At 44.8% G+C, this 144,179-nt stretch overlaps 3 protein-coding genes across 4 annotated transcripts; all 3 read left to right on the top strand.

Moving 5' to 3' along the window:
- Positions 1-42,012: 42,012 nt before the first annotated feature.
- Positions 42,013-43,863, top strand: LOC144891300 (uncharacterized). Its single transcript, XM_078773979.1, has 2 exons — positions 42,013-42,549; positions 42,648-43,863. The coding sequence occupies exons 1-2, from the start codon at positions 42,324-42,326 to the stop codon at positions 43,541-43,543; spliced, it is 1,122 nt and encodes a 373-aa protein (XP_078630105.1). The 5' UTR covers positions 42,013-42,323; the 3' UTR covers positions 43,544-43,863.
- A 6,251-nt stretch (positions 43,864-50,114) lies between these two features.
- Positions 50,115-58,506, top strand: LOC144888219 (5-taurinomethyluridine-[tRNA] synthase subunit MTO1, mitochondrial-like). Its single transcript, XM_078773971.1, is given in 14 exon segments — positions 50,115-50,463; positions 50,757-50,956; positions 52,413-52,530; positions 52,779-52,905; positions 52,907-52,947; positions 53,095-53,207; positions 53,551-53,663; positions 55,384-55,574; positions 55,670-55,800; positions 55,979-56,186; positions 56,336-56,504; positions 56,589-56,707; positions 57,638-57,795; positions 57,975-58,506. Coding segments are annotated over 14 exon segments (2,094 nt in total). The 5' UTR covers positions 50,115-50,159; the 3' UTR covers positions 58,077-58,506.
- Positions 58,507-78,100: 19,594 nt separating this feature from the next.
- Positions 78,101-122,735, top strand: LOC137424247 (astacin-like metalloendopeptidase). 2 transcript variants are annotated; one of them, XM_078773976.1, is made up of 13 exons: positions 78,101-79,388; positions 79,554-79,614; positions 82,970-83,035; positions 98,547-98,587; positions 100,505-100,604; positions 104,030-104,147; positions 104,314-104,495; positions 104,747-104,883; positions 105,295-105,415; positions 107,961-108,099; positions 109,598-109,682; positions 110,523-110,693; positions 121,817-122,735. In XM_078773976.1, exons 1-12 carry the CDS (start codon positions 79,044-79,046, stop codon positions 110,655-110,657), a joined length of 1,530 nt encoding a protein of 509 aa, XP_078630102.1. In that variant the 5' UTR covers positions 78,101-79,043; the 3' UTR covers positions 110,658-110,693; positions 121,817-122,735. The 2 variants fall into 2 exon arrangements, with proteins under 2 accessions (XP_078630102.1, XP_078630101.1); XM_078773975.1 differs by lacking the exon at positions 121,817-122,735 and having other exon boundaries at positions 110,523-112,862.
- The last annotated feature ends 21,444 nt before the right edge of the window (positions 122,736-144,179 follow it).

Here is a 144,179-nt window from a genome sequence, read left to right as displayed (position 1 = left end):
TAAGTTCCTTCGGGTGGAACACGCACAAATGCATGCTTCCTTGTTAAGTTGTCGAACGCCTCTAACCGAGAGCGTGCATTCGCCATCCCAGCGAATTAACACCCCCCCTTGTCCGAACCGGACAAGTAGGTACCAAACCGAAATAAATCAAACTAGAATAAATAATAAACGTGCATTATAAGCACAAAAAAGGCTTACAAAGCATCGTCGAAGCCGGTAGGCCGCACCCAAAATGGGTTCGCTCTCAAACCTCTCTCTCTTGAAGACAAAGGTGTAGAAAGGATGAAAACAAAATGCCAAAGTACACAGGATGGAAAGGAGAGGGAGGGGGGGGGCACGGGAGGGCAGGAGAGGAGGAAAACTCACAAAGAACTCACTACAACACAGAGCAGTTGCTCACCGCCGCCATGACGCCACGCCCACCACAAACGGCCTGCAGGGGGTGTGAGTGAGAGAGAGAGAGAGAGAGAGAGAGAGAGAGAGAGAGAGAGAGAGAGAGAGACTTTTGACTTTTGTATCCTTTTATTATAAAAGTATAAAACCATTCCACAAAGCAGTGTTAAACCAAGCAACGAGTTCAAAGAGTTCAAAGAAACATTGTATAAGGATCATACACACACCAAAAAAGAACAAAGGATATTCAAAAGAAATCAGCAAGTGTAAAAATTTTACCAACCAAAGGTGAGGACACAAACAGAAACCACAAACAATTTTAAAGGAAATGCTCACGCAAGAGCTATGAACACATCAAGAGCAAATTAAGCGTTTGATTAAATTAAGTGAAAAATTGAGAAAGGGAAAGAGAGGGGGGGGGGGAGAGAGAGGGAGAGAGAGAGAGGGGGAGAGAGGGAGGGGGAGAGAGAGAGAGGGAGAGAGAGAGAGAGAGAGAGAGAGAGAGACTTTTTTTTTCTTTTTCTTTTTTTTATTGGTGATCCCAATGCGATCCAAATGGACAGACCAGGAGACAAACCTCGCACAACCAGTAGCCGGGAGCGACAGAGCATCCGTGTCCTTCCCAACCGTGTTCCTTTCTGAATGCACCATGTAACACGTCACCATGTTCACTGCTGGAGGAATGTTTGTGAACGCATTACATCATAACACTTTTCCGATATGTTTTCCTTGATGAACTTGGGGACTTGTGAGCCACTCCAGAGGTGTTGGAAAAAGGCCGATCGTAATGGGCAGGTGCTCCATCTTGGAGGTGCTCCATCTTGCAGGCACGCAATGTTGCAGGTTATCCATCTTGTAGGTTCTCCATCTTACAGATGCTCCATCTGTATGACGCTTTGGAGTTGCAAGCTTTCTGGGGCTACAGCGGTGATCCGTTCACTCATTTACCCCCGGGCCGAGCTGTAACCCCCCCCCCCCCCCCCCCCCCCCCACAAATTTGGAGAGAGAGAGGGAGAGAGAGAGAGAGAGAGAGAGAGAGAGGGGGAGAGAGAGGGAGGGGGAGAGAGAGGGAGAGAGAAACATTCGACATTTGTCCCCGTTTGTTGCCAGGAAAACATTGTTCACAGTGAAAACCCAAAAAACAATTCAAGGCGATGGCTGTACAAGTTTAAAATGGGAGACAAGATAAATCATAAATTCATTGTAAGAGAACCATCAGCCAGTTGACATAAGGATGCCTTGACACACCACCGTTGTGAGAACACTGTGCAATCATTCGATTGAAACTCAAGATTTACACGCGATGTGACGAAGGCTTTAAAGAGGTGAACAGCATCATCAACAGAATTACAGGCATTTTGCATCCTGTGTTTTCTCGACAAGTATATGGCAAGTTTTGCTTCAGAAGACAAATAGTTGGCTAAAAGGCACTCATCTTTACACAGGCGGGAAGTGGTGAAACCGAAGATAAAAACACAATGCGTAAAAATTAGGCCAAGCCCCCGGACCACACGCGATAAAACTGTAAAAAGGGGTGCCAACCGAGGACAATCAACAAAAATGTGAGAAATGGTTTCCGTCGCACCGCAAAACGGACATAATTCCGTGTTACCGGAACATATGCGATGCGATAAAACATGTGATGGTAAAATGTAGTGCGCCAGCCGCCATTGTAAGTCTCCGGAGTGCTTGGCGATGGGGGCCTTGTACATAGTAAGCCAATTGATGGTGGTGGAAGGAGTGGTCCGGAACATTCTCCCCCAGTGCGCTTGCGGTTCTGCGGGTCTATCGTGAACAAGGGTTAAAACACACAAAGCATAAACACAAGATTTCTCCATCAAATGAAAAGGGGTGAAGCCCTGAAAATGAAGTAGAAGTCTAGGAAAGAGAAATTCGGATAAAGAAGGGCTAGCTTCCGCCTGTGGGGCCCATTTTAGCCCGGTTCCCTTGAAAAAACGCAGGATCACAGAAAAGATCCTTCCTATGACTCAAATGGATCGAACTCCGGTGGCTACAGCAATGTCAGCAGCTGGCTTCCACTTGTAAGGAAAAGGGGTTCTGAGATGTTTAACCTTGATGCATCCGACGTCGATAAACTTTTGCATAAAAGCACGGTTACTGCAGACCCCTTCAAATATGGGGTTTAGAAAGATGGGCTCGTTTAAAAACAGCTCAAGAGAATAGTTCCTGTTGTCACGGCGAACAGGAACCGCTTGCCATGCCTCCAGCATACTCCTATAGAATAGAGGAACTGGTGTTACATCAACTTTTGTGGTGTCTATAAGGAACAGTTCTTGGTCGTAGTTGAGTTTCCCTGCTTGCTGAAGCAGGCAGTGAGCCGACGCTTTCCACGAGACGTCGGTGTACAGCAGCCTACGAAGTGAAAGGAGGCGAAAAGCCATCACTTTGCTAGAAACAGCAATCAGTCCATGTCCTCCTTGAGCAGCAGGCAGGCTGAGCACACCAGGTCGAAGCCAGTGCTTACCTCCCCAAAAAAAGTCGATAAAAGTAGCTTGTAGCTTTTTGAGAATGAAATCTGGGGGCTGCAGTGCCATTAAAACATGCCAAAGCATTGATGCCGCAAGATTATTTATAACAAGGGTTCGGCCTCGATAAGAAAGTTGACAAAGTAAACCCCTCCATTTCAGCAACCGTCTCTCAGTTTTGATTATAAGAGACTCCCAGTTTCTTAAAATGAAGTTTCCAGGGCCAAGAAAAACACCGAGATAAAGGATTCCATCCCTTGTCCATTCAAGTTGTTCGGGCAGAGTTGGAGGAATGGCTCCATTTTGTGGACCAAGGTAAAGAGCACTGCTCTTCTTCCAATTGACCTTTGCAGAGCTTGCCAAACTAAATTCATGGACACATTGGACCAAGGCGGAGACATCTTCATCCGAATGAACGATTACGCAAAGATCGTCAGCATAAGCGATCACCTTAACTGGGTGCGCCGTTGGTTGCGGAAGGAAACCGAGAAGACGTGCACGCAAGCGAACAAGCAAAGGTTCAAGTGCGAGGGAGTACAGGAGGCCAGACAAATGACATCCTTGGCGAATGCCTCTACTGGCCGGGAAAGGTGGACATAAAATATTGTTAACCTTGAGTAGACTAAAGATATTATTATACAATAACTGTACGTGAGAGATAAAATTTTCTGGAAACCCAAACCCACGTAAAACCGAAAAAAGATAAAAGTGATCAATGGTGTCAAAGGCCTTTTCTTGGTCTAAAAAAACCAAACCAACATTTCTTTGTTTAAGATCACAGATATCAATTAAATCACGCACGATAAAAATACTGTCATGTATTGTCCTTTTCGGAACACAGTAGCATTGATCGGGGTGTATGATGTCGCCAATCATGGGCCTGAGCCGGTTGGTAAGAGCCTTGGAGAAAACTTTGTAATCCGTACAAAGCAGTGAGATGGGACGCCAATTTTGCGGTTGCTGGAGGTCTCCTTTCTTTGGGACCAGGGCGAGTACCGCCCTACGACAGCTTAGCGGCAGTAAGCCTAATCGTAGGCTGTCAACCAAAACTTCGAGTAACTCTGGTCCCAGGAGGTCCCAGAAAGCTTTGTAAAATTCTGCAGGTATCCCATCCAAGCCAGAGGCCTTACCTGAAGGTAAGGTTTGTAAAGCAGCATGGAGTTCTTCCATGGTTAGCTCCTTGTTCAGTTGCAGGCACGCAGACTCCGACAAGGTGGGTAAGGAGGAAGTCAAGGATCCTGTGATCTCGTTATCGATTCCCTTAGCGCGATACAGGTCAGAGAAGTAGTTCTTGAGGGAATACCTGATGTCTTTTTGATCGTGCGTTATTCTTCCTTCCTTCGTCCTTACTGAAGTTATCTGCTGACCTCTCTTAGTTCGGACTTCCAGTGCAAAAAAGAACTTGGAGGAGGTATCCAAATGACACAGGTTCTCCATTCGGAGACGAATCAGCGCTCCTCTAGCTTGCTTTGCACATAGATCAGCAAGAAGAGCTTTTTTCTTCGCCAGCAGAGAGTTCGTTCTCTCAGTACTAGAAGCCAAGAGGTTGGATTGCAAGGATAATATTTCCTTGGCAATCAGGGATTGAAGGGCAGAGTTGTGTTGAGTACGATAAGCTCCATATTGTTGGCAAAACAATCTCATCTGTACTTTGGCATTGTCCCACCATTGCCCAAGGCGGGGGAAGGATGGTTTACATTGGAGCAAGGCCCTCCAGAATGCATGAAATGCATCAACAAACATTTTTTCTTCCAAAAGGCTCACATTAAAGGTCCAGTAGGCAGCACCACGATTCCGAACTGGTAGGCAAGCACAAAGCGTAACCATGTGATGATCTGAGAAGCCACTCGGGACAATGTCCGCGCCACTCACGATATTCAGAAAAATACTGTTAATATAGAACCGGTCCAATCTTGCGAGCGAGAGGCGACTCTTTGAGCACCGACACCACGTATATTGGCGGACAGAAAGATTGCGGATTCTCCACACGTCAACAAGGGAGAACTTGGACAAGGATCTTAACAGAGGCACTGCGCTTGCTGGGTGAGGCTCCTCTCCATTACGATCAAGGGCAGGGTCCACGGTACAGTTAAAATCTCCACCCAAACAGACAAGTCCATTAAAATCAATGTGCATGAGAGATGTTTCCAACTTAGTATAAAAGGCAAGTCTTTCTGTGCTATCACTAGGTGAGTAAATGTTCAGTACCGTGTGTTTAAAACCATTGTGTGTAAAAGTGACTGAAATTAAATACCCTTTGATTATGTCGTTAAAAACTATATGAGAGCTACAGAAGGAAGGCTGTAAATAGACAGGTACCCCAGCCCTTGGGTGTTCCAGACTACTAAAAAACCATTTTCCTTTCATTATCCTTTGCCACTCCCCCATACAAGAGGAACTACATCTTGTCTCTTGTAGAAGTAGAATATCGATGCGATTTTCCTTAACAAACTGTTTAACTTCCATTTTCCTTAGGGAAGAACGTCCCCCATTAATATTCAAACTGGCGAAGGAGAAAGCCATGATATAAGGGTGTATATAAACGTGTCAAACAGCTTGGCTGGGCTACATCTGCAGCTCCTTCTTCGCTTTCAGGATACATTTCCGGAGACGATAGACCTGTGATTCGGTCACGCCAAGCTGTCCGGCTTTAACAAGCAGTCGCTTCGCAGAGACCACAAAGCCGATTAGGTCAGGGAAAAAATCTTTAATTTTTACCCGTTTCTTCCGAAAAGTGTCCTGGAGAAATTTTATGATCTCGGAGGGTGGAACACTGGTCTCACCCTCCAAATCTTGGGGAAAACCCGGGTCATTCCAGGCTTCGACACTCCCGGCAGAGGCGAGCGACGAGGTCCCGTCCGAATCACATTCCGAGTGTCGGTCCATGTCCATGACATCAATTTCATGCTCCTGATATGGAGCTGGTGGCTTCACAAGGGAAACGTCACATTCCGCACCCAAAGCAGAAGGAAGAGGAGTATGTGGGGGAGGAGGAGGAGGGGGGGCGGGAGGATGAGGAGGGGGGGGCGGGAGGAGAAAGAAGGGGGATGGGAGGAGGAAGAGGAGTGGGAGGAGGAAGGAGAGTGGGAGGAGGAAGGAGAGTGGGAGGAGGAGGGGGGTGGGAAGAGGAGGAGGAGTGGGAGTGGGAGGGGGAAGGGGGAGAGGAAGAGATGTACTATCAGGAGAAGTTTCACATTCTGCTGGGGGCAAACCCGGCACGTCATCAGCTGATGCCTTACACTCGGATTCACCTGGGCTCGAGGTTGTCTGCAACTCAGGAACGTCACACACCTCACCCCCAGCAGGAAGAGGGACAAGAGTGGACTCGGCGTTCACATACACGGTGCCTGTGACCACGGGAGTGGTCACATGCGCTTCCTGTTGCACCACACCAACTTCCTGTTCGAGTTCACCAACTCCACAAGCAGAAGCATTATCATCCTCCAGAGCAAGAACGTCGAACCGATTTTCGGTTTTAAAAACCTCAGATATTGCTGCTTCCAAACGGGACTCGTCATGTTCGTCAGCCGGTGCCATCTTTTTTGGACAGCTCGCTGCCACATCCTGACTGTTATCAGTTAAATGTTTTAATTTATGTTTCCTTTTATAAGGAACAACGGTAAAACCCTCACCATCTGCCTGGGGTTGAGCCACCCCCGCCGCCGACGGCTCAGGTAAATTACTCGTGTTTGAGGCATCACGAGGGTCCCCGACTCTAGATGGACCACTTTTTGTGTTAATGGTCTTCACCGGTATCGATGCATCACCGGCGGTATTCTTGGGGCAAACGTTTTTTAAATGCCCCGATTCACCACAATTAAAGCAAGTTATAGTTTCCGTTGCAATATAGATTTGATAATTGCGGTTTTTATATTTCAACGTCATAACTGCATTGAGTGATTGAGCGTTATCTATCTATAATTCCATTAATCTCTGTGTGTATGTGTGTTTGTATGTGTGTATGTGTGTTTGTCTGTGACCGCTGTTTCTCGACAACCACGGGTCCGATATACTTTAAACTTGCCAGGTATATTGCTGGGGACCCGAGGATGTGCCTTTTCAAGGTTTCATATTAATCGGACAAGTACTTACCGAGCTATGTCCAAAAAACGATTCAACCAATCAGAGAGCAGCGAGTTATCGCGTGTGCCGAACGTGGCGAACACACTCTGCCTCGGACGGCACATTTGAGAGCGTATTCATTTATTTCACGTTGGCAAACTATGTTGCCGCTATGTTGGCGTTAAACTATGTTTTAAAACTAATTAAAACCATTTCATGTAAATAGAGGGGGGGGGGATTGTCACTGTACTCGCAAGCCGTTCGCCGTTCGCTTTGGCGTTGCGAATGGACCAAACCATTTCATGTAAAGCGTTCGCCGTTCGCTTTGGCGTTGCGAATGGACCAAACCATTTCATGGACCAAACCATTTCATGTAAATAGAGGGGGGGGGGGAATTGTCACCGTACTCGCACCCACGTACCCACGTACCCACGTACGGGCATTGCACCCACGTACGGGCATGCCCTAGTCTTTTAAAATGATATAACAATGACGTCGGAACGACATAACATGCCGAACCGAGGCGTCAGTGCGAAGACGAAGCGGAACCATCGAGACCCGCGACACAACTGTGCCAAAGACACTTAGTGCAGAGACTATCTCTTCACTCGTGAAAAAAGGAGGAATATTGGACAGAGTTAACCGAACGGCCATTGTGTCCAAAGGATTGACGTTAACAAAAATATCCGGCGAGACGGTTAAACCGATTTCAACCGCCTGGGCCACGTGTCGCACGTCCGACAGGAAAACCACGATGCGATGATTCATTTTTGAAGCTGCAAGAACATTCTCGATTCCAACAAGGTCTCCTAAACCAATCACCACATTCTCAACACTAACTCCATCAGGTGGAGTAATTATCACTCCCTCCTTACGAGTGAGCGACTCGTACACACTATTGGACAAACGTCCGTTTGCCATAGCTGAAAAGAAAATAAGGGAAGTTTAAGTTTAAACAAAAAGAAACCTGTCACAAGCAACCAGCAAGTGAAGGTAAAGGAAAAAGATAAGGAAAAACAATATATAAATGAGGAATCGAAACCACCGACGAGCAGTTCGACCAGAAAAACAAGGCAAATGAAACGCAGGCCCAGAAACCGAAGGTTTCAACAACAACCTGCGAAAACACTTACCGTGCGCTCTCCCGCTCTCTCTCAAGTCTCAACACACACAGGAAACAAGGGGAAAACTTTACAATCAGAAACAGGGACACAATGGAGTGAATAAGGGAAATAGGAAACAGCCAACACAGAGCACTCACGACACGAAGCGAGCAGACGCTAGACACCGCACCCAACGCACTGACAGCCAGCAGATGGCGCCAGAGAGAGAGAGAGAGAGAGAGAGAGAGAGAAAGAAAGAAAGAGAGAGAGATTTTTTTTTTTTTTTTGCAATACAACAGCCATTTATTTGAGAAATTCACAAATGCTATTACATCAGGGTAAAGATATTCAATCAAAAGGCGAAAAAAAAAATACGAAAAAAAAACCATCCTACAAAACTAAAACTTCTTTGCTTGCTTTAATGGAACAACACAACACCAAAAAGAAAATCATAATTCAGTGTTGTGGCGAAAGCAACAGAATCTTTAAATACTAGGTCCAGAGTTTATAAAACACCACTCGTCAAAAGAGAATTGATAATGTCATCATCCTACAAACTTTCAAACACAAAAAAGGTTTTCTTACTCCAATAAAGGAAAAGTTTGAAATCTACAGTTCTAACCAATACTGCATCAAGAAAGAAACCAGATAACTAACTAACATTTTATAAACGCGTTATAGTCTGAGGATGCAAATTACTTGTAATTACAAAAAGATTGTTTCTGCAGCGTAACTTAGTTTTAAACAAGATCATCCACAATCCCAACTGTACACAAAAGAAGAAGAAGAAACAAAGTGCACCAAACCCATATCAACTCTTCTATCCACCACACAATTGTCAGTTCTTGCTTCAATCGCCATTTTGCATTTCCTCTTTGGGAATGCGCAGTCGCTTCAACATAACTCGTGGATATTTTGATCCGATCATGTTTTTATCGTTCCCATTGGTCATGCCTGGCATACTCGGTGCCGAAGCTTGATCAACAAGCCCATGAGAAGAAAGAGAGAGAGAGAGAGAGAGAGAGAGAGAGAGAGAGACTTTTTTTTTTTGACTTTTGAAGTCCTTTTATTATCAAAATAATACAAAAAAATGTATTTATATCTTTACACCAATCATAAATACATGAAAAAGCAATGAAACGAAAAGGTTACAGAAGTATCACGGCACACAATTTGCCAAAATAAAACATTAACTTTATACAACCTACAAAAATATTACCAGTTGGTTCTCACGAACCTCACACAACCCTTCATGACACCAAGTATTGGTGAATTCATCAAGATTGTTTGCATCCCTATAGAAACAAAACTCTAGTTTAAGTCTTGCTGACACGAGGGCATTGAAAAACAACATTACATTGCATTCCCCGGCAGGTTTACCGTTCAATTTCTCCCTTCTTGAGAGATATATTGCCAGCTTAGCTGTTGCGACAAGAAACCTCATTAACATATTTTCCTTGCTTGACTTGGCATTAAAGCCGAAAATAAAAGAACGCAACGAGAAAACAACCTTCATTCTGTGTGCCACAAGATTAAACCACCGAAACAAAGGAACCAATCTCACACAATTAATGAAGGCGTGGAACACGTCCTCCATACATATGCAGAATGGGCAACATGTGGATGTAGGAGAGAAATGGTTGATTAACTTATTGGAGGGGACTATCCAGTGGATCAGTCTCCATTGGAGATCACCAGATCTTTTACTTATGAGCTTGCTATACATGGAGTTCCATACAGGTTCAGAGGGGGGTCCCACAGGCAACAGTCTCTTCCACCGGATTACTCCATTTAGCGGCGTATCCCCCAGCAGTAACTTGACACACGACTTGTATAGCTCTTTACTGCTAGTCTCTTGAAAGGGGCTTATCCCCATGCTAACCGGGGGTAAGTCTTCCAACTTGAAGTGCACCAGTAACCCAGGAAAAATCCACTCATCGTGCAATGGTTCGAGCTCGTGGGCCCAGCATACTCTCAGCCGTACCCCTATTCGTATCACCTCTCTCAACACTTTTGCAGTCACTCTTTCGGACCGAATTCCTGCTAGCTCGGCTACTTCTCGAGCTGATTTCCACCCGCAACCTGAAACTTGCCGGAGGTGCCATACTTTTGTGATGCCGGCAATTATGAAATGCTGGCAGAGGTCCCTACTTTTGGGTATGTTTGGGAAAAGCCGATTGCAGAACAAAGGCTCTTGTGCAAACATATGGATATCGTAGTTGTCTTCTTGACGGCACACTGTGAGGTTCTGCCAAGCATTCAACACACTCTGATAAAAAACAGGAAGAGGAGATGTGTCAACTTGTTGAAGCAGGACCAAGAAACATTCGCGGCCATATCCCAGCCCGCCAGCTTGCCGCAAAATGTGGGTGGCCAAAACATGGTTTGGTAATTGTTCTTTCACCAAAAGTTTTTGCACAGTGCATAGCCGAAAGGCCATTATGCGGCTCCTGATGTCGACCATACTCTGGCCACCTTCGGCCAATGGACGGCATACAACATTTGGCCGTAACCAGTGATGCCCTCCCCAAAAGAACTCCAACAGTTGCCTTTGCACTTCCTTCACCAAGCCTTCTGGTGGATGCAGGCAGATGAATCTGTGCCACAAGAAGGAGGCGACGAGGTTCTTGACTACCAAAACTCGGCCCTTATACGAAAGGTGAGGCAGGGCTCTCCTCCATCTACTCAATCTCTTTTTTACGCGTTCAGCGACACCTTCCCAGTTTTTCTGGCTGTACTGTGGGGATCCAAGGAACACTCCAAGAAAGCGAACACCTCCATCCACCCACTTTAAACTTGCAGGAAGGTGTATTGGCGGGTCTTGCGCCATTCTAGATGCACTGTCCCTGACAGAGGGAACCCATAGCGCTTTGCTCTTTTCCCAGTTGCACTTCAACGAGGAAGCTAAACCAAACAAATGTAGGCACTTAGCCAGAGCTGCAATGTCGTTATTGTTTTTAACAATGATTGCAACATCATCAGCATATGCTGATACGACAACTGGAGGTTGATCAGGAGATATACTCATTCCAGAAACGTTATTCCTTAGTAACACGAGAAGTGATTCCATTACAAGGGTGAACAGTAAGCCGGAGACGGGGCAACCTTGCCTTACCCCCCTTTGAACCTGTATGGGAGAACAAAGCTCATTGTTCACCTTAACTAAACTGAATATATTGTTGTACAATAAAGCAATATAAGTTCTGAAATTATCTCCAAATCCACAGGCTTCAAGCACATGATTCAAAAAGACATGATCGATGCTATCAAAAGCCTTTTCTAAATCAAGAAAAATTATACCAAAGTCATTCTGCACACAGTTGCCATCTATGAGATCTCTAATGAAAAATATGTTATCATACATAGATCTACCTGGAATACAATAACTCTGATCAGGGTGAACCAAATCGCAAATTACCCTTTTAGCTCGATTCGCCAGAACTTTTGAAAGGATTTTATAATCAGTGCATAGTAGAGAAACAGGTCTCCAATTCTTCATTTGTCGCAAATCACCAGCCTTTGGAAGAAGGGACATCACCGCTCTTCTCAAACTTAAAGGCAATTCTCCATGAGTCAGTGATGATTCAAGAACATGCATCAGTTCTGGACCTAATAGTTCCCAAAATTCCACATAAAATTCAGCCGGCAGACCATCGATTCCAGGGGATCTTCCCGAGTCCATTCCAGCCAGGGCTTGCGTTAACTCCTCGAGCGTAATTGGCGAGTCCATATCCAGCCGCTGGGACTCGGTTAACGAGGATAGGTGAGAGGTTAAAAGTCTCATTGTTTCATCACAAACAACCTGTTTTGAAAACAGTTTGAAAAAGAAGTCCTGAACACATAACCGTCTGTCTCTGGGATTTACAACGACAGCTCCGCCAGGATTAATTACAGAAAAAATGTTCTTGTGTGCTTTACTGACAGAGTCCAGACGAAAAAAAGCTTTACTAGGGGTATCTAAAACCTTTAAGTTCTTAACCCTTAGTCTGAGCAACAACCCTGCTGCTTTCTCCTGGATTAACTCTCTCAGCTGAGTCTTCTTTTCTAGTAATAACTGGAAGTTTCTTGCATTATTATTTTTAGCAAGTTTACCTTCGAGCTGTACAATGTCAGCTTCCAAACAAGTCATTGTTATATTCTTAGCATTTGTAATGTTTGCTCTAAACTGTTGACAAAACACCCGAATCTGGGCTTTCGTATTGTCCCACCAAAGATTAACTGAAGAAAAAGAGGGCTTTCTTTGGATTTGATTAGCCCAGAAAACTTGGAAGGCTTCTTTAAATAGACCATCTTCTAGAAGACTGGTATTAAATTTCCAGTATGCACTTTTATTTATTGACTGAGGAAAAAGAAACCCCATGGTTACTAAATGATGGTCTGAGAATATTGACGGAAAATAATCTGGAGAGACTATAGCGTTTCTAAAAGGTGAGTTTATATACCATCGGTCGAGTCTCGCAAAGGACACTCTTCCTCTGGTGATGCGGCTCCAGGTGAACTGAGGTTCATTGGGGAAAAGTACCCTCCATACATCTAGCAAACCCACCCGAGAAAGGAAAAGGGATAAATCAATACATGATTCGGGATGAGGTTCTGCCGAGTTCCTGTCCATTACAGGTTCAAAGGTACAGTTAAAATCACCCCCGATACACACACATTGGTTTAGATCAACTGTCTGCAGGTGATTAATCACAGACGCAAAGAAAGCTTTCCGTTCTGTGCTCTCACTTGGTGCGTACACATTGAATAATGTGAAATGGAAATTATTAACCTCCAGTTCAAGAGAGCTGAATCGGCCTTTAATGATCTCCTGGAAGAGGATTGACTCAGGTACTAGCCCTGGTCGAAGTACGAAAGCAACACCTGCCGAAAGGGAAGACAGGTTGCTAAAAAAGCACTGTCCCCCAAAAACGCGACACCAATCATATTCTACGTTTTGGGTGATGTGCGTTTCCTGCAGTAAAAGTACATCGACATTTTTGCGCCGAAACAAACTTTGCACTTGAGCTTGGCGGGTTGGGTTTGCACCTCCACCGTTAATGTTCAAGGTGCCAAAGGTAATTTGCTTCATTCCTTATCAAAAGGTTTGATTGGGTGTTGTGAAATCTCAAGACTGGCTTTTGTAATAAATTTCCTGAGTCGGTGAAATTGTGACCTTGTTAGTGGAAATTCTTTGCCCTTTCTTGTTATTTCCTTTGCCGATTGAATAAATGAACCTAAATCAGGAAATGTATCCCTGATAACTACATTTCGCTGTCTATAGGTTTCATTCAGAAAGGAGAGTACGAGTTGAGGAGATATCATTGGCTGACTCAACTGAGACTGAGACAACTCAGGCACCTCCTCATCCTCATCAGATTCCGACAAGTCTGACAAGGTCCCTCCAGGATCGAGGATGTCGGCCTCCGTGGTCACTATGGGAATTGTCAGTATCTCTGGGGATTCGCTGGAGAGCTCCACTGTGCAAGCCACGATGCCATGGTGATATTTGTGCTCATCAGAAGTTGAAGCCTCGGTTTCATCCTCTTGTGGAGCACAATCTACCGAATCGATGAGCGACTCGGTGACACAGTTTTGAATCTGCATCGGTAGAGCAGCACTGCAGAGGGATGAGTCAGTCACTGTCTGCTCGTTCACAGTGACTGATGTCAATGATCGTAATGGTTCGTTCGAGGGTTTATCAACGTATTCAGCGTTGCAACTTATTTCACCCATATAGCAATTTGCATCCACAGAGTTTGTACACAAACTTTCAGACATATTATCCTCAATTGCAGCACCCGATTCACCATCCTTTTTTTCAAACCCGATGGAAGCATTAGGAACACATTGAGGTGTGTGTTCAGCTACACTGGCCTTCTCCAATACCACCTTTTTTGGATTACTGGTAGAAAAATTATCAACCGACGCCCTTCGTTTTTTAGAACCAATAATAGGGTCCTCCTCCATTCCTTCACTACATGAGGGAATCGCAGCAAAGGTTGTGCGAGTTGGGGTCGCTTCGGTTTCTATGACAGGAAGTGAAGTGCGATCGTTTTCTAGACTCGGGATATGCGCATCGATGCTGCTATTGTTCGTCTCACTGCAGGAGGGAACAGCAGGAACCGGCAAACTCACAGGATTAACTCCAGTCGGTTTAATAGGAACACGAGTATTATCATTTTTACAATCGGTGTATGCGTGGCCATTTTCCCCACACTTTGAACACGAAACCTTGGGACAAAAACGTTTAACGTGACCAAAGGCTCCACAGTGAAAACACGTTAGTGAGGCTGACGAGGCGTACATTTGATACTCCCGATCGTCGGATTTTACTTTAAATGAAATATTTAACCCTGTATCATCACCACGATCGGGAAGTACCATGTAAACTTGGCGACGGAAACTCATAACGTGTTTTATCCTCTCGTCTCGGCTCTTCAGAGGGATCATGGACATTCTTGACACAGCTGTTCCATAACGAGAAAGGACTGACATTAGTTTGTCGTTTGATATAAATGGTGGTACGTTTGATACAACGATTTTCATCGCTGGAGTATCCATGGGGGACGCTAACATAAAAACACCACCTTCTGTGGTTAAACCTGCACTCACGACGTCGTGAACAAAGTTTTCTTCGGACACGAAAATAACAACTTTTTGATTCATTCGTGAGGCAGCTCGGACATGCTCGCACCCGATTATTTTCCCCACTGCGAGTACCACATCCTCAGTGAGGACTCCTTCTGGTGGAACACACACAAATGCATGCTTCCTCGTTAGGCTATCGAACGCCTCTAACCGAGAGCGTGCATTCGCCATACCAGCGAATTCAACACCCCCCACTTGTCCGAACCGGACAAGAAGGTATCAAACCTAAATAATCGAACTAAAGTAAGTAATAAACGTGCATTATAAGCACAAAAATGGCTTACAAAACGCCGTCGAAGCCAGTAGGCCGCACCCAAAATGGGCCCGCTCTCAATCCTCTCTCTCTCGAAGACAAAGGTGTAGAACGGATGAAAACAAAATGCCAAAGTACACAGGATAGGAAGGAGAGGGAGGGGGGGGGCAGGGGAGGGCAGGAGAGGAGGAAAACTCACAAAGAACTCACTACAACACAGAGCAGTTGCTCACAGCCGCCATGACGCCACACCCACCACAAACGGCCTGCAGGGGGCGAGAGAGGGTGAGAGAGAGAGAGAGAGAGAGAGAGAGAGAGAGAGAGAGAGAGAGAGAGAGAGAGAGAAGAGAGAGAGAGAGAGAGAGAGAGAGAGAGAGAGAGAGCTTTGTTTTTTTTTTAGCTGTTGGTTCAAATTAGCAAAAAATATGGCTAACCTCCGCTCTTGCAGGGAAAATGGCCTTAAAATGCCTGTTGTGTTTGTTTGTTGTTGTTGGTTCAAATTGGAGTTAACTTGAAAATAGTGTTTTGTCATTAAACTGGGCGTCCCGTCGACCAACATTAGTTGGTGGACGTTAAAAAAAATCCCACGGTGGCATTCTCAAAAGGCAGGCGAGCTATCGCCGGGATCCTGGCCAAATTACAAACTTGTGCCCTTACGACTGCGAGAAAGGCAATGGCAAGCCACCCAGCATAACCCTTGCTCAGGAAGCTGCTTCGGCAGAACTGACACTGAAAGAGTATGGTACTTCGGAGAGACAGACAGACACAGCGAGACACACAGAGACACAGCGAGAGAGAAAGAGAGAAAAAGAGAGAGAAAGAGAAAGAGAGAGAGAGACAGAGAGAGAGAGAGAGAGAGAGAGAGAGATCCTTTCTGCCAAAAAATATATATATATGTAGATGTATATATATATATATTTTAAGTTTCATAAAAATGTTATTGAATGCATTTTAAAATGTGATCTAAAAGTTGTGAATCCTTTTTCGTCCACAACAAAACTTCACAAATTGACGTCACAATCACCCCGAGGCAGAGTGAACAAAACACCGCACCAAAAGCAATGGGGCGTTTTCCCCAGGTCAGGGGCAGATGAGTGTAAATAACAACATGGTAAAGTCTGAAGTAGAGGAGTTCATACCCTAATTTCATCATCATCGTCGTCATCTTCAAACGCAAACTGTTCGCCGATCTCCTCATCCGAGGCCTTGTCAAACGACTCCGAAGACATTTTATGACGCCCGTCCTCCCACGGCGTCCCACGGCGCCCACGGCGTCCTCCCACGGAGAGAGAGAGAGAGAGAGAGAGAGAGAGAGAGAGAGAGAGACTTTGACTTTTCTTCCCCTTTATTACAAGGAAAACAAGTTTTACATGGTGAAGGATGTTTGTACAGGCATCAAAAGAAACAAGTCAAGTGAATCCACTTGGATTCCGCCCAGGTTGGCACATGGAAATTATTATTCATATGGTACTTTCCATGGTGAAGTAGTTCGCAGCAGAACCGGCAGCATAAATATAGATTTGATGACGTCATGTTTACACATCTGAGCGCCAGAAACTGTCTACACATCTGAGCGACAGAAACTAGCTTCACTTTTGAGCGACAGAAATTCCCAGGCAAACGCTATAACGCACCAGGTTTACAACCTGTGCGTTAATAACCAGGAAGGAAAGGGGTAACAGAGAAGCAATACTTTAGATTTATAAATTGATTGTTAAAACACCACCAACCATACCACATAAGGATTGTTTCACACACCACCGATTTTTAAATAAAGCAGGATCTTGAGTTTCAAACTCAAAAAGAACACGCGATGTAACCAATGCTTTAAAAACAGTTAAAACGTCATCAGCTAAAACGTCAGTGTTCTGCAGTTTTCGTTTCCTCGATAAATAAATGGCAAGTTTTGCCTCAGAACACAGAAAGTTTGCTAAAAGACATTCATTTTTACATTGATACAAAACATTAAAACCAAATATGAAAACACAATGTGTAAAAGTCAAACCGAGCCCCCGGATCACACGTGACAGGATTTTAAAAAACGAGGCCAACCTTGAACATTCAATGAAAATGTGAAAAATGGTCTCTGGGGTGTCGCAAAAGGGGCACAATTCCGAGTTTTCAGGACATATACGGTGGGACAGGATGTTGCAAGGCAGGATATGGTGCGCTAACCGCCATTGTAGATCACCCGAGCGCTTGACAGTAGGTTCTTTGTACATCACCTGCCAGTTTATTGTTGTGAAACGGTTAGCTTGGAGCAGCGCTCGCCAATGAGCTTGTGGCTCTGCAGGTTTGCCAGGAAAAAGAGTGAGAACACATAGATTGTACACTGAGGATTTCTCCATCTGGTTAAAGAGCCTAAAACTTTGAAATAAAATTAAAAGATTTGGGAAAGGACATTGGGATCGATGGAGGGCATCTTCTATGTCTGGGTCCCATTTTAACCCGGTTTGCTTAAAGGTCCGTAAAATCACAGAGAAAATTCTGCCAATGACTCTGATGGACCTCACACTGGTGGCCACGGCAATGTCAGCAGCTGGCTTCCATCTATGTACAAGGGGGTTCCTGAGGTGTTTTACTCTGGTAACGCCGACATCAATAAACTTTTGCATGAAAGATCTGTCACTACAGACCCCATCAAAAAAAGAATTTAAAAATATTGGTTCATTTAAAAACATCTGAAGGGAGTAAGCACTGGTGTCGCGGCAAAAAGAAACAGCCTGCCATGCTTCCAGCATGCTTCGGTAGAACAACGGGACCGATGTCATATCCACGCGCTTCGCGTCGAGAAGAAAAAGCTCGTCACCATAGCCAAGTTTCCCAGCTTGCTTAAGCAAACAATGGGCAAAGGCTTTCCATGGGACGTCGGAGTATAGAAGCCTTCGTACTGAAAGGAGGCGAAAAGCCATCACTTTGCTCGTCACATCTATTAGCCCCTGTCCACCTTCTGCAGTCGGCAGGCTTAGTATTCCTGGCCGGAGCCAGTGCTTTCCCCCCCAGAAAAAATCTACAAAAGAGCTTTGAAGTTTTTTAAGGATAAAACCTGGGGCCTGCAGTGCTTTGAAAACATGCCAGAGCATTGATGCCGCGAGATTATTAATGACCAGAGTACGACCCCGGAAGGAAAGCTGCCTCAATAGTCCCCTCCATTTTATCAACCGCTGCTCAGTTCTGGTGATCAGCGACTCCCAGTTTTTTTAAATAAAATGTTGAGTTCCAAGAAAGACACCGAGGTAGTGTATTCCTTCATTGGTCCATACAAGCTGCCCTGGTAGGGTTGGAGGGGGAGTTTCGTTCTGTGGACCTAAGTAAAAAGCTTTGCTCTTTTCCCAATTAACTTTAGTCGAGCTTGCCAGGCTAAATTCCTCGACAGACTCAACCAGAGCGCGAACATCGTCATCGGAGTACACAATTGCGCAGAGGTCATCCGCATAAGCAATGGTCTTTACGGGATTTTCTGACGGCAGAGGATAAAACCCTTGTAGCCGTGTGCGTAAACGATGTAGTAAAGGTTCAATTGATAGGGAGTATAGAAGGCCAGACAGGGGGCACCCTTGACGAATACCCCTGGTAACAGGGAAAGGCTGACTTAAGATGTTATTCACTTTGAGCAAGCTAAAAATATTATTATACAATATTTTGATATAACAAATAAAATTTTCCTTAAAACCAAACCCCCGTAAAACAGCAAAGAGATAAGAGTGGTCAATCGCGTCGAAAGCTTTTTCTTGGTCTAAAAACACCAGACCAACATTTCTATGTTCAGCAATACAAATATCAATCATGTCACGTACAATAAAAATGCTATCATGTATTGTCCTTTTAGGAATGCAATAGGATTGATCGGGGTGTACAATCTCCCCAATCAGAGGTTTGAGGTGGTTGGCAAGAACTTTTGAAAAAATCTTGTAGTCCGTGCAGAGGAGCGAAATGGGACGCCAATTTTTAAGTTGCTGGAGGTCTCCTTTCTTAGGTATGAGAGCAAGTATAGCCCTGCGACAGCTGATTGGTAACAAGCCTGATCGTAGGCTATCAACTAAGAGGTCAAGCAGCTCAGGTCCCAACAAATCCCAGAAGGTTTTGTAGAACTCTGCAGGGATTCCATCAAGTCCAGAAGCTTTACCTGTGGGCAAAGTTTGCAAAGCAGTAAAAAGTTCGTCAAGAGTCACTTCCTTGTCAAGTTGTTGACATGCAGGTTCGGACAAGGTGGGCAAAGAAGTGGTTAAGGAACGAATCATGTCTTCTTTAGTGTTCCTGGCACAATACAAGTCAGAGAAGTATTGTTTTGTCAAACTTCTAATGTCTTTTGGATCGTGTGTTGTTCGGCCTCCTGGTGCCTGCAGCGAAGTTATTTGCTGGTTTCTCTTTTTTCGTGCTTCCAAAGCAAAGAAAAACTTGGAAGGAGTGTCAATAAAGCTGTAGTTCTCCATTCGTAGCCTTATTAGAGCCCCTCTGGCTTGTTTTGCACAGAGTTGAGCAAGGAGTGCTTTCTTCGTTGCTATTAGAAAACTAGTCTTTTCGGCACTGGGAGCTGGAAGGCTTGACTGGAGGGACAATATTTCTTTGGCAATTAGAGATTGCAGCGCAGATTCATTCCTTGTACAAAAGGAGCTATATTGCTGGCAAAAGGTCCTAATATGGGTTTTCGCATTGTCCCACCATTGTGTGAGGCAGGAGTAGGAAGGCTTCCGTAGTAGTAAAGCTTCCCAAAAGGCTCGGAAGGCAACAGGAAAAGCGTCATCTTGCAGAAGACTCACATTGAAGGTCCAATGGGCAGTGCCACGATTTCGAGCCGGGGAGAGTATATGAAGAACAACCATGTGATGGTCCGAAAAACCACTTGGGGTGGCGTCAACATGGTCTATGACATTTAGAGAGTCATTATTGATGTAAAATCTGTCTAGCCTTGCAAGAGATAGCCGGCCATTTGCACATCGGCACCACGTGTATTGCCGTGCAGATGGGTTCTGGAGTCTCCATACATCCATAAGGGAGAATTTGGACAATGCTCTCTTTAAGGGTGTTGTACTTGATGGGTGGGGCTCTTCTCCATTACGATCAAGGGTGGGATACAATGTGCAATTAAAGTCCCCACACAGACAAACAAGACCATCAAAATCAAGGTGTGCGAGGGACATTTCTAACTGTGTGAAAAAAGCTAATCTTTCTGTGCTCGTACTGGGTGAATATACATTTATGAAAGTGTGTTTATAACCATTATAAAAGAAGTTAACTGAAACTAAATGCCCTTTAGTAATCTCCTTAAAAGTGACATTTTCAGGACAGAAAGAAGGATTTAAATAAATAGCCACTCCAGCACTAGGACAGGTCAAGCTACTAAAGAACCACTGTCCTTTCATGATGCGAGTCCATTCGCTCATGCACGAAGAGCTACATCTTGTTTCTTGCAAAAGAACAACATCGAAATGTTTTTGCTCGACAAGCAACTTTACCTGAGCTTTACGCAGGGGTGAACGTCCCCCATTTATATTTAAAGTTACAACAGAGAAGGTCATGGTGTAGGTAGGGAAGGTTTATTATGTAAAGGGAAGTTAGGGTGTGCTTGTAGCTCTTTCCGAGCTTTCAATACACACTTTCTAAGGCGAAATACTTGTGACTCAGTCACACCAAGTTGTTCAGCCTTAAGGAGGAGACGTCTTGAGGAGTTTATAAAGCCAGACAGGTTCGGGAAGAAGGTTGTAATTTTAACCTTTTTCTTTCGAAAGGTGTCCTGAAGAAACTTTAGAATTTCCGTGGGTGATAAATCATCATCACCCTCCAGTTCCTTGGCTATTGCTGGGTCATTCCAGACCTCGCTACTAGCACTAGAGGCAAGCGACGAGGCCCCATCTGAGTCGTAATCCGAAAGGGCTTCATTTTTTCCCCCACACACCGAAACCGATGCTCTCATAACGGGAATATCGTCTTCTACTAAAGGTGCAGCTGTTTCCACAGCGGGAGTTTTAAAAACCGTAACAGGGATTAGCGTTTTTATATCAGAGGCTTTGCACTCTCCTTCTGGAGCTGCTACTTCTTCTGCCTCCATTACCTCAGACACTTCATCGTCAGCAGGGCGCGGGACGAGAGCAGGTTTGTGGTTCTTGACTTTGGTTTCAGTAACCGGGGTGGTTACCACAACATCTTGGGGCATTGCGCTTGGTCCTTGTTCATGAGAGGAATGAACGGAAGCGTCTTCTTCCATTTCAGCAAACACACTGAACCTATTCTGCAGCAGAAGACCAGCTGCAGGAGCTTCTGTTTCTAAAAGAGAAACATTACGTTCATTCGACGGCGCTATCTTTTTCGAAACGCTCGCCTGTATGTCCTCATTACCGCTTCCTCTTTTATAACTCCTCCTGGAGGACACGGTAGTAAAACCCGCGTCATCAGCCGGTGAATTATCGATTTCCGCGCTCGAATGTGAAGGCTGATCTGCCGTCCCAGACGCGCCATTATCATTGCGAAGATCGACATTTGGTTCTGTCCGTCTAGATGTGCCACTAGGATCGGCATTTGTTCCTGACTGTCTAGATGTGCCACCGGATACACACTTCGGACAAGCACCTTTTAAATGTCCGAAGGCACCACACGTGAAACACGTCATTGTCTCTGTTGCGATGTACATTCGATAATTTCGATTTTCAACGACCAACGTAGCTGAGGCATTGAGCGATTGAGCATTGTTTTTTAACACCATGTAACAGTGCCGCCGGAAGGACATGATATGGCGGATTGTAGAATCCGAACGCAAACGGAAGGGAATCATGGAGATTTTTGACACCACGGTGCCAAACTGTGTTAAAACGGACAAAATCTGTTCGGTTTTAACAAAAGGTGGTAGATTAGATAAAGTGATTTTCACCGCGGGTGAGTCCAACATACTAACGTTAACGAAAATATCTGGCGGTAAGGACAAACCAGTTTCAACCGCCTGAGCGACATAGCGCTCCTCGGAAAGAAAAACAACAACTCGTTGGTTCATCTTTGAAGCTGCTAACACATTTTCAAAACCAACGAGTTCACCCAAGCCCATCACGACGTCATCGACCCGAACCCCGTCGGGTGGACTAACTATTACCCCATTTTTACGAGTAAGTGACTCGTAAATGCTGTTCTGCAAACGACTGTTTGCCATAGCGATAAATGAACCAAAACTAAGGAAAGATTTGAAAAAAGCAAAACAAAATAGAACCTATCGCAAGCAAAGCCTGCAGGCGAAGGTAAAATGAAAAGAAATAGAATAAGGGAGCCGATAAACGACGATAATGAAAACACGACAAGCAGAGCACAGGCCCGAAGAACACAAGGTTCTTTAGGACTCGCACCAAACTCACCGTGCGCGCCCTCTTTCTCTCTCTTGTCTCAACGAAGAAGGAAAACACGGGGAAAACTTCACAAACACGTACAAAGACACAGAGGGAGTGAAAAGGGGGATGGGAAAGGCAACAACACAACACAGTACTCACAGCTCCTCACACACAGCAGCCATGATTGCCACACCCACGCACGACTCACCAACGACCAGCAGGGGGCGAGAGAGAGAGAGAGAGAGAGAGAGAGAGAGAGAGAGAGACTTTTTATTACAAAAATATAAAAATACAAGCCAGTCGGTGAAGATACTATTCAATACAGGCACAATAATCAAAAATACAGAAAAGAAAAAGAGATAATGACAGGAAATCAAACAGTCCAATGAACTAGAAAAGAAAAACAACAACAGAAAAACCGACCACACACTGATTCAATCCCAACAAACCTACAAATATATCAATAATTCATTCTCCTGCACCATGCAGATCCCATCAAAACACCAGATGTTCATAAACTCATCAATACATTTCTTTCTTCCAGAATCACAAAATTCAAGTTTGAGTCTTGCAGATATCAAGGCATTAAAAAAGAACAAGACATCACATTGCCCAATCGGCTTTCCTTTCAGTTTTTCCTTCCTCGATAAATAAATTGCCATTTTCGCCGTGGCCACTAAAAACAAAAACAACATATGTACATGTTCTTTCATATCATTGAAACCAAAAATAAATGATCGCAGAGAAAAAGTGATCTTCATTTTTCCAGCCATGTAGTTCAGCCATTGAAATAAAGGCACAAGCCTTGCACAATCAACGTATGCATGGAACACATCCTCTGTGTAAACACAGAACGGGCAACACGTAGATATGGGCGCGAAATGACTCACTAATTTATTAGATGGAATGATCCAGTGTATCATTCGCCACTGGAGATCACCTGTCCTTTTGCTTACCAGCTTACTGTATACTGATTCCCATGCAGGCTCAGATGGGAGTCCTTCCGGCATTAGCCCTTTCCACCTGGCCACTCCATTTAACGGTGAGTTCCCAAGCAGAACTGCAGTGCATAACCGATACAGGTCTTTACTACTGCATTTCTGAAAAATGTTTTGTCCATCACTAATTGGGGGCAAGTCTCCGTGACTAGGCTGTACCAATAAACCAGGAAAATGCCAGTCATTGGATGTCACCAAAACTTCCTGGGTCCATCTTAGTCCAAGTTGGAAGCTTTTCTTTACTATTCCCTTTAGTATTCCTCCGATTATTCTGTTTGACCATATTCCAGTCATATCGGCTATCTCTTGCACCGACTTCCACCCCCAACCAGAATCATGGCGGAGGTCCAACACTTTGATTATGCCCGCTGTAATAAAGTGTTGATAAAAGTCTCGGCTTCTTGGAATTGCAGGAAACAGTAGGTTGTAAAAAAGGGGTTCTTCCACAAACATGCTTGTCGCATAGGTTTCTTGCTGGCGACTAGTCGAAAGGCTTTGCCAGGCATTCAGAAGGCTCTGATAGAATGATGGTAGATGAGATGTGTCGACATGTTGGAGTTGGACTAAGAAAAGTTCAAGGCCATATCCGAGCCCGCTTGCTTTTCGCAGCACGTGATAGGCCAGAAGTCGGCTTGGCAGTCGTTCCTTGTACAGCAACTGCTGTATGGTACACAGCCGAAAAGCCATGATACGACTTTTTATGTCGATCAGTCCCTGGCCACCTTCAGACAAGGGGCTACATATGACATTTGGTAGTAACCAATGGTGACCACTCCAAAAAAAATCCACGAGTAGCCTCTGCACTGCCTTTAGTAGTGCCTCTGGCGGCTGAAGGCAGATAAACCTATGCCACAGGGAAGAAGCCACCAAATTATTCACCACTAGAACCCTGCCTTTGTAGGAAAGGTGGGGCAGAGCTCGTTTCCACAGTCCCAGTCTTTTTTTGACATGCTCAACAATCCCGTCCCAATTTTTGAGGACGTAATGTGGAGATCCCAGGAAAACCCCAAGGTATTTGACTCCGTCTTCCACCCATTTTAACTTTGTTGGTAGATGCACAGGTGGTACCAGCACTCTTCCAGGTGGAATGTTCTTGAGACAGGGAATCCATAAGGCCTTACTCTTGTCCCAGTTACACTTCAAAGAAGAAGCGAGGCAAAAAAGATTTAAACATTCAACAAGTGCTGGGATATCACTCTCCTTCTTAACAACCACACAGACATCATCTGCATAAGCCGATACAACTACTGAAGGACTCCCAGGGGATACAGTCACTCCTGAAATATTTTTCCTAAATAAAATTAGGAGTGATTCCATTACCAAGGAAAATAATAACCCAGAAACCGGGCATCCTTGTCTCACCCCTCTTTGAACCTGTACCGGAGAGCTGAGTTCGTTATTTATTTTAAATAAACTAAATATATTGTTGTACAACAAAGTCACGTAGGCCCTAAAATTGACACCAAAGCCACATGCTTCTAGCACCCGATACAAAAAAACATGATCCACACTGTCAAAAGCCCTTTCCAAATCCAGGAATATTATCCCAAAATCTTTTTCCAAGCAATCACATTCCATTAAGTCTCTAATCAAAAAAATATTATCATAAATAGATCTGTTTGGGATGCAGTAACTCTGATCATGGTGGACTAGATCACCGATTACCGTCTTCAACCGACTGGCCAACACTTTTGACAATATTTTATAGTCCGTACATAATAACGAGACCGGCCGCCAATTCTTTATCTGTCGTAGATCCCCAGTCTTTGGAATCAGCGACACCACTGCTCTTCTGAAGCTTAGTGGGAGTTCTCCAAGCACCAAGGATGATTCCAGGACATTCAATAATTCAGGGCCCAAAAGGTCCCAAAAAGCCAAGAAAAATTCTGCCGGTAGGCCATCAATCCCAGGAGCTTTCCCCGAGTCCATTTCACTTAGGGCCTGCGTTAGCTCAGGCAAAGTAATTGTTGAATCCAGGCCCAGGCACTGAGGCTCAGTTAGGGATGAAAGGTGAGAAGTTAAAAATTCCATGGTTTGCTCACAAACATTTTGTTTTGCATAGACTTTTGAAAAAAACTCTCTAATGCACAACCTTACATCTCCAGGGTTGGCAACCATGTTTCCCCTAAAGTCTTGTACAGAGAAAAGGGTTTTGGGTGACTTATTGACAAAATCCATTTGGAAAAAAGATTTACTCGGGGTGTCTGATACCTTTAAATTGTTTATTCTTAATCTAATTAACAGGCCTGCTGCTTTCTCCTGAATCAGCTCTCTCAGTTGAGCCTTCTTTTCAACCAATAACCTGTGGTCTCTTCTGATATTATCTTTAGCCAGTTTACACTCTAACCGTATAATATCAGCTTCTAAACAAGCCATTGTTATATTTTTTATGTCAGTTCCATTTGAAACAAACTGCTGACAAAACACTCTAATCTGAGCTTTTGTATTATCCCACCATAATGCTAAAGAAGAGAAAGAGGGCTTTCTTGAAAGTTGGATGACCCAAAAAGCACGGAAGGCGTCTTTAAACAAAGCATCTTCGAGAAGACTGGTATTGAATTTCCAGTATGCACTTTTGCGTAAGGGTTGAGGGAAAAAGAGGCCCATGGTAACTAAATGATGATCAGAAAACAAAGATGGAAAATGATTTGGAGAGATAACCGCATTCCTGAACTGTGAGTTTATGTACCAACGGTCAAGTCTAGCGAAGGTCATTCTCCCATTGGCACATCGTCCCCAAGTATACTCAGATTTGTTGGGGTAATGCAGTCTCCATGCATCTAGCACACCCACTGCCGAAAAATAATTTAACAAATCAGTACTACCTTCGGGATGAGGTTCTGCTGTATTTCGGTCTATACTGGGTTTAAAGGTGCAATTAAAGTCACCCCCCATGCAAATACAATTATTGAGATCTATCGACTGCATGTGTCGAATTAAAGATGAAAAGAAAGCTCTTCGTTCCACACTCTCACTTGGTGCATAAACGTTGAATAGTGTAAACCGAAAATTATTAATGACCAGTTCCAATGAAATAAACCGGCCTTTAATCACCTCCTGGAAGAGGCATGACTCAGGTACCAGGCCTGGTCTGAGTAAAAAGGCTACACCAGCAGAAGAAGAAGACATGTTACTAAAAAAGCATTGTCCTTTAAAGAGGCGACACCAGTCGTACTCCCCATTTTGAATTATATGGGTTTCCTGGAGTAAGAGCACATCAATTTTCTTGCGCTCAAATAAACTTTTCACCTGAACCTGGCGGTTTTGGCTTGCACCTCCGCCATTCATATTTAAGGTTCCAAAGGTGATTTTTTTCATGGATTATCAAAAGGCGTGAGCGGTTGCTGGGAAATCTCGCTCCCTGCTTTTGTAACAGCCTTTCTAAGCCGATGAAACAGCGACCTTGTTAAATGAAATTCATCCGGCCTCCTAATTATGTCCTTTGCAGTCTGGATGAATGAAATTAAATCAGGAAAATGATCTTTTACAATCACATTTCGGTGTCGGTAGGTGTCATTCAGAAAAGAAATAACGAGTTGAGGGGCTATGGATGACTGATCAGATGAAGATTGAGACAACTCAGTCATCTCAACTTCATCCTCTGAATCTGACAAATCAGAAACAGCTCCACCCGGGTCACATATATCAGTCTGCACAGTCACCATTTTGATTCCAGCCAAGTCCGAAGATTTGCTGGAATGTTCTATGGTAGAGTCATCCTCACTCTGGTACCCGGGACATTCAGCAGGAGCTGAAATCTCGGCTTCACCCTCCTGCAGGGAGATGTTCACTGGCTCAGTTGACGAACCAGTGTCATGATTTAGATCTTGCAGGGGTAAAGAGGAGCTTGGGGCTGAGACATTCCCAATCCGCTCGGTCTCAGCAGGTAGTGAAGGTGGCGGCTCACTAATGGGCTCACCATCATCTTTAGTCTCACCATCTACTTTTTCTCCCAGGTTTTCGGTGCTGCCCGATAATGTTTCAGAATTAATTAATTCATGTTCCTTCTCCCTGGTGTCAACACAGCTTGTGGACACCTGAGAAAGACGTTCCAGGGCGTCTGCACCCACACTGTCTTTATCCAACACTACCTTTTTCAAAGTAATGTTGGAGTTACAAGCACCAGGTGCTCTTCGTTTCTTTGTCACCACAATGGGATTTTCTTCCATCTCCTCACTGCACGTAGCATCTGCCACCACAGGTGGGTTATCTGGGGTTATTTCATTATTTACCGAATCAGCGGTGTTGTCGTTTACACTAAGACGAACAGGAGTATTATCCCTACTCCTCGAGTGCGAGGGAGCGTCGCTAGGAACCGTTCGGGTATTTCGGTTTACGTTGTTTCGCACGTTAGAGACCGGGGTGTTATTTCTTTTACAATCAGCGTCACTATGACCTGCTTCACCACACCTTACACACGATACCTTCGGACAAAACCTTTTCACATGGCCAAAAGCTCCGCACTGAAAACATGTTAATGAGGCCGATGACGCATACATCTGATACTCATGGTTGTTCACCTTTACCTTGAACGTGATGTTTAACCCCGTGTCATCGCCTCGATCCGGAAGCACCATATACACCTGCCGTCTGAAGCTCATCACGTGTTTAACACGTTCATCCTGAGACCGGAGCGGAATCATTGTGATTTTTGACACAGCTGTTCCGTATCGGGACAAAACGGACATCAGCTGGTTGCAGGTTATAAATGGGGGTACGTTAGATATGACGACCCTCATCGACGGAGTGTCCATAGGCGACGCCAAGACAAAGAGACCTGTCTCTGTGGTTAAACCCGCACTTACAACATCGTGAACGAATTTTTCATCGGACACAAATACAACAACTTTTTGATTCATTCTCGACGCTGCTCGTACATTTTCACAACCGATTATTTTCCCCACCGACAAAACAATGTCCTCAGTGGAAGTTCCTTCGGGTGGAACACACACAAATGCATGCTTCCTTGTTAAGTTGTCGAACGCCTCTAACCGAGAGCGTGCATTCGCCATCCCAGCGAATTAACACCCCCCCCCCACTTGTCCGAACCGGACAAGTAGGTACCAAAACGAAATAAATCAAACTAGAATAAATAATAAACGTGCAGTATAAGCACAAAAAGGCTTACAAAGCGTCGTCGAAGCCGGTAGGCCGCACTCAAAATGGGTCCGCTCTCAAACCTCTCTCTCTTGAAGACAAAGGTATAGGAAGGATGAAAAACAAAATGCCAAAGTACACAGGATGGAAAGGAGAGGGAGGGGGGGGCAGGGGAGGAGGAAAACTCACAAAGAACTCGCTACACCACAGAGCAGTTGCTCACAGCCGCCATGACGCCACGCCCAACACACGAACGGGGAGAGAGAGAGAGAGAGAGAGAGAGAGAGAGAGAGACAGAGACAGAGACAGAGACAGAGACAGAGACAGAGACAGAGACAGAGAGAGAGAGAGAGAGAGAGAGAGAGAGAGAGAGAGAGAGAGAGAGAGAGAGAGAGAGAGAGAGAGAGAGAGAGAGAGAGAGAGAGAGAGAGAGAGAGAGAGAGAGAGATAGGTGTGATAAGTGTGATAAGTGTGATGGACATGGGTTTTATATCGGGTGGAAAAGCTCCCAAGAATGTTCCACAGGCTCCCATTGGCCAAAGCAATACTGGTAGTTTGCCAGTGAAGTGTCCACGACCTGATTAGTTGCTTATGTGTCCACAATCTCTCATTGGTTGCCTACGCGTCCACGATCTCTCATTGGTTGCCTACATGTCCAAGAACTCTCATTGGCTGCTTGCTGGTGATGTGTCCACACCCTCTCATTGGTTACCTGCTGGTGATGTGGGCAGTTATTTTAGCCACGCCTACCACAGTCACGGTTGATCACGTGAACTGTGCTTTTAGCCACGCCTACCTGCACATGAACAACGTCTTTGTTCTTCAACCATACCAAGGTTTGAATCCTGCCTAAACTCAATGCATATTTGCTTTAACTTTGACAAATGAGAAGGGAGCTAAATTTTACATTTAATAAGAAATAACTGATTAATGCAGGCGAGTTGTTTCTCGGTGTTGTCGGTGTTGTCGTGTAATTAACTAGGGGGGTGTTCTTTATTGCAAAACCACAAGTGTGTGTGTGTGTGTGTGTGTGTGTGTGTGTGTGTGTGTGTATTGTTACGTTTATGGGGGTAGGTAAGAGAATAAAGTAGGAAAGGTATAATTGTTAATTGTATAGGAAATAGTATGGACCGTGTGATGTGTTGGAACATTTCGATGCACATAAGCAGGGAAAATGTAGCTTAAGGTTGTTTAAATGTTCATCATGCGAGGCATGATGACGTGTTAATTAGTAATAGTGTTTAAGGCTAATTTCCCCTGTGCGTGATACCCTCTGTCGTCATTCCGAACGTTTTTACAGTACGGCCGGCCAATTATAACAATCCCAGCCAAGCTAAGCCCGTCATATGGACATGATATATAGAAAAAGGACCTGCCCAGGAGAGGAGGGGTTACCTAATGCAAGGGGCGTGGAGAAGGCAGGTGGCCACGCCCCCGGAGTGACACAGCTGTGTGACGTCAGTGAAGGCAGCTTGAGCAGGATGCTTGCCATTGTGTATTTGGTTGATTTTGGTGCTCTTTGAGGAGAGTTTTTACAATGGCAGTTGTGAGGGGGATTCGTTTACTGTGGACTCACAAGTGGGTTGGAGGCTGCGTGTGCTTCCCCAGACAGTGGGGGCAAAAGGAGGCTGTCTTTGTGACTCACCTCACATTGTAGCGCCTTCAAGCGTGGCGCTGCTCCCATTTTGCTTTTCCTTCCGCGCATGTGACGCAAGACACCACCAGCCGCCAACCTCTCAAAAGGGCCCATTTCGGGCCACAGCTAATTTCGAGCCAAAGAGAATTCTCATTTTCTTATTTTCCCCCGTTCATGTTTTGTGAGTCCGTCTGTGAGGTACCTCAGTTATGAATTTATTTACCTCAGTTTTATTTCCAACATTTTCATTCCACGCCTTATTTGCTTTCAAAACATCAGTGCATTGTATTTGTCATGTTTTGATTTTGTGGATTTCGTTATGAACCTGTGTGTTTTGTCAGAATAAGTCTTCGTGTCTCTTCCCATCTCGCGCGCGCAATAACTGCCATAATCAGGTCACTTTGGGAGTTAAGGCTGCTTCAGCTCATCCGTCCCAGGCTGGTCTTAACTAGCTCGGGACGCAGCAGTATGTATGTATATATGTATGTATATGTACTGTATATTGCCGCGCGAAACCCTTCAGGTTAACACCAGGGCTCGCGGAGGACCGAATGGCTTTAATGGAGGCAACGACCAAATACGGATTCGGCTATAAAAGCACGAGAGAAAGGAGGGAAGAGGAAGAAGCGGAGGCGCTTACCTCCCGGCTCACGCGCGCCAGCGTCTTCAACCTGGAAAGTGATTAACTCAAACGAACACGGGATTTGGAATAGACAATAAAATAATACAAGGGTTTATTTACAAAGAATTGCGGGACAGGAAAATACGCGCCGGTAATAAAATGTCCTAATCAGGACGTCCCCACTCACACTTCAGATACAGCACAGGGGAAATGAATTAATAAAAATAAAACGTTGTGTAATGTTCTGTGGGGTGCTGCCTTATCTGTCAGTAGTCTGCAGTATGTCGTCCGGGTTCGAGCGCAGTCATCTGACCGTGGCTCCGGTCGGCGGGAAGCAGGCCTCGATGCTTGCCTGTTCGCGCCGTCAGGCTTCACCGAGTGCCTCGCTGCATCTGCAAACCTCGCTCGTTGCACCAAGCACAAGAACCGCTCCAAGCTCCGAGCACCCGCTCCAAGCACCACGAAGATCGCGATCTCCAATCCCAGCGCAGATAGCACAAGCACCAAGGGTCGATCTCCAACATGAGCTCGAACTCAGAATGAAGAGCGAAGAAGAGAAGAGCAGCCCCAAGACAGCGAAGCACGCCAGCGAGCCCTTTTTAAAACCTGGCGTGTCACGTCAGTTCTGGCGCGTTACCAATCAGAGCCTCGATTCTTTGTGGTCTCTCGAACCTTCTGCCACTACCAGCCCTGTTTCCTCCAATGAACAACCTCCTTCTAAGGACCGGATTGACACCCTCCGTGCCGATTGGCTCAAGGTTCGCGCCTCAACCGATGGTTCGTGATGCTTGGTCGCCCATGGTAGCGTACTGTGCGACTGCTGCCTGCTTGTCTTTCCTGTCGGTCATTGTAAGGGGAGGGAATTTAATTACTGTTGCGCACTAAGGACCTATCTAAGTGTTTATATGAATATGCATTGCCATAAGGGACACAGGTTTGGTGACACGTCAAACACACAGGGGTCTTATATTAATCCCTACAACTATTTAACACACAAACATCCTTGTATGTTCACAGGTATACACTTATCCTGACAAACCGCCTAAAAACACAGAACTTATTACAAGGTAGATTCCCTATCGCGACAGTCGAAGCATGTTACCTATTCAGATCTATCTGGCTCTAGATATTCCTCTACCCAAATTCATAACAATATGTATATATATATATATATACAATATATATATATATATATATATATATATATATATATATATATATATATATATATATATATATATATATATATATATATATATAAACAGACTTGGCATTTAATATGGAATATTTTTTTTGTAGGGGTGAACTTACTTTTCAAGATGTCTTAGAACGAAAAATTCATTGGAATTATGGTGAAATTATTCTCGATTTTGTTAATGTGACCTTTAAAAGAAACAAAAACCACATTTGACATTTTGAAACAAATAAATTGATCCTTGAAAGTTATGTAAACTGATATCGAACTCAATTCATGGACAGTACTGTGTTAAACTTCTGTACGTTTTCCAGAAGTATCTCTTTATTTTGCACATTAGCCCAATTTTTTTTTAACAAAAACAAAAGTTAAATTACGACTGGGATTACGGACAGTAAAATTACAGTTCAGTACTTCGTGTAACCCCCACGAGCATTCAGGAGAGCAGGTACACGTTGAGGCATGCTGTTAACGAGATTTGCCAAGGTTTGGACAGGAATCGCTTGCCATGCAGTGACAATAGCCTGCTGCAATTCACGCACAGAGGTCGGCTGCTGGTCCAAGTGGTCGATTTGACGCGTTAATTCTGCCCACAAGTTCTCTATCGGATTCATATCCGGGGACATGGCAGGCCACTCCATATGCTCTACACCACGGTCAGCAAGAAAGTGTTGGATCATGCGAGCACGATGAGGCCGTGCATTGTCATCTTGGAAGACAAAGTTTCCTCGAAAGGCTGCAAGAGCAAATTGAAGCAATGTTTCTTCCAGAATGGCCCTGTACTTGAACTGGTTCAGGTTTCCATTCAGAACAACCAGGTCAGTTTTGCCCCCTGCATGAAAAGATGCACAAACGGTCATCCCACCACCTCCAGCTTGGACTCTTGGCACTATACAATCTTTGTTGTAGGCTTCATGCACTTTTCTGCGCACTCGGACGCGGCCATCTTGACGATAGACCAGAAATCTAGACTCGTCACTGTAGATCACGTGATTCCAGTGTCCTGGCTGCCATTGACGGTGCTCTCTGGCCCACTGCAATCGGTGCTAGCGGTGTTGTCTGGTCAGGCGTGGCTTTCTCAGGGGACGCCTGGCCTGATAGCCTGTTTGAACCAGTCGTTGGTTGACTAGCCTTCTGGATACAGGCACATTTGTCAGTTGCTGCCACTCAGCCCTAAGCCGATTAGCTGACTTGGTACGGCCATTGCGGACTAACCGGTGCAGCTGGCGATCATCCCTCCTTGTGGTTCTGGGGGGACGTCCTGGCCTCGGTATTGGAGTAGGGACACCCCTCTGAGCATTTCGTTTCAGGATCTTTGACACCTGACCTTGAGTGATGCCATACTGCCGAGTAATAGCACGCTGTTTCATGCCGTAATTTCGTAAAGCCACCACTCCATGACATACAGCATTGTCCAGTTGACGGACCATCTCCAGAGGAAGCGGCAATAACTTTTGGAGATGTGCAGCAGTTGTTTTCCACTAATACAGAACGCAACAACCCTTGTATACCCGACTGTGAAGCCAATCATCAAATGCACCTGTCCGTACATTTTGCCATGCCACCTGTGATATATAATCCTGTTGTTGACTTCTTGCTGCGACAGACAATCAGTGACATGGTTCTTTAAACAAATAAATCACCAAAGTGTAAAAGAAACTCACCAGATTGATATACTGAGTTAAGAAAGTAAACCCGTCAAGAAAAAAATATATATTTCATATTAAATGCCAAGTCTGTATATATATATATATATATGTACATATATATATATATATACATATATATATATATATATATATATATATATATATATATATATATATATATATATATATATATATATATATATATATATATATATATATTGTTACGGTTTTGAGAAGTGTAAATATAACATCATTAAAGGTTAAAGGTTGCACCCCATAGTTAGTCCACAAGCAACACATAGGCCCATGTAGAACATTAGTTATGTCTTAGTATGTGTTTAGAATAAGGCCATTTCCCTAGTAAATCACCTGCGTTGTGTAAAACAAATAAGAGTAGGCCCCTTCCATTTTGCGGGAAATCAAGACTCTCTGCTCACCTTCACTCCTTCATTCCTCTTTTCTCCCGCCTCTGGAACAAACTCCCTCACTCTCTTCAATCCCACTCCACCCTCCAGGTCTTTAAAACAGCTGTTCACCACCATCTCTTATCTTCCCCCATCCAAAACCTTGATCTTTTCTACACCCGCTAATTTCACCCCAATTCCACTTTTTTGAAATACCAACTTCTGTCCTGGAAGTCCTTGGTGTCCTTGTGTTTTAGACTTCCCCCTCCCCCCCCCTTCCCACGCCTCCTCCCCCCAAGCCCTCTCCCTTCCACACATCTCCCCGCTCTCAAATGTTGTGTATGTGTGCTTCCCCATCTCTCCCCATCTTGTCTTCCGCTCCCTCTTTTTATATATTTTGTTTGTCTGGTTGATTTGTTTGTGAAGTAAATGTTAGCTCTTTCACGAGCCTCGATTCAGTATACAACAACAACAAAAAAAAAAACCCTCCAAAATCTACCTCGTTCGGCAATCCATTTCCTCCACCACTGTGGTTTGGTTCATAAGTCAAGGGACACGAGGTAGGCCCGAAAAGGGGGGTGGAGAGGCGTTGAGGTCAAGGAGCACGTCAGAGGCGGGGACGGTAAGGGCCACCAGCCAATCAGGGCTGAGGCCACATGGCCTGATAGGGCGTGGTAAGGGTGCGGCTAGATGTTCCAGAGAGTTCGCTGGGCGTGCCTATAAAAGCCCACGCAAAAAGCCCCCACCGCAGTTATGAGAGAGGACTGGCACGATTCGCTCTGTGAGAGGACTCGTTGGGAGAGCGCAAAGGACTCGTTGGGAGAGCGCAAAGGACTGGTACCAATCGCTGCATTGTTGAGGACTGTTGGGAGAGCGCGCTGTGTGAAAGGACTCGTTGAGGATTTGGCTTTGGACTTGCTGGGAGAGCGCATTGTGTAAGGTGCTTTTCCATTGAATATACTGGGAGCCCATATAAAGCCCGGTTCATCTATGACATACGCGGCCACGCCAGCGTAATCGCCCAGCTTACCGATCCCCCCATATAATCATCCGATCCGCACAAACGACACGTGGAGAGCTTGCCTGCCGTCTACCATCTTCTTCGCGTGGTGAGTCGGGGACCGGAGCGAGCTGTGGACGCCATTCCTTGGACCATCGCCCTGACCATCTGCAGTCCCGTGTGAGTGAGTTTGAGAGTGTGACTGAGTGTGAAGCGGGCCCGTGTCCAGGGATAAGTTAAGACTGTTATTAAGGCTGCCCTGTGTATTCTGTTCTTCTTCTTCTGCATTGTAGAAAGTGTAATAAATCCTGTGTTATTCCTTTTCCTCTTGGTTCGACCGTTTTAGTGATTTCTCAATTGGGTAAACGTGGCACGATTACAACCGCTTGAATCGGGTTTAGTCCTTGATAACGGCTCGGATCGCGGATCGCTATCCGCTCGGCATTTCCACTGATATCCGTGATTCGGGCATAAGTTATTTCCTTGCTTCCTGGGCGGCTTTAGTAATTAGGTAATAAGAATACGGCTTACGACCCTACCTAACGCCGTCCGGAAGGAACGTCATAGCTCCGGATCCTGCCGGCTAGTAAACGACAAGGGGACTAACCCCCCCCCACCCCCCCCCGCTTGGTAAGGGGAGAAGGCCGACGAGGAGATCCGCAACAATATATATATATATATATATAGATATATATATATTGTTACGGTCCGCGTTTAAGGATGTAATGTTTGCCGAGCGGAGGCACCGCGGCCGAACAGTTTCCCCGATTCACCCGATTCACCCAAACGTTGGCCGTATCACGCCACAGCTATTCAATGAGGGAAAAGACAAAGACGACACGGATGTGAAGAAGAGGAAGACGAAAGCAAAAAAGGTTTGAAATACGATTACTATTTATTACTATTTACAGGCTCAAAGTAACCAAGGAGAAGGAAAGATAAAAAATAATATACAGAAGATTTTAGAGACACAGTGAAAATACTAGCTTATCTAACAGGCTTAACTTCTTCCCAGGGACAAGACAAAAGACAGACTACGAACACACTTACATGGGGAATGATGATAGGAATGGCAGGTGGATGGCTGGCGGGATAGGGAGGTCCAACGGGTCCTGCAGCACGATCGGCGCGTTGGGCAGCTGCCGTTCCTTCACGGCCCTGCTCCAAACTGCCGTCCAGGCCCCACGCTGCTGTGGCTGCAGTTTCGGTGGCTCAAGCTGCTGTGGATGCAGTATCGGTGGCTCAAGCTGCTGTGGATGCAACCGCCACTCTTGTCACGGACCTCTCTTTGTCATGGACCTCTCTTTGTCATGGACCTCTCTTTGTCATGGACCTCTCTTTGTCATGGACCTCTCTACACAGCTTTCTTCTCTGACCTCCTTGCAACTCCGCCCTGGTCACTCTTGCGCGCGCGCTTTTATAACGCCTCCGGCGATTAAGCCGCCGGCCTTCAGGACACGCCCATCGGTGTGCTCACCTCGGCCATGGTTTGTCGCGCGACCCTCTGGCTCCGCCCTTGATGACGACGGGCGGGCACGCCTTTCTTCCCCAACCCGAGCACATGTTCAATGGCGGCTTTGGAAGGGATGTATTTGCCAAATTGAGGCTTGGCCATGACGAAAGGGGAAATGGAGGTTTTTGGGAATGGGAATGAAGGGAATCTATCTATTTCACTTGGTGCAATGGAGTGTCATTTTAATGGAAGACAAGGCCTTACCCTAAAGCACATAATAAGGATATAAGCTACTGAACAAGGGTATTATAGTGTCCTTCAATGGATGCTTTATGGAATTAACTACCGGGACGCCCTTTTGACCTTTATACACACTGGAGGCAGGAGGGGCCAGAATCGAGCAATAATAATAATAAAGCACACAATAAAAAAAATACAATCCTCATATCCGCAACAATATATATATATATATATATATATATATATATATATATATATATATATATATATATATATCTATATTATAATAGCCGTAGATGATTCTGTCTGTCTGTCTGTCTGTCTATCTGTTGGGTGTCTGTCCGGGGTGTGGCTTACTCGGTTTGCAGAGTAGCTCCACCCATAGCTCCACCCATTCTGGGAGTGGCTATAAACAAATATCCACCATTTTATTAACTCGCATAGCTTTGAGTCCTGTTTTGTAGGCCCGTGGTGTCTTGCTCTCCCCCAGTTTTATTTCAAATCAAATTCGATAAATCATTTCATTTTTCACAGTCGCTAACATAGTTTTAGACTCGGTTGAAAAAAAACGGGAAGAAAATCCGATGAAAGTTGCCGTTTATAGAACGAAATGAATTCTCAAAGGCCTGTAACTTCAAGGCCATTGAGTCTCTCTCACGCCTTTATCTCCAATCTAACTCACCATATGATTTCATTTTTATCGATGGTTTTACTTTTAGACTCGGTGTCAGCAATAATTGAGAACAATCCACACACGCGGGAAAATGCAGAGATATATTTTTTAAAATCGCGTCATGGTGTATCATACACCGCCCAACATGACACCGCCGGCAATGTGTCGATATATATTTAAAATTCGCTTTTGCTTTTCCGTTATGATATATTACTATTTCGTTTGATGATAGTCGTCACAAAAACGTCAACAATGATGCCGACATATATTTCTTCGTTTTTATTTCATTCAACATATTAGCCGGAAGTAAAATATGTTTCAGGAAATTACCGAGAGATATTTCTTCGTTTTTTTTATTAGTTATGTGCGCATACACTTTAAATAGGTTTATTTGAAATCTTTAATTTTCCACAAACATTCCACACACGCGGGAAAATGCAGAGATATATTTTTTAAAATCGCGTCATGGTGTATCATACACCGCCCAACATGACACCGACGGCAATGTGTCGATATCTATTTTAAATTCGATATATCATTTCATTTTTCACAGTCGCTAACATAGTTTTAGACTCGGTTGAAAAAAAACGAGAAGAAAATCCGATGAAAGTTGCCGTTTATAGAACGAAATGAATTCTCAAATGCCTGTAACTTCAAGGCCATTGAGTCTCTCTCACGCCTTTATCTCCAATCTAACTCACCATATGATTTCATTTTTATCGATGGTTTTAGAGTCGGTGTCAGCAATAATTGAGAACATTCCACACACGCGGGAAAATGCAGATATATTTTTTAAAATCGCGTCATGGTGTATCATACACCGCCCAACATGACACCGACGGCAACGTGTATATTAAACAACGACATATATATTAAAAATTCGCTTTTGCTTTTCCGTTAAGATATATTACTTTTTCGTTTGATGACAGTCGTCACAAAAACGTCAACAATGATGCCGACATATATTTCTTCGTTTTTATTTAATTCAACATTATTAGCCGGAAGTAAAATATGTTTCAGGAAATTACCGAGAGATATTTCTTCGTTTTTTAAAATTAGTTATGTGCGAATACACTTTAAATAGGTTTATTTGAAATCTTTAATTTTCCACAATATAATTTACTTGCCATTTATCATTTGATGATTACGAGACAAATTCCTCTTGAGGATCGTGACAATTCATGCGCTGCGTGGAAACTTCTATTTCCAAAATGCATGAGACGATCGATGAAGAACGCAGACTTGAACAGGATGCAGCAAGAAAACGAATGAGACGGGCGAACGAGTCCATCGACGAACGTCAATGCAAACTTGCGGGGTCACCCGTGGGAATCCCACGGGCATGGATGTGTGTGACATTTCGACATATTGAGTTAGATGCTGCACATTCATTTTTACAAAATGGTTACTGGCAAGTCATCAGATCCAGAAATGGTGTAAAAACCACCGTTTAGAGGCCATTTTTCCCCGCAAAGCGGGGGTTGGCCTTTTCGGGGACCGTGGTAGTTGTTGTTTTTTTGTCCCCTTTTTGAAGCAATGTTTTACGGCCGGATGCCCTTCCTGACGCCAACCCTTTTTGCCGCCTTCAACGACAAACAGGGAATTACCAGTGAACTGGTACTCAATTAGCCGACCTCGGAAGGATGACAGGCTGAGTCAACCCCCCTGGCATTAATTCGGCGATCGACCGAGATTCGAACCCAGGATCCTAAGCCGGCACCCTAGCCGCTAGCCCAACACCAGAAATGGTGTCATGAACACAATTTATTTACGCACAAGCACAAAAGCAAGACGGGCCGATTTCCGATTCCGACGGGCCAACGGGCGAGACGGGCCGATTTCCGATTCCGACGGGCCGATTTGGAGCAAGAAAAAGAACGAGACGGGAGAAAAAGGAGAGAAACGAGACGGGGAAAGCCGATTGGAGAGGCGAGTGAGGCGCGATTGGAGAGGAGTGTGAGGCGCGATTGGAGAGGAGTGTGAGGCACGATTGGAGAGGAGTGTGAGGCGCGATTGGAGAGGAGTGTGAGGCACGATTGGAGAGGAGTGTGAGGCGTGATTGGAGAGGAGTGTGAGGCACGATTGGAGAGGAGTGATTGGAGGGGAGTGTGAGGCACGATTGGAGAGGAGTGTGAGGCACGATTGGAGAGGAGTGTGAGGCGCGATTGGAGAGGAGTGTGAGGCGCGATTGGAGAGGCGTGTGAAGGATTGGAGAGGAGAGGAGTGTGAGGGATTGGAGAGGTGAGGGATTGGAAAGGAGAGGGATGTGAGGGTTTGGAGAGGAGAGGAGTGCTAGGTGGAGAGAGGAGAGTGTCAGGTGGAGACAGGAGAGTGTCAGGTGGAGACAGGAGAGTGTCAGGTGGAGAGGAGTGAGGGGTCACATATTATGTGAAATAAATAAATTGTGTTCATCACACCATTTCTGGATCTGATGACTTGCCAGTAACCATTTTGTAAAAATGAATGTGCAGCATATAACTCAATATGTCGAAATGTCACACACATCCATGCCCGTGGGATTCCCACGGGTGACCCCGCTAGTATATATATATATATATATATATATATATATATATATATATATACAGTATATATATATACTAGCTTGGCTCGGCTCGCTACGCTCGCCTCACCGGGCGTCATTACTGAGGAACGGGCTTATTTTAGCTGAGGATAATGACTGCACCAATACAAACAATTATTTTGCACAAATGTATTTGTTGTGTTTGTGATATTACATTTTTATAGGCAATTTAGGTTGAAGATTTAGGTTGAATGTTTTTTTTCAAGAAAGAACCCCTCAGCACATACATAGGGGAGGGATAGGTGCAGACTGGAAGTTTGGGACGATTACACCTCACCACCACGTAATTCAAAACACCTCACCACCAAGTAATTCAAAACACCGCACCACCATGTAATTCAAAACACCTCACCACCACGTAATTCAAAATACCTCACCACCAAGTAATTCAAAATACCTCACCACCAAGTAATTCAAAATACCTCACCACCAAGTAATTCAAAACACCTCACCACCATAAAACACGTAATAAAAACACCTCACCACCACGTAATTCAAAATACCTCACCACCACGTAATTCAAAATACCTCACCACCACGTAATTCAAAACACCTCACCACCACGTAATTCAAAATACCTCACCACCAAGTAATTCAAAACACCTCACCACCATAAAACACATAATAAAAACACCTCACCACCACGAAATTAAAAACACCTCACCACCACGAAATTGAAAACACCTCACAGCCATCAAGCACGTAATAAAAACACCTCACAGCCATAAAACACGTAATAAAAACACCTCACCACAACGAAATTAAAAACACCTCACAGCCATAAAACACGTAAAAAAACACCTCAGCCATAAAACACGTAATAAAAACACCTCACTACCACGAAAATAAAAACACCTCACAGCCATAAAACACGTAATAAAAACACCTCACAGCCATAAAACACGTAATAAAAACACCTCACCACCACGAAATTAAAAACACCTCACAGCCATAAAACACGTAATAAAAACACCTCACAGCCATAAAACACGTAATATAAACACCTCACAGCCATAAAACACGTAATAAAAATACCTCACAGCCACGAAATTAAAAACTCCTCACCACCACGTCATTTAAAAACACCTCACCACCAAGTAATTCAAAACACCTCACCACCACATAATTCAAAACACCTCATCACCAACTAATTCTAAACACCTCACCACCACATAATTAAAAACACCTCACCACCAACTAATTCTAAACACCTCACCACCACATAATTCAAAACACCTCATCACCAACTAATTCTAAACACCTCACCACCACATAATTAAAAACACCTCACCACCAACTAATTCTAAACACCTCACCACCACATAATTCAAAACACCTCATCACCAACTAATTCTAAACACCTCACCACCACATAATAAAAACACCTCACCACCACATAATTATAAATACCTCACCACCAATTAATTCAAAAGACGTCACCACCATGTGATTTAAAAACACCTCACCACCATGTGATTTAAAAACACCTCACTACCACGTCATTTAAAAACAACTCACCACCACATAATTCAAAATACCTCACCACCACGTGATTCAAAACCACCACAACGTCATTAAAAACACTTCACAACTACGGAAACAAAAGTTTGAGGGAGTCGTTAAGTGAGAACACAGACACTGCCCAGATGTGTAGATATATAGATAAATGACTGTACCCGAGTTGCCGTTTTGTCATGGTTTAAACCAATCATAATTCAACAATTATTTTGCACAAATGTATTTGTAATATACGTGATATCATATTTTATAAACAATTGAAGTTGAAAAAAAAAAAATTCCCAAAAGAATTCCAAAAAAAAAAAAAAAAAAGGAAAATTTTTCAAGAAAATACCCTTAGGACAGACCGACGGGAGAGATATGTACATACCAGAAGTTTGGTACGATTTCACAAAAGTTTGAGAAAGTAGTTCAGTGACAACACAACACAGGACAACACAACACAACACAACACAACACAACACAGGACAACACAACACAACACAACACAACACAGGACAGATGCTGCACAGATATATATATATATATATCGATGTTTACCGTGACGTCACGTACCCGATCACGTGACCGCGCTCTTTGTTTTGGTTGGCAAAACACCAACCATGCTGTCCGTCTCTAAGTGGTAAAGTTTTACGATCATTGACGTGACACCATTTCAAGGACAATGCCTGAGAGCTGCTGTGTTGTTAATTGCACAACTAGATTTGAAAAGAACTCGGGAATAAGTTTCTATAGAATTCCAGAGAAAGAACCCAAACGATCGGCTTGGATAAATGCCATTCGGAGAAAACAATGGGACCCAACAGCGCACACTCGTGTTTGTAGTACACATTTCTTGTCAGGTTTGTGAAATTTACAGTTTTTTTTGTTATTAACTTTGTGTTGATTTTAGGAAGAAAAGAAGTTGCATGTCATTTTGGTTTGTTTTGTTTGTTTAGTTTTCTAACAGAGCTTCGTTGGCTTTCAGGTAAACCCAACGACATCTCCAATGACCCAGATTTCGTTCCGAATTTGTTGATGGGGTACATGGAGAATGGAGAGCTGGAGCGTTCAGTGAAGAAGAAAAAAAGGCACTTACGTACTAAGCAGCGTGCTGAAACAAAAAACAAGGTGGAAGAAGAGAGGGAGAGAACAAGAACAGATCAGTTGCAAGGTGCTGAGATCCTCCTGGAACTATCCATGAGTATTCCAGCTGCCCCTTGTGAAGAGACCAGTCCTCCAATTGAAGAAATAAATGTGGACGGTTCGTACAATTATCATCAACCTTGAGTGTCAGCAACCCCATCTGATTAATAATATTTGAATATTTTCACACGTTCCATTTGTTGTTTGTACAATCAGGTGATGACCAGCAGAAAGAACCTGACCGATGTGATGAGCTTCAGAAGGAGAACAAAATGCTATACAAGGAACTTGAGAGGCTCCAAGAGGAAAACAGAGAACTGAAGCTTAAACTGCAACAAGCACAATTCAATGAACAATTTCTTGTCACTGGCAATTCGGAGTTCAAAACAAATGTTTTCACAGGGTTCCCAAATTTTGGAGTATTTTCGTGGGCTCTTGCTCTTTGTGCACCTGTGCTACCCACGTCCAAAGTCTTGTCACAACCATGCATTTTTCTCATGATATTGATGAAACTTAGACTTGGTCTACTCAGTCAAGATTTGGCTTTTAGGTTTAATGTATCTACTTCGTTGGTGTCCAAATTGATGAATGATGGGTTGCCAGAAATAGCCCAAAAGTTATGCTTCCTAGTCAGATTGCCTGAAAAGGATGATGTTATTCGGACACTCCCCTCTGTATTTAAACCATCATATTCGAAATGTAGAGTGATAATCGATTGTACCGAGATCTTTTGTGAGAGGGCTCGTAATCTGACAATGCGGGCACATACTTGGTCAAACTACAAACATCACAATACTCTGAAAATATTAGTTGGCATAAATCCAGCTGGGGGTGTATCATTTATATCGAAAGCATTTGGAGGGAGGGTGTCAGGCAAAATGATAACTCAAATGTCAGGGTTTTTGGATCTAATTGAATATGACGACCAAGTCTTAGCTGACAGAGGTTTTCTTATCGAAGAAGAACTGGCAATAAGAGGTGCTCGTCTAGCCATTCCAAGTTTTACCAGGGGCAAAAAGCAGCTCACAATGAAGGTGGAAATGTCTCGTAGGTTGGCTGGAGTGAGGATACACATCGAACGCATGATGGAGAGGTTGAAAAATTTAAACTAATTGCAAATATTGTACCCCTGTCTCTTGTGCCACACATTGATAACATGGTTATGATAGCAGCAGCGATAACCAATTTGCACCCCAGATTAGTCAGATAGATGCCCAGATTAGTCAGATATCACGCTGTTATTTGTTGACTGGTCACAAAACAAGATTATTCAGCCTCTTCTCATGTTTGTACAAAATTGTATTCATCTATGAATGGTATGTTTTTAATTTCAGTGACAGACTGTTTGCTTTGTTGCATGACCTTGTATTCACTTGCGTATCAGTGAACCTTTTTGGTGTTTTTTTTAAAATAAAAAAAGATTTTATATTGAACAAAATATGTTGCTTTGTTATTGCACGGAAGCTCATATGACAAACTTGAGATCGACAAACGGAACTTTAATAAATACAAAACTGGTAAACATGTACATGCACAATAATCAAATGCAATATAGCTGTTCCTCTGTGCTTTGAATTGCCTCGTTCTAATCTTCCTTCTCTTCCAAGCTCCGTGTTAGGCATTCAGGAAGCAGTTCACACAAAAAGAATGATTGGCATTTTTCCACAACAGAATTCACATACAGTGCATTGAAAGGAATATTTTCCACAACATGTAATGACTTGCTTGTGAAAACGCACAAATCTGCAACTTGCAATTCATTGACTAACATCTGGAGTTGCACCTGTGTGTAATAAGGATGGGACTCTTTGAGAGTGCCATCTGTCATGTATGCAGTGCAAATGTTCACCGTTGTATCCCTACACCGGGACCGGCTTGTATCCCTACGCCAGAGCTCGGATGGCGCTGCTGTGAATCGGGCCTTGATCGGCAGAGTGAATAAACGCGTACGACAATTGATCGCAGTTTGTCGAGATACTTTACATGGCGACGAGGATAAACATCTAGACCATGACATCTTTCGGCCATATCGATGAATTCGACCCTCATGAGGGGGATTTTGACACGTATTCTGAGCGGTTGTCTTTCTACTTCGAGGCGAACGGCATTGCGACCGAAGGCCGGATGAAGGCCGTCTTCCTGTCCGTTTGCGGAGGTGAGACGTTCACACTCGTTAAAAACCTGATTCGGCCTCGGACAATCCAGGAGCTCACGTATGCAGAGCTCAAGGCCGCTTTGAAGGAACATTGCAACCCATCTCCTTCAGTCATCCTGTGTCGGTTTAATTTTTACATGTGCAGACAGCAGCAAGGTCAGTCGATCGCAGACTTCATTGCACACCTCAAAAAACTGTCACATCTGTGTGAGTTTGGGGACACGATCGATGACATGCTTCGTGATTTGCTGGTGGTTGGCATGTCCGATGACCGCACTCGTAGACGCCTGCTTGCTGAGAGAAGACTGACGTTCCAAAATGCCAGAGACACCACCATTTCCATGGAAAGTGCTGAACGCAACGCTACAAGCATCGGTGCCACTCGCTCATCTGGTACCAGCCCTGCTGTGAATCGGTTGGATCATGTTCAGCCACAACGTTGGAACAAGGCTCCTCGTCAGAAGCCAGTGCAGTCTCAAACCCACAACAACTGTTTTCGGTGCAATGGAAAGCACCCTCCGGAGACGTGTCGGTTCAAAGATTCCACCTGCCATTTCTGTTCGAAAACTGGCCATATTGCTCCAGCTTGCATCACTCGCAAATCGGGAAAAGGAAAAGCTGCTGACAAGATTCATCAGTTTATCGGTTCGGAGGAACCCGAGCTTGACCAGGTGAGCTCTGTTTCCGACAACTCAGAATCGTATGACCTGCTTCATATTGATTCTCACCATAGGCGGGACCCTCTTCTTGCCAATGTTGTCGTCAACAATCGACCATTGCAAATGGAGGTCGACACTGGTGTGGCCGTCTCGCTCATCAGCCATGCTGTTTTCACAAACCTGTGGAGTGATGCTGACCGACCCCATCTGAAACCTACTACCTATGGACTCTCCACCTATACAAGTGAGAAGATTGTTCCCTGCGGTACATGTGATGTCACGGTGGGCTACAATAACCGTGAGTTTCACCTACCCCTGATTGTCATTCCTGGAAGGGGCCCTTCCTTACTCGGCAGGAACTAGTTGAGCATAATTCGACTGAAGTGGGAAAGCATTCATCAACTCCGGGCAGCCAACGTTTCTCCTACCGCAGCATACACACTCAAAAATGTGCTGGATACGTACCCGGATGTCTTCAAGGATGAGCTTGGAACCTTGAAAGGACATACGGATAAACTCAGGGTTGACCGGGATGCCAATCCTCTATTTTGCAGGGCTCGCCCAGTCCCTTTCGCCCTGCGTGAGCGGATTGACAAGGAACTGGATCATCTTGAAAATCTGGGGATCATCGAGCAAATCCAGTATGCCGAATGGGCGGCGCCCATCGTTCCGGTCATAACATCGGACCAGTCCATCCGCATATGTGGAGATTATAAAATGACCGTGAACAGGTGTTCTTCATTGGATAAATATCCAATCCCGAGGATCGAAGACCTCTATGCTCGTCTCACGGCAGGCAAGACTTTTACGAAACTCGATCTCAAATCCACCTATCTACAGCTCTGCTTGGACGAGAATTCGAAACAGTATCTTACCATCAACACGCATCGTGGGTTGTATAGGTACCACCGACTTAGTTTTGGGGTGAACATTTGCACTGCATACATGACACCATCAACATCCAGACAGAACTGTTGATCATTTCTTGCGGCCTTAAGCGTAGAGACATCTCTGTGTTTGTAAGGGCATTTTATTTCAAGCACCCTCGGTTGGAAGCAATCACATGTCACAATCCCATCCGCAGACGCTCCAATATATGGCCGGTCCTTATCCAGCACCAGCCCAGAGAGTTGGCAACTAATGTTCTTGTGCTGAGCCCCTGACTTTGTGCAGACATAAGCGTCCCTCGCTTTTGACTCGTTGGCTAATCACCATTTTATAGCAGGCACTTTCTCTAGATTTCTCGAATCATAGCCCATGATTCTTTTCACAAGCAGACCAGGTGCAGTCTTTGACTTCCTTGTGAAAACTTCATGTGCAATACTCGCAGTAATGCGACCCCTCCTCTGCTCCGACCAGAGAGGACACACAGCCTGACCCCTGGTAACTTTCTCCAGTTGTGCAATCTGGTCACAGGTTATTGAGGTCAACCTGCAATATATCTGGTCACACTCTGCCTGGAGATCAGACTGTGACCAAGAGGAATACTCCTCCCTGTACAGTGAGGTTAGGGGCTCAGGTAGATACATCTCGTCTTCCTCTTCAGTAGCGGAGTCTGTCTCTTCGGCGTCCAGCTTTGGAATGAGGCTAAAAAATGCTGCATTTGGACAGACAGCTTTAAGATCTTTTAGCATATCCAAATCAGGGAGTGTTTGTCTGGGCTGGCATACAACAGTTTTGACTTCTTTCTGGCAGTTACGTTTGAGCAAATCCTTGCAGTCGACCACAGACTTGGGGTTCAACTGAAAAAATATGTACAAACAAATAGTACAAGGGTCAAACAAACTGTGATCAAAATACAACAATATAAAATAATCTCTGAAACACGAATGTTTTAACATATTGGACAGGTACCTTTTCTCTGAATGTCTTGTTCCACTGACATGCTTCACTTGTGCAAGACGACTGTGTTAATCCCAGCTTCACTGCGGCTTCTATTTTGAAAAGCACTGCAGCGACGTGGCTGCAAACTTCTCCCAACCTGGAGTGGGCACACAATAACAACATCATTCTTTGTTTAATCAAAACTCATAAATATTGCACAATGTATGTAATTGACAAACTTCAAAAGGCAATATTTATCACTCACCCAGCCATACATGTACAATGTGCACAGTAGACAGAAGCTACCTTCTTCCCCACACACACCCAGGCCTCATGAGGTTTGTTGTTGAGACGCTGTGATGGTATGACTTTGCCTTTGATAAAGCAGAATGGTACATCATTCCCGATCACATGATACCACAGTGGCTTCACATGACCACTTAAAAAAAAATTGTATGCCTCTTGTGACCTGAATGCCTTCATTGACTCCCTTGTGTAGATACCCGGTGTGTCGATCAAGTACGTGTACACGTCGCCATAGTTCAAATCTGGCCAGCAAGATGGATTGTTTTGCCATCCTTTCAATGCAAATGGATCCGGAAGAATATCCTCACCATTCCTATAACTCAACTTCGATTTGTACCGAGATTTTGCAACAGTGTCAAGACTATTAAAATACTCCGAAACGATCACATGTGTCGAGCGACGCCATTGTGCAAAACGAAAACACTGCGCTTTTGCCAACCAGGCTGCTGTGCATGCGCGGTTATGGTGGGTTTGTTTATAAACAGCGACGTACCGCCAACGCCTCTTCTTCTTCCCCTCTGGCACATACGTAATATGGCGAGTTACAGTTCAAAGCCTCAAAGCGAGCGAGGCCTCAAATCCTCAAAGTGCTATCGCAACAAAGATCTCTCCACAAGTCCTTTTCGATGCGCTCCAACAAGTGCTCACAATGCGCTCGCCCCCTCAAGTCCAGTCCTTTCGATATGCGCTCGCTGTAAAAGTCCTCTCCCAACAAGTCCTCTCTCTGCGAGTCCTGTTCAAGGGCTTTGTGAAGCGACTTATATAGGCACGCCCCGTGAACCTTCTCGAACTTACCAGACGTGCCTCACCACGCCCTCTCACGCCATGCTGCTAGAGCCCTGATTGGCTGGTGGCTCTTACCGTCATCGCCTCTGACGCTCTGCCTCGACTCCGCCCCGACCTCAACGCCGGCCCCACCCTTTTTAGGCCAACCTCATGTTACTCAACTAGTGGACAGCCAATGCTTAACAAACTGAGCGGGCAGCCAAATGGGGTGTGGGATGGATTCTGCCCATCGAGGTGGAATTGGAGGGTGGATGCAAAATGAACGGGACCTAATCTCATGTCTTTACACAACGCAGATATGAATAGGGGAAATGGCCTATACTTACACATACTATGACATAACTAATACTACAAGTGGGCCTACGTGTTGCTTGTGGAACTAACTATGAGGGGCAAACCTTTAGCATTTATTGAAGTCATATGTACAATCTCAAAAACCGCAGCAATATATATATTAAATTTTAAAGCAAAATCGAGAGCACTTAGGTGGAATTTGTTTTGAAAGCCATTAACTAGACCTACTGGCCGATGTATATTCCAAGTTTCAATGTATAGTCTGAAGGAGCCCGTGCTCCAGCATGAGACGGACAAAATGATGGGCAAGGCACAAACTCGTCCGAGAAGATATTTATTGTAAAAACCAACTCGGGAACTCTGAAAAGCCCGTTTATCGGGCTGCATATATATCCAAACCAGAAAGCATAACCGAAACCGAAAGCCACGCCTCTCAGGCGAGGCGTGCTTCGGTGGTCACGTGACCGACAGGTGCAAAGGATTATAACCGCACGCGCGGCACGCTTTGGTGGTCACGTGACCAGCCACCCCGGCGCCGCGGTTGACCGCCGGTGACGTCACCGGCTGGAGCAAGGAGATTCTGCTGCTGGTCTCGCTTGGGGGACCCATGGGTCGCTACAAGTCCTTGAGATATGAGCGCCAACACATTTTGGACGGATGGACGGACACCAACGTCATTTTGAGGGTTTTCTAAATATAACAAGAATACATAAATGGACGTTGCTGAAATTTGAAACACATTACCTGAACGTACAAAGCATTTACTTCTGAAATTTGCAGCCAATTTCGTCCAGTAGAAGCTGAGAAACGCATTTTCAGTCCCCATGTAAAAGGTGCATGCAGAGAAACGATCCCTTATATAAAGGGAGGGGTGCTTTGCACCTCCCTTTGATTTGCAATTTAATTTGATCACCAACATTAACACCAATATAAATTTTTATTACTGACCATAGGCATCAAAAAGCTACATATAGCACACAAACAGTTTAAAGTGGAGCATCTTGCCGCCATTGGAGCATTTAAATTGAGTCAGATGTGGCAATAAGTGTGAATTGTTGCTCCAACTAGCGGCTCCATGATAAACGACGCCATTTTCCGCCTTCATCCCTACCCCGTTTGGAATTCTGTGCGGGCATGGGCAACTTGCTCGTGAGGTAAATTACTCATAGCTTTCAAATTCGGTAATGATTCGCGCCCAGAATAGCAGCACAATTTCGGGTGCATAATAACTCTGCTACTGCTGCGGATCACACCGTCCGGGACTTTAACACAGATCTAAAAATATGACTAACTTTATGGATAATGCAGCTCTCGTGTAATTCTGTATAACACAGAGTACATAATGTGACAATTCATGTTCGTCAGGAAAATGTTTCGTTGGATCGTCTGAGTGGCTTTCGATCCCTTTCAGTATCTTCCGGGCCCGTTGGGTGTCTTCCGGTCCTTTTTCGTTCCTTCCGGTGATTATACACTCCCACTTAAAATTCTATGAGACGCTTCTAAAATTTCATGCTTGCGAATAAAGTGTGAATTTCAGCTTTTAGTGAATGTTATGTGTATAATTAACTTTGACATGGGAGAAAATTTATTTTAAAGAAAAGTAGCGCGAAGGTCGGTGTTGAGGCGATGAAGGCTACAAATAATAATTTATACTTTCAAATGAATTGCTTCATGAAATAAATAAATAACAATGCGGTAATTAAAATGTTCCAGAATACCCGAAGTGTTGTATTTGTAATCCGACGTATTTGCTGTCACTTTCAGTTTCACGCAACCCTGGTGGTGGTTGCATGCCCTGGTCAAGGTGATGTGGTGGCTGCGGGCGGCAGAGGTTGTCTTGTTGCCACGACTGGGCGACTCTGTGCTCCGAAACGGGGACTGGCAGGAGAACCGAGCGGGTTCGATGTGCTCGTTGTGGGTGGTGGACACGCAGGGACAGAGGCGGCTGCTGCGGCCGCCAGGATGGGTCTGCGCACTTTGCTTCTTACCCACAAACTCAGCACCATCGGTGAGGATCGAAATATATTTATAACATGCGAATATGCAGGGAATCCCCCGCCACCAACACAACAACCGTACACGCCGACCCACCGCCCGTGCGTATGTAATAGGTAGATGGCCCATTGTGATGCGAAATCTGGACCAAAGTGTCGTCGTGTTGTTTCCCTTCATGATCAAGAATTCAAGATTGTGTGTGTGTGTGTGTGTGTGTGTGTGTGTGTGTGTGTGTGTGTGTGTGTGTGTGTGTGTGCGTGTGTGTGTGTGTGTGTGTGTGTGTGTGTGTGTGTGTGTGTTGAGCAGGTGAGATGTCCTGCAATCCTTCATGGGGTGGTGTGGGTAAAGGTCATCTGCTCAGGGAGATCGATGCCCTTGGCGGTCTGTGCGGCCGGGCCGCGGATCGTGCGGGCATAAACTTCCGTGTTCTGAACCGGAGAAAAGGACCTGCCGTTTGGGGACTTCGTGCTCAGGTGGACCGTGAGCTCTACCGGCAGTTCATACAGGTATTTGTAATGTGATCCTTCGTCAGAAGCTCTTCATTGTTACCTCCGCCACCATAGGTTATGTTTTCACCCCTGTCTGTCTGTCTGTGAGCAGGATATCTCAAAAAGTTGTGGACAGATTCAGATGAAACTTTGTGGACATGTTAGTTGTTTGACAAGGACGAATTGATTCGATTTTGGTGAAGATCCGAATCCGGATACTATATATATTTTAATTCCTTAAGTGATTCTTCACAATTGAGAGACTGGACTAAAAACGGTATCTAGATAATAATAGCGTAAGGATTCGACTTTGTTATCCCTTTTACGCCGCATCCAGTGATCCGATGCCCACGGCACTATTATGGATTTACGATCTACGAACCGCGCACTTTGTTTATCACGTACAGCCATACTCAAAAAATCTGAATTAGCCGACGTTGGGGCCCAAAAAGCATCCGATTAACTGTCGATACGACGCCATCTTACGACGCCATCTTACGACGCCATCGTATTGGCGTCTGCTGGGCGAAGGCGAAGCAAGTCGTCCGCTGATTGGACAGTCGACGGCGACAGCAAGCCGTCCACCGAGTGGACAATCCTGAGCATGCATTTGTGCCGGTGTCGTCGATCGCGGTGTACGCTAACCTCATCAGGTGGGTTTACCATAATTTCTTCCAACCGCGCTCTTTGTTTATCACGTACAGCCATACTCGAAAAATCTGAATTAGTCGACTTTGGGGCCCAAAAGCATCCGATTAACTGCCGATACGATGCCATCTCCCACGGCCAGTTATATGTGGCATGTTCAAGAGCACGGTCGTTCAAATATGTGTCTATCAAGGTTGATAATACGAGTACGCAAGGAGTCGTCAGAGGCTTGACGATTACCCCAAACATTGTTTATCCAGAAGTTTTAAAATCATTTCAACCTCTGATACTGCGTTCATTGTATTATATTCCTACTGCTCTGCCTTGACATTGACGCTTACCAATGCGCCAGTATGGGGCTAATTCCAGTCGATTTACTAATCCGTTCATTGTTTTAAAGTCTATGGTTCTACTGCTGTTCCTTTCCATTGACACATACCACTGCACCAGTGCGGCCAGAGTGGTGCTATGCCGATTCCTATTACGAATCCATTTATTTTTCAAAAGTATATCGTCGCGTTGTCATTTAAGTAGATTGCAATAAATACGTTGTTCATATACGCACTCTTCATTCTCATCTTTCTTCCTAACTCTTACTCGGACAAGCAAATCCCCTACGCCATCCATAATGGTACACTCTATCCATACACCATATCCTCCCTTCCGTGGATGTTCCACGGGTTTCGGCTAGTATTGCATGATATCTCAACAAGTTATGGGCGAGTTATGAACGAAAGCATCGATTTGGAACATTCACGCAGGAATGTTAAAATTAGCTCCGCATCATTTTATGTTCTCTCTCTCTTGTTCGCCACACTTGTACCAGGCAGAATTACGTGGCACTCCCAATTTGTGGTTGAGGGAAGGTGCGGTGGACGATCTGATCATCGGACCCCCAGACCCTTCGTTTCCTGGAGTGTCGGCAGTGAAGGGAGTCCTATTGGGTATTATGAAGCAGTTTGCTCTTTGTGGAAATTTTCATACCCTGATCATCGGACCCCCAGACCCTACGCTACGTCACATGCAAAAGACAAACATGTTGCGTCTTCACCATGTGATATCATCATTCTTTCTTTGATTCTTCGTCTCTCCGTTTTACATCGTGAAAGCAGTGAAATGGTTACAAAACCAACACTTAACCCTTCCCTTCCTCTAAAGCCCTTGCTCTCCTGCTCTCTTTTTATCCCTGCAGAGTCTGGGTACCAGGTGGAAGCAAAAACTGTTGTCCTCACGGCTGGGACCTTCCTCAGGGGGGAGCTCCTGATTGGCGAAGAGCGGAGGTCGGGTGGACGACTTGGTGACCCCTCTTCTCTCGCACTCTCTCGCTGCACGTGGTTTCACTCGGAAACGCCTTAAAACAGGTACTGGATCACGTGACGTTAGAAGCATCACTCGAGGGTCGTGAGAGAGACAGGTGATGCTCGTAGTTTTTCCTTACAATGTTTTATTCCCTCTCTAGTTAGTCAAACAGCTATGCTTTTCTTTACTCTCCTTGTCCTTTTTGTTAGGGACTCCTCCCAGAATTTCTAAGAACTCTGTGGACTTCTCTGTGCTGAAACTGGTCCCTCCAGATGACCCACCAGCTCCGTTCTCTTTTATGAATGACAGAGTTTATATCAAGGTTCGTAATGACCTCGTTGACGCTCCCGTTTTGAGTATTTAGCCCACGAGGCTGATCTCATTTACGTGTGTAATACATGACAGTAATGTCTCGCGATCGCCTTATAATTTGTGGAATACAGCAGACTTCCTTAATAATGAAGTTTTAAAAGTGATTTACTACACTTGTACAAGCTCCTCCATGAGTATTAAAGACTACAAGCTTTATATTCATCACACGGAGCTTGAACCCTCGACCTTAAATTGCTGACCTTCAGGTTCTTTGTTGTGCAAAGTATATAAACAAATGTGTAAAGTTTTTTATTTTGATACTTTATCTGCGGAACTTTGTCTGTCCCATTCAGCCTGCAGACCAAATCCACTGCTATCTAACCAACACAACTTCGGAATCGGAACGTGTCGTACGTGATAACCTGTCACTCTCGGCGCATGTAGTGGGAAATGTACAGGGTCCAAGGTGGGTTTATACCCGACATGGTATTGTCCTTTTCAGAGTGACGCAGGAGCTCGCAATGATAAGAATATCACTTTTTTTTTTTTTAACTACTTGGTTTAAGGCTTGGAATAGAGCTCACACACACACATGCACACGCACACAAACACACACACACACACACACACACGGACATACGGACGAGACAAACACTTAACACAGCCACTGAGCTTGGGGGAAGTGGTGTCACTAACATCTCGTCCCTGGATACTCTGGGTACCAGCGACGTCAACAATGGCACCCCTTTTCTCACCACACTCAGTGGGGAATTTCCTCCTCCCCATGGATGCTAACCGATAGGGATTGTCCGTGGTCTATGCTTTCCAAGCAAGGAAGCAGCACGTACCATTTTAAAAGTATTTGGTATGACTTGAACCGGTCCAAACCGGATGGGTGATTTTTAGGAGACACCATCTCCTTACTGGATGGCCCAGTTGGCTCTCCACAGCAGCTCATCCTCCTTTTTTCAGATGTTGTTAGGGTCAGATGGCAAGGTGTCAGTCACCCTCCCCACTAGCAAAGCCAGGGAGGGGTGTCAGTTTAGTCGCCGACAACCCGACCATGCGGCAGGTAGCACTGGGTACCATGTTATCAGTGGCGGTCCCAAAAGACTGACCTGACCTAAAATACTTGACAATCATACCAAAACCTCGGTAAACTTCCTTTGAACATTCGAAGTAGAAGATCTCATTGATTGTGAAATTATATGTATTATGGGTAATCATTTGCTGGTATGTCTGTTAAATATATAATTTTTGCACCGTTTTGCTTCAGGAATTTAAATAATGGCATCTCATAACATAGATGTGGAATAGTGATCTTCAATAAAGACATCCGAGCTCTTGTCTTGTTGCATTCATGTGGATGCAGAAAAATGTTCACAAAATCCACCAACAGAGTTTAAAGAAAATGTAATCCAGATCTGTCTTGTCTAACTTGCCATTTGTTCCCTGTCCTATTAATTGTATTGTGAAACCATCCCCATGTCTTTTTAAACGTACTTACCTGGTCATGTTGTCTTGCTTTTGTCTTTGTGTTTGTCTTCGCTCAAGAGTCTTAAGTCTTGCACGTTATCTCGTTACCTCTGCCATTGCAGGTGGATGGAGGTTACGTTTTCACCCCTGTTTGTTTGTTTGTGAGCAGGATGTCTCAAAAAGATGTGGACGGATGCCACCAAAACTTGCTGGACATGTTGGGTGTGTGACAAGGACGAATTGACTAGATTTTGGTGAAGATCCGGATCCAACAATTTCTTAAGTGATTCTTCATTATTGGGAGATAGGGCCAAAAACGATATATAACACGGTATCTCAAGTTGTGGACGGATTATGACAAAACTAGGTGGATGAGTTGGTTAGGTGACAAGAATAAGCCGATTCGATTTTTGTTCGGTGTACAGAAGCATTTTTTTAAAAATAACAATAAGTACAAGGTGCAGGGACGTGGAATTCACTGCACGTGATGTGCAACACATGCAGAGTGAAATTAGTATTCATTTATGTCCGTAAAAAAAGAAGCATTTAACATTAAAATTAATTAATGACTATTATTAGTAGCTCTATTTTTGATACTTGCCTTGTGTTTCACTCCAAGTCTGTTGCTAACTTACTACATTAGTGCTGAACCTGTCCTTCATGGGAATTCTTATTCAACTCATTCTTTGCCATTGCTCCCCGATCCAAAGATACTGCCCCTCCATTGAAGCCAAAGTCATTCGCTTCCCTGGACGGGAACATCGCGTGTGGCTGGAACCAGAAGGTTTCTCATCTGAGATGGTGTACCCCCAGGGTCTCTCTGTGTCACTCCCTGCAGACTTGCAAGAGATTATGTTGAGGACCATGCCTGGTCTTGAACGCTGCCAGATGCTCCGTCCTGGTAATTGATTGTGATCGTTAAATGTAGACCGAAGAGTGCCAATTAGAGCTCATGATCTCAGTGCTGATGGTGGTGTGCCATGGTCGCTCCTGCAGGTTACGCAGTGCAGTACGACTGCTTGGATCCTCGGGAGTTGAGTCCGTCACTCGAGAGTCGCCGTCTTCAAAGGCTGTTCCTCGCTGGACAGATCAATGGGACCACAGGCTACGAGGAGGCAGCTGGACAGGTTTGGGAAGAATGAGGTGGACAGATTATGGCAGAATGGATGTTAAAACAAAAGTTTGAGCTGCCCTGTCTCTGTTTTCCAATTCCCCATATCTTTCTCCCTCTCTCTTTTTCATTTGTTTTTTTTTAATGCTTTTGTATTTTTGCATTCCTTACCTTCTATTATACCTTTATGCCAGGGCCTGCTGGCAGGGATAAATGCAGGCCTCTTGAGCCTGGGAAAGCCTATGATGGAGCTTGGTCGTGACGAAGCCTTTCTTGGTGTCATGGTGAGTGACATGCTCTCTGGGATATCTTCAGATGAGCCTTACCGCATGTTCACCTCTCGTGCTGAGTTCCGCCTCACCTTGCGGCCCGATAATGCTGACCTTCGTCTCACTGCCAAAGGTTAGTAATTATTAAGAATGTGTTTCAGGGTTAATGGCATTGTGTGACTAGGTGTTGATTATGCATGTAAGCTTTTATTTGAAGATGACACGCAATTGATTTGGTGTGAAAGACATGGCAACCATGTATGGTATTGGGTTGTGCTGTAGGATGGGAACTAGGCTGTGTGGAGGAATCTCGCTGGCGCAAGGTACAGGAAACAGCCAGGGCTATGAATGATGGCAAACTTGCTCTGTGTTCCATCCGCTGCTCATCCCCCCGCTGGGCAAGTGCTCTTCCTGACATTCAGATCAGTCTTCAACGCACCAACGTTCTCAGGTTGGTATATGTACGAAGCTTTTCCAAGAAAGTTGACCTCATTGCTTTTGGTTTTTAATCTTTCTGCCTTCTCTTCTTTTGCAGTGCATTGGACATTCTACAGTACCCGGGAGTAACCATGGAGATGTTGGCAGCTCTTTACCCAGAAGCGCTTACAAAATATGCTGAATTGGTCGAAATTGCTAAGCGCCTGAAGATTGAGAGTATGTAATCATTGAATCACCTTCACCCACATGATTACATCTGGAAGTCCTCATGCAGTCAGCATCGGTATGCATTATTCGTTGCCGTGGCTGTTGGAGTTCTGCAGAATACTGAAAGGGAAAGGGTGAAGTTCAATTGACAAAAGGGTGAGATAGGATGAGGATAAGACATTCAAGGAAAAGGGTATTGGAATCGGGAGGTGGGGGAGAAATGGGAAAGGAGGATGTGATAAGAACAATAGGAGGGAAAGGGAGTTTATGAGTCGTATGAGGTTACAACAACACAACAACAGGCATTTTAAGGCCATCTTCCCTGCTAGGGGGGGGGGGGGGGAGGGGGGGGGGTTAGCCTTGCGGTCCCCATGACAATCTTCTCCATTTTGCCCTATTTTCTGCATCTCCCCTTGTTAACCCCCTTGCCCGCATTTCTTCTTCCACCATCTTCAGCCAAGTCTTTCTCGGTCTTCCCCGTCCTCTACTTCCTTCTACATTCATTTCCATCACTCTTCTCAACCAGTCACTTTCATCCTTCCTCAACACATGACCAAACCATCTCAACCTGTTCCTCTTCACAGCATCAATCACAGGCTCTATTCCCATCATCTTTCACAATTCATCATTTGTCTTCCTCTCTCTCAATGATACTCCGCACATCCACCGAACCATTCGCATTTGCACCCTTTCCAGCCTTCGTTGCTGCTCTACGTTCATTACCCATGTCTCGCTCCCATAAATCATAACACTTCTGAGTATGATATTGAGTATATATATGAGTCGTATGAGATATCAGGATGGAAACTTGTAGATAGATAGCCCATGATGCCCTGTGATAAACTGGGTCTTCAAAAGTCAGCGTTTTGTCATGTGTAATACTGATTGGCTCGTCATACAGCTTATTCGTTGTGTTAAACCATTAATTTGCGTTACTAGGTGTGTACGCTTTCCCCATGGAGATGGAGCAGGAGGCAATGAAGGCGGTGAGAAATGAGGCCAACCTGCCCTTGCCCCTTGACCTGGACTATACCTCTCTGCCCATATCACTGTCCGCTGAGGTTCGGGAGAGGCTCGCCACCACGAGGCCTACCATGGTGGGTTAACATTGGATGTGGAGATTATTCTTCGAGATTCAATCGTCGTTTTATGCTGATTTTGTGCTTTGGCACGAGGTTGAGTTGGCATGAGCTCACTGGGTCAAGGTTTGATTCATGTCTGCACTACTCCAAAGACTTGTCACTCCAGCCCTTTTTCCCCCTTTTATTATCCACAGATAGCGGCCGCAAGCCGAACACCTGGTGTAACTCCAGCTGCTGTTGTTAACCTCCTGCGTTACGTCACACAAGAGAGACTGGAAAGATCTCGACTTCCATGAGCATCTCCTCATCCTCACCGTCTTATCATTAGATGATGGTAAAAAGGGGGGAAGTTCGGGGAGCGGTAGTGAGAGCTTTCAGGTGAATGAAGAAAAAACCGATGATGATGCAGTGGTGAGGATGTGAGGATAAAAGGAGAAAAGGAGAAGGCTGTTTTATTTTTCTACATTATTTAAGGTTCATGGAAAGCTTTGTACATGAATTTCATATGGACCAAGGATATTAGGATATTAGTTTGAGTTTTTTTTTTTTGTATACAAGATCGAGGTTCGTGTAAGAGCTAACATTAATCATAAAAAGACAAACTGACACATAAAACATAAGATAAAGGGAGCGGGAGACAAGATGGGGAGAGAGAGGGAAGCACACAAGTACAACATTTCAGAGCAGGGACATCTGGAGATCTGTGGGAGGAAGAGGGCTTGTGGGGAGGAGGCATGGGAAGGGGGGGGGGGGGGCGGAATTAGAGCTAGAGCTCAGAGTTCATTGTACATTAGAGCATGCTCCCGGTTCATCATGCAGGAAACCAGTATCCTATGTACACGAGAGACATTTTTCATGGACATCAATCCTGTGCTTGAAAGGCAATTCGAGTGAGCCGCTGTGCCCGATGTTGCCCTCGTGTATTTAATGCTTTGCGGCTGTATGCTTTGTAAACTAATAATAATGATGCAATAACTATCACTACACAGGAGACCATCACCATCAATCAATCAATAACCATCAATCAATAACCATCACCATCAATAACCATCACCCCTCCCCTCTAAATCTACCCCCTTGCCCCTCTCCTCCAAATCATTCCCATCACCCATCTCTTTCAAATCTTGCCCCTCCCCTCCAAATCTTCCCAATCACCCATTCTTTTCAAATCTCCCCCCACACCCCTCCCCCCCCGAGACTCTCCCTCGCTCCTCCCCTCCTAGACTCCCCTCTCACCCCTCCTCCTCAAAGCAGGCTTCCGGTCCCTCGAGCGACGGGGCTTGCTTTGATCTCTCCACGGCATCAAAGTTTGAGTGTTTTCCCGTTCGTTTCTTTGTCAAATTTCCGCTGCGTATTTTGTTGTGTATGTGTTATTGTGTGTTTCTATTTGGTTTTGGTTTTGTAGTTGTTGCAAATTTGTGTGTAATTAGTCGTTTCTTTGTCCGGGCCTCGTGCGGCCTGGTGTCTCGTGCGGCCTCCTCGTCTCGACTTGTGCCCCGCCCCCTATATTCTCGTTTGTTCTTTCACCTCTGCTCCTGCTTTCTCAAATCCACGTTCTCACTTAGAGACTTTTCCCAGATTGTTTTCATGGTTTTGTTGAAATTTTTATTTAAATATGTTTAAACCGCAGCGGTGATCTCCCCCCCCCCCCCCCCCCCAGGATTTCCATGTTTTAAACGTTTCCCAGTGTATACCCTGGATAAGAATAGGTACGCCGTATCCCTGCGTGTCGTAGGAGGCGACTAAGAGGGTTGGCGTCAGGAAGGGCATCCGGCCATAAAAAACATTGCCTCAAAAAGAGAACCATGACAATTACAACTACATGTGGGCAGGGTACAGCCCGAAGTGGAGATCGGTTTCTGAGGTTTGGGACATGGAATGTAGGGACAATGACAGGGAGATCAGGAGAAGTGGTGGAAGTATTGGTCAGAAGAAGAGTGGACATATGTTGTGTGCAAGAGACGAGATGGAAGGGAAGTGGTGTGAGAATGGTGAAGGGTAGGCAGGGACAGAAATACAAGTTTGTGTGGCAAGGGTGCTTGGAGGGCGTGAATGGTGTTGGTGTCCTGTTTTCTGAGGAGTTTGTAGACAGTGTGGTGAGTGTGACTAGAGTGAGTGATAGGTTGATGATGGTAAAAATGATGATTGGAAAGCTCTTGGTGAACGTCATCTCGGGATATGCTCCGCAGGTTGGTCGGAGCGATGAAGAGAAGGACAAGTTCTGGTGTGCGATAGAGAAGCTGATGGAAAACGTGAAAGATGAGGAAGTTGTTGTGGTAGGAGGAGACCTAAATGGACATGTGGGAAGGAGTATGGATGGTTTTGACGGAGTTCATGGGGGTTACGGATATGGTGTGAGAAATGGAGAAGGTGAAAGGATTTTGGAGTTTGCTGATGGAGCTGATTTGTTGATTTGTAATACTCAGTTCCAGAAAGAGGATAATAAGCTTGTTACATACACGTCAGGTGGGTCGACGACAACCGTTGACTACCTGATGGTGCGTAGGCGAGATAGGGGGCACCTCCGAGACACAAAGGTGATCCCGGGGGAGGAGGCTGTTTCACAGCACCACTTGGTTGTCTGCGACGTAAGGGTGAAAGGTGCGAGGAGAGCTCAGCGGGTGAAGTACCAACCGAGAATGAAGGTGTGGAGGTTGAAAGAGGTGACAGTAAGGGAGGCATTAAAAGAGAGGCTGAGTAGGGTCGAGGATGATGTGGTTGAGCTTGAAAGTGGTTGGATGTCAATAAAAGCTTGTCTGTTGGGAGCCGTTGGTGAGGTATGTGGATGGACAAAAGGACCACCGAGGCACTCGGAAACATGGTGGTGGGATGATGAAGTTGGAAAGAGGATTGACGAGAAGAGGAAGAAGTTCAAGGAGTGGCAGAAGGCGAAGGGTACGGGAGCAGAAACAGCAGAGTATGAAAGTTATAAGGCAGCCAGGAAGGCTGCAAAGAAAGAGGTAGCAAAGGCGCAGGAGGCATGTAGGAAAATGTTTGGAGAACGCTTGGATTCGGAAGAGGGTCACAAAGCAGTATTCAGGATTGCAAAGCAGATAGCGAAAGAGAGGTGTGATGTGATGGGGGTGAGCTGCTTGAAGGATGAAGTGGGACAAATCGTTGTCGACCCAGATGGAATTAAAGGAAGATGGAAAAGATATATGGAAATGCTGTTGAATACAGAGAATGAATGGGATGGCAACATAGAGAGTAACCCAGTTTTAGGACCGGCAGAGAAGATAACTGAGAAGGAAGTTGAGGAAGCGATAAAAGCAATGAAGAGTAGAAAAGCGGGAGGGCCGACGGGAGTTGTGGGAGATATGTTGAAGGCAGCAGGAAGTTGGGGTGTGAAGAGAATGACAGAGATCTGTAATCTGGTGGTGAAAGAAGGCCGCATTCCAGTGGATTGGGAACTGAGTACCCTCGTCCCTCTATACAAGGGGAAAGGTGACCCTCTGGAGTGTGGCTCGTACCGAGCGATAAAGTTATTGGAGCATGGAATGAAGGTATTGGAAAGGGTGTTGGAGAGGAGGATAAGGAAGAAAGTGAAGATCGACGAAATGCAGTTTGGATTTATGCCAGGAAGAGGAACGACAGACGCGCTTTTCATTGTGAGGCAGTTGCAGGAGAAGTACATGGAGAAGAGGAAGAAGTTGTTTCTTGGGTTTGTTGATCTGGAGAAAGCATTCGATCGGGTTCCACGCAAAGTATTGACATGGGCATTGAGGAAGTTAGGAGTGGAGGAATGGTTGATCAGAGTAGTGATGGCAATGTACAAAAGAGCACGCACAGCTGTAAGGACGAAGGACGGGAACAGTGGTGAGTTTGAGGTGAAGGTGGGAGTGCATCAGGGGTCGGTACTAAGTCCACTACTATTTGTAGCTGTGATGGAGGTGCTGGCTCAGAACGTAAAGGAGGGTTTACCGTGGGAGTTGTTGTATGCAGATGATCTGGTGTTGATTGCGGAAAGTATGGATGGATTGAAGGAAAAGATGAACACGTGGAAGGAATGTATGGAGACAAAAGGTCTGAAGGTGAATATCGGAAAGACGAAGGTGATGGCAAGTGGTAAAGCATGTGGTGAGGTGGAAAGAACTGGGAAGTGGCCCTGTGCTGTGTGTAGGAAGGGTGTCGGAGTGAACTCCATTCAGTGTACAATGTGCACTGAGTGGGTTCATCAAAAATGTAGTGGTCTGAGAGGGTCATTAACCAGTGTGGCAGCTACATTCAAATGTAAGGTGTGCACAGAGGGAGCTGCAGATGGAGGAAATGTTGAGTTGGATCTTGGAGACGGCGTGAAGCTGGAAGGTGTGAAAACATTTTGCTACCTCGGAGACATGCTGAATGGAGAAGGTGGATCAGACTCGGCAACGGTTGCTCGAGTGAGATGTGCATGGAAGAAGTTTCGGGAATTGAGTGGCGTGCTGATGATGAGGGGAGTGTCGTTGAAGCTGAAGGGAAAGGTGTATGCTGCATGTGTGAGAAGTGTTATGATTTATGGGAGCGAGACATGGGTAATGAACGTAGAGCAGCAACGAAGGTTGGAAAGGGTGGAAATGCGAATGGTTCGACGGATGTGCGGAGTATCGTTGAGAGAGAGGAAGACAAATGATGAATTGCGAAAGATGATGGGAATAGAGCCTGTGATTGATGCTGTGAAGAGGAACAGGTCGAGATGGTTTGGTCATGTGTTGAGGAAGGATGAAAGTGACTGGTTGAGAAGAGTGATGGAAATGAATGTAGAAGGAAGTAGAAGACGGGGAAGACCGAGAAAGACTTGGCTAAAGATGGTGGAAGAAGAAATGCGGGCAAGGGGGTTAACAAGGAGAGATGCAGAAAATAGGGCAAAATGGAGAAGATTGTCATGGGGACCGCAAGGCTAACCCCCGCTCTAGCAGGGAAAATGGCCTTTAAAATGCATGTTGTTGTATCACTACACAATTATACGGAAACGCATTGGTGCTTTCATGTTGTTGGTCTTTTTTTATTATTGCAATAATTCTGTAAATCATGCATGAGGGTGCGAATGTGTGTTGTGTTTTTGAAGCGTCCGTAATGATCTTGCAGTTAAAACCTCGTTTTGAAAATGAGATTGAGCGCTCTTCCAATTGCAGAGGGTTGGTGTTTGGAGGCCATGAAAGGAAACTTGTAAACCGATTTATATTATTTTTTTACGCTTCACGTTTGTTCAGTTTCCCTTCATGTGAATGTCATTTTGCAAAAACGATCAACATTTCTAAATTTTGGAAAGAGGGAAAACCACGAGGATTTCAATTTGAGTTGTCATTTATTCTGGGATCAGTCATTCGATTCATTTTGCTTCGTTCGGCGAGCTATGAACATCAGCCCACATGGACGTCATGGTAACACATTGCACCTGGACTTGTATGATGTGTTGGGGTGACATGAAAACGGGCACTTGAGTTATCCGACTTGTCATAATTACCCGTGCCCGTAGCGCAAAGTGCGGTTAAGCAATCGGCTCGCTTGGTATGTCTGACAGTCAGTCATCAGTCTCAACAGTACTTTAGCTCTGAATTTGGCAAATTGTTTGAGTCTCGTACTGAAAGCACATGGACAAAGAGGAGTAAGGTATTCGCTGCAGTCTGTGTGCTTGTCTGGCAGTCAAACACATGAATAACTCATGTAACATGTGAATTAAGGTGGTGTAAAAGTTGCTGCATCGACGACGGTAAACCTCCAAATAAACGTTGCTTTTTTTTTTCCACAACTTGTAAAATTTTAATTTTACTACCTCCACCACCAAAGGTCGTTGGAGGTTGTGGTTTCACCCCTGTCTGTTTATGATGAAAACTGAAAATTTTCGTCATTATGTCGGTCTGCTGTCTCCTTTGTTTATCTGTGAGTGTGATAACTCGCGAACGCTTTCAGTTATCTTCGTCAAACTTTACCAGATGATTCCGAAGGACAAAAGTGAGGTTGTTAATGTTTTTTGACTATATAGGGCAAAGGTCAAGGTTCTCTCGTTTGTCCGGGCGATATCTCAGCCATCCTTTGAGCTCGGAATCTGAAATGCGGGCACAATAGTGAACAAGTGGCATGGGGTGGTCTGCGCATGCGCAAGATTGGAGGTCTCGTCTCTTCAAAGCTGTCCATGCGCGCTCGCTTTCGAAGTTAAGTAGCTTTTCACAATTGTGTTTTTGTCGAAACTGTATCTTTCTCTTGGTGTATGTACCTATTGGGGTGTCTTTAATAGTATTCTTGGCGTTGGTTTTTCATACCTGTGTACAGAATCGTCGGTCTTTAGTATCGCGTATTCTGAGGCCTAAGTGTAGTACGAGGCTACCGTGTCCGACCTTGGCTTGAGGCTTTGTTTTTGTCTCAGCGGTTCTCCAATCGCGCTGCAATTACTTTCCGGTCTCTGTTTTTCACGGTCTTTTCATCCCATACTTCCTTGTTTTAAAATCTCAAAAAAACAAAAAAAAAAAAACATTTCCTTCTGTTCTTCTTCGTTTATTCGTTCTTATTTGTTCGTTCGTTCTTCGACCACGTTGTTTGTGATCACGTGATCACGTTGTTAAAAAATGTCTCATCTGACCCCTGAAGACCTGTATTCTGTCATATTCTATAACACCTTTTTCTTCTTCTTCTATAAAAGGATGCTTTCGACTTGCTCACCAAATCTATTCATTCCAAAAAAAAATTCCATCTCTTATAGTGCATCTTTCATTCATTCCCTAAACTCTCCAGCACTCAATCCTCCCTCCAGCGTCCTCAAACGTATTTTTGACTCGAATGTCTCAAGAAACCCATTTTGCAATAAATGTTCGTTTCCCTTTAATCGTACACTTTTCAAAATCCCATCACCCCAAAATCCCATTTCCCATCACCCCTCCCCTCTAAATCTACCCCCTTGCCCCTCTCCTCCAAATCATTCCCATCACCCATCTCTTTCAAATCTTCCCCCTTGCCCCTCCCCTCCAAATCTTCCCAATCACCCATTCTTTTCAAATCTCCCCCCACACCCCTCCCCCCCGAGACTCTCCCTCGCTCCTCCCCTCCTAGACTCCCCTCTCACCCCTCCTCCTCAAAGCGTCCTCCCCGCTTCTTCCCCCTTCCAACTTTCACCTTCATCTCCTTCAACTTTCTGCCTCGCTCTTCCCCCTCGTCAAATAACACCTCACTGCGCCTCTCCCAATCACCATCAAACCTTTTGTCTACCCCATTCTTCCCTTTCTCCAAGCTATTCTGTAATCTCCGACACACCTTCAACAGCTCTCCCTACCTCTTCCTCCTCTTCCACATCTTACCCTAACGCTCCCCCCCTGTTCTGTATCCGATGCTCCCCCTGCCTCTTCCTTAACAGTATGGACCTCAAACATCCGGGACCTTCGCTCAAACTTGTCTGATCTCTCCATACAGGTTGCTTCTGACAAACCAGACGTGATCTGCTCAACAGAAACTTTCCTCCTTCATGATGTCTCTGATTCCTTGGTATCTCTCCCAGGTTACTCCCTCCTCCGGTATGATAGACCTGAGCCTCGTCCTGGAGGTGGGGTTGCTATCTTTATAAAAACCTCTCTTCCTCACTCGCCCTGCACTGCCCTCTCTCCACCTCACCCCCAGGAATACCTTTGGCTACGGCTTCCCATTCGCTCCCACCTTTTGTTCATATGTGTGTTGTACCGTCCACCAAACAGTGATGACTCCATCTACATCTCGCTGTCTGAGAATATGGACCAACTTCTATCTACCCATCCCAACTCTCTCTTCCTCATATGTGGTGATTTCAACTGTCACCATGCCAGTTGGCTGGGTGTGGGTACCTCTCTCACCAGCCATGGCTCTTCAGCAAAGGACTTCTGTGACTCACTGGGACTGACACAATGTCAATTTCCCGACCCGGATTTCAGTCAACGGAGCATCTTCTCTTCTGGACCTGGTTATGACTACTTCCCTGAAAATGTCTGCTGCTCTTCTTCTGCTCCAATCGGCTCTTCTGATCATGTGCTTGTTAAAAGTGGATATCTCTCTGACCATTCTCAGAGAGCCTCCTCAGCGTCCACGAGTCTGGCATTTCACTCAGGCCAACTGGCACGGTCTTCAAGCAGCCATCAATCATCTGGACTGGTCTCCCATCTCTACTGCCTCTGACATAAATTCTTCCTGAGAATTCTTCCAAAGCAAACTGCTCTCTCTCATGCACAGATTTATCCCATCTCGTCTTCTGTTATCATACCCTTCCTCCCGTCCATGGTACACGGAATCTTGTGGTGAGGCTATTGCCCAGAAACAACTTGCTTTCGTCTCCTGGAAAGCAAATCCAACGGAAGGAAATCTCATTTCCTTTCACAAAGCCCGAAACAAGTGTGTGTCCACCCTCAGGAGAGCCAGGAAACAATATCTCTCCGTTCTCAGGACCGAACTCTCTTATCTGTCTCTCTCTTCCAAATCCTGGTGGCGTCTGGTCAAATCTGTTTCTGGTGTTTGTTCCCCCTCCATCCCCTCCCTCACCTCAAATGGCCACACGGCTGACTCCGCACGTGAAAAAGCTGAATGCCTCAACTCTGTGTTTGCCTCTAAATCTTGTGTCCCAAACCCATCCCTCTCTGTACCCACCGTACCCAGTCATACCCAGCTGCTCCTGGACTCTGTGTCCTTTCCTCCTGACAAGATGGAAAAGTTTCTGTCAACCCTCGACTCGGATTCTGCAACTGGACCTGACGGCATCAGCCCACGGGTCCTAAAATCCTGTTCTTCCGCTCTTTCACTCCCTCTCTCTGTTCTCTTCACCCTCTCTTTTGCTCAAGGTCATCTTCCATCTGCTTGGAAATCTGCCAACATCACCGCTTTGCACAAAAAAGGTGCAAAAACAGATCCCAGCACCTACAGACCAATCAGCCTTCTCCCAATTATCAGCAAAGTCATGGAATCCATCATTGCTTCAGATATGAAATCTTTCCTCTTCTCCAATGGCTTGATCTCTGATCATCAATTTGGTTTCAGACCTGGACACTCTACTCTGGACATGCTGCTTCTGCTTTCTCAACAATGGATGGAGGTCCTCAATGCCAAACAGGAAATTAGAGCAGTCTCCCTTGACATATCACGTGCCTTCGATACGGTCTGGCACCCCGCTCTGCTCACCAAACTCTCCTCTTTTGGTATCCATGGAAATCTCCACGCATGGCTGGCGGACTTCCTCTCTAGTCGTAGTCAACGTGTGGCCCTGAATGGGTTTCTCTCATCTCCTCTTCCTGTTCAGGCTGGAGTTCCACAAGGCAGTGTTCTGGGCCCTGTGCTTTTTTTGGTCTTCATCAATGATCTCTCTGACTCTCTTGAAAATCCTCTGTATCTCTTTGCTGATGACTCTACTCTCTGTCGCTCCATTCTTCATCCCTCAGATCGGCAGTCTGCAGCCTCCTCACTCTCTGCAGACCTGGACAAAATCACAGACTGGGCAAACAAGTGGAACCTGTCTTTCAATCCTGACAAATCTCACACTCTTACGATGTCTCTCCGAAAAGACCGACTGGACAACCCTCCCATCCACTTTCTGAATAATCCTCTCCAAGAAGTTCTGTCACTCAAGCTTTTGGGTCTCACTATCTGCCATGATCTTTCCTGGGAAAACCACATTTCAAATCTGGCCTCCAAAGCCAGTCGCCGACTGGGCATCCTCCGTCGTGCGAAGTCCTTCCTTGGCACACCTGAGCTCCTCACCATATACAAGGCTTTCATCCGCAGCTCAATGGAATACTGCTCTCCCCTCTGGGCTGGTGCTCCTGCCTCACACCTAGCTCGTCTTCACGCTGTTGAAACCAAAGCATTCAGAATCATTGGAATCTCCCGCGATGAAGCTAACTCCAAGGGCCTCTCACTCACTCACCGCAGGCAGGTTGGTGGTCTTTCCGTCTTCTACCGACTCCTCTCTGGCCTTGCCCCCCCAGCTCTCTCTGGGCTCTGTCCCGCAAATATTCCTACAGGTCGCACAAGATCTGCCTGCAACCCTCTTATGGTCAAACTGCCAAAATCAAGACCCTCTGCTCACCTTCACTCCTTCATTCCTCTTTTCTCCCGCCTCTGGAACAAACTCCCTCACTCTCTTCAATCCCACTCCACCCTCCAGGTCTTTAAAACAGCTGTTCACCACCATCTCTTATCTTCCCCCATCCAAAATCTTGATCTTTTCTACCCCCGCTAATTTCACCCCAATTCCACTTTTTTGAAATACCAACTTCTGTCCTGGAAGTCCTTGGTGTCCTTGTGTTTTATACTTCTCCCACCCTCCTCCCCCTTCCCACGCCTCCGCCCCCCAAGCCCTCTCCCTTCCACACATCTCCCCTGCTCTCAAATGTTGTGTTTGTGTGCTTCCCCTTCTCTCCCCATCTTGTTTTTCCGCTCCCTCTTTTCATATATTTTGTTTGTCTGGTTGATTTGTTTGTGAAGTAAATGTTAGCTCTTTCACGAGCCTCGATTCAGTATACAAAAAAAAAAGAAAAAAAAGTGCTTTAGCCAAAACGGTATTTTTAATATTTTTTTATTAATCAATTTGTTGATTAAATACTTAATTGTTATCGAATTATTAAGTGCTTATTTATTTTCTTGTCTTGGCAATATCTCAGGCACCTTTTGAACTTGGAACCTGATATTGGACTTGACAGTGACCGAGTGATTTGGTTATAAAGGGTATTTCTGATTTATTGATTAATCGATTATTATTTATTTATTTGAACAGTTAATTAATTTTCAAAAAGTTACAGATTTGGATGAAGCAGTGGTGGTTTCGGTATTATATTTGCCAATTGATTAATACATTAATTTTTTTATGCCTCCGCCAACGAAGTCGGAGGCATTATGTTTTCAGGTTGTCCGTATGGCTGTCTGTCCGTGTCACGAAGTCAAAGGTCAGTCTGTAATAGGTCTATAACTTGAGAACGGCTGAAGTGATCCAATTCAAACTTGGTGCAGGTATGTATAATGTCCTAAAGATTAAGTGATTATATTTTCGGGTTAAAGGTCAAAGTCTATAATAGGTCTATAACTTGAGAATGGCTAAAGGGATCTAATTCAAACTTGGTACAGATATGTATAATGATGTAAAGATTAACTGATTAGATTTTGGTCAAAGTCAAAGGCCGGATACATTATATATTATTCATATATTTTAATTACACATAATCAATCAATTATTGTTTCTCTTTAATTTCGGCATACCTGTCAGGCCACCGCCTTACACCTTCTTGTTACTTGCAAAATCGAAGATTTTTCAAGTATATTGGTCGGTTGCGTTTGTTATTCTGTCTGTCTGTTTGTTTGTCACCGGCCTACAGGTCACAATTCTAAACCAATCATCGCTAAACTTCACAAAGTTGTCGAGGTCGTCACAACTGAGAAGCCTCTTGATTTTGAGGTCAAAGGTCATCTGGAGGTCAAATTTCTAAAATCGCCATTTTAAATCGGAATGACTTAAACTTAACAGCATTTGTATATTGAGTCTCTAAATTGGGAAACCAACTATTTTTGAAGTCAAAAGGTCAAAAGTCAACTCAAGGTCAAATCTCCAAAATCATCAATTTTCATCCAATTGACTTGAAAATTGAACAGCGTTTACATATCGAGTCACTAAATAGGGAAACCAACTATTTTTGAAGTCAAAAGGTCAAAAGTCAACTCAAGGTCAAATCTCCAAAATCATCAATTTTCATCCAATTGACTTGAAAATTGAACAGCGTTTACATATCGAGTCACTAAATAGGGAAACCAACTATTTTTGAGGTCAAAGGTTAACTCATGGTCAAACTTACAAAATCATCAATTTTCATTTGAAAAATCGTCACTTTTCATCCGATTAACCCGAGCTTTGATCGAGATCGTCAATTTTAATCTGGATGAAATGGACAATTTGATGGATCAATGTCATCCTTTTGGGGGGTGTGGGGGGGTGAGGAGGGGGTGGTTGCAAGTATCGTGCTCTGCATGACGTTTTCCTGTTTGTTTATTGTTTTGTCTGTCAGTTTATCTGTAAGCAAGATATCTCAAAAAGTTGTGGATGGATTCAGACGTAATTTGGCGGACATGTTGGGTGTGTGACAAGGACAAAGCTATTCGATTTTGTTGAAGATCCGAATACGGATCCGGATACAAGATTTAAAAAAAAATTAAAGTCATTCTTCACCATTAAGTGATAGTGCCAAAAACAATATGTGGCATGATATCAAACTTAAATACGCCATTTGTGTCTGTCTGATGATTTTTGACGCCAATACATTCTGTCATTACTTATCCACTCTCAACCAAACTTGACAGGATGACCAAGGGTTACACAATGAAGGTTGTAGCGCATTCATTTGCCCCCTCCCCAAGGGGGTTTTCTCCCCCGAGCGGGTTTTCCCCGCCATTGCCGTCAATGGGTTGCGTGTTGAGGTGTATAGCCATATTAAGTTAGCTTTATCGTGGCGTTTTTCCAAGGCTGCTTCGAATAACAAAACTAACTATAATAGCGTAATATTAATATAACAAAAAAATTAATACCAATAATATCGCACCTCCCCAAGGGGTTTTTCCAGCGAGTCAACGTAAATAAATAGCTTATCTTGGCGTTTTCGTGGGAGCAACGGCCTCTACCAGAGGTAATGAACAGTAATGAATATTATGAACCACAAACACGTATGATTAGCTTTTTAAACAGTCGCTATTGCTCTTTATAACAGTAAATGAAGAAATTTGGAGGAATCCTGACATCCGTGAGGTAAGTTTTACTTACAGAACTGAGCGAAGATCTACTGTACTCTAGGTACCCCATAAGTGTTGGGTTAATAACATGACCCGTCCTACCGCTTTTTTGTGGTGAACTTTTGAAACTCGCTCCTTCTGTCTAACACGTAACTGAAAGGGAGGAAGCCCGGGGTGTGCTCATTTACCAAGCAGCTAGCTAGCGCTTGCCAAGCCAGCCGTTCCTTAACGGTTTTGAATGGAGTGCTTGCTCGAATGCTTAAACCACTTGGCGATCTCTCCACAAGAAACTTTGTAAATGAACACACCCAATGTTCTTGAGACCCGACCATAGATCGACTGTAATCTATGTACCCCAAAGAGGAATGACCCTTCCTGCCCCTCCCGTAGTTATCGGGTGTACTAGTTTAAAATAAATTGTGGATGACTTATGACAAAACTTGGTTGATGAGTTGGGTAAGTGACAAGAACAAGCTCATTCGATTTTGATTCATGTCGGTTCCAGATCTGACCTATCAGTTGATACAAAATGTAAACTGTTCAGCCTGGTGGAGGTGTGCTCTCCAACGGGTGCTGGTCTAGTTTCAATTGAATTCGATGCTTGAACAATGTAGAACACAAATCACCTTGTTTGCACTTACAAAAACATTCAGTTTAGAAGAACAGTACTTGGGAAAAGTCTCAACCAATCAAATGTGCCGTGCACTTTGAGAGTGGAGTGGACAGAGGGTTCATCTCTGGGCTGTTCCGTTTGGCCCATCAGCTTCATAACCTCTTGTTCAATGTTCACAAAGGTAATATAAATCGTGCTCAGAAACGCAAAGTAAGATTTGAAAAGACCTTTCCCATGCTCTTCTTCTCAAGACTACATGCGATATGGTGTTCTAATGAACTCTCTAGTTTACATCTATTTTTAGGCATTTTCAGTTGTCAGGATGCCCCAAAGGTGTGCACACTCACCTCTGAGGTGTCTAGCCTTGGATTGAATTCCGACCCAGCTATAAACCGCCATCCTGGTGTTTCACAGGCAGGTCGATTCATCATTGTGTGTGCTGTCCCATGGAAGGGTGTTAAATGGGCGTGCCGTCTGCAGGCATTAGTTGGTGGATGTTAAAGTTGTCCTTTGTGAAAAGTAGGTGAGCCACACTACTGGTCAAAAGTTTTAGAACACCTCAATTTATCCAGTTTTTATTGAAATCTACACAGTTTAATGTCCAGTGAATCATCTGAAATGGTAAAAGGTAAGCAGTAAACTGCTCGAGGTTAAAAAAAAGTTTAGGTTTCCAAAAATGGGAAAATAATGTAAATTGCAGTTATATTGTAAAAAAAAAAGCCTTCTTCGGGGAACAAGTAATGGGTTAACAACTTACAGCTGTTGTGCAGCAATGTATGTAAATTGAGCCTTGAAAATTGATGCAAACAATTCGTACAGGTGTCCCAACCTCTGCTGATTACTTCATTACAAACCCCCTGTCTGTATAAAAGCAGTATTGGAACAGACTGTTATTACACCTTCTGAAGCATTATTTGGACAATATTGCATTGCAGGAAGTAGTATATTGATATCATAATCGTGAGAAAAAGGCAATTAACAAAGGAAGACAGACAGACCATAATAACCCTTAAAAGTGTAGGTCTTTCCTTTCGAGAAATTGCAAAGAAAGCCAAAGTGTCAGTGAGTACAGTTTCCTACAGCATCAAGAGGCACTTGGAAACTGGAGGAAACTCTGACAGGAAGAGGTCTGGTAGACCTATAGCCACAACATAATCAGAAGACAGGTTTCTCAGTCAACAGCTTGCGTGATAGGCGGCTCACAGGACAACAGCTTCAAGCGCAGCTTAACACTGGTCAAAGTAAGCAAGTCTCAGTTTCAACTGTGAAGAGAAGACTTCGAGTTGCAGGTTTGACAGGTCGAGTGGCAGTAAGAAAGCCATTGCTAAGATGGCAAAATAAGAAAAAGAGGCTTGCCTGGGCCATGAAGCACCGCTAGTGGACTACTGAAGACTGGAAGAAGGTCTTATGGACCGATGAATCAAAATTTGAAATCTTTGGTTCATCACGCAGGGTTTTTGTATGCCGTCGAGTAGGTGAAAGGATGGTTCCTCAGTGTGTGACACCAACTGTCAAACATGGTGAAGGAAGCGTGATGGTCTGGGGCTCTTTTGCTGGATCCAGAGTCGGCGACTTGCACAGAGTGACTGGCACCCTGAACCAAAAGGGCGACCACAGCATTTTGCAGCGCCATGCAATACCCTCTGGTATATGCCTAGTTGGTCAGGGGTTCATCCTACAGCAAGATAATGACCCTAAACACATGACCCTCCAGGGTGACCCTCCAGGGTCACCCTCCAGGCTATGTCAAAACTACCTTCGAGGAAAAGAACAAGACAGTAGGCTTCAAATCATGGAATGGCCAGCACAGTCTCCAGACTTAAACCCCATCGAGCTGGTTTGGGATGAACTGGACAGAAGGGTGAAAGCAAAGCAACCTACAAGTGCAACACATTTGTGGGAACTTCTGCAACAGTGAATAGGAAGAACTTCCCGAACAATATTTGATTTCCATTGTAGAAAGAATGCCACGAGTGTGTTCGGCGGTTATACCTGCTGAGGTGTGCTACTTTGCTGTCAAAAATTTACGTTAAATCTTTTTTATCTCCAATTGATTATTTGTTCTCTGCTTAATTGAGACATTAAACCGTAAATTTCAATAAAAACTGAAAAAATTGTGGTGTTCTAAAACTTTTGACCGGTAGTATACGTCACCAGCACCCTGAACAAATTACAAATTCCTGCCTGAACTAACGCTGTGAATGCAACGGCAAACCACCCAGTACAATCAAATCCTTCCCAATAAACTGCGACGCCAGCACCTCCACTCTGTAACATTGTACATCAGAGTATTGTACATCAGCATCGTCAGAATAAGGATACGGTTTTAGACAATGCACAATATGACACGGGATTCACTTTGGGATTTGAAGTTAGAATCCCAACTTCAGATGGCAATGTCATACAGAACCTGGGTGGGATTGATGTTCGGATTCCTCCCACAACATAAACAAGTTTACCCCTCAATTAATCTTCCACTGTTTGCTGACCTGGCTTCCATTGACCTCTGACACCGTCTGTGCTTCACGCCCTAAAACTAACAACCTTCACTCCCCACAACCCTTAAGGTCATGGTCGCCTTATCTAAAGTTAGAACCAAATCCAGGCTGCCCCCAGGACCTTCAAAGGAATATCTCATGTTCACGTCTGTACTTGGTGACAAAGTGTAATATACAACTATCGTAAAGTGTTGTGTTTTCGCTGCTTTTACACAAATAATAACATGAAGAGTTCATTTTATTGAAAAGTCTATTTCCAATTTGAAAATTGGACTTTGAAAGTAACGTTTTGTTTTGATATTAAATATTGCATCCTATAAATAGATATAAAATATTTCAGGAGGTTGAGGCTGTCATCATCAATGTACCATGTTCTTATACAATGGTGGAGGTGCTGCCGATGTACTCTCACAGCAATGATTATGATGGGTGGTTTGCCATTGCCTTCTTGGCAGTCAGGGCAGATATTTTAAATTTTTTGGCGAAAGTGCCGGTCCATCCATCATCAACCAATGCTGACAGCTGAGTCCTCTGGATAGGCCAGACAGCTGCAAAACAAGTACACGTACTATACCTGTAAAGCTATCCTGCCAGCCCATCAAAGGTGTACACTCCTTACATTTTGCTTCAAAACTTAGTTGGAAGTGGAGGGAAAATTTAGAAGTCGATGATCAGCCTACAGATCACACAAGGGTTATGGTTATGGCTAGGAGTTAGGGCTAGGAGTCATGGCTCAGAGTTGAGGGAAGGAGCTAGGGCTAAGAGTTATGGCTCGGAGTTGAGGGAAGGAGTTAGGGCTAGGAGTTATGGCTCGGAGTTGAGGGAAGGAGCTTGGGCTAGGAGTTATGGCTAGGAGTTGAGGGAAGGAGCTAGGGCTAGGAGTCATGGCTCGGAGTTGAGGGAAGGAGCTTGGGCTAGGAGTTATGGCAAGGAGTTGAGGGAAGGAGCAAGGGCTAGGAGTCATGGCAAGGAGTTGAGGGAAGGAGCTAGGGCTAGGAGTTATGGCAAGGAGTTGAGGGAAGGAGCTAGGGCTAGGAGTTATGGCAAGGAGTTATGGCTAGGAGTTGAGGGAAGGAGCTAGGGCTAGGAGTCATGGCTCGGAGTTGAGGGAAGGAGCTAGGGCTAGGAGTTATAGCAAGGAGTTGAGGGAAGGAACTCGGGCTCGGAGTTGAGGGATCTTTGTTCCTTTCACATTTCGTTCTACTTTTTCATATTTCTCTTTATTCATTCTAATTCTTGCGTCTTTATTTCTCTCTTTCTTTATCTGTCTGTCTTTGGATTAGTGAATTATTGCAGCATTTTGTTTTTTCTGGAAGGTTCATTTGGCCGCGGTTTGAGGGTGGTGGGGTCGGGGCTGAACCCCGAATCATATCCAGGTTCCTCCTCATGACTCCATCTTTGCTATTTACTTCTTTCTTTCTTTTTTGGTTCTTTCTGATGACTCCAATGCAGCATTTGGTTTTCTATTTCACATGACGTCAACCTTTTGTGTGCTCATGAAACAGGTGTACTTCTGTCAACAAGTCCTACATACCATTATTTAATCTGGTCTGGTCTGGAAATATCTTCAGAAGAGAACTTTGGTTTCACTGCAGCGCATTCAGTGTGCAATGGCATCCAACTTCACTTCTTTAGAAGATCTGTATAATTATTGAGACGTTGGACATTCCTGGGTGTGTATGAGCAATACTTACGGAAATAAACATATTGTCAACCTGAGGAACATCTGTGCTGCACCTCCACCTGCTCTGGGCTATTATTTTCTCCATCCTTGTGGCACGACCTCCACACCCACGACCTTCATCTCGTGAGACAAATGAAGTTTGCAATCTTCAGATCAGCACAAAATAAATTGTGCTTCTGTTGGCAAATGTTTGGGACATCTGTTTTGATGAGTAATTGTGTGAATCTTTACTAGTCACCACTTTGACTGCAGTGGGTTTTTTATTCTTGCCGAAAAGGACCTTTTCTTTTTCTTTCCTTTTTTCTTTTCTTTTTTGTATACAAGATCGTGACTCGTGTAAGACCTAACATTAATCACAAAAAAGAAATACGGTCACATAAAACATATAATAAGGGGAGCGGTAGACAAGATGAGGAGAGAGGGGGAAGCACAAAAGCACAACATTTGACAGCAGGGACATCGAGAGATCTGTGGGAGGGAGAGGGATTGGGGGGAGGAGGCGTGAGAAGGGAGTTGGGTGTGGGAGAGGTACAAAACACATGGACACTGCAAGGACTTCCAGGAAAGAAGTCGGAATTACACAAAAAAAGCGGATCTGGGGTGAATTAACAGGGGTAGAAAACATCAAGGTTTTGGATGGGAGAAGATAAGAGATGGTGGTGAACAGCTGTTTTAAAGACCTGGAGGGAGGAGTGGAATTGAAGAGAGTGAGGGAGTTTGTTCCAGAGGTGGGAGAAAAGAGGAATGAAAGAGTGAAGGTGAGCAGAGAGCCTAGATTTTGGCAATTTCATCAGAAGAGGGTTGCTGGCAGATCTTGTGCGACCTGCCGGAATAATTGGGGGACCGAGCACAAATAGAGCTGGGGGAGCTAGGCCGGATAGGAGTAGGTAGAAGACAAATGCCCACCTACCTGCCTGCGGTGAGAGAGTGAAAGGCCCTCGGAGTTAGCTTAATCACGGGAGATTCCAGTGATTCTGAAAGCTTTGGTTTCAACAGCGTGAAGACAAGCTAGGTGTGAGGCAGGAGCACCAGCCCAGACGGGAGACCAGTGCTCCATTGAGCTGCGGATGAAAGCCTTGTATGTGGTGAGGAGCTCAGGTGTGCCGAGGAAGGACTTCGCATGACGGAGGATGCCCAGTCGGCGACTGGCTTTGGAGGCCAGCTTGAAAATGTGGTTTTCCCAGGAAAGATCATGGCAGATAGTGAGACCCAAAAGCTTGAGTGACAGAACTTCTTGGAGAGATTTGTCCAGAAAGTAGGTGGGAGGGTTGTCCAGACCGTCTTTTCGGAGAGACATAGTAAGATTTGTGAGATTTGTCAGGATTGAAAGACATGTTCCACTTGTTTGACCAGTCTGTGATTTTGTCCAGGTCTGCAGAGAGTGAGGAGGCTGCAGACTGGCGATCTGAGGGATGAGGAATGGAGTGGCAGAGAGTGGAGTCATCAGCAAAGAGATAGAGAGGATTTTCCAGAGAGTCGGAGAGATCATTGATGAAGACCAGAAATAGCACAGGGCCCAGAACACTGCCTTCGGGAACTCCAGCCTGAAAAGGAAGGGGAGATGAGAGACCTCCATTCAGGGCCACACGTTGACTACGACCAGAGGGGAAGTCCGCAAGCCATGCGTGGAGATTTCCAAGGATACCATAGGAGGAGAGTTTGGTGAGCAGAGCTGGGTGCCAGACCGTATCGAAGGCATGTGATATGTCAAGTGAGACAGCTCTGATTTCTTGTTTGGCATTGAGGACCTCCATCCATTGTTGAGACAGCAGAAGCAACATGTCCAGAGTGGAATGACCTGGTCTGAATCCAAATTGATGATCGGAGATCAAGCCATTGGAGAAGAGGAAGGATTTGATATCCGAAGCAATGATGGATTCCATGGCTTTGCTGATAATTGGAAGCAGGCTGATTGGTCTGTAGTTGCAAGGATCTGTTTTTTTCACCTTTTTTGTGCAAAGCGGTGATGTTTGCTGATTTCCAAGCTGATGGCAGATGACCTTGAGCAAACGAGAGGGTGAAGAGAACAGAGAGAGGGAGTGAAAGGGCGGCAGAGCAGGATTTTAGGACATGTGGGCTGATGCCGTCTGGTCCAGTTGCAGAATCAGAGTCGAGGATTGACAGAAACTTCTCCATCTTGTCAGGAGAGAAGGACACAGAGTCCAGGAGCAGCTGGGTATGACTGTGTACGGTCGGTATCGAGAGAGATGGGTTTGGGACACAAGATTTTGAGGCAAACACGGAGTTGAGGCATTCACCTTTTTCACGTGCGGAGTCAGCTGTCTGGCCGTTTGAGGTAAGGGAGGGGATGGAGGGGGAACAAACACCAGAAAACCGATATATTTTTTTAATGAAATCGGTTGTTATTGATTCCGATTGTTAAAATTACCATCAAATATCGAAAGCATCAGCGTTACGTTTCTTCCAACAAAACGGTACGTACGCAACCCTTGTGGGGTATAATCTAGATTACAGTAGATCTTCCCTCAGTTTTGTAAGTAAAACTTACCTCACGGATGTCTGGATTCCTCCAAATTTCTTTGTTTAATGTTATACACAGCATTAGCGACTATTTAAAAAGCTAATCATGTGTGTTTGTGGTTTATAATATTTTACAAGCCCGGCTACCCCACTGTTAGATTTTCGGTCTTGTTATATGCAGATTAACCTTCTGTAGGGTGGCAAAGGGCCTGTGAACAATGTAGAGATCGAATGTCCTGCGAGGGAGGCTGGGAGAGACTATTTGCGTTTTTTGCCTGTTCACGTGCCACAGTGCAAGTGGTTTATTGACCCCTGCTGTACACAAGTGGGGAGGGGGGGGGGTTGGGGTGGGGGGTATGGTTATTGTCCACGGCAAAAAATCTATTTGCTCCACCTCTACCACTATCCCACCAGGCTGCCCCCCAAAGGGCACGTGTATTTATAGTGTAATGGAATAATGTAATATCATGTAATAAACGAATATGCACAAAAACGTAATTGTACTGGAGATAAATACTAACTTACATCGGGTAACAAGATATTGTGGCCACCCTGTACATTATTGGAAGTGAAGCAAAAGTTAGGAATTTTTAATGGGGGTTATAACGTCTTGATGAACATCTTGCATCCTTTGTATAGCATGAGGCATAAAAGTGGGAGAGTGTTTCAAAGAGGGAAATTTGTCATATAGAATTTAGATGATTGTTACTTATTCATTGCATTAGGATGCAGGAAATTCACACATTTACTTCATACTTCATTGTTGTTTTCAGAACGCATTACCGTCAGGTGTTTTAAACCAAATAAAATAAGGGGTGGAGTCCATTGCAAAACACCTCGAGACAGGATTTCAACATTCTCACAATCTTTACACAACTTACTCCCCTCCTTATGTTAATTTTAAAACAACCTTCCCCCCTCCCTCCCCCTCCTCCACCAGCGCAATTTTACGAAACCCCACCCCCTGTAGCCATATATGTGTCTAGTGCCCGACACCACTGGGCTTGAGTTATTGCATACCTGTGGAGCTGAAGTCTCTCCATATGCTCAGATCGGTTGTTCTTGGAAAGAGTCTTGTTGTACCTTAATATTTTCTGAAGCTGTTTCCAACACCTGATCTATACTCGTGAAGCTCTTGACTCATTCCTGGGAGTCTCCCATCCTTAACCCCTCTCTCTGTCACATATGTACCTTTTTCTTGGTGTATCTCATACAACGTTTTATACAATTTGGGTTTTCCATTGTGCTTTTCCTTTTTATTACATACCCGATCATTATTTACCCTGAAGACGCCATGTCGTCAGTAACCCGGAGACGTAGCGTTGATCAAGCGAGACAGACTCTGCCAGAAGTCCTTGAGTCTGGAGGAATCGTGTATAAGCTTGGCCTAGCAGGGGATGTCAACAAATACGTGTCAGATTCCCGGGATGGAGAACCTCCATCCACCAGCAAGTATCCTGGGTCTTCAGGCTCTGTGAAATATGCTTTGTGGCCAACAGGAGGGTGGCCGCTAGTGTTGGTGGGAGTTGTATGGTTACTTCTATTTGGTGCTGGAGTAATCTCTCTGATGTACATCAGTGTGACGGTGGGAAACCTGGACCAAAGGGTCAATCCAGGTGTTGCTCCAGTGTGGATTCAGGTAAGTTACCTATGATCACACACTTGAGTTAATGAAGATGAAATGGTTTCTCATGATACAAAGTCAACTTTTTGGCCTTGTCTGACACCAGGTTGACCTTTGCTTACTTGGTTATTGTCTGGCCTCCACTTGCTGAGCTAATCCCAAAGATGTCTGTTCCATCAGGTGGCTCCACATAAACTGTATGGCCCTCCATCTCCTGGAAGCATCTCTTCCAATAACGGAGGTATGTCTTAGGAAACTTGGATGCTGTTATCACGTTTTACATTTTATTGAATGATACTCAGTATTGTAACATTGAAAAACAGTTTCTGTTTCATCTTAGTGTTGTGATATTTAAAAATCGCATCCATGTCCAAAGTAAGCGGTTCAGTTTGACATTTCTAATATGAAATAGGTGAAGCCTATAAACCAACGAAACCCATTAGAATTACCCTTTAGAACCCCTTAGAATTACCTTTTAGAATCCTTTAGAATTACGCTTTTGAATTACCCTATGGAACCCACTAGATTACCCTTTGGAACCCATTTTAATTACACTTTAGAACCCATTATAATTACCCTTTGGAACCCACTAGAATTACCTTTTAGAACCGATAAGAATTACCCTTTAGAACCCATTAGACCCATTAGGATTACTCTTTAGAATTCCCCTTTGAAACCCATTGTAGTTACCCTTTGGAACCCACTAGAATTACCCTTTAGAACCTACTAGAATTTCCCTTTAGAATTACCCTTTGGAACCCACTAGAATTACCCTTTAGAACCTACTAGAATTACCCTTTAGAATTACCCTTTGGAACTCGCTAGAATTACCCTTTGAAACCCATTATAGTTACCCTTTGGAACCCACTAGAACTACCCTTTAGAACCTACTAGAATTACCCTTTAGAATTACCCTTGGGAACCCACTAGAATTACCCTTGAGAACCTACTAGAATTACCCTTTAGAATTACCCTTTGGAACCCACTAGAATTACCCTTTAGAACCTACTAGAATTACCCTTTAGAATTACCCTTTGGAACTCGCTAGAATTACCCTTTAGAACCTACTAGAATTACCCTTTATAATTACCCTTTGGAACCCACTAGAATTACCCATTAGACCCACTAGAATTACCCTTTAGAATTACCCTTTGAAACTCATTATAGTTACCCTTTGGAACTCGCTAGAATTACCCTTTAGAACCTACTACAATTACCCTTTAGAATTACCCTTTGGAACCCACTAGAATTACCCTTTAGAACCTACTAGAATTACCCTTTGGAGCCCACTAGAATTACCCTTTAGAACCTACTAGAATTACCCTTTAGAATTACCCTTTGGAACTCGCTAGAATTACCCTTTAGAACCTACTAGAATTACCCTTTGGAACCCACTAGAATTACCCATTAAACCCACTAGAATTACCCTTTAGAATTACCCTTTGAAACCCATTATAGTTACCCTTTGGAACTCGCTAGAATTACCCTTTAGAACCCACTAGAATTACCCTTTAGAATTGCCCTTTGGAACCCACTAGAATTACCCTTTAGAACCTACTGGAATTACCCTTTAGAATTACCCTTTGGAACTCGCTAGAATTACCCTTTAGAACCTACTAGAATTACCCTTTAGAATTACCCTTTGGAACTCGCTAGAATTACCCTTTAGAACCTACTAGAATTACCCTTTAGAATTACCCTCTGGAACCCACGAGAATTACCCATTAGACCCACTAGAATTACCCTTTAGAATTACCCTTTGAAACCCATTATAGTTACCCTTTGGAACTCGCTAGAATTACCCTTTAGAACCTACTAGAATTACCCTTTGAAACCCATTATAGTTACCCTTTGGAACCCACTAGAATTTCCCTTTAGAACCTACTGGAATTACCCTTTAGAATTCAACACTGTGGGTTTGAAACGTTCTCCTTCTACATTTTTGACGGATGTTAGGAAGAACATAGCAAATGTTAAATAGGCTTCGTCGCTTAAAAATAATTTATATATCTACTCACTGAAACAACAATACTGAGTATCATAATAAATGTAATCATGCACGAGGTTGGGGATTTGCTTGTTTAATCAGGTGATGTTGGGGTTGAGCCCAAATTGGTGCTAAGTGTTCAGAAGATCAATGGCACCTCTATTCCATTACCTCAGTCATGAACTGTGTACGAACCTTCTTTAAAGCTCACCCAGACATAATCATTGGGACCAAAGCGTCAGCATTTCAGTGGCCAAGCATACCTTCCTGTGCCCCTTGACCTGCTGCACCATCAGTCATTATACTTTCTGCCAAGAAGTTTCGTCAAACATTATCGGATTTTTTTTAGACAAGAAATTCATCTTCAAAGTGTTTGTGGGTGGTGGGTTGAATTGGTTCGGGGTTGTGAAAATATCTATGAAATTTATATGGTTTTTCATATAAAAATGATTTGTTATGGTACAAATTGGTTCCGTGGTTTTAATATCATGTGGTAATTTGCCTGGTCCTGGTATCAGAATAAGTGGCCATCTATTTATTATGTATGCATGAGGTGAAGGAGAGCATCATTTGGACTGGTGCATGTAAGGTAAGGTGCAGGAGGAGAAGGGGATCAACAATTCTACCATATTTGTGCACCTCGTATAAATTCTGAAATGTAAAGGTTTGGTAAGAACAAGGCAATGATTACGAAAGACTGATTAAAGATTTTGAGGTTTCCAATTAAATATGGAGCATTGAATAGATTTGTTTAATACTCAAGAGATAAATCAAGGGAGGTGCAAAGCGCTCCTCCCTTTATATAAGGGATCGTTTCTCTGCATGCACCTTTAACATGGGGACTGAAAATGCGTTTCTCAGCTTCTACTGGACGAAATTGGCTGCAAATTTCAGAAGTAAATGTTTTGTACGTCCAGGTAATATGTTACAAATTTCAGCGACGTCCGTTTCCACATTCTTGAGTTTTATTTAGAAAATCCTCAAATTCACGTTGGTGTCTGTCAGTCCGTCCGTCCGCCCAAAATGTGTCGGCGCTCATATCTCAAGGGCTATACATTGAAACTAACTGAAACTTGGAATATACATCGGCCAATACATCTAATTAATGGGTTTCAAACGAAATTACACCTAAGTGCCATAGTTTTTACTTTCAAATTAAATATCTCTAAATATAATATACATTCTTGGGAAAAATTCCAAGCGCTTAGAAAATGCCCCTTTATATAAGGGTATGTGCCATGTGGCAAAGTAGAGAAAACAAGGGACATTCAATAGCTTGTAGAAAATGCCAAACAATACAAAATATGGGGCATTCAAAAAAAATCTCGTGTGCATGCTGGACTACCTTTGTGTTCTTTGGAGGAACCAAGTAATGCTCTAGAAAAGTTCATGTAAAGGGACGTCCCACATATGGCAAATAAAATACATTTACTTCTTCATGCAGCTGTATGAATCAAATTGTTGCCCCTTTTTATGAACCTTTCAATTGGTATTAAACCACTTTTGATTGCAGGCAATATATTATTCTGTGGTATGATGTATTTAATGTAATAGTGTATCTTAGAGTATCAGAGATATTGTAAAATCATTCGCCCTGTTGTTTTCTCAGATTCAAACAGAAATCCTGGCTCCTCGAACCCCACAGCCTCTGACGCCATCCTGAAGATCAATGCAGGTAAGATGTGGAGATGAGCTGGGAGATCCTCCATTGTAGCTTCATTAAGAGATGCTCCTCAAAATAGCGAGAAGTTGGAATTATATATATATATATTTACTTTCATATATCAATTATATAAAACATGAGGACAGAAAGTGAAGTCCACTTTACCATAAACGTCTTCATTTCTTAAGTTTTCCTCTGACTGGCCATGTATAGTTCAGGATTGACTGTGATTTCATCTACAAAATCACCTGATTTCGTGTTAATAATTTCGATGTATTAATTACCCTGCGCTCACGAAGAGAAAGGCAGGGTTAAGCATTCGGGTACGTACATACGTACGTATGTGCGTGCGTGTCTGCATTTTTAAAATGCATTTTTTCGGGAACCATTGGTCTGATTGACATGAAGTTTTTACCATAGGAGGGCCTCCTCCTGTAGAATATTTTAGTGAATATTATGACATCACAGGCCCCGTGGTACTGGCGCCATCTTGGAAAAAACAAAAAACTTTGCACCTATGTATCTCAAAAACTGCTCCACATAAATAATTGAGACAGGTCTCATTGCAAAGAACTCTCCATGCCGAATGACATATGTGAATGATGACGTCATAGGTGCCGCCGTTATGACGTCATAATTCGACAAGTAAAAAACTTTATCCGATCAGGATGAAATTTCTTGAGCATCTTCTCGGTATAAATTGATGCAGAAATAAAATGATAATGACGTCGTAGGTCACGTGGTTCGGCCGCCATATTGTTTTGAGTAAAAAGCCTGGATAACCACTAAAATCAAATTTTCTCCAAAACGACTGAACAGATCGAGGCCAAACTTTGCATGCAGAATCGCATACCCATGGCAAACAAAAAAGTCAGCGAGCATGACGTCATGCATCACATGGTTTCAGAGTTATGACATTTTTAAGCATAAACTTTTAAAACCCTGCTCCTCCCTCATTTTTGATCCTTTCGAGGGGAAACTTCACAGATGTGTCCAGCATATCAGTCTACTAAAATGACCTTTTGGAATTTGTGATAAGTGACGTGGTTTGGCAGATATAACTAATTAAACGATAATATTGTTACTGTCGCGGTTAAGATGTTATTTTTGACCGAGCGGTTGGTATGACCTCGACCTAACAGTTCCCCCGATTCTTCCCCAACTCACCCGATTCACCCCAAACTTTGGCCGTATCGCACCGCAGCTGCCCAATCTGGAAAACTCTAAAACGACCGAATGCAAAGAGGAAAAGGAATAAGACGAGAAGACGGACAGAAGAGTAATTGGATTTATTATACACACAAGCAAAAAGAAAGCAGTCACGTTTATTTACAGACGAGATTAGATACACAGTGCAACGCTAGCTTACCTACAGTCTTAATTAACCCAGGGACAGAACAAACAAAAGACAGACTCACACGGGGAATGATGACAGGAATTGGCTGGAAGGAGAGGATGGCTTGGAGTTGTATTGTGCAGCACGATCGGCGCGTTTAGCAGCCGCCGTTCCTTCGCGGCCCTGCTCAAAACCGCCGTCCAGGCCCCAAGCGGCTGTTGAGTGTTGTTGCTGCTGTGGCCGCCGCTGCTGCTGCTGCTGTGGACGTCGCGTGCTTTTCCAGGATTACAACAGGCTTTGTGCTTTCTGGGATGTCCTCTCCTTGGATGTTCTCTATGTTCTCTTGGTCCAATCACTCCTCACCACCGACAACTCAACGCAACCACTGACCACCACAACGCAACCACTGACGACCAAAACCACACAACTCAGCTCTGCTTCTTGGACCCTCTCTCTTCTCAACGGCTTGGGCTCCCTTTTGTCTGCCGGTAAAAGCTCATCTCTCAAAGCTTGTCTCAGCTTCTCTTTTGGGAGCGTCGCGCTGCGGATTTTAGCTGCGGTCACGCCTGCTCATTCCCTCCTCTCAGCGCCTCTCTTTAAAAGTGCAGCCTCTTCTCATCTCAATGCTCAGTACTCATCTCTTTCTTCTTCAAAGCTCGACTGCTTGGGGAGCGTCGCGCTGCGGGTTATATAGGCCCCGCCCCTCAACCTTTGCGAACCTCCCCGATAGCTCTTCCTCCGCCCTCCCTAGCCAAACCCCTGGCTCATGGTTGGTCGAGTGGGGCTGGCTCACTCCTCCCCTCTATGACGAGGTGGAGACACGCCTTTCTTCTCCGACCCTGCCTCGTGGTCAATGGCGGTTATTGGAGGGGAGGTAATTTCTAATCGACGAAAAGGGGGAATGGAGGTTTTGGGAATGGGAATGAAGGGAATCTATCTCTTTCACTTGGTGCAATGGAGTACTTCTATTAATGGGAGACACAGCCTTACCCTAAAACACAGAATAAGATATAACTATCGAACAGGGGTATTCTATTATTGGCTGACGTGTATGCTTGTGGACTAATTATGGGACGCCCTTTGACCTTTACACAGCTCCGGAGGCAGGGGGTGCAGCATAACAATAATAATAATAATAAAGCACACAATCAAAAAAAATACAGTCCTCATATCCGCAACACTGCACCCTCCTCCTCTTAGGCACGTCCCGGGCCTACAACTTTTATTTAGTGTGACACGTAGGTGTAGTTCCCTCTACTTTTAACCTGACCCTGAGTGCGACAGTTTTAAAACATAAATAAATGTGTCCCGCTGCTCCATTGCACCCTGCCTAACGGACTTACGCCCACAGTTAACCGAATTGCGGAATGGTCTTCAAACTATACACTGACGGTGGGGAGCATTATTTACAATGACTCTGCTTTTATTTACAAGACTAACCCAGGACCTGTGATTGTTCTTTCTGGGGGGGAGACAGTCTGCTCTGCATCAATGCACCATGAAAGCACCCAAAAATGCACCAATACACACCCAAGCACCAATCGGTGCAGTCACCATTGTTCAAGAATGTTCAACAATAAAAAATAAATCAACAACCCCTAACCCTGCAGGTGATCTCTTGCTCTTCGGCTCCCTCTGCTGGTTATTATTATTGTCTTCCAGTTGTTGTCTTTCTTTCATTTTCTTACTGGCGGCCTATTTGCAATAAAGTGTGCCCAACGTGTCCATTTTATTTTCTTTATTTATGGCCCACAGGGCCGACTACGTGTGGATCACCTGTGGGGCATCGGTGCCCTGTGGCCAAGGTCCGCCAGCAAGATTTCGGGCCCTCATGGCCGGTTCCAGCAGAGGGGCCATGCCCCAACCCATGGGGTCCATAAGTGGTGCTCGGCCACAGACATGTGGTCCATAATGTGGTGCATTGATGCAGACAGCTGGTTCTGAGAGTGCCGGGCGCACAATGGCCGACTCACGCACGCTCCCCTCGGCGCCCAATGGCGCACAGGTCATGTGGGAGACAAAAGAGACAATTGAGCGAGGGGTAAGGTCACAAGGGTACACATCAATAAGGTAATGCAAGGCGAAATGCGTAAGGAGGGCGAAGTGAGAAAGCTTGTCCCTACCATACGTCACCCCCCTGTCACCTACATTACCCTTGCCCTTACCCCATATGTACAAAAATCTACACATTACCAATCCGTCGCTACTGTCCCGTCTCCCCACATTTCTTCATACCAAATTCGTCACCACAATCCCTCTAACCAAAATTTGCCATCACCCAATTCATCATCAATCCTCATAAGGAGGAAGAGATGGAACATCAAGCACAATGTCACACCCACGTCATGATGCGTCTCACATTCCAAACATTTGCACAGTAAAAAATAATCAAAACATGGCATGGTGCGGAGTACCTGTCACCTCAGGTGAGTGGATGCAGATGGTGCGAGGAGACTTCCTAATCCTAACTATCTTCTAAATGACATTAACACACTTTACACTACCCGGGGTCTCTCCCTGCCAATCCATTGGCCATCTTACACTATGGGTTCTAAAAACCAATTCCCATTGACCAAACTGTGGTGCTTCTCAATTTGGGGTCTCACTCCCCCGATTCATCTCCCGGTGCCCTTGCACAATTTCTGGGCTGTGACGTGTAGCTCTCCCAGCAGGTCTACCCACCTGCACACCTCCACCACTGTAGTTGCCACCCGAGCTTACCTAGCTCCTCACCCTAACCTAACTAACTGGGGAAGGCCCCTCCTGGCTCTGTCACCCCACTCGGTGCCCTCTGGCACTGGGCTACCCGGGTCCGTCCTCCGGATCCTCGGGCCCCATCCACAACAACTACTACCGGCTCCCAGAGCCCACCTGCGGCCTCACCTGGCCGACATCCTCACAGTGGTGGAGTGCCCAAACCAACTACACACACTAACAGGCTACACGCCCAGCCATTTCCACAACACTAATGCACCCATCCAATCACCATTCTTCCACCCGCACCACAGATGCCAATATCCAACCACAATTTACCTATACCCTCTACCTAACACTTACACTACCCGCCCTGGGTATTCGTGATGGGGGTCCACTCTTCCCCCATTCACACCTTCGCACCATCCACTCCACTCCATTGTTTCCACCATGCTCACTCCACGACCATCCATTCCAATACTCCATTTATTCCACACTACCATTCTCCACACAGCCACATACACCTGTTGTTGCACACCTGTGCAATCACCTGGTGCCACCTGCACCCTCCTCCTCTTCCTGGACCATTTGGTCAACACAACACGCAATCACCACTACTCCCTCATACACTGCTCCACACACCTGTTCAGTTGCACACCTGTGCAATCACACCTGTTCAATCCTCAAACACACGGCATCATCTCATCTAACTACTCCCCTCTGAAACTTGCGCTTCCCAGTCGTCCCTTTAAACTATTGCGCTCCCTCGTCATTATCATCCATACTAATCTACCTGCGTCCCCACTACAGGTATCAGTCACTAACTAAACCTTAACGTTACCTAATGTCAATCTCTTCTAGATCCCTACACACAATATCCTAACCCACCCGGGCTAGTTTTCACTGCCATCAACCCCATAAACCTAGTGCTCCTTTGCCCCCCCTGTGAGGGATGACAGAGTTGCCATCCCACCACATGGGGGGCGTTCCCACTATAAATTTTGTTCGTCCAAATTCAATAAATCAAAAATTTGCCAATCATCTGCCAATCACCGTACCAATCATCAAATTTTGCCTTTTTCTAATTTTGGGTCCAAAACACTAACCTCATCACTCGTCTACTTATTAGATCCTCTCGGTGCGCCAATTCCCTTCTAAAGCTCGGCTTCGTACAGCCGAGCAATGAATGCGGGTTGTTTTGTGCCAGCGGCTGGATACGTCCCGCATTCGGGGCAGGGACGGGGGCTTACCCGGGCCGAGATCCCACGCACCACCTCGGCGTGGAGCCATCCAATGTCCCGATCTCGACCTGCCGGCACGTCTCAACAAAAAGTGGTCGCCATGACGACCCTTCCTATCGAGCTGCCCGCTCCGCCTAGTTGAGCACGGATGCGGCCGTTCCAAGCGAGGCCCAGCGTGGATCGCGTACGGCGGTCCTTTCGAACCCGCCGTGGCTCGGATCCCCGCTGGTTCTCGCGGCACGCGAAGCCCGGCACGCACCGAGGGCCCGATTCGGCTATAAGTCGCTCTAACCGCTAACCCGGTTACCGTCGATGCCTCACCTGCATGCTTACACGCATACGCTACCCCTTTCTTGCTCATACCTCCAGCTGTTCCCATGCTCCTCGTACCTTTCCTTACACACCTCGGTACACTCATTCCGCTCACAGACTTGGTCACACACCTGACCACCGAACACTTTGACACACATTCGTTGTTCGCACACCTCACCAACACACCTCTTCGCGCCCCCTCCTCGGTCACCTCCTCTGTGACAATCACAGGTGTGCTCTCACTCGCACACCCAACCACGTGCCTCACGACCAACTCAAGTGTGCATTCCCACACACGCTCTACCATTCCAGGTGTGCATCCTTCCATGCCAGGTGTACATCCTCGCTCACCTGTCACAACTAACTCACGCTCCGTGCCACTCTCACTACTCTCACCACCACTCTTGACAACGCACTCACCCTTACTCTCGACAGCGCACTCTTTCCTCATGCCCCTGTCCGTTACACACCTTTCTCGCGCATCCTCTTGCGCACACTCTTTCGTTACATCCTCTGTAACTCTCACCACAGGCGTGCATTCTCCTTCACTCTTGACAGCGCACTCTTTCCCCATGCACCTGTCCGTTACACACCTTTCTCGCGCATCCTCTTGCGCACACTCTTTCGTTACTTCCTCCGTAACACTCGCCACACCGTGCTTCCATGTGCTCCCTCACACACGCGCTACGACCGACTCACTCTCGACAGCACACTCACTGGTCGGCGCGCACTTTTTCCTCACACACCCCATGGTCGGACATTCTCGCACACCTGACCTGTCACACACTTCACCAACGGCCTCTCACGAACACCCGGATTCAAACCAATCCCCAAGCCGACTGAAGCTTTCCTCACATCATATACATTGCCGAATATTTCGCCACTCACCTTGGCACCTCGTCTCCGCACCTCTTTTGCCACCTGCAAACTCTTTATTTGGTTAGTGAGCAGCACATCATGAGTTGAGCACCGACCTTGTACCAATTCCATTGCCTCCTTTATCTCCCTCTTAGTTTCCCTCCGTCTCTTCTTAATTTCACTCACCCCTTCTTCCACCTCCTCTAATTTTTCCTTTACTTCCTTCATCTCCCTGTGCGCCCCCTCTATCTCTTCCTCTAACGCCACTTTAACCGTTTCTATGTGCATCCTCACCTCTCGGTCCTTCGTCTCCATTACTTCTGTCACCTCCTCCAACCTCTTCGTCAATCCCTCATGTACCATTTGACAATCCTTCTGTGTCGCTATTAATTCATTTTTAATGTCCTTTTGTGTCGCTTTTAAACCCCCGATGATTGCAGTGTTCTTTTCCACTTGGTCCGCTAGTTCCCTTTGTCCCACTGTCAGCTGCTCTACTCCCTTCGTCAGATCCTCTATGCCCCCCTGTAACCTAGCCGTATTATTCCTCACCTCTTTCTCCATACGCTTCTCACCTCGCTTTACCTCCTCGCGTAGCCCCGAAACCTCCTCACTTACACCTCGTCGTATCCCCTCTTTCATCTCCTCCATCTCCTTTGTAGATGCCACCCTCATCTGTCCCAATTCATCCCTCTGAGCATCCAGTTTACTTTCTAACCCGATTTGCACCTCCTCTATCTGGTTCCCCATTCGTTTGATTTCCCGGGCAGATTGTTCCCCTATTTCCCGCAATTTGTCCTCCATCCTATTTTCTAACCCCACTAACCCATTTTTCACCTCTTTTATCCCATCGTCTAACGGTTAGCGGTTAGACTAACGGTCTAACGGTTAGACTCTAACCCCTCAAATGTTTTTTCTAATCCCTCACCGGTACCCCTCGCTTCGTCCCTCATTACCCCCAATTGCTCACTCTGAGCCCTCGCTTCGTCCCTCATTCGCTCCCTATCAGCCCTCAATTCGTCCCTCATTACCCCCATACTGTTTTTCAAACCTCCAATTTGGTCTCCCATACTCATCTGTACAGCTGCCTGTAGCTGCGCAATGAGGGCCTGCATGTCAATCGGCTGCATGTTAAAGCCCGCTGATACAGCGGGCTCGGCTACCGCGCGCACGTGCGAGGCGCCTTTTTGCGCGCCTGAAACCTCGTGCGCGAGAGCGCCATTTTGTGCGTCTGATACCCCCTCAACCATATTGCCAATGTTCTCCTCTACTTCGTCCCTCTGATCCTGGGTTACTCCTAACCCCTCCTCTAGCTCACCCACCGGCATTCGATCGCCTTGACCAGCCATGGCGCGATTTCAAAATTCGGGTTTTTCTTTAAAACAAAATCAAATTTCGGTACTTTATAATTTTGACCAAATTTTTTTCCTTGATGTTTTTTTTAAAATTTGGTTCGGGCCTCGAATCTCACTCCTCGACACCAATTGTTACTGTCGCGGTTAAGATGTTATTTTTGACCGAGCGGTTGGTATGACCGCGACCTAACAGTTCCCCCGATTCTTCCCCAACTCACCCGATTCACCCCCAACTTTGGCCGTATCGCACCGCAGCTGCCCAATCTGGAAAACTCTAAAACGACCGAATGCAAAGAGGAAAAGGAATAAGACGAGAAGACGGACAGAAGAGTAATTGGATTTATTATACACACAAGCAAAAAGAAAGCAGTCACGTTTATTTACAGACGAGATTAGATACACAGTGCAACGCTAGCTCACCTACAGTCTTAATTAACCCAGGGACAGAACAAACAAAAGACAGACTCACACGGGGAATGATGACAGGAATTGACTGGAAGGAGAGGATGGCTTGGAGTTGTATTGTGCAGCACGATCGGCGCGTTTAGCAGCCGCCGTTCCTTCGCGGCCCTGCTCAAAACCGCCGTCCAGGCCCCAAGCGGCTGTTGAGTGTTGTTGCTGCTGTGGCCGCCGCTGCTGCTGCTGCTGTGGACGTCGCGTGCTTTTCCAGGATTACAACAGGCTTTGTGCTTTCTGGGATGTCCTCTCTTTGGATGTTCTCTATGTTCTCTTGGTCCAATCACTCCTCACCACCGACAACTCAACGCAACCACTGACCACCACAACGCAACCACTGACGACCAAAACCACACAACTCAGCTCTGCTTCTTGGACCCTCTCTCTTCTCAACGGCTTGGGCTCCCTTTTGTCTGCCGGTAAAAGCTCATCTCTCAAAGCTTGTCTCAGCTTCTCTTTTGGGAGCGTCGCGCTGCGGATTTTAGCTGCGGTCACGCCTGCTCATTCCCTCCTCTCAGCGCCTCTCTTTAAAAGCGCAGCCTCTTCTCATCTCAATGCTCAGTACTCATCTCTTTCTTCTTCAAAGCTCGACTGCTTGGGGAGCGTCGCGCTGCGGGTTATATAGGCCCCGCCCCTCAACCTTTGCGAACCTCCCCGATAGCTCTTCCTCCGCCCTCCCTAGCCAAACCCCTGGCTCATGGTTGGTCGAGTGGGGCTGGCTCACTCCTCCCCTCTATGACGAGGTGGAGACACGCCTTTCTTCTCCGACCCTGCCTCGTGGTCAATGGCGGTTATTGGAGGGGAGGTAATTTCTAATCGACGAAAAGGGGTAATGGAGGTTTTGGGAATGGGAATGAAGGGAATCTATCTCTTTCACTTGGTGCAATGGAGTACTTCTATTAATGGGAGACACAGCCTTACCCTAAAACACAGAATAAGATATAACTATCGAACAGGGGTATTCTATTATTGGCTGACGTGTATGCTTGTGGACTAATTATGGGACGCCCTTTGACCTTTACACAGCTCCGGAGGCAGGGGGCGCAGCATAACAATAATAATAATAATAAAGCACACAATCAAAAAAAATACAGTCCTCATATCCGCAACAATATTATAAAAATTTATAACTCTTGCACTGCTTCATTGATCGACGTAAAACTTTATATTATAGTAGAGGTAATGAAGTGTAACAAGTCTGAAAAAATTTCAAGATGATTGGATGAACGGTCTGGAAACTAGAAGTTTTAATTGTTTGAAGAAGAAGAGGTTTCTAGACAAGGGCATGGAATTAATTATCACACTGCACATGACGAGCAGGCAAAGTACGGAGCGACATCATGGGGTCATTTTGACCTCAAATAAAATTCTAATTTCAGATTTGTCAATCGCTGAGGTATATTAACACAGGACCAAACAAAATTTCGACGATTTTTGACGAAAATATAACATTTGTGTCTGCATTTCAGTAAAGTAAAGTGTGTGCCGTGTCAGCATTTTAAAAATTGAAACGTGGCTCATTGTAAATAACTCCATATGGGGAATAGGTGTTGTTAACGATGACGTCATTGGTGCCATAATTATGATGTTGAAGGAGCTGGGACTCCCACGTCGATCGGAAGAATGGACGCGACAAAAAGCTGGAATTCATCCGAGTTGCTTTAATCAAACCAAACACTCAGGCACTCTGAAAAGCCCGTTTATCGGGCAGCAATATATATACATATTATCCCGGAGCGTTTGCCCAGGAAAAGCGAGAGGGGGCGTGGCCCAGCGTCCTGGCTGCGGCCTGGCAAGTTGAGGGCGAGCCTGCCCGGGCATGCCCGGGCGTCCCGACCGAGGCCTGGCAAGTTGAGCGCGGGCCTGCCCGGGCGTCCTGGACGAGCCCGGCATGGTGATCGCTCCGCGTCCTTGATAGGTGCAAGGCGATTGTGAAAACCCAGCGGTAGCCGCTACACACGTCCCCCCAGAATCGACTTGCACCGGCAGGGTCAATTTGAGGGGGGTCCTGATGACCCGGCCGAAGCGACCCCTGGCGGGTCGTGGGAGGGGGTCCGGTGTGGTGGTGGGCGGTCGAGTGGGGGGCACCGTGGACGGGGGCGGCCTCGCCGCGGCGGAAGGGCCACCCGTGGTGGGTGGTCGACGTCCACGTGCGCCGGCTTGAGGCGGTCCACCGCAATCCGGTCCGACCTGCCGCCGATGTCGATGACGAACGACTTGTCGTCCCGTCGCAGCACCCGGAAGGGCCCGTCGTACGGCGGCCGGAGTGGCCCCCGATGTGCGTCGTGACGCACAAAAACATACTCCGCTGTGCGAAGTGCTGGGGTGACGTAGGACTGGGGGTCACCGTGGTGGGATGTTGGCACGGGGGCAAACCGTCGGGCGGCCTCCTGGAGGTCCGAGCGCTGGTGAGCTGCGGACCAGGGACTGGTAGCGTCGGGCACGAATTCGCCCGGGACGCGTAGCGCCTGGCCATAGACAAGCTCGGCGGTGGATGCCTGGAGGTCCTCCTTGGGGGCCGTGCGGAGGCCCAAAAGGACCCACGGCAGCCGGTCGGCCCAACCGCCGTCTTGAAGGCCGGCCATGAGCGCGACCTTCATGGAGCGGTGGAATCGCTCGCGCAACCCGTTTGCTTGGGGGTGGTAGGCCGTAGTACGGTGGAGCTTGACCCCCAGGTTGCGGGTGACCGCGCCCCACAGCTCGGAGGTGAACTGTGGTCCGCGGTCTGACGAGATGTCCGCCGGTGCGCCGAAGCGGGCGACCCAGGTGGCGATGAAAGCCTGCGCCACGTCGGCGGTGGTGGTGGAGACGAGGGGAACGGCCTCCGGCCACCTGGTGGTCCTGTCCACCATGGTGAGCAGGTGTGTGAACCCCCGTGATGGGGGGAGGGGGCCCACCAGATCCACGTTGACGTGGTCGAAACGTCGTTCGGGCACGGTGAAAGGTGCCAGCGGGGCCTGGGTGTGTCGGTGGACCTTGGCCCGTTGGCAGGCCATGCAGGTGCTGGTCCAATCGCGGACGTCCCGACGAAGGCCGTGCCAGACGAATCGCGCCGACACCAGCTTCTGGGAAGCTTTCCGGCCCGGGTGGGAAAGGCCGTGGAGGGAGGCGAAGATGCGGCGTTGCCAGGTGACGGGCACGATGGGGCGTGGCTGGCCTTGGGAGACGTCGCAGAGCAGGACAGTGTCCGCGAAGGGGATGTCGGCCAGGCGGAGGCCCGTGTCCGCCGCCCGGAGGGCTTGCACCGTGGTGTCGGTGGTTTGGTCCGCCGCCATAAGCGCAAAGTCCACGCCCAGGTGGACCGCGTTCGCGCTGGCCCGGGAAAGACAGTCGGCCACGGCGTTGTTTTTGCCGGCGACGTGCCGGATGTCCGTGGTAAACTCCGACACAGCGGAGAGGTGGCGCTGTTGGCGGGCCGACCACGGCTCCGTGACCTTGGCCATGGCGTACACCAACGGCTTGTGGTCGACGAACGCCGTGAAAGGTCGGCCCTCCAGGAGGTGGCGGAAATGGCGGACGGCCAGGTGTAGACCGAGGAGCTCCCAGTCAAACGTGCTGTATTTGAGCTCGTTCGGCCGGAGCCGCCGGCTGAAAAAAGCGAGTGGCTGCCAAACCCCGTTCACCCATTGCTCATGTACGGCGCCCACCGCGTCGTCGGAGGCATCCGTGGTGAGGGCGATGGGAGCGTTGAGCACCGGGTGAGCGAGCAGTGTTGCGTCGGCGAGGGCCCGCTTTGAGCTTTGGAAGGCCGCATCCATTGCTGCGGACCAGACGATGTCGTGCTTGGCCGGCTTGCCCCAGAGGGCTTCGTAGAGGGGCCGCATGAGTTGAGCAGCGCGGGGCACGAAGCGGTGATAAAAATTCACCATTCCCAGGAATTCCTGCAGGGCCTTTATGGTGCGGGGACGCGGGAACGTGGTGATGGCCTCGACCTTGGTTGGCAGCGGCACGGCCCCGTTCTTGGTGATGTGGTGGCCCAAAAAATCAACGGCCGTCGTGCCGAAGTGGCATTTGGCCGGGTTGACGATGAGGCCGTGCTCGCTGAGGCGCCCGAACAGTGTTCGGAGGTGGAGGAGGTGCTCGGCCCGGGACGTGCTGGCGATGAGGATGTCGTGCTGGCGACGAGGATGTCGTCCAGGTAAACGAAAAGGAACGGCAGGTCACGCAGCACGCCGTCCATCAAGCGCTGGAACGCCTGAGCCGCGTTCTTGAGACCAAACGGCATCCGCAAGAATTCGAATAAGCCGAACGGCGTGATGACTGCCGTTTTAGGGATGTCCGCCGCCCTGACAGGTACCTGGTGATATCCCCGTATGAGATCAATTTTCGAAAAAATGACCCGTCCCGCCAGACGGGCGGAGAAGTCTTGGATATGCGGGATCGGGTACCTGTCGGGGGTGGTAGCGTCATTGAGACGGCGGTAGTCGCCACACGGGCGCCATCCACCCCCCGGCTTTGGCACGATGTGCAGTGGCGAGGCCCACGCGCTATCGGAGCGCCGCACGATGCCGAGGTGCTCCAACGCGTCGAATTCGGCCTGAGCTTGGCTGGGTCGAGGCGGCGGGCCCTGGCGTAGACCGGCAGGCCCGTGGTTGGTATGTGGTGCTCGATCCCATGCCGTACTGCGACGGCCGAAAACGTCGGCCGCGTGAGGGCCGGGAACTCCGTGAGCAGGCGAGCAAACTCGTTCGCCGCCGGGACGGCGCATGCCAGCTCAGTCGGCGCGGAGCTGCTCAATGTGCATACCAGGGAGCTGAAGGTTTCGGCGTTGATTAAACGACGCCGTTGGACGTCCACCAGCAGTCCGTGTGCGCAGAGGAAGTCGGCGCCTAGCAGAGCCATGGGCACGTTTGCGGTTACAAACGTCCAAGCAAAGCGTTGGCCGCCGAAGCAGAGGGTGACGTTGCGCGGGCCGAAGGTGCGGATGGTCGATCCGTTGGCCGCAACCAAGGAGGGGCCGCAAACCGCGGATTGCCTGTCCTGGTCAGAGGCGGGTATGACGCTCAGTTGGGCGCCGGTGTCGCACAGGAAGCGCCGTCCGGACGCTTTATCCGTGATGAACAGTAAGTTGCCCGTGTGGCCGGCGCTCATGGCTGGTAATGAACGCCGGCCCGGCCGTTTCCCGGCCTGCCGAAGGTGCACGGGGGTCGGCATGTCCAGGCCTTCTGTCCGAACCTGGCATGATAGTAACACCATGCTTGGTCAGGTGGATGCCCCGGTCGTCGTGCTGGAGGTGGTCGGCTCGGTGTAGCGGCCGCCAATTGCGTCGGCAGTTCGGTCGTCGACCGTGCCGGGTGCTCGGGCGCCATGGGTGTTGCGTCGGACGGCGGTGGGTCCCATGTCGCCGCTGCGATGCGCTGTCCTGCGGCGGAGATCTTGTCGGCTTCTCCGGCAAGGGCCCGGGGATCTGTGATCGTCGTGCTTGCCAGGGCGAGGCGTACCGGGTTAGGCAGCTGACGGAGGAACAGCTCCCGGAACAGGAATGCCGGAGAGTGCTCGCCGAGCAGTGAAAGCATGTAGTCCATTCGCTCGGAAGGGCGCGTGTCGCCGAGCTCGGGCAGGTCGAGCAGGCGCCGTGCGCGTTCCGCCGATGGGAGGGCGAAAGCGTCGAGGAGAAGCTTCTTAATCGCGCCGTATTTGTCAGCGGCTGGCGGGCTCTCGAGGAGGCTCAGGGCGCGGGCCGCGGTGGCCGAACCGAGCGCTGCTACCACATGGTGGAAGCGGGTGTCGTCGGCCGTGATGCCTCGCAGGGCGAACAGGGAATCCGCCTGTGCGAACCAAACCGCCGCGTGAGCCTCCCAGAAGGTAGGCAGTTTAAGGGCGACTGCCGTGTCCATGTCGGTAGGTCACCAATGAAGGAGCTGGGGCTCCCACGTCGATCGGAAGAATGGACGCGACAAAAAGCTGGAATTCATCCGAGTTGCTTTAATCAAACCAAACACTCAGGCACTCTGAAAAGCCCGTTTATCGGGCAGCAATATATATACATATTATCCCGGAGCGTTTGCCCAGGAAAAGCGAGAGGGGGCGTGGCCCAGCGTCCTGGCTGCGGCCTGGCAAGTTGAGGGCGAGCCTGCCCGGGCATGCCCGAGCATGTCCGGGCGTCCCGACCGAGGCCTGGCAAGTTGAGCGCGGGCCTGCCCGGGCGTCCTGGACGAGCCCGGCATGGTGATCGCTCCGCGTCCTTGATAGGTGCAAGGCGATTGTGAAAACCCAGCGGTAGCCGCTACAATGTCATAATTCGACAGGGACAACTCAGTCTGATCAGTTTGAAATTTATTGAGCATGATCTATGCAACAATTATTTAGAATATAAATTTATGATGTCATCGCTCACGTGGTCTGGCAGCCATATTGGATAAAAAAAAAAGAAACGTTCAAAAATAGAAGAGTTGGCTCACACCAAGTTGATTGCGCAGGGTAAGTATTCTACGTGTACCATCTAGTTGATGAATGTGCTCGTCGCATCGCCTAAAGTTCGGCACACTCCTCTCGAAGTTGCCTTGCCTGGGTTCAAATCCCGACCAAGCTATAAACTGTCATCCCTTTGTTTCGCAGCAAGGCGAATCATCAATCTGTGTGCCGTCCCTCGGATTTACCCAAAATGGATGTCCCGTCTTCCAGCATTTGTTGGTGGACGTTAAAGATCCCACTGTGATTAGACGAGCTATTGCAGACACCATGAACAAATTCCAAATTACTACTCTAACCTGCAGGGGGCACTGCATCAGCGGCAATGCTGTGTCCCCAGCGAATGATGCCACCCACAATCATGTGCTTCTTTCGAAAGAAGATTGATTAATCATATCTTTATTTTTTTGACAGTAGGATGAGGTTAATATTCCCGATGGAGCATTTCTCGACCATTAAAATAGCAGTTTTGTTGAAATTCCCCGATTCTCATGAAAACATCTTTATTCGGAAGAAAATAGTTTTCCTAAAAATCTGGGAATTGTACCCCCAGTGTTACTTAGTCGTCATTATGAGGAGATATTAACTTTGTAAAACTCCCAGGTAAGTATAAACATTAATAACCGAATGAATCAGAATTCTAATCATAAACACCACAAATGACTTCACTAACTGACTGACTGTTGGTTGTTGTTGTTTTTTGACCTGACTCTTTCTCTTTCCTCTTTTTTTTCTCCCCTGATTCCCACCATTTTTCTCTTCTTTCTCCTACCTCTTTCTCTCACCCTATTCCCCACCCCTTCTCATCCTATATCTCCTACCATTCCTCTTTTTTCTAATCCTCCTCTCTCTCCCCACCCCAGATTTGGAACATGAGCTTATTGAAGGAGATATTCTTTCCAGTGTAAGATTTTGTATGGCCTGGACCATCTTCTATAAGATTCCTTGTATCTCTGCTATACAAAATTAGAAATGCTACATTTCCACAATTGGCATATTCGGTTTATAAAGGCAAATCTGAATCATATTCCATTTCCAGAAAAAGCCACCTGAAAAACTTACCTTTAAAATCCAAGAGACAAAGAAGCAAGTCATGTCAAACGAAATGGCAGCAGAAAATGGTGCACTCAATACAGATAGTTCTCTGAGCTCCGACTACCACCAAAAATGGTGCACTCAATACAGATCGTTCTCTGAGCTCCGACTACCACCAAAAATGGTGCACTCAATACAGATCGTTCTCTGAGCTCCGACTACCACCAAAAATGGTGCACTCAATACAGATCGTTCTCTGAGCTCCGACTACCACCAAAAATGGTGCACTCAATACAGATCGTTCTCTGAGCTCCGACTACCACCAAAAATGGTGCACTCAATACAGATCGTTCTCTGAGCTCCGACTACCACCAAAAATGGTGCGCTCAATACAGATAGTTCTCTGAGCTCCGACTACCACCAAAAATGGTGCGCTCAATACAGATAGTTCTCTGAGCTCCGACTACCACCAAAAATGGTGCACCCAATACAGATCGTTCTCTGAGCTCCGACTACCACCAAAAATGGTGCACTCAATCCAGATAGTTCTCTGAGCTCCGACTACCACCAAAAATGGTCCCATTCATTCACAAGCACTACCTTTCCCAGGTTATTGTGATTTTCCCTTTCTCATCCAATTTCGTTTGTTTGTTGTCTGTTGGTTTGGTCTTTTTCTGTTTCATTCCCACTTTCCCCTTCCTCTTCTTCCTGTGTTTCATTCAGCTTGTGTAGAGCTTGTTCACACCCCCCCCCCCCCCCCGTGTCCTTCTCCCCACCCCTCGATCTCACTCTTATTTCTACTCCGCTGTTGGTGCTTCCCTCCTTCTGTTTTGTGTCCTTCCATTCTGCCCCAGCTCCTTCACAAGCCTTTATCATGTAGTATATACAATAAAAACATTTCAAACAAAATTTGATGCAAAATCATATAATGCCAGAGAAGAAGCAATGGGCCAAACATGAAAGAGCCCATCTTTCACACTATCAAAGTTCTGACCCTTCCTCTGGGCACGGAAGTTAAACCGGTACCGGGACACGGTCACGTTCTTGCTTGGCTCGCACAAGGCCTGAAATTTGTCAACGAGCAGGCCTATCATGTCTTGGTCTTCTGAGGAAAACGTCATTGTCGCATGTATCTCCTGGGCAACTGGACCTGTCACATGTAGGAATGTGGCGTATTGAATATCCTCACTTTTCATCGCAGGTTCTGCCGCCAATGCGTACAGTTTGTAGGCCCGAATCAGCACCTTCCAGTTTTTTGAGACATTTACCCTGAAGGGATAAGTGTCCTGGCAGCTTTAATCCGGACATCTCGTTTTTACTTCCGACACCATGTAAAGGTACTCTCCTGATTGAGGTCTCAGCACGCACTCTCTTTATTTCTGCTTCCTCTCTGTAGTGGGCGTGCTCATGACAACACAGTACACTACTTACAGCCGCCATCTTGTTTGCAAATTGCAAATGGCCTCCATTGAGAAGTGCGAAAAGGTTGACAAGCACATCTTCAAATGTGTTTTTCAAATACACCAAGGGACAGATACAAATTACACTATTTTCAACCAATATATTCGTGCAAAGTTCAATGACTACAGTATCTGCATGAATCTGTCAGCAAGTCCCCTCATTGTAATGGAAGTCTGTGCAGTATTTAAATCTCCATTATATCCTTTTTTCAACCATTTATTATTGTTAACTCCGCATGACTCGAACTTCTTGTTGTTTTGTCCGGTACGAGATCAGGTTCCATGTTTCCAATTTGTCTCACTTTCCGACCCCATCTTCCTCACAGGGTGACACTTCCCGGAGTGTGGTGAAAGATCAGGAGTTACTTTGGCCTCGAGGAGACGATGGGAAAATCCACATTCCTTACGAACTCGACTCGATATATGGTTTGTTTGTCTATTTTTGTTTGTGCATATAGGTGTGTTTGTCCATTTTTGTTTGTGCATATAGGTGTGTTTGTCCCATTGTGGTGCAGGTGTGTGTTTGTCCCATTGCAGTGCAGGTGTGTGTTTGCCCCATTGTGTTGCAGATGTGTGTTTGTCCCATTGCGGTGCAGGTGTGTGTTTGTCCCATTGTGGTGCAGATGTGTGTTTGTCCCATTGTGGTGCAGGTGTGTGTTTGTCCCATTGTGGTGCAGGTGTGTGTTTGTCCCATTGTGGTGCAGGTGTGTGTTTGTCCCATTGTGGTGCAGGTGTGTGTTTGTCCCATTGCGGTGCAGGTGTGTGTTTGTCCCATTGTGGTGCAGGTGTGTGTTTTTCCCATTGCGGTGCAGGTGTGTGTTTGTCCCATTGCGGTGCAGGTGTGTTTGTCCCATTGCGGTGCAGGTGTGTGTTTGTCCCATTGCGGTGCAGGTGTTTGTTTGTCTAATTGCGGTGCAGGTGTTTGTTTGTCTAATTGCGGTGCAGGTGTGTGTTTGTCCCATTGTGGTGCAGATGTGTGTTTGTCCCATTGCGGTGCAGGTGTGCGTTTGTCCCATTGTGGTGCGGGTGTGTGTTTGTCCCATTGTGGGGCAGGTGTGTGTTTGTCCCATTACCGTGCAGGTGTGTGTTTGTCCCATTGTGGTGCAGATGTGTGTTTGTCCCATTGCGGTGCAGGTGTGCGTTTGTCCCATTGTGGTGCGGGTGTGTGTTTGTCCCATTGTGGGGCAGGTGTGTGTTTGTCCCATTACCGTGCAGGTGTGTGTTTGTCCCATTACCGTGCAGGTGTGTGTTTGTCCCATTGTGGTGCAAGTATTTTTGTCCCTCCGGGCTCCAAGGGTACCGAAAGGTCTTACTGACATTGTAAATCAATATCATCGTTGCAGTATGTTTTTCTGTGTAAACATGTGTGGTCGAATCCCTTGGACCGGTGATAAGCCGGGTGTCCTGCCTGATAGCATTAGTGGGTGAATGTTAAATATCCCACGGTGTCTTTCACGACTAGTGGGCGAGTTATCGCCGGTATTATGAACAAATTCCAACTTCATGTCACCTCCAGTCAAAGGTCATGAGGCCTGAACAACCAGTTTGTGAATCGGTATCACTAACCGACCACATAGGTAGGTGGGAACAATAGAGACTGTTAGAGTAGTCGGAATTAACATGAAGCACTTTCCAGTCAAGAGATAGTAACATCCCGAAGGTTTAATAACACATTAAGTTCTGTCATCTCTATCTTTTGGGGCAAAAATTGGCAGAACATTGCGTAATGTTTGCTTTATTAGCTTCTTTACTAAAAGACCATCCACAGCATTGCATCATCCTTCTTTAGGTACTTCCATTGTTCCAGCACCGAAAGAGTTAAAATCTCTCTTCCAGTTGGAAAGTGAAACAAACATGCTGGAAGTTTGTATTGTTTATGGTTTTATCACAACACTTGGTATCGAATTATCATTACCAAGTGTAGTGGTGATTTGACGGTTAATGTGGTGGCTTACGATCTCAGGGTCTTGTGTTGGAGTCCCTCATGTCATGCCATTAGATAACACCACATGGGTGGTGACTGTCATCTCAGCCTGTCATCCTTCCAAGGTCTGCAAATTGAGTACCAGGTTCAGCAATGATGCAACCAGCAGTCACAGACTACATATGAAATTATGAATATCCTTACCGAGGTTCCCTTGAAATTCATAGTGGAGGGGTGAATGACCATTTTGAACTGTGACCTCTCCACAAAATAATTTAAACTCAGATGAGGATTAAACCCAAATATATGTTTTATATTAAACACGATGATATAGATATTGTATTATGTCGGTAGCTATGTTAATACAAAAGTTCTGGATTTTTAATTTTTTTTATGTTGAAGGCTCCAGTCACGGACTATATAGTCCTCATTGATGCCAGGCCTTAAATAAAAAGGTGCATCAATAGAAAAGTGAAGAAAGAGAGAATAGTCTGAGTTTTTGAGGAAGTAAAAAAATCTGCTTTTGGAAAAGGGGAATGTCGTAAGTGTTTGGAAAATACATGAGAGGGTAAAGAGTTCCAGAGTTTGGCAGTGGAGGGGAAGAAACAAATATCATAACAGCCCACCCTTGAGTTGCCAATGGCGTCACAATGATAATGCGATGTCGTGACTTGTGGAGTATTCCGTGGTCTCTCTAATGGCGGAGGTACACAAGCAGCAAGTTCTTGGGATCAGAAACCAAAGTAATATCTGTAGAAAAGAGAAAGAGCCAATTTTGTGGCATCGTTTGAGTGAGTCGAGTTTTGAGGTCAGATTGGGAGAGTTGATAAGTCGGATTACTTTGGATTCAATTCCGTCCAGTAAGTTTGTGGAGCTCGAACCTCCCCAGATGTGAGAGCAGTACCGTAAAATGGGGTGAATAGGGTGAGCAAGGTGAATAGGGACACAAACTGAAAAAAAGTTCGGAAACTTTTTTCGCTGAAAATTGATAACCATACTGATTTGTTGATATTTGGGTTCAAAGTGTTCTCTTGTTTTTTTAAAAAGCAACTTATAGTCCCTATTAACCCCATATATGGGTTAAAGAGGAATAAATAGGATTCTTATGGCTGTCCCTATTCGCCCCGTTTTACGGGTGAATAGGGACGGTCACTGATACAAAAAATAATAATCAAGAAATAAGGACAGTTTGGAGAAACTTTTTATCCCATATTTTTTTTCATTGGCACCGTGGTTTATATTATGGGTGCATGTTATGTGCATCCATCTGAGCTATCAATTTAGCAATAAGTTGGAAACTCAGGATTGTTTCTTGATTATTATTTTTTTGTATTAGTGACTGTCCCTATTCACCCGTAAAGCGGGGTGAATAGGGACAGCCATCAAAATCCTATTTATTCCTCTTTAACCCATATATGGGGTTAATAGGGACTATAAGTTGCTTTTTAAAAAAACAAGAGAACACTTTCAACCCAAATATCAACAAATCAGTATGGTTATCAATTTTCAGCGAAAAAAGTTACCGAACTTTTTTTCAGTTTGTGTCTCTATTCACCTTGCTGTCCCTATTCACCCCATTTTACGGTACTCTATACAAGGACAAATCAATCCTTTATATGGTTGAAGCAACTGTTGAGAGAAGATTCTTCTACATCTGAACAGGACTCCTAGTTTCTTCGAGGCAGACTTAGCTATTTGTGTAATGTGTGGATGCCAAGATAAATTTGATGTTAAGGTAATACCTAGTAGGTTTATTGGATCACATTTACCTAAGATTAGGTAAATAGTCTTATAAAGGAAACATTTACCTAAAAACAGCTATAATAGCTTCTTCTTCTTTTCTTTTTTATAGAGGTTTATCCGACATTAATATAAAATGGAAGAAACATGCATTATTATCATTTTTGCCATGGCGATATTCACACAGATGCAAAAGACAAAGAAGTTTGGGATGAGGCTCTTTCCGAACTACATGAAAAGACTTGCCTCCGCTTCTCCGAGCGCAATGATGAGAGTAACTTCCTCCATGTCACAGACAAGTCCGGGTTAGTGAACATTACATCGTCACGAACATCACACGAACACGCCTCTACTCATTACAACAGATTATGCACAAACATGGTCATGGTCAGCCAGTGTCGACTCCAAAACTTGGTAAAGGTTGTTTTGGAGAATATAATTTTGTTGTTGTTCTACCTGATGATGTTTCAGGTGTTTCAGCAGCATTGGACGCAGAGCCCATGGGGAGACGGTGGTCTCTCTAAGCCGGCGAGGCTGTGTCATCAAGAGCATCGTGCAACATGAACTTCTCCATGCTGTGGGTTTCTACCACGAGCACGTACGATTTGATCGAGACAACTACGTAGCAGTCGTATGGGATAACATCGTGGATGGTGAGAAACTAAAGTTGGATCTGTGATGTGAGTGAGAGATAGCATTGTATTTGGGGGCCAGAAATGAAACAAAACATGGAGTGGGGGTTGTGCAGATATCTACAGATCTTGGGTTGGGGTTGCAAGGACATGGACATTGTATGTGCAAATCAACACAGCAAACGGGATTTGAATCTGGAATTCTAACATCACGACGCTTGTGGTCAGATGGGAAGCAATAGGTAAATCCAAAACTTTTTACGTGTGTACAGGTAAAAGATACAACTTTGAGAAGAAACATTCTAATGATCTGGTGGGACCTTATGACTACAATTCTGTCATGCATTACGGAGCTACGGTATTCTCGAAAAACGGGAATCCTACCATTGTACCAACATCGCCTAATGTGGTGAGGAATTGTTACAAGTCATGGAAACATTCTGATCATATGTAAATAAATCTGAATGTATATCATCCTCTGGTCCCACCTTCATTATTTCCCTTGTACGCCATCTTTGCAGTACTCTGCCACTTTTGGATGGTAGATCATTGTAATGTCCTGCGAAGACCTAACTCACACTTCATCCTGGTTTGCAAACCTCAATTGGACCCTTCATTGAGAAAAAAACTGTCATGAGCAAACACGATTCAAACTCCCCATTAACTCATTCTGCACGTTTGGTACACTGCACTCACCTGTACACTCTCCTCCTCTTGTGTCCTCACTTTAACTGTCGGTCGTGGGCAATCCAGCTCTGTTCCAATGCAAATCACATCTCAAAAAATCGGTAATTATTTGTACACGTGTTCCCGTGAACAGGACACCATGGGAAACATGGAAGGGGTGACTGATGGTGATATTGCAAAGATTAACAACCTGTACTGCAGGGTTGGTGAAACACAACAGGCCAAGCGAATGGTGCTTCCCACTGCAATGAAAGGTAGATAGCACAGCTACCCCCCACCCCCCCCCACCCCTCCACTCCACTCCCACACTGACCTTGCTTGCTGAACACCTATGTACACCAGAGGCCTGTACGACTTTGATTAGGGCAAAACAAAATGGCGGATGAAGACCCCAGCGAGGTGAATGCGGGCTGACTAAGGGTTTTTGTTTTAATTTAATAATCCCATCTTCAAAAGGGGGTGTTTAACTTTAACCAAATACACAGTTTTCATTCACTCACTTTCTCGGAGTTCCCTTCGTATGCTTGCAAAGTTTCGGGCCACTAGGTTTCATGGTTTTGGAGTTATGGGGGAGACTGACTGACTGAGTGACTGAGTGACACACACTCTTTCATTATTATGGATTACTAGCAGAAGTACCCAGTGTTGTCGGGTGGGGGAGGGGGGGAAGGGGAGGGGAGGAGGGGAGGAAGGGGGAGGGAGTGGGGAGTAAAGGGGAGGGGAAGGGGAGTGGACGGGGGAAGGGGAGAGGAGGGGGGGAAGGGGGAGTTAAAGGGGAGGAAGGGAGGGGGAGAAGGGGGGGGGTAAGTGGGAGGGAGGGAGGGGGAAGGGGAGCAGAGGGGGGAAGGGAAGGGGAGGGGGAGAGAGGGGGCAAGGGAGGATGTGGGGGGGGGGGGAAGGGAGTGGAGGCAGGAGAGGAAGGGGGTTCCTATATATGCTGGTACGTGAATGTGGTGTTCATCACGTTTCTGAGTTAAGTGTGATGCCGATCAGGAAGAAGAAGAAGCCATACTACCAACTTCGTACACTTCCGGAATTGTTTGATTTATTTGTATTCAAATGTCTGGTGATTGTTGTACACCGCTCCTTTCCTATGCCATCTCCAGGCATTGCAAAACATCATTGCTAGGCACCAAAGGGGGCTCGGCAGTGACGCACGCTGAAAGGGAGTACTCAGTTTTCACTCTGGTTGTTTGTTTGTTGTACACCGCTCCTTTCCTATGCCATCTGCAGGCGCTGCATCTCGTCATTGCCGGGCACCGAAGGGGGCTCGGCAGTGACGTACGCTGAAAGGGAGTACTCAGTTTTCACTCTGGTTGTTTGTTTGTTGTACACCGCTCCTTTCCTATGCCATCTGCAGGCATTGCAAAACGTCATTGCTAGGCACCAAAGGGGGCTCGGCAGTGACGCACGCTGAAAGGGAGTACTCAGTTTTCACTCTGGTTGTTTGTTTGTTGTACCCGCTCCTTTCCTATGCCATCTGCAGGAATTGCAAAACGTCATTGCTAGGCACCAAAGGGGGCTTGGTAGTGACGCATGCTGAAAGGGAGTAGTCAGTTTTCACTCTGGTTGTTTGTTTTCTTTATATCTTTCTTGTTTGTCCGGGCGATATCTCAGCCATCCTTTGAGCTAGGAAGCTGAAATTTCGGCACAATAGTGAGCAAGTCCTTTGTCAAAACCTGTATTTTTTTGTTTTTTGAATAATCAATTAATTGAGGAGTTATTTAATTATTAGCGATTAATTCAGTACTTATTTAATTAATCAAATTTCCTTTCTCTTCTGACCATTAACTCAGGCACCTTTTGAGTTAGGAAGCTGATATTTGGACATGACAGTGACCAAGTGATGTGGCTATCAAGGATATTTTTGATTTATTGATTAATCATTTAATCGATTAATTATTTATTGATTAATCAATTAATTATTTAATTTTTTTATTAATGACTTATTTAATTATATTTTTAAAAGATACATCTTCGGATGAAGCACTGGTGGTTTAGTTATGCTATTAGCTAATTGATTAAGAAAATATTTTGTGATAATCTTTTCTTGATTTTAATTATGCAATTAATCGATCAATTAGTGTACACCTCTCCCTCCCAATGCAGTTTCTATGAGCTGCACTGCGGTATTGCTGGGCGCCCCGGCAATGCCGCGCTGTAGGATATTTAATTATTTGGCATGGGGGCGGTGTACTTTGAATGTATCTTGACTTGTCTTGTTTTGTATTTATTTATGCGAATGTGTACTTGTAAATAACTGTCATTAATTTTTAAAAGCTTAGGCACTATCGAGCGATTTTCTTTTTTAACTCCAAAAAAACGAGCTTTTTTTTTTTCATAATTATTAATTTATTTTTTTTGGCCTATAACGCTCCCAGGCACTCACTGATGAACCTCTGAAAGTTTGACGAAGATCCGATCAGTCATCTGAGAAAAATGGCGACACAGACACACACACAAACACACACACACACACACACACACACACACACACACACACACACACACACACACCAATAGCTCTCTTATATAGATTATCTCCTGTTTCCAGCAAGTGTCATACATTTTTTTTTCCTGAAGACATTGAAATACAAGTTATGTTTTGGCTATGGGAGTTTTAAAACAAGAAAATGAGATATTTTGATTCCACCACATACCTTCGCATATCCATCTGGTCTATGTACCTGTAATTCACCGTACCTCTCCTCCTTTTCCTTTTATTATCCTCATTCATGCACCTCGCGTGTGCAGAACCTGCCCTCATTCCCTCTCATTACCCCCTGCACTCTCCCGCAGAATCGGTGTGCAATGTGAGCTTGCATGGTAATGAGGGTGAAGTGGTCAGTCCCGGCTACCCTGGTAAATACCCAAACGGACAGGACTGCTACAGCCATATCAGCACCAAGCCTGGGACTCGCATCTCCCTCACATTCCAGTATGTGCCTCTCCAACACCACTGGCTTGATCATGTCGGTCCAGGTCTATATGGAGACTATCATTAGCATGGCTTATGAACAACAATAATGATCTGCATAAGTTTAATGATTTGATGATTAAGAATTCCGTGCACACCGCTGAAGTTATGGCCCCACAAATGCTATAATTACCATGTGCGCATGAAGCTAAACTAAGGTTAAGCATTTGATTCATTTCTGTCTGTAAACATCAGTTTATGATTGAAGAACTATCAACCACTGACTTATGAATGGATCTTTGCTATTACCTGTAATTCTGTACAACAATAACTCACAGATGTGATTAATTCATGTAATTCTGTGTATCAGTTAAGTTTATTGTACTCATTACTCCATTGTACTCTCTCTTATAGCGCACTGTTCAATACACCTCCTCTGGTAACCAACTCTGTATGCTCGTGGTCATTCGTGTGTGTGTGCTCTTTGTGTACACTGCTCCTTTCCTATTCCATCTCCAGGCGCTGCATGACGTCATCGCCGGGCACCGAAGGGGGCCTGGCGATGACGTGTGCTGAAAGGGAGTACTCAGTTTTCACTCTGTTTTCTTGTTTGTCTGGGCGATATCTCAGCCATCCTTTGAGCTAGGGAGCTGAAATTTGGGCACAATAGTGAGGATGCTCTTTGGCAAAAACATACTTTTTATTTTTTGATTAAACAATTAATTGATGAATTATTATCGATTTATTAAGTACTTATTTATTTTCTTTCTCATCTGGGCAATATCTCAGGCACCTTTTAACCTGGGAAGCTGATATTTGGACATGACAATGACCAAGTGATGTGGCTATAAAGGGTATTTTTGATTTATTGATTAATTAATTAATCGATTAATTATTTAATTATTCGATGAATGACTTAATTAATTAATTTTTTTAAGTTAGATTCGGATGAAATGGTAGTGATTTATGTATTCTATTAGCCAATTGATTAACTATTTAATTTTTTCGTGATTATTATTTATTTATTTTCATTATTAATCATTTATTTATTTATTTCTCATGTGGGCAATATCTCAGGCACCTTTTAAGCTTGGAAGTTAATATTTGGACATGACAGTGACGAAGTGATGTGGCTATAAATGGTATTTTTGATTTATTGATTAATCAATCAACTTATGAATTATTTATTGATTAATCAATTAATCGATTTTTTTTTTTTGATGAATCCATTGTTTAATTTTCAAAAACCTACAGATTCGGATGAAACACTGGTGGTTTAGGTATGCTATTAGCCAAATGATTAAAAAATTACTTAATTTATGATTGTTATTTATTTATTTTAATTACGCAACTGATCAATTAATCATTGCACACCTCTCCCTCCCAATGCCATCTATATGTGCTGCCAAGGGTGCCCAGCAATACCACGTGCTGGAGGATGTTATTTATTTATTTGCCATGGGGCGGTGTACTTTGAATGTATCTGTACTTGTTTCACTTCTTGTTTCCCATCCTTAAGCTCCATGAATGTGGAATCCAGATCCGGCTCTTGCCCTTACGACTATGTGGCTGTTTATGACGGCACCTCTACCGAGAGTTTGCAGGTATATAAACCTCAATACACATTATATACAGTGTATGAAACTGCTCCAATAATCTGTTCAATTCCTTTACTCCTGTGTTAGCACCACTCACATAAATAGGACTACTGCATTATATATATATATATGGTCTTATTTCACCTTTAAAACATAATCTATTTTAGATTCAACAGAAGGAGCTTCAAAAGGCTTTTGCACCAGTTTAAAAAAACACAAAAAACTCCATTGAGGTAGTTAACCGTGATGGTATTTGATATCAACACATAGGCATACATTAACAAAGGACACCATGTGATCATTGAGGTAAATATCAGGGATGGGTGCAGGTGGGAGTGCCCGAGGTGTCCGTGATACTTTGATCATTCTTACTCCAAACACAATCGTTAATATCCACCAACTAATTCCAGCAGATGTGACACCTGGTTGAACGTACCTCCGAAGGATGATGCACTTTGTGATACGTGTATCATCACTCCCTGCCAATCACCAATGCAGCAGTTTATAGTCAGGCCGATAATGAAACCCAGGCTAGACAGCTCAAAAACAAGTGTGATACCTCTTCGCCATCCTGTGGTATGAATCAGAAACTTCCTCCTGATTATATAACTCATATGGATGACGTGAAAGATGTTCTGCATGTTTTATCCATTTATTAAGCTGATTTCAGGTTCTCATCATACTCTTACATGCCCATCATGTCATAAAATAATTATTACTTTTTATATTCCACCTTAAAACTCTTCACAATTTCCTTTTGATGTTATCGTTATTTCTCCCCCCCCCCCCCCCCCTCCCCCTACCCTCTCATACACTGTAATTAAGGCCTCTCCTTCTCCTCACCAGCTGGGCAAGTTTTGTGGTTGGACGGCTCCACCCCCTGTGACGTCCACTGGCTCCGCCCTTCTTGTATATTTCCACTCAGACTTCAGCCTTCGGGGGACCGGCTTCCGAGCCTCTCACGCGTCACTGTACACCTAGTGTAGCTGGATCCTCATTGGCTGGTTCATTCTTCAGGTTTCTATTTGCTCCATTAGTGTCACCTCCTTTATTTGCTGTCCTAGTGTATTACACCTGATATCTGTCATTCCTTTCACAGGTATCTCCATTTAACATTTTCCCTCCCATGGTGTTTCCTTCATTGTTTCCACACTCTGTGTTACCATTTTATCATTTATATCAACTTAATCAACAGCAGTGTGAGACACTAACAAAAGTTCCCTTAACATCGTCAACAACAAGAATGGAGCTGAATGTTTGTGACTTCTCCATGCCACAGAATGTGTTGTGAAAACAAAGATTTTACCTTGAGATAAAACAGGTGAATATTTGAAACAGGAAGCTACATATGAGCTTTTACAAATTTTAAAAACTCCACTAAAGTGCTAAATTTATATAAAACTCTTAATGTGAACCGGGACATAATGATTTAGGAAGTGAGACAGATTTGACCCCATGACCTCTGTCACTTGAAATCCTTGAACTTTCATCCTCACAACGTTTTAAGTATGAAACATGGCCGTGGTTATAATGTGAAACATCATTCGATATAGAACGGAGTACCCAACCCACCACATGGCCATGGTTATAATGTGAAACATCATTCTAGATACGAACGGAGTACCCAATCCACCACATGGCCGTGGTTCTAATGTGAAACATCATTCTAGATACGAACGGAGTACCCAATCCACCACATGGCCATGGTTATAATGTGAAACATTATTCTAGATACGAACGGAGTACCCAATCCACCACATGGCCGTGGTTCTAATGTGAAACATCATTCTAGATACGAACGGAGTACTGAACCCACCACATGGCCATGGTTATAATGTGAAACATCATTCTAGATACGAACGGAGTACCCAATCCACCACATGGCCGTGGTTCTAATGTGAAACATCATTCTAGATACGAACGGAGTACCCAATCCACCACATGGCCATGGTTATAATGTGAAACATCATTCTTTATAGAACGGAGTACCCAATCCACCACATGGCCATGGTTCTTATGTGAAACATCATTCTAGATACGAACAGAGTACCCAACCCACCACATGGCCATGGTTATAATGTGAAACATCATTCTAGATACGAACGGAGTACCCAACCCACCACAACCGTGGTTCTAATGTGAAACATCATTCTAGATACGAACGGAGTACCCAACCCACCACATGGCCATGGTTCTAATGTGAAACATCATTCTAGATACGAACGGAGTACCCAACCCACCACAACCGTGGTTCTAATGTGAAACATCATTCCATATAGAACGGAGTACCCAACCCACCACATGGCCATGGTTATAATGTGAAACATCATTCTAGATACTGTTACGGATTCGGCACTAATTATTGTTGTTATTATTATTATTGTTGGTTCTCAGTATTATGGTTATTGTGGTTTAAGGAAAAGGGTTATTGTGGTTAAAAGGTTTAAAAGCGCTCATGATAAAAATGATGCCTGAAATCGGATAGTGCACCGGAAGAGGTCAAGCGAAGAAGAGGAAGAGGCATGGAGAGAAGTAAAAAGACGATCTTGGTTGAAGCTCTGGACCAAGCGGTCGAGCATACAGTGCGAGTGAACTTTGAGTCCTTGAAAGGAAGTTCGTGCAATAGGTGATATCGCCGGAGTGCTGTGGAGCCTGCATAGTCGGGTATCTGCATTGAGGTTCCGGTGTATCCTTGCCTCGAAGCCCCGGCTCGAGTGAAAGCCGTCCGCCATTTCGCCACGCGCGCTGCCTTCAGTGAAAAGGTTTTTGTCGCGTCGGCCGGGCATTATTCCCCAGTGGGTTGCCGGGGACGGCTGTGCCAGAAAGTGGGTTTTGAAGGATTATAAGGAGACTCGCTGATTGAACCGCAAATGTGTACGTCGGAGCACGTCTTTGGGAGGTTTTCCATTCCACCGCTATTTTGCTGGGTGTTGGACCACGTGACCTCTGGGTTGCTTCGATGGTCCACGCCTCAATTGATTTTGATCGGACATTGATCCAACGATCGCTGGAGCGAATCGACTTCGCCTTGGAGGGGTGCAGAGACATTGGGGAAATGCCTTGGGTTTGGGTTAAAGGACAAGATGAGGTGGTACCATCTTAAGATAGTGATTGTAGGGTGAATTGCTATTATTATTTGTGTCGTGATTCCGGTGTGATTTATAATATATTATTGTTTGTTCATAACCCTTGGTGTGGTTTCATTATTGATTTGCTTGTTTCATTTGATGGTTTCATTGAGGGTTTCATTTTATTGATAGATTTCAACCAAGGATAACATATCTTTCTGCCGGGGACCCTCTTGGGGTTCGGAGGTTTACCGAGACAAGGGGATAGGGGAGGCCCCTTAACAGAAATTGGGGGCTCGTCCAATTGATATTTGTGGGCTCAAAATTGGGTCTGCGTCCGGGATATAAAATTTCCTAAATTTAGTCCGGGAAAGAATTCCCTAACATTCCCAGAATTCCCAAATTTCCAACTTTTTCCAACATTCCAAAATTTTTCCAAACAACCCAATTTTTTTTTTTTCTTGTGTGAAGGTTAACAGGTCTTAACAGTAGTCACCATGGAGTTTGCCGCAGAGAAGTTTACAGTGACCCCTAGTGAAGCACAGTTCAGAGCGTTAGTAAAATCGGACCTCTTGAAATTGGCCAAACATTTTAGCTTGGATGTCCGAACTAATATGAGGAAGGCAGAGATGCAGACAGTGGTGATACAATCTATGGTGGGATTAGGAACATGGGAAGAGGTTGCCTGGGATTGGTTACCCGAGGAACCAGAAGAGGTGGAGCTCCCGAAACTGGAGTTGCAATTGCAGAGCGAGGAAAGAAGAGCCGCACAGGAACGAGAACTCCAGGAAAGGTTAAAAGCAGAGGAAAGGAAAGCAGAAGAGAGAAGAGAAGAGAAACAACCAGAGGAAAGGAGAATGGAACGAGAACTCCAGGAAAGGTTAAAAGCAGAGGAAAGGAAAGCAGAAAAGGAAAGAGCAGAACAGGAACGAGAACTCCAGGAAAGATTAAAAGCAGAGGGAAGGAAAGCAGAAGAGAGAAGAGAAGAGAAACAAGCAGAGGAAAGGAGAGTGGAAAGAGAACTCCAGGAAAGAAGAGAAAAGGAACAAGCAGAGGAAAGGAGAGCTGCAAAAGAACTCGAAGCAGAGGAGAGAAAAGCCGACAGGGAGTTAAAAGACCGTGAATTGGCGCGTCAGCAGGAAATTAAAGTCAAGGAGCTGGAGTTAAGGAGAGAACGGGGAGAGGTACCATCCCTGCTGACTGGTTCGACACCTAGCCAGAACACCTGGGATGTTGGCAGACATGTGAGGCTTGTTCCACCCTTCAATGAAAAGGAGGTAGCCAAGTTTTTTCCACACTTCGAGAAAGTGGCTCGACTGTTAAACTGGCCTGAGGAGTACTGGTCCATACTAGTGCAAAGTGTTCTGGTGGGTAAAGCTCAAGATATTTGTTCGACTTTACCGATTGACCAATGTGCAGATTATGAGGTATTGAAGAAACACATTCTCAAAGCCTATGAATTGGTCCCGGAAGCTTACCGGCAAAAATTCCGGAATGCCAGGAGGAGGGAGAGTGAGACCCATGTGGAGTTTGCCAGATTGAAAGAAACCATGTTTGATAGGTGGTGTGATTCAAAAGGAGTTGGGAAAGACTTCGAACTATTGCGACAATTGATCCTGGTGGAGGAATTCCAACAGTGTGTCCATGAGGACATTAAAGTACATCTGGAGGAAAGGAAAGTACCAAAGTTGTATGAGGCAGCAAACATGGCTGATGACTCTGCCTTAACCCACAGGATGGGGTTCCACAAACCTAACTTCTCGCCTAGACCTAGCCAGGGGAGCTATGGTACATCAGGGGCGGAGAACGAAACTTCATGGGGGCGACCTCGCGATGACTATGAGGACCACTCTGATACCACGACTCCTAGAAATCTGAAGACACCAGTTCCAAGGCAGACTTATCCTCCGGGGGGCTCGAGACAAACCATGAGGTTCTCCTCCGGGCCTACTTGCGCTTTTTGCCATAAAACTGGACACTTGATGTCCCACTGTTATGCTCTGGGAAAGGAAAATCAGGAGCGGAGTTTGACTAGTACAACTCCGAATGCAATGGCCAATGTGAGAAATCGCCCTCAAAAGAGTTACCAACCATTTATTTCAGAGGGGTTTATGTCGCTGGATGGAGACTCGACCAACCAGAAACCGGTTAGCGTATTGAGGGACACAGGAGCACATCAATCTTTGATGCTTGAAGGCATTTTGCCCTTGTCAGAGGAGACGGCAACTGGTGATATTGTTCGTTTACAGGGGATTGGCGGCTGTGTTAGAGCTCCATTTCATGCCATCCATTTGGAGTCAGATTTGGTGTCAGGACCGGTCACCGTAGGTTTACAAGCCACTCTTCCTGTAGAGGGAGTATCTGTGGTTATCGGGAATGATTTGGCCGGTGGTCAAGTTTATGGTAACCCGATGGTTGTTAAAAAGCCCAGTAGGGAAAATAACACCACACTAGTTGGGGATGGCGACAAATTTAGCAAGTTATTTGTAGGGGGACTGAACTTCAAAACAAAGGAAGATGTTCTGGAGTCTGCCTTCAGCAAATATGGACCACTCTTGGAAGTGCTGCTGATAAAAGACAAGGAGACATAAAAGTCCAGAGGGTTTGGCTTTGTCACGTTTGAAAACTCAAAGGACGTCAGAGTGGCAGAAAAGGATCTGAATAACAAGGAGTTGGAAGGTCGGACCATAACAGTAGGGAAGGCATTTCCTAGGTGTCGAGGGGGCTACAGAGGAGGACCACGGAGTAGTAGTGGTGGTGGCCACAATCGATATTATTATGGAGGCTTCCAGAGTTATGGCAGCTCCCGAAGGAAGGATTATCAGAGCAGTGGCCGAGAAGGAGACCGCTATTCATGTGACTACCGTGACAAGTGGTCCAACCGGGATTGTTAGGAAAGTTAGAAAGAGTTGAAGCACTGAATGCTGCGGAGCAGCCAAGCCAAGATTCCTCCACGGATCAACCGTGAACGCCGCGTTCCTAAAGGCGTCCATGCAGTGAACTTTCCGACACGGATTAACCGTGAACTCCACGTTCGTAAAGGCGTCCATGTAGTGAACTTTCCTGCATGGACTAACCGTGAACTCCACGTTCCTAAAGGCGTCCATGTGGTGAATATGTCCAGGCCTCACCACCCAACCACCATGGAACCTGGCCCTCAGCTCGGCCTCCCAGAAAAAGTGCGACCGATTTGCTTGACTTTGGATTTTTGATCAACCCCTTAACCTTCATTCAAAAGAAACTAAAAGTAAAAATCAGAGGTTGATGAGATGGAGTTTGGCTTTGCAGGGGTAACTTGGAAATTGAACATGTAAAGGGCAGGGACAATGTCGTTGCTAATGCTTTGTCCAGAGTGAATTAACTTTGGAAATCTATGTAAGTTGTTCGAAGTTTTGTTGCTTTTTTGGGGGGAAATATTGATTATTGTTGCCCATGGGAATTGCTGATGTGGGTGGTGAGTTTACTTTTGTTGGTTTCAAGAATTTGCCGACAAAGAAAGTTTTCGCTGTGTTCAAACTTTCTTTCTTGAGGGGGAAGGGGGGGGGGGGGGGAAGTGTTACGGATTCGGCACTAATTTATTGTTGTTATTATTATTATTGTTGGTTCTCAGTATTATGGTTATTGTGGTTTAAGGGAAAGAGTTATTGTGGTTAAAAGGTTTAAAAGCGGTCATGATAAAAATGATGCCGGAAATCGGACAGTGCACCGGAAGAGGTCGAGCGAAGAAGAGGAAGAGGCGTGGAGAGAAGAAAAAGACGATCTTGGTTGAAGCTCCGTACCAAGCAGTCGAGCGTACAGTGCGAGTGAACTTTGAGTCCTTGAAAGGAAGTTCGTGCGATAGGTGATATCGCCGGAGTGCTGTGGAGCCTGGGCAGTCGGGTATTTGCATTGAGGTTCCGGAGTATCCTTGCCTCGAAGCCCCGACTCGAGTGAAAGCCGTCCGCCATTTCGCCATGCGCGCTGCCTTCAGTGAAAAGGTTTTTGTCGCATCGGCCGGGCATTATTCCCCGGTGGGTTGCCGGGGACGGCTGTGCCAGAAAGTGGCTTTTGGAGGATTATAAGGAGACTCGCTGATTGAACCGCAAACGTGTACGTCGGAGCGCGTCTTTGGGAGGTTTTCCATTCCACCGCTATTTTGCTGGGTGTTGGACCACGTGACCTCTGGGTTGCTTCGATGGTCCACGCCTCAATTGATTTTGATCGGACATTGATCCAACGATCGCTGGAGTGAATCGACTTGGCCTTGGAGGGGTGCAGAGACATTGGGGGAGTGCCGTGGGTTTGGGTTAAAGGACAAGATGAGGTGGTACCATCTTAAGATAGTGATTGTAGGGTGAATTGCTATTATTATTTGTGTCGTGATTCCGGTGTGATTTATAATATATTATTGTTTGTTCATAACCCTTGGTGTGGTTTCATTATTGATTTGCTTGTTTCATTTGCTTGTTTCATTGAGGGTTTCATTATTGATTGATTTCAACCAAGGATAACGTATCTTTCTGCCGGGGACCCTCTCGGGGTTCAGAGGTTTACCGAGACCAGGGGATGGGGAGGACCCCGTCACAGAAATTGGGGGCTCGTCCAATTGATATTTGTGGGCTCGAAATTGGGTCTGCGTCCGGGATATAAAATTTCCTAAATTTAGTCCGGGAAAGAATTCCCTAACATTCCCAGAATTCCCAAATTTCAAACTTTTTCCAACATTCCCAAATTTTTCCAAACAACATCTTTTTTTTTTTCTACTTCTTGTGTGAAGGTTAACAGGTGTTAACAGTAGTCACCATGGAGTTTGACGCAGAGAAGTTTACAGTGACCCCTAGTGAAGCACAGTTCAGAGCGTCAGTAAAATCGGACCTCTTGAAATTGGCCAAACATTTTAGCTTGGATGTCTGAACTAATATGAGGAAGGCAGAGATGCAGACAGTGGTGATACAATCTATGGTGGGATTATGAACATGGGAAGAGGTAGCCCGGGATTGGTTACCCGAGGAACCAGAAGAGGTGGAGCTCCGGAAACTGGAGTTGCAATTGCAGAGCGAGGAAAGAAGAGCGGCACAGGAACGAGAACTCCAGGAAAGGTTAAAAGCAGAGGAAAGGAAAGCAGAAGAGAGAAGAGAACAGAAACAAGCAGAGGAAAGGAGAGTGGAACGAGAACTCCAGGAAAGGTTAAAAGCAGAGGAAACGAAAGCAGAAAAGGAAAGAGCAGAACAGGAATGAGAACTCCAGGAAAGATTAAAAGCAGGGGAAAGGAAAGCAGAAGAGAGAAGAGAAGAGTGATTGTGATTGTAGGGTGAATTGCTATTATTATTTGTGTCGTGATTCCGGTGTGATTTATAATATATTATTGTTTGTTCATAACCCTTGGTGTGGTTTCATTATTGATTTGATTGTTTCATTTGATGGTTTCATTGAGGGTTTCATTATTGATTGATTTCAACCATGGATAGCATATCTTTCTGCCGGGGACCCTCTCGGGGTTCGGAGGTTTACCGAGACCAGGGGATAGGGGAGGACCCCGTAACAATACTAACGGAGTACCCAACCCACCACATGGCCATGGTGCTAATGTGAAACATCATTCTCGATACGAACGGAGTACCCAACCCACCACATGGCCATGGTGCTAATGTGAAGCATCATTCTAGATACGAATGGAGTACCCAACCCACCACATGGCCATGGTTCTTATGTGAAACATCCTTCTAGACATGAACGGAGTACCCAACCCACCACATGGCCATGGTTCTTATGTGAAACATCATTCTAGATATGAACGGAGTACCCAACCCACCACATGGCCATGGTTCTTATGTGAAACATCATTCTAGATACGAACGGAGTACCCAACCCACCACATGGCCATGGTTCTAATGTGAAACGTCATTCTAGATATGAACGGAGTACCCAACCCACCACATGGCCATGGTTCTAATGTGAACCATGGCCATGTACATACGTACACACTGCATACATGCATACCACATAATACAGATTGCATACATACATACAATCATATTACATACATATATAAATGCACATTACATACGTATCACATACATACATATTACATACATACATATTACATACATACATGCATATTACATACATACCTACATGCATATTACATACATACTCACATGCATATTACATACATACATACATGCATATTGCACACATACATACACACATACATAGTCATGTGAAAAAGTAAGTGCACCCCATGTAAAGTTTTGACTTTTTCAACATATTTCAACATACAGCTATTTGATCTTCATTTCAACAATATTGATAGATAAAGGTGATATAATATAACAAATATCATGAAACATTTACATTTTGTAGTCCATTGTATAATTTTAATAAACATAAATGCAAATTTCGCATGTGGAAAAAGTAAGTACATCCCGACATTTATCACTACAAATACCTAAAATTAGAATCAGGTGCACCAGCTCAGGTGCAAATGATTAGAACATCGTTAGAGAGGATCTTGGAGGAACCTGTCTTGTTTAAACCTCAGACATTTAGTTTGGTTTGCTCTTTGTTGTTGAAGTGTGCGGCGTCACCATGCCGAGATCAAAAGAGCTCTCTGAGGCCTTCAGAAAGAAGGTTATAGATGCCTACGAGTCTGGGAACGGATTTAAAAAGATCTCCAAACAATTTGAAATCAATCATTCGACTGTCTGGAAGATCATCTGCAAGTGGAGAAGATTCCAAACAACTGCCAACTTGTTCAGGCCAGGCCGCCCCAGCAAGTTCAGCCCGAGACCGCAAGATGCTGAAAGAAGTCTCTAAAACCCCCAGAATGTCATCACAGGACCGACAGGTAGCTCTTGCCACTGTTGATGTCAAAGTGCACGAGTCTACCATCAGAAAGAGGCTGCACAAATTTGATCTACATGGGAGGTGTGCCAGGAGGAAACCTTTGCTGTCCAGAAAGAACATCAGGGCAAGACTAAAGTTTGCCAATGAACACCTCGGCAAAGACCAGCACTTCTGGAACAATGTGCTCTGGACAGATGAGTCAAAGGTAGAGCTATTTGGCCACAGTACCCGAAGACATGTTTGGCAAAAACTAAAGACAGCATTTGACCACAAGAACCTGACACCAACTGTAAAGCATGGTGGTGGAAATATTATGGTTTGGGGCAGCTTTGCTACATCAGGGCCTGGGCAGCTCACCATCATAGAATCCACTATGAATTCTTCATTGTTTGAAGAATGGTTGTTTGAATGAAGAGGGTGCTTGAGGATAATGTGAGGCCATCTGTCGGAAAGTTGAAGCTCAACCGGAGGTTGACCTTGCAACATGACAATGACCCTAAACATACCAGTACATCCACCAAGGAATGGCTGAAAAGAAAGAAATGGAGGTTCTGGAATGGCCAAGTCAAAGCCCGGATCTAAATCCCATCGAGATGTTGTGGGGGGATTTGAAACGAGCTGTGCATGCAAGAAACCCCTCAAACATCACACAGCTGAAAGAATTCTGCATGGAGGAGTGGGCAAAAATTTCTCCCAGTCGATGTCAGAGACTGGTAGACAGTTATAAGAAACGCCTACTTGAGGTTGTTTCTGCCAAAGGGGGCAATACCACCTATTAGAGCCATGGGTGTACCGTGCTTACTTTTTCCACAGAAGGAAATGGCATCTCTGTTAATTTTTTGTTGAATAAATTATTGCAAAGTCAATTTTTCATTGTTTTTTGTTCAATTAGATCACCTTTATCTATAGATACTGTTTAAATGAAGATCAAATATTGATATGTCCACATATGTTAAAAAGATTTTTAAAAACATTTCATGGGTTGTACTTACTTTTTCCACATGCGAAATTTGCATTTTTGTTTATTTAAATTATACAATGGACTACAAAATGTAAATGTTTCATGATATTTGTTATATTATATCACCTTTATCTATCAATATTGTTGAAATGAAGATCAAATAGCTGTATGTTGAAATATGTTGAAAAAGTCAAAACTTTACATGGAATGTACTTACTTTTTCACGTGACTGTATGTATGGACCTCTGGTAGCTTGTAACTGTTGCTGCGTTTTTGCCTGAGGAAGTAATGCTGAAATCTATCTATCTGGCTTCTTCCCAACATCTTTTTCGGGCTAGGAGTTAGGGCAAGGAGCTAGGGCTAGGTGTTAGGGCTAAGTGTTAGGGTGAGGAGTTAAGGTGAGGCATTAAGGTGAAGAGTTAAGGTGAGGAGTTAAGGTGAGGAGTTAGGGCTCGGAGTTAAGAGAAGGAGATCGGGCTCGGACTTAGGGATCTTTGTTTCTTTCACATTTCTTTCTACTTTTTCACATTTCTCCTTATTAGTCCCCTACCGGTGTACACCGGAGGGGACTATAGGTTTGCACGGTGTCCCTCCGTCTGTCAGTCCGTCACGCAAAGAACAGTTTTCCGGAATTTTTTTCTAAACGCTTAATGCTAATGATTTCAAACTTGGCACATGGTTTCCACATGATAAGTTACAGATCAAGTTCGAACTTCACGACGTTTTGATTATTTTTAACGAAGTTATGGCACTTTGAACTTTGGGAATTCTGATAATTCTGATGAACCCTAACTCAGTGCCATTTTAAGTTTTAATTACCTTACCAATTTCTCTGCAATAATAGGACCGATTGAGATCAAATTTTCATCATAGGAGGTACTCGGTCTGTAGAATATTTTAATGGTAATTATGACGTCACAGGTCACGTGGTTCGGCCGCCATATTGTTTTTCGTGAAAACACGAAAACCCCCTTTTCTCTGCAACGGCTGAACAGATCGAGGCCAAACTTTGCAGGCAGAATCGCATACCCAAGACGAACAAAAATGTCAGCGAGCATGACGTCATGCGTCACATGGTTTCAGAGTTATGACGTTTTTAAGCATGAACCTTTAAAACCGAGCCGCTCCCTCATTTTTGATTCAATCGAGGGGAAACTTCACAGATCTGTTCAGCATGTCAGTTTACTAAAATGTCCTTTTGGAATTTGCGATAGGGCACGTGGTTTGGCAGATATCGCTAATTAAACGAAAAAATTTTTTAAATGGATATCTCTTGTTTATTCTAGTGTTCTCCTCAAGCCGCACCGCGCGCCCTCAGCCTCGTCTCGCGAACGTCAACAGCGCGACACAGCACGCGCTTTCCGGAGGGGCAGAGCCAAGCCGAGCAACATATATATACACATCGATCATTGATCGTGAACCGGAAAATATAATAAATTACTGATATTTAGCGACACGAAAGGTTCTTTATCAACAACTTATTTTCTCGTGCTTCTGCTGACCTATCTGCAAGGTGTATAAATCTAAGTCCCGAGTGCGAATCACAGGTGAGCCCGTCCTGAGGTAATTAGCGATTGGGAACGATTCAGAACCTGTGGATAAATAACCCTTTGGTAATTTCCCCAAAAGTTTTCCGGACGACAGACTGCCGGTAGGGGACATGAATTGCAGCGCAATACTCAGAATGCTTGTTCATTGTATTTTTTGCTGTTCTTTCTTTCACTCTTTCTTCATCTATCTGTCCAAGGAGAAGTGAATTTGCTTGCTGAGATTTTTCTGGAAGGTTCACTTGGCTGCGCCTGGATGGGTTTGAGGGTTGTGGAGTAGCGGCTGAAACCCGAATCCTATCCATGTTCCTCCTGATGACGCCATCTTTGCTCTTTGCTTATTCGGGTTCCTTCTGATTACTCCAATGTAGTATTTGGTTTTCCGTTTCAATACATACATACACTTGCCCCATTATATATGGATTTACTTTATTAAAGAGTTAATGAGGAATCACTCTGGTACGATCACAATACTCACCGAGTTAACCTGCTGGTAATGATTATCATGTTGCTCTGTTTATGGTTTGTCATGAGGTGTGGGATTGGGTTTGGGATAATAAAATCCATAATTGGCCTGACACTGTTGGGAATGTGGTATATTTGAGTGAAATCTTTCAATGGAGGATTTTTTGTACAAAAATAAAACTTGGAAAAGTTATTAGTCCCCTACCGGTGTACACCGGAGGGGACTATATGTTTGCATGCCGTCCCTCCATCTGTCAGTCCGTCAGTCCGTCCGTCACGCAAAGAACAGCTTTCCGGACTTTTTTTCTACACGCTTAATGCTAATGATTTCAAACTTGGCACATGGTTTCCTCATGATAAGTTACAGATCAAGTTCGAACTTCACGACGTTTCGATCATTTACGACAAAGTTATGGCATTTTGAACTTTAGTAATTCTGATAATTTTGATGATCTTTAACTCAGTGCCATTTTAAGTTTTAATTTCTTTTTAAAAGCATGTTCTCTGCAATAATTGGACCGATTGAGATCAAATTTTCACCGTAGGAGGGACTTGTTCTGTATAATATTTTAATGGTAATTATGATGTCACGGGTCACGTGGTTCGGCCGCCATATTGTTTTTCGTGACAACACGAAAACCCCTTTTTCTCTGCAACGGCTGAACAGATCGAGGCCAAACTTTGCAGACAGAATCACATACGCATGACGAACAAAAAAGTCAGCGAGCATGATGTCATGCATCACATGGTTTCAGAGTTATGACGTTTTTAAGCATGAACCTTTAAAACCGAGCCCCTCCCTCATTTTTGATCCAATCGAGGGGAAACTTTACAGATCTGTTCAGCATGTCAGTCTACTAAAATGTCCTTTTGGAATTTGCGATAGGTCACGTGGTTTGGCAGATATCGTTAATTAAAGGAATTATTTTTTTTTTTTAATGGATATCTCTTGAATCGCTCGTACCTCAGACCGTGAGTTGGTAATTATATAATTCACACAGTGCAATACGTGCAGGCCGCTCCACGGAGCGACCTCGCGGGCTTATCAACGAGGCGAGGCGTGACACACGTGTCTCAGCATACCTCAGATCAAGTTTGACAACCAGCATCAACCGTGCATAAATTTGCATATTCGATCATTTTTGACAAAGTTATGGCACTTTGAACTTTTGTAGGGGACATGTATTGCAGCGCAATACTCAGAATGCTTGTTCTTCAGATTATACGTTGGCCTTGATTCTGGATGATCATATCATTACAGATATGATCACATTGGCAGAGCAGAAACGGTTGAAACTAGAACCGCCACTTTATAACTGCTGGCAATGATGACCGGTTTCCTCCGCATTTCCGTTTTGATTCAACCCCGCTGTCATCGGACCCGCATGACACATGACGTCCTCTTTATAACACTGAATTCAGGATTTTGTGTTTAAAAATTTTCTTCAATTAGGGGTCCTTGGGGTCTTTTGGGTCCTTGGATTCATCTGGTTCTTCGTGGTATTTGGTGGTCTTTTGGGTATTTTTGGTTATTGGTGGTCTTAAGGGTCTTGGGGGTCTTAAAGGTCCAATGGGTCTCAGCAGTCCAGTGTCGAAAGGTACATTCCGATAGTACATAATTAATAGACGTAGGTAATTAATATATAGGTATCAGACACGCGTGACATATGACGATTATGACGTCCTCTTTATAACACTGAATTCAGTATTGTATGTATTTTTTTTCTAATGACAGGTCCTCATGGTCTTTTGGGTCTTTTGAATCGTCAGGGTCTTTTGGGTCCTTAGTGTCTTTTGTGTCATTGGGGTGTTTTGGGTATTTTGGGCCTTTTGGTTCCTCTTGGTCTTTTGTGTCATTGGGGCGTTTTCAGTCCTCAGGGTATTTTTGGTGTTTTGGGTCCACGAGATCTTCTGGTTATTTGTGGTATTTAAGGATCTTCGGGGTATTTTTGTGTTTTGGTGGTCATAGGGGCCTTAGGTGTTTTGGGAGTCTTAAAGTTCCTTCAAAGGTCTAATCTAATGGGTCTCAGCAGTCGAAATTGTCGAAAGGTACATTCCGATAGAACATAATTAATAGACGTACATAATTAATAGACAGGATGCCACTGAGTTCAAACAGTACATCATCGATATCATGTGCTGTAAAGTCACAAGGCTGGAGAAGAAAATATGTGGAGTTTCTTCTTCTTCAAAGAATGACATATTGTGGCTGCCAAACTGTACAACCAATCATGTTGAAATTTAATACACGTATTCCACTTCAGGGCTTCTATATTACTTTAAAGTTTCACGACGATCAATGAAGTGGTTCAAACGATAGAATTTTAAAAAGATTTTCATTCAATTATTCAAGGCTGCCAAACCATGTAACGTGTCGTTTATTCCAAAAGACAATTTTACAGTCAAAACATGGGGAACATACTGTCGTGTGTCTACCCTGTAGTGAACACCGCAGGGCGACAGATGACCAAACGAGCTTTAACTCTGAGGTGTTCAGTCAAAAATATAGCGGAGAATTCGCGCGTGGGGGAGGGCGAAGAGCTTACCTTCACGGTTCCCACCAGACATCTTCGAACCTGCGATGATTAATGCCAACCGACACGGATTTAAAATGTACAAAAATACCGGCTTTATTGAAGAAATGCCGGCGAACAAGGAATGCACGATAAAATAAGATTCCTAAATGGAGCGCTATATACACATGCGGACCTGTATACACATTAAAGGAAAAATAAAGGTGAAAATAAAGCGTGTTTGTCTTTAGGTACTTAGCTCTGAGCATCTCCTGAACCCCCTCGGGAATCGTCAAAACGCCCGCGTCCTTGGCGGGAATAGCACAGGCCTCCGTGCACAGTTTCCTCACGGGAAACGCAGGCCTTGGTCCGCAGTTCGCTCCTCCTCACGATCACGATGATAATGTCGGAACACGGCCATTCACCACCAAACCCCACAGCCAAGAGCTCGTAAACTTCGGCCGTTCGTTGAGACTGTCCCACCGCAAGAGAGCTTATCGGCAACCGTTCACTTCCAGATCCAGAAACCGAGAGAGGAAGCCAAGAGGAGAAAATGTCGGGTGGAGCATTTTTTTGTACTCAAGCTGCACAGTTTCCTCATGGACATCATCCGATGCCATCCGTGCCTGATCCAACCAATGAGTCCCTCTCTTCATTGCTCAACAATCCTAACCAATCACTGCTCTCCGGGGTGTGGCTTCACGGGCCTGCCTGCTCTTGTATTATCACCCGTCGGTGGTATCATCGTTGGTGCTCAAAGTCCTGTTTCCGGTTAGCTTTTATCTAGTGTCTTTTAATGCGCAATTTCCTGGGTCGTGTGTGTGCTGCATTGTCATAAGGAACAGAGGTGAAAGAACAGAGGCAATTACGTACAGGGTATTAATTACCCTTAATCCCTAACTAACATAACTCTGCCCCTTGCCACGGAGACAAGGAAACACTCTTACACAATATCCAGACTAACGGGTTCCTAAATGGGGAAGGGGAGGGGGGAGGGGGGAGGTTCTTCTTCTTCATCGCGACATACGGAGCATGGTAATCTATACAATTCTGCCTGGCTCTAAGGTAATCATTGCCTATACCCCACAAACGTCACGATACTTTTGAAGTTTACACTCGATCTGCTGAATTTTGATGGAGGAGATAGGTTTTAAACGTTTATGCTTCAAAAAAATCATAGCTCCCAAATCATTGGGATTATTTGTTTGTCACGGGTAAGTGGTCATGCTTGAAAAAGTGATCATGCATAAAGGTATTTTCAACAAATGTAACGTTTAAGCAAATAAATCACAGAAAGAGGTGAAGCCTGAATGTGAAAACATATACTGAAGTTGAAGAATTTGATCGTTTATAACAGAACGTGTTGCTTTGTGAGGGGAAAACCAGGTATCCATATTTAAATGATCTTTCTGAGTGTTATTTCACATCCCAGTTGAATGGTAAGTAAGATCACGTGACTTGGTACAGAGATGTAATTTATTCACAAACAAGCATTAGAATTGTGCATGTCCAATGATACAAACATCACCTTTCTCTACTTATCAAAAACTTTTGATTTTGAAGATTTCACCTTCATGTGATGTGAATAGAAACAACAATCTCCGTGGATTTTCTTCCAGGTAATGATTTTAGTTCAGGTTTCTAGCAAGAACAGGTGTGAATGACGATAGTTTGTAGTGAGCTGTGATCACCACATGAGGCAGAAATTCAGACCCTGAACCACCAGTGTTTTCACCCCAAGGACATCGATGGGGAAGTGAAAGAGTAAACAAGGGAGGAGCTGTTACTGTAACCAGGTGAACGAGACAGGTGGGGTGAAGAGGGAGCCATCGTACAATGAAGATGGGAATAAACAGGTGCATTACATAATCACCTGGGCAGAGGTGCAGAAATCCACACAAATCAGCTTTTCCTCCAAAATCAACCACAACTTTGGTGCTGAGAATGAGCGAGAGAGAAGTTACAACCGCATTGTTATCCCGACACGTCATATTCCAGACCAGTCTGACTCCACTGTGAATGTTCGTGCTAACTTTGGTTCCTTGTATGACTAGTTGGACCATTTTGGGAAAAACAAGGAAATGATAATTTCAGGAAAGAAGGAACATTGTGATCACGTGTTCTGGCAAGAAGAAAGGTCTTCATAAAGGCCACACATGGACAAATTCATACACAATCAAAGGGTCTATAGGCTATTATACCTGCACTGTTTGATTATCCCAACATCACCAGGTACAGCAGGACAGGTACTCTGAACTAAAAACGCACAAATAATGAAAACACAAAAGATAACATGTCTGAACGTGAATATGAACGTGTCTGTTGTTTTAAACAGTTTATGACTCATGAAATGTTCAGACAAATATTCCTTTTATGACAAGGACATGAGACACGAGTTACCTTTTACATGAATGTATATCATGGACATGAGTTACCTTTTACATGTATGTATATCATGGACATTAATTACCTTTTACATGAATGTATATCATAGACATTAGTTACCTTTTACATGAATGTATATCATAGACATTAGTTAACGTTTTACATGAATGTATATCATAGACATTAGTTACCTTTTACATGAATGTATATCATAGACATTAGTTACCTTTTATATGAATGTATAACATAGACATTAATCATCTTTTACATGAATGTATAACAGACATTAGTTACCTTTTACATAAATGTATAACATAGACATTAGTTACCTTTTACATGAATGTATATCACAGACATTAGTTAACGTTTTACATGAATGTATATCATAGACATTAGTTACCTTTTACATGAATGTATATCATAGACATGAGTTACCTTTTATATGAATGTATATCATAGACATTAATCATCTTTTACATGAATGTATAACAGACATTAGTTACCTTTTACATAAATGTATAACATAGACATTACTTACCTTTTACATGAATGCGATAACATAGACATTCGTTACCTTTTACATGAATGTGATAACATATTCATTATTCATTAGTTACCTTTTACATGAATGTGTATCGTAGATATTAGTTACCTTTTACATGAATGTGAGAACATATTCATTAGTTACCTTTTACATGAATGTGTATCATAGATATTAGTTACCTTTTACATGAATGTGATAACATAGACATTAGTCATCTTTTACATGAATATGATAACATAGAGTCATAGACATTATTTACCTTTTACACGAATGTGATGTCATAGATATCAGTTACCGTTTACATGAATGTGATAACATACACATTCGTTGATCAAGGAGAAATCAACACAAGATTGCTGATGGCATTTGAACCCTGGGATCCATCAAGTTTCACCTTCTAAATGTTCATTTGGGAAAAAGCAAACCAGTAAACAAACTCCAAGTCTTTGCTTTCATTCTACATTTTCTCTTCTCCATTTGCTTTTTATCATCAGCGATATCTACAAATTTTGAGAAGGGAAAAGACCCTTTAGACCATTTGCTGTACATGAAGTTCACTCCATTTACCATAAATAAATCATTACACGAGAAGGTTTTTCTGGTTCTTCTGCAGATTCCAGAGATTCATAGCTTGGGTGAGAATAAGGCGAAGTTCACTGGATGTTGATTTAATCTTAATTAAAATCTAATTTAACCTTCATTTATAAACTCCTTTAACCTTCATTGATATACGCATTTAATCCTCATTGTACACTCATTTAACCTTCATTATACACTCATTTAACCTTCATTATACACTCATTTACCCTTCATTACACACTTGTTTAACCTTCATTATGCACTCATTTACCCTTCATTACACACTTGTTTAACCTTCATTATGCACTCATTTAACCTTCATTATACACTTGTTTAACCTTCATTATACACTCATTTAACCTTCATGATACACTCATTTAACCTTCATTACACACTTGTTTAACCTTCATTATACACTTGTTTAACCTTCATTATACACTCATTTACCCTTCATTATACACTTGTTTAATCTTCATTATACACTCATTTAACCTTCATTATGCACTCATTTAACCTTCATTATACACTTGTTTAACCTTCATTATACACTCATTTAACCTTCATTATGCACTCATTTAACCTTCATTATACACTTGTTTAACCTTCATTATACACTCATTTAACCTTCATTATACACTCATTTAACCTTCAGTATACACTCATTTAACCTTCATTAAACACTCATTTAACCTTCATTATACACTCATTTAACCTTCATTATACACTCAGTTAACCTTCATTCTTTACTCATTTAACCTTCATTATACAGTTATTTAACCTTCATTATACACTCATTTAATCCCTGGTGTTGGGCTAGCGGCTAGGGTGCCGGCTTAGGATCCTAAGCATCCTGGGTTCGAATCTCGGTCGATCGCCGAATTAATGCCAGGGGGGTTGACTCAGCCTGTCAGCCTGTCATCCTTCCAAGGTCGGCTAATTGAGTACCAGTTCACTGGTAATTCCCTGTTTGTCGTTGAAGGTGGCAAAAAAGGGTTGGCGTCAGGAAGGGCATCCGGCCGTAAAACATTGCTTCAAAAAGGGGACCAAAAAAACAACATACTACCACGGTCCCCGAAAAGGCCAACCCCCGCTTTGCGGGGAAACATGGCCTCTAAACGGTGGTTATACACTCATTTAACCTTCAGTATACACTCATTTAACCTTCATTATACACTCATTTAACCTTCATTATACACTCAGTTAACCTTCATTCTTTACTCATTTAACCTTCATAACACACTTTTTTAAACCTTCATTAGACACTCATTTAACCTTCATTATACACTCATTTAACCTTCATTATACACTCATTTAACCTTCATTATACACTCATTTAACCTTCATTATACACTTATTTAATACTATATATTGGCTTGTGGGGGATGGTGGCGTGGATAACTTTTTATAAATGTTCTCAGTTTATGCTCGCAAAAACTGAATAGCCGGGGCACAGGGGCCGCAAATGTAGAGGCAGGTCCCATTTTAATAACCGCAAATAGGTGGGTTCTGCGAATGGTAAATCCGTGAACGTCGGGGTTCTATGGAATATGAAAATATACACTCAGTGTACAAAACATTTGGAGCATCTTCCTAATATTGAGTTGCGCCCCATTTTGCCCGAAGAACAGCCTCAATTTGGTGGGGGCATGGACTCCACAAGGTATAAAAGTGTTCCACAGGGATGTTGGCCCATGTTGACGCCAATGCTTCCCACAGTTGTGTCACGTTGGCTGGTAGTGGATCTCCACTCCGAATAGCTCATTCCAACTCATCCCACGCATGCCTAATTGGATTGAGATCTGGTGACTGGGCCGGCCACTGCAGTAAGCTGAATTCACTGTCATATTTGTGGAACCATTCCTAGACAATCCTAGACTTGGCATCAGCATGAAACATTAGGAACCAGGATTCATCAGACCAGGCAATGTTTTTCCAATCCTTCAGTGTCCAGTGTTTTCACCCCTTAGCCCACTGCAACCACAGGTTCTAGTTTTTTGCTGAAAGAAGTGGAACTCTGCCGTACCCCATTCTTGTCAAGGTACGATGAGTTGTGCATTATTTTATGGGTCTTGCGGCACCAAAGTTGTACTGGGCTGTCAGGTGACTAACTGTAGCCCGTCTGTTGCTCTGCACAATTCGTGTCAGCCTCCTTTGGCCTCTTTCATCAATGAGTCGTTTTCGACCACTGGCCTGCCATTGGCTGGATGTTCTTTGGGTGGTGGACCATTCTTGATACACACAGGAAACTGTTGAGCATGAAAAACCAAGCAGCGTTGCAGTTCTTGACACACTCAAACCGGTGCACCTGGCACCGACTACCATACCCCGTTCAAAGGCACTTAAATATTTTGGTGTTGCCCATTCACCCTCTGAATGGCACACAAACAAAATCCATGTCTCAATCGTCTCAAGGCTTAAAAATCCTTTTTTAACCTGTCTCCTCTCCTTTATCTACACTGATTGAAGTGGATTCAACAGGTGCAATCAATAAGGGATCATAACTTTCACCTGGATTCACTTGATCAGTCTATTACATGGAAAGAGCAGATGTTCCTAATCTTTTGTACGCTGAGTGTATATATTACAACCTTCACTTCACATTCAGGAACATCAAGCATGCCCTGAAATTCAACCTTCACCTCCCCTTCATTGTCAATTGGCTTTTCCTCTTTCACACAATTTCCAATTTCACAATTTTCAATTTCACAATTTCACAATCACAATTTCACAATCACAATTTTCAATTTCACAATTTCACAATCAATTTCACACAAACACACAATTCTTCGCGATCCTCATGCCATCTCTTTCACACTTCATTAACCCCAATGAATAATTGTACATCTATTTTTGATTCTTCCACTCAGTCCATGTATATTTATGCGAGGAGTCTTCTCACTTTCTCACACCACAAACCAACTTCTCCAACTCCTCCATCTCCTCTCATAACCTCATCACTCTCTCAAATCACAAACCAGCTCTTCCATATCCTCCCATGACCTCATCACTCTCTCATATTACAAACCAACTCCTCCATATCCTCCAATGACCTCATCACTCTCTCATATCACAAACCATCTCCTCCAGTGACCCCATCATTCTCTCATATCACAAACCAACTCCTCCATCCCCTCCCATGACCCCATCACTCTCTCATATCACAATCCAATTCCTCCATATCCTCCCATGACCGCATCACTCTCTCATATCACAAACCAGCTCCTCCATCTCCTCCAATGACCCCATCATTCTCTCACACCACAAACCAACTCCCCCCATGACCTCATCACTCTCATATCACAAACTAACTCCTCCATCACCTCCCATGCCCCCATCACTCTCTCATACCCCAAACCAACTCCTCCCATGACCTCATCACTCTCTCATCTGAACTGGTAGTTCAATCTCTGCTGCATTTTAAACTCTCATCTGTGTTAACATGTTTCCAATTTCTTCCGTCATACATTTTAACAAGCATTTCAATGAACACACATGGTTTCCGCAATTGTGTTTTCGGGAATTTCCTTGAAAACCTCTTCCAGGATGTACCTAATTTTATAGTATTATCTCTACATTTATGTGTTATCTATATTTATCTCTACATTTATGTCTCTACATTTATGTCTCTACATCTCTACATTTATGTATGTGTTATCTCTACATTTATGTTTATGTGAAAAAGCTGAATGCCTCAACTCTGTGTTTGCCTCTAAATCTTGTGTCCCAAACCCATCCCTCTCTGTACCCACCGTACCCAGTCATACCCAGCTGCTCTTGGACTCTGTGTCCTTTCCTCCTGACAAGGTGGAAAAGTTTCTGTCAACCCTTGACTCTGATTCTGCAACTGGTCCTGACGGCATCAGCCCACGGGTCCTAAAATCATGTGCTTCCGCTCTTTCACTCCCTCTTTCTGTTCTCTTCATCCTCTCTTTTGCTCAAGGTCATCTGCCATCTGCTTGGAAATCAGCCAACATCACCGCTTTGCACAAAAAAGGTGCAAAAACAGATCCCAGCAACTACAGACCAATCAGCCTTCTCCCAATTATCAGCAAAGTCATGGAATCCATCATTGCTTCAGATATGAAATCTTTCCTCTTCTCCAATGGCTTGATCTCTGATCATCAATTTGGTTTCAGACCTGGTCACTCTACTCTGGACATGCTGCTTCTGCTTTCTCAACAATGGATGGAGGTCCTAAACGCCAAACAGGAAATTAGAGCAGTCTCCCTTGACATTTCACGGGCCTTCGATACGGTCTGGCACCCTGCTCTGCTCACCAAACTCTCTTCCTTTGGTATCCATGGAAATCTCCACGCATGGCTGGCGGACTTCCTCTCTGGTCGTAGTCAACGTGTGGCCCTGAATGGGTTTCTCTCATCTCCTCTTCCTGTTTAGGCTGGAGTTCCCCAAGGTAGTGTTCTGGGCCCTGTGCTTTTTCTGGTCTTCATCAATGATCTCTCTGACTCTCTTGAAAATCCTCTCTATCTCTTTGCTGACGACTCTACTCTCTGTCGCTCCATTCCTCATCCCTCAGATCGGCAGTCTGCAGCCTCCTCACTCTCTGCAGACCTGGACAAAATCACAGACTGGGCAAACAAATGGAACATGTCTTTCAATCCTGATAAATCTCACACTCTTACGATGTCTCTCCGAAAAGACCGACTGGAAAACCCTCCCAACCACTTTCTGAATAATCCTCTCCAAGAAGTTCTGTCACTCAAGCTTTTGGGTCTCACTATTTGCCATGATCTTTCCTGGGAAAACCACATTTCAAATCTGGCTTCCAAAGCCAGTCGCCGACTGGGCATCCTCCGTTGTGCGAAGTCCTTCCTTGGCACACCTGAGCTCCTCACCACATACAAGGCTTTCATCCGCAGCTCTATAGAATACTGCTCTCCCCTCTGGTCTGGTGCTCCTGCCTCACACCTAGCCCGTCTTCACGCTGTTGAAACCAAAGCGTTCAGAATCATTGGAATCTCCCGCAATGAAGCTAACTCCAGGGGCCTTTCACTCACTCACCGCAGGCAGGTTGGTGGTCTTTCCGTCTTCTACCGACTCCTCTCTGGCCTTGCCCCCCCAAGCCCTCTCTGGGCTCTGTCCCCCAAATATTCGTACAGGTCGCACAAGATCTGCCTGCAACCCTCTTATGGTTAAACTGCCAAAAGCAAGACTTTTTGCTCACCTTCACTCCTTCATTCCTCTTTTCTCCCGCCTCTGGAACAAGCTCCCTCACTCTCTTCAATCCCACTCCACCCTCCAGGTCTTTAAAACAGCTGTTCACCACCATCTCTTATCCTCCCCCATCCAAAACCTTGATTTTTTCTACCCCCGCTAATTTCGGTCCCCTTGTGTTTTATACTTCTACCACCCCCCCCCCCCCCCCCCTTCCCACGCCTCCTGCCCCCAAGCCCTCTCCCTCCCACACTTCTCCCTGCTCTCAAATGTTGTGGTTGTGTGCTTCCCCTTCTCTCCCCATCTTGTCTTCCGCTCCCTCTTTTTGTATATTTTGTTTGTCTGGTTGATTTGTTTGTGAAATAAATGTTAGCTCTTTCACGAGCCTCGATTCCGTATACAAAAAAAATAAAAAAATAAAAAAATTAAAAATCTTTCATTTACACTCTCGTTTCTTATTTCCTTCTTTGATTCTCAGCCCACCTTCATCTCTCCCCTCTTCCAAACTCTATACTTCGTCTTGTAATTCTTCACTCTCTTCAACTTCAGAGATATTTCCATCACATCCATGTTGTAGTCTGGATTGGCATCTGCACCAATGTATAAAAAATATTTAAATAATTCCGGTATTTCGGTTTCACCAAAGTGTTCTCGATCTGATACTGCTCTGTTGACAGATTTCCCCCATGTTTACCTTCTTCTTCTTTTGTGGTTTTTAAACTACGTGTTGTGACATTGACCACCAAGTACCTTATTTTACAAAACTCAACCAGCTTCTCTCCTCGTCTGTTTCTGTTATCTCTTCCATAGCTATCAATCACTTACTCATTTCTTCATTCTCCAACAACATTCTTCCAAACACCCATAAAATGCACCGTACTTTTGGTTTTTCTTCATCTATAATTTCCTGTTTTTTGTAAATAAAAGTCGAGGCTCGTGGAGGAGCTGGAATGGAACGAATCATCACATAACAAAACAACAAACAACATGCATTTTAAGGCCATTTTCCCTGCTAGAGCGGGGGTTAGCCTTGCGGTCCCCATGACAATCTTCTCCATTTTGCCCTATTTTCTGCATCTCTCCTTGTTAACCCCCTTGCCCGCATTTCTTCTTCCACCATCTTTAGCCAAGTCTTTCTCGGTCTTCCCCGTCCTCTACTTCCTTCCACATTCATTTACATCACTCTTCTCAACCAGTCACTTTCATCCTTCCTCAACACATGACCAAACCATCTCAACCTGTTTCTCTTCACAGCATCAATCACAGGCTCTATTCCCATAATCTTTCACAATTCATCATTTGTCTTCCTCTCTCTCAACGATACTCCGCACATCCACCGAACCATTCGCATTTCCACCGTTTCCAGCCTTCGTTGCTGCTCTACGTTAATTACCCATGTCTCGCTCCCATAAATCATAACACTTCTCACACATGCAGCATACACCTTTCCCTTCAGCTTCAACGACACTCCCCTCCTCGTTAGCACGCCACTCAGTTCCCGAAACTTCTTCCATGCACATCTCACTCGAGCAACCGTTGCCGAGTCTGATCCACCTTCTCCATTCAGCATGTCTCCGAGGTAGCAAAATGTTTTCACACCTTCCAGCTTCACGCCGTCTCCAAGATCCAACTCAACATTTCCTCCATCTGCAGCTCCCTCTGTGCACACCTTACATTTGAATGTAGCTGCCACACTTGTTAATGACCCTCTCAGACCACTACATTTTTGATGAACCCACTCAGCGCACATTGTACATGATAGTCAGGTTCACTATGTTTTTTCGTTCAAAATCATGGTAGATTAGCAAACCTATACATTTTTGGAAACGTCATTACATGGAAAATCTGAAAATCAATGTTTACATTTGCCAATTCGGACCAATTCGATTCGACCAATTCGACCAATCGACCAATTCCATTCGACCAATTCGACCATTCGACCAATCGCTTCGATCGACCATTCGACCAATTCGATCGATTCGATTCGATTCGATTCATCGAATTCGATTCGATCGACCATTCGACCAATTCGATTTGCCAATCAATTTGACCGACCTTTGCTTGTGTGGAACGGACTGTGAAAACGATGCAGACTATATTGTCGGATACGACACACATGACAGTGATGACGAACTCTAAATGGCATATTCTGTAATCGTGTATGTTTGATGCCATTGACTGCCTGTGTATATTTTGTCATTGACTGCCTGTGTAGATGTGAAGTTATACTGACTGCATGTGTATATATGATTTTGCTGACTGCCTGTGTATGTTTGGTGATATGAATTATTGTGACACATTTTGATGTTATTAACTGCCTGTACAAAATGATAACATGTATTTGATTATGCAACTTATCGCGAATATAAAGACAGTATTTTGCAATTCATAACCTTTGATTCGTTTCTTACCATTCCCCATAGCACTAATTTGATACTTTCATTGGATTCCTTGTCCCTGAAAATATAGGTTTAGTATATTATAAAAAGTTTTTAGGGTAATTAGAGGCAGAAATAGAACAAAATATGTATTTTACAGTGGCCATTTTGAAAATCCAAAATGGCCGCCATACAGGTATCTCTCCAAATGTAAACATTGATTTTAAGTTTCCTTATGCTATAACGTTTCCAAAAATGTATAGGTTTGCTAATCTACCATGATTTTGAACGAAATATAATTTATTGACATAGTGAACCTGACTACGAATGGAGTTCACTCCGACACCCTTCCTGCACACAGCACATGGCCACTTCCCAGTTCTTTCCACCTCACCACATGCTTTACCACTTGCCATCACCTTCGTCTTTCCGATATTCACCTTCAGACCTTTTGTCTCCATACATTCCTTCCACTTGTTCATCTTTTCCTTCAGTCCATCAATACTTTCCGCAATCAACACCAGATCATCTGCGTACAACAACTCCCACAGTCAACCCTCCTTTACGTTGTGAGCCAGCACCTCCATCACAGCTACAAATAGTAGTGGACTTAGTACCGACCCCTGATGCACTCCCACCTTCATCTCAAACTCACCACTGTTCCCGTCCTTCGTCCTTACACCTGTGCGCGCTCTTTTGTACATTGCCATCACTACTCTGATCAACCATTCCTCCACTCCTAACTTCCTCAATGCCCATGTCACTACTTCACGTGGAACCCTATCGAATGCTTTCTCCAGATCAACAAACCCAAGAAACGACTTCTTCCACTTCTCCATGTACTTCTCCTGCAACTGCCTTGCAATAAAAAGCACGTCTGTCATTCCTCTTCCTGGCATAAATCCAAACTGCATTTCGTCGATCTTCACTTTCTTCCTTATCCTCCTCTCCAACACCCTTTCCAATACCTTCATTCCATGCTCCAATAAATTTATCGCTCGATATGAGCCACAGTCCAGAGGGTCACCTTTCCCCTTGTATCGAGGGACGAGGGTACTCAGTTCCCAAGCCACTGGAATGCGGCCTTCTTTCACCACCAGATTACAGATCTCTGTCATTCTCTTCACACCCCAACTTCCTGCTGCCTTCAACATATCTCCCACAACTCCCGTCGGCCCTCCCGCTTTTCTACTCTTCATTGCTTTTATCGCTTCCTCAACTTCCTTCTCGGTTATCTTCTCTGCCGGTCCTAAAACTGGGTTACTCTCTATGTTGCCATCCCATTCATTCTCTGTATTCAACAGCATTTCCATATATCTCTTCCATATTCCTTTAATTCCATCTGAGTCCACAACGATTTGTCCCACTTCATCCTTCAAGCAACTCACCCCCATCACATCACACCTCTCTTTCGCTATCTGCTTTGCAATCCTGAATACCGCTGTCTGACCCTCTTCCGAATCCAAGCATTCTCCGAACATTTTCCTCGATGCCTGTGCCATTGCTACCTCTTTCTTTGCAGCCTTCTTGGCTGCCTTACAACTTTCATGCTCTGCTTTTTCTGGCCCCGTACCCTTCGCCTTCTGCCACTCCTTGAACTTGTTCCTCTTCTCGTCAATCCTCTTTCCAACTTCATCATCCCACCACCATGTTTCCGAGTGCCTTGGTGGTCCTTTTGCCCATCCACATACCTCACCAACGGCTCCCAACAACATCCAACCACTTTCAAGCTCAACCACATCATCCTCTACCCTACTCAGCCTCTCTTTTAATGCCTCCCTTACTGTCACCTCTTTCAACCTCCACACCTTCATTCTCGGTTGGTACTTCACCCGCCGAGCTCTCCTCCCACCTTTCACCCTTATGTCGCAGACAACCATGTGGTGCTGTGAAACAGCCTCCTCCCCCGGGATCACCTTTGTGTCCCGGAGATGCTCCCTATCTCGCCTACGCACCATCACGTAGTCAACGGTTGGCGTCGACCCACCTGACGTGTATGTAACAAGCTTATTATCCTCTTTCTGGAACTGAGTATTACAAATCAACAAATCAGCTCCATCAGCAAACTCCAAAATCCTTTCACCTTCTCCATTTCTCACACCATATCCGTAACCCCCATGAACTCCCACAAAACCGTATATACTCCTTCCCACATGTGCATTTAGGTCTCCTCCTACCACAACAACTTCCTCATCTTTCACGTTTTCCATCAGCTTCTCAATTGCACACCAGAACTTGTCCTTCTCTTCATCGCTCCGACCAACCTGCGGAGCATATCCCGAGATGATGTTCACCAAGAGCTTTCCAATCATCATTTTCACCATCATCAACCTATCACTCACTCTAGTCACACTCACCACACTGTCCACAAACTCCTCAGAAACAGGACACCAACACCATTCACGCCCTCCGGGCATCCTTGCCACACAAACTTGTATTTCTGTCCCTGCCTACCCTTCACCATTCTCACACCACTTCCCTTCCATCTCGTCTCTTGCACACAACATATGTCCACTCTTCTTCTGACCAATACTTCCACCACTTCTCCTGATCTCCCTGTCATTGTCCCTGCATTCCATGTCCCAAACCTCAGAAACCGATCTCCACGTCGGGCATCAGACGTTTCGTCGTCATAAATGGAGTGATTTCCACCCTTGCTTCGATCGGGTTCCCCACCTTGAGTTTTGACGAGAGGGAGTGGGGTCCCCCACGGGGTACTTCGGGCTGCACCCTGCCCATATGTAGTTGTAATTGTCATGGTTCTCTTTTTGAGGCAATGTTTTTATGGCCGGATGCCCTTCCTGACGCCAACCCTTTTAGAAACCTCTTACGACACACAGGGATACGGTGTACCTATTCTAAACCGGGGTACACACCGGGAGGTACACACCCATCACATAACAGAACAAAAAAAAATTAAGAGAGGGGGAAACACAAACAGCAGGAATGAGGAACAAAATAGAGGGAGACTTGGACAAACAAGGGGTGTGGGGAAGAATGAGGAGTTGGAAAGGACACATGGGGTAGACAATATGGACACAGAAGGAAACTGTGAGGAAGGAAAAAACTGTGAAGAGGTGAGCTTGGGAGTTGGTGGGGGATAATGGGGAGAGAAAAGATAATGGCTTTAGATGAGGGAGACCTGAGATAATGGTGAACAGCTGTCTTGAAGACATGGAGGGAAGAGTGAGATTGAAGAGAATGTGGAAGTTGTTTCCGTCGGCAGGAAAAATAACAACGAATGAGTGGAGGTGAGCAGTGGTCCAGGATTTGGTGAGTTTCGCCAGACAGGTGTTAATGGTGAACTCCATGGACCCCAGATAAACCTGGAGGGAGAGGAGGGGGAGGAAGGACGGAGAGGACGAGGACGGATGTGTCCACAGACAAAAAGACATCCACCTTGATCATTTCACATCCACTTCTTCCTCAATCTGATCACCTGTTGATGTGCAACCTTGAATGATGATAATATCCACATGGTCATCTCTAAACTTCACAAGGAACATTGTTTGAGGAAACAAATCACTTTGGAGAAACTTTCCAGCATTTTATCATTTTTTCATTTTCCCCTCGAGTCGATTTACCATCACATCATCATTCATGAAATCCTCTTCTTTCCATCACTTCACAAAGTCCCAAAACATTTCGTCTTCCTTTCTGTATCTTTCTCCACATGTTCTCAAGATTCCCAGCTCTTGTCATTGAAAGTACAATCCAGGTGTCCATTCTGATTGTTCCACCAGTCTCCAAGTTGTAGGAATTTCATGAGATGTCCACCTGTATGTGAAGATCCTCTCCTTTTCCTGTTTGATGTTACACCTCGTCACATGATGAGAGGACCCATCCCATTGTGATCCATATAAGTTCCTGAGGTTGTTTCCCATCATCTTCCTGTAGGTTTATAATTTGGAGTTTATTTGGAACTTAGAGAATTAGATTCTCACAACTTCTACTAAAAGTCTCTTTTGCATGAAAAACACAACAACAGTTTGAGCCTCGTGTTTATCTCCATTTTCAGTTTGAGATGCCTGTGACGTCATTACCACAAACAATCTCGAGAGGGGAGTTTCTGGTTAACAGGGGTAAGATTAATCTCTGATAACTTGATAACTATTTTAGGCACATTGAGGTTAGTTCACCAAATAATGATTCTGTTCCGTGAGTTGCACTTGAAACATTTAATGTGTAAAAATAAATGGTATTTGAAGGTATTTGACGTATTCATCAAATATGCAAACAACATTCCTTGTCGATGAATATAGTAAATAATCAATTGCTGTTTTGACTTCTGGTTCTTTTGTTAAGATTGTGATTCATTGTTGGTCGAACCTCGAGGTGTTTCTACCTTCTCTGATGTATCGAACCTCGAGGTGTTTCTACCCTCTATGATGTATCGAACCTCGAGGTGTTTCTACCCTCTGTAATGTCTCGAACCTCGAGGTGTTTCTACCCTCTATAATGTCTCGAACCTCGAGGTGTTTCTACCCTCTATAATGTCTCGAACCTCGAGGTGTTTCTACCCTCTATAATGTCTCGAACCTCGAGGTGTTTCTACCCTCTATGATGTATCGAACCTCGAGGTGTTTCTACCCTCTATAATGTCTCGAACCTCGAGGTGTTTCTACCCTCTATAATGTCTCGAACCTCGAGGTGTTTCTACCCTCTATGATGTATCGAACATCGAGGTGTTTCTACCCTCTATAATGTCTCGAACCTCGAGGTGTTTCTACCCTCTATAATGTCTCGAACCTCGAGGTGTTTCTACCCTCTATGATGTATCGAACCTCGAGGTGTTTCTACCCTCTATGATGTATCGAACCTCGAGGTGTTTCTACCCTCTATGATGTATCGAACCTCGAGGTGTTTCTACCCTCTATGATGTATCGAACCTCGAGGTGTTTCTTCCCTCTCTGATGTATCGAATCTCGAGGTGTTTCTACCCTCGATGATGTCTCGAACCTCGAGGTGTTTCTACCCTCTATGATGTCTCGAACCTCGAGGTGTTTCTACCCTCTATGATGTATCGAACTCGAGGTGTTTCTACCCTCTATGATGTCTCGAACCTCGAGGTGTTTCTACCCTCTATGATGTATCGAACCTCGAGGTGTTTCTTCCCTCTATGATGTATCGAACCTCGAGGTGTTTCTACCCTCGATAATGTCTCCAACCTCGAGGTGTTTCTACCCTCTATGATGTATCGAACTTCGAGGTGTTTCTACCCCCTATAATGTCTCGAACCTCGAGGTGTTTCTACCCTCTATGATGTCTCGAACCTCGAGGTGTTTCTACCCTCTATGATGTCTCGAACCTCGAGGTGTTTCTACCCTCTATGATGTATCGAACCTCGAGGTGTTTCTACCCTCTATGATGTCTCGAACCTCGAGGTGTTTCTACCCTCTATGATGTATCGAACCTCGAGGTGTTTCTACCCTCTATGATGTATCGAACCTCGAGGTGTTTCTACCCTCGATAATGTCTCCAACCTCGAGGTGTTTCTACCCTCTATGATGTCTCGAACCTCGAGGTGTTTCTACCCTCTATGATGTCTCGAACCTCGAGGTGTTTCTACCCTCTATGATGTATCTAACTTCGAGGTGTTTCTACCCTCGATAATGTCTCGAACCTCGAGGTGTTTCTACCCTCTATGATGTATCGAACCTCGAGGTGTTTCTACCCTCTATGATGTATCGAACCTCGAGGTGTTTCTACCTTCTATGATGTATCGAACCTCGAGGTGTTTCTACCCTCTATGATGTATCGAACCTCGAGGTGTTTCTACCCTCTATGATGTATCGAACCTCGAGGTGTTTCTACCCTCGATGATGTATCGAACCTCGAGGTGTTTCTACCCTTTATGATGTATCGAACCTCAAGGTGTTTCTACCCTCTATGGTGTATCGAACCTCGAGGTGTTTCTACCCTCTATGATGTATCGAACCTCTATGTGTTTCTACCCTTTATGATGTATTAAACCTCGAGGTGTTTCTACCGTCTATGATGTCTCGAACCTCGAGGTGTTTGTACCTTCTGTGATGTGCACTCTTATGAATGGAGAGGCCTTTTCGATACAAGCACAAGGCCTTCCCTTTAAAATTATCTGTGAAGTAGAAGAATTGTTTCTGTGTGGCTCTCTCATCTCATGAATGCATATTGAGTGTAATTGAGAAAATCGTTATCATTTTGTGGGTACCCTGCAAAGAAATCCTGCATACCTGTAAGCCTTTTACCACCCATGAGTAGATAGACAAAAGGCTCATTGGAATGGCTATAAAGAGGTCTTGATGGAGTACTGCTCTCCTCTCTGGGCTGGTGCACCTGCCTCACACCTCGCTCGACTTCACGCTGTAGAATCCAAAGCTTTCAGAATCATTGGAATCTCCCCTGATGAAACGGGTTCTGGGGTGTTTTCACTCTCTTACCACAGACAGGTTGGTGGTCTTTCTGTCTTCTACCAACTCCTCTCCGGCCTTCCACCCCCAGCTCTCTCTGTGCTCTGTCCCCTGAATATTCCTACAGGTCGCACAAGATCTGCCTGCAACCCTCTTATGGTTAAACTGCCAAAATCAAGACTCTCTGCTCACCTTCACTCTTTCATTCCTCTTTTTGCACTTCTGGAACAAACTCTGACATTCTCTTCAATCCCACTCCTCCCTCCAGGTCTTCAAAACAGCTGTCCATCACCATCTCTTATCTTTCCCCATCCAATTCATTTGTATTTTCTTCCCCCGTTTATCCACCCTAAATCCACCTCCTTCAAATTCCGTTTTCTTTCCTGAAAGTCCTTGTAGGGTCCATCTTGTTGATCTCGTGTACCCTGCCCCAGCCCTCTCCCTTCCACAGATCTCCCGATATCCCTGTTCTCTACTGGTGTTGTGTTTCCCTCTCTCTCCCCTCTCTTGTCCCCTGCTCCCTTTATTGTATGTTATATGTGTTAGCTTGCCTACACGAGCCTCAACTGAGTAGAGGGGGGAAAAGGTCAGTTTCATTGGGATAAAGAAAGTCATAATAAATGCCCAGAATCGAGGACACAACAATAGTTTTAAGAAAATTTCAGGGTTGACTCAATCAGACTGCAAGGTAGAATCAGACTGCAAGGTGTGTGGGTTCTTCTCGGAAGAAACAGAAAACATAATTCTCCTATCGGCTGTACACACAAATGTAAAAAACACTCATGTCAAAACAGCTGTACATACAAAGGCACAACAATATATGCTTGCTGAAATTGACGACATAGTACTCGCGAATGACCTATAAAGAATGAACATAGAAAACAAAGTATTGCGACCGGACATAGTACTCGGATATTAAAAGGAAAAGGTGGTGTTGCTCATCGAAGTGTCAGTATGCAGGGACTTTGGTCTAAATAACGTGGAAATGATAAAAATGAGCAAGTACAAGGATCTGAAAAATGGAGTCTAAAGAATTGAGAAGCTGCACAGATAATGTGCAATAATAAAGAAACATGAGCGATGAAGAAGAATCTCACTGAGTTCTTAAAAACTACATACCAGGAATATTAAAGAAATGTTGGTTCAGGTGAACCTCATCATGAGGAGATTGTGAAGTGACATAAAGGGGATTTTATTCCCACTTCCCACAAACATCTCCATGGTTAGAAATTCCAGGCACAGAGTGGTGAGAGTGAGAGGGATGAAGGGAAGTTATAATCATCTTGATATTTCCATTCTTTGTAAACTGGGCCATATCACCTTCATCTCGAGCCCACCTGGTCTTCCTGCTTTTCCCTTCACAGATTAAACAATAAAGTGAAATAAAGGAGGCACAAACAAGCAGCACACACAGCCGGTGATTTGAGGCCTTTATCCTTTAAACTTGGTGAATAACTTAGTTAGAGAGAAATAATGTAATGGCACAGACAACGACGGATTGAGGGGGGTTGTTTTGGGAGGGGGGGGGGGTGGATCGCCCAGTGTCCAAGTAAAGAGTGGGCCCATTCAGGGTGGCTTATCATTGTAATTATTATATAGTTACAAAAGGAAAGGCCGGGCAGTCTGTAGTGGCTAAAAGGAAAGCCCAGGCAGTCTGTAGTGGCTAAAAGGAAAGGC

Source organism: Myxine glutinosa, chromosome 3 (genome assembly GCF_964187855.1).
Source record: "Myxine glutinosa chromosome 3, kmMyxGlut1.1, whole genome shotgun sequence".
NCBI lineage: Eukaryota > Metazoa > Chordata > Myxini > Myxiniformes > Myxinidae > Myxine > Myxine glutinosa.
The sequence above is the reverse complement of the archived record's forward strand: the minus strand, read 5'-3'. Positions and strand labels throughout refer to the sequence as shown.

What these genes read in the sequence shown, in the direction of transcription:
- LOC144891300 (XM_078773979.1), top strand. Translation starts at nt 42,324, where the DNA reads ATGGGGTACATGGAGAATGGAGAGCTGGAGCGTTCAGTGAAGAAGAAA. An exon ending in TGAAGAAATAAATGTGGACG is followed by an intron (nt 42,550 to 42,647) that starts GTTCGTACAATT and finishes TTGTACAATCAG; the next exon opens with GTGATGACCAGCAGAAAGAA.
- LOC137424247 (XM_078773976.1), top strand. Translation starts at nt 79,044, where the DNA reads ATGTCGTCAGTAACCCGGAGACGTAGCGTTGATCAAGCGAGACAGACT. An exon ending in ATGGGATAACATCGTGGATG is followed by an intron (nt 104,496 to 104,746) that starts GTGAGAAACTAA and finishes ACGTGTGTACAG; the next exon opens with GTAAAAGATACAACTTTGAG. An exon ending in CCTCTACCGAGAGTTTGCAG is followed by an intron (nt 109,683 to 110,522) that starts GTATATAAACCT and finishes TCTCCTCACCAG; the next exon opens with CTGGGCAAGTTTTGTGGTTG.